Here is a 144179-nt window from a genome sequence, read left to right on the forward strand (position 1 = left end):
CAGGAGGGAAGCGTGTATCTGCGGAAACATGCAAGGACAGTAAATGTGCCTCGCGGAAGTTCGAAAGTCTGAACGATATGGCTTTTATCTTACCTGAAATCAGTAAATACAAAAGCTTACCATTTAATAACATATTCTGACACATATGATTGGGCAACACAGGAACCAGTACATAACTTCCCTGTTGGACTGTCTTGCCCACCACACTCAGTTTAAGATACTAGATCAAAAATTTCTAGAATCAGATCATTCTACCCTCCCTAATGTCAATGACTTCAGTAATATTGAATATACTAAATGAAAAGCCAAATCACTGTTTTAAGTAGATTATTAGGTGGATCTCATAAACCACTGTAAGGGAAATAATCATTTTTAAGTAAAAAAATTATTCAATTAGACTTTTGATATCAAACACAAAATGTAAATTTTCAGTGCACAAGGAAAGAGTAGATAGTGAAAAGGTGAAATCCTTGAAAATTAAATGAATGACGTTCTGAAGCATCTGAACCAATGAAAATTAAATGCCACTGTTCGCTAAATGAAATAGAAAGCTGGAAAATTATTGACATTTCACCAGCGAAAAGGAGCAGAAACACTGAAGGTTACATCTATTGCTCCTTCCTCATGCTCTCCGCCACCAGCTTATAAAGTAGCAGTTAAAATAATTGAAGTTAAATTTGAAGCTCTAATGTGTTTGTTACCTTGTATTCCACCAGTTTCATATGTGCCATAGTGGGTCATCTCCAAGAGTCTGAAATATGTACTACTGTGTCCTGTTATATTTAGGATAAGATATTTGTTTTTCACCAATGTCTACTTTAAATAATAATGTTGACAGTTTCAAGAAATATACATTCAATAAGTTATGTGACTTACTATACTTTAGATCAGTTTTTCTGTTTCAAGAAAGTGGCATTTGCTTCATTCTGGCTCTCAGCCTCACAATTGTTCACGATTGGTTTGAAGAACATTCTGGACAATTCAATCGAATGATTTGGTCACCTAGATCGCCCGACGTAGGACATAATCGATGGGCAGTCCAGGCACAAAATCCTACATGGGCAACACTTTCGCAATTATGGAACATTATAGAGGCAGGAGGGATTAATATTTGTGCAGGGGACTTCCAACAACTTGTGGAATTTTTTTGATAGAGTTTTTGTTGATTTTTAATTTATGGTTGCCATTTTAGTCCATGGTGGGTCCCAGTATTTTTCGCTTCTTCTTTCTCTATTTTTTCTCTATCACCTACTTTAAGAGTGACAAAGCATTCTATAGAATAGAGTACTTGTGGTTTTATATCTGTTTCATAGTGTCTAATGTTCAGATTAATGGAGTATTTTTATTCTGTTACAGTGGAAAACAGCAGCTCAGCCACAATACCTGAAGGAGCCACAAGCAGCTGGCAGGCTACAAGGCACTGGTATGATGGTTGCAGAAACAAGGCTGTTTATGTCTTACGTGGTCTACCTGATCAACCTCTACAATCCTACAAAGTCAGTCACTAGATGCCGCTCGTGCAGGTCAGACCAAGTAGTTTCTACAATGTGGGCAGCAATAAATGTCTTCTGGAGTCATCCGCTGTAAGGAAATGACTCAAAAATTCACAAAATTTCTTACGTAACTAGTGAGATACTTGGGTACTGTAGTAGGGCTAGTTAGTGTAAGAAAAAACATGAAACTAACGAAAATTATTATTTATTTTGCACAAATTCTGAACAAGTTATTTCCGGGTTCTTTTCAGAATGTGAAGTTACCTCTTAAGGATAGGATTCGCTAGTGAAATTTCTATACAAAGTTTAAGATTGTTTTTGACTTGGCAGAATGGCTGAGAGCCACACCTACTCAGCTTGAATAATTATCCGTTAGAATGTTGCTAGGTATGGTTGAGGCTGTCGCGTGTGAAATGCAGTGAAGTGTACTGTTGTGGAGGAAATATGGGGCTCGCAAGAGCTGTAGTGCACAATACCGTAAGCTGCAATGACTGCTGTCTGCACCATTCGCTGCTGATAAAGAAGATAACTCTCGTTCTATCTGGATTGACCTTTGCCAATCAAACTCTCCCTAGCTTGATGAAGTCAAGGACTCTTATTCACCCCTAGTCTAACTATTGGCGTGTTACACTGGTCAGATAACCAGTGCACCACGATGCTATTCAAAAATTCGCTCGCAGGCGTTTAATTTTAACTCTGTCCGTTCACACCGCACAATAAGTGTGGCAGCCAACACAGTGAACAATGCTTAATCGCAAGGACTCAATATAGAGTCGCACTCCGATTCGCTCTCGACAGAGGTGCTCTCCCAGTGAAGTACTGAGGAGAGACTTGTTCCTCGCTCTTTGAGTACACGTACAAGCTCACATGCTCTCGTTACGTTTTCTCGCTCTAAGAGCAACAACAGAACGGCGCCTCTCCAAGCCAGACGTGAAGCGGTATATCTTTCGGTCTCTTCCATTACTCCTTCAGCTCAAGGCGTCAGGAACATCATCTGCCAATCAGCATTGCTCTTCTAAAATGGGAGAATGACGTTTCAATTAAGGTGACCAATCCGTAAATCTGTAGCATCGGCGTTTGGCGTTTGCTGTCTCCCTGCGAAAACCTCTGAAACTGCATGCTATGTTTGTAAAGAATGCTTAGGCTGGGCGCTCCCACACAATGTAGCGGAATTTGCTTTTAAGCCGAACACGGGGTCGTTCTGCCTTTCACTCGGGCAAATGCTGTCTGCTGTATGGGCAGTCGCCGTCCGACATAGATAGGCTGACTTGTCCTATGAAGGGACCGGCCTCCTGGTGTGCGGTCTGCCTCTCCCAAACTAAAAGCTTCTGTGACCGTCGTGTCTGGAATGTGTGTGTACGCCAGCCTTGAGTATTTCAATCTCGGTGCGCATTTGCTATTTACTAGTTATTTGCCTATCGTTTAAATGAATCCATACATCATTGACTTTATTTTATCGAGTTTGGGTTCGAATGAAGCGTCTTGATGTGCGGAATATGATTGTGACGGCGGAATATGTAAGCAATGAAGGTCAGGAGACCATGACGTCTTACAACGTCTTTTTCTTGATGCAGATGTTTGTCAGAACATCGTATCCTCCACACTAACACAGCAACTGATTGGAACATAATTATTTCATACATTATTGTACTTTACAATTTAGCAAGTAACATATATATAATTTCTATCAAAGACCATGGTAATTTAAGAAGTAGCCAATTGCATGTGTTAGCAGACACAAATCTTGAAAAGAGTGGCAAAAGAAGCTGTTGTCAAGCAGACATAAATAATTGTTTAAACAGTATTTAACTAAATTCAGTTGTTTTTTAACGTGAGCACACTGGCACAAGAATTCTGCCTTATTTATTTTTGAGCAAACCTTTACTTATGTGTACTGTGAATGGTCTAAGTGTAACAGAATGTTTATAGCGTTTCTTTATTTACGGGGTGACAATTATTGGCTCTGAGCACTGTGGGACTTAACATCTACGGTCATCAGTCCCCTACTTAAACCTAACTAACCTAAGGACATCACTCAACACCCAGTCATCACGAGGCAGAGAAAATCCCTGACCCCGCCGTGAATCGAACCTGGGTGACAATTATTGAACTACATGAAAAAACGTAAACTGTTTATAAACAACTACTTGCACACACTTTATTTAACATGTAAACATCACTGCAGACATAGGTTATGACGTGTTCGATATGCCTGCCATTATTGGCGGTGATGTGGTGTAGACAAATAGTGTAATTCTGTATGACCCGATGAAGTGTCGGAACATCGATGCTGCCGATGACCTACTGAATGGCTGTTTTAAGCTCAGAAATGGTTTTGGGGTTATTGCTGTACACCCTGTGTTTAATACAGCCGCACAAAAAGGAGTCGCATGTGTTCAGATCCGGAGAATATGGCGGCCAATCGTGGCCCATGCCAGTGGCCTCTGGGTATCCCAGAGCCAGAATGCTCCTCCTGGACATCAAATACTCTCCTGCTTCGATCGGGTCGAGCTCCGTATTGCATGAACCACATCTTGTCGAAATCTGGGTTACTTTGGATAATGGGGATGAAATCATCTTCCAAAATCTTCACGTACCATTTGGTACTCACTGTGCCATCAAGGAATATCACACCGATTATTCCGTAACTGGACATTGCACATGAACCGGTCACTCCTTGAGGGTGAATAAAGTTTCCGGTTTAGAAATGCGGATTCTCAGTCCCCCAAATTCACCAATTTTGCTTATTGACGAGTCCATCCAAATCAAAGTGGGTTTCGTCGCTAAAACAAGGTTTCGTCGCTAAAACAAATCATATTCACATCGAAGTCCTGTTCGTCAATTCTATGGACAACAGTGTTGACGAAACATAACCGCTGTTCCATGGCACTGGGGCTTAATGGATTGTGGGTATGATTTTGTATGGGAGGAGACGCAGTTCTTGAACAACAATTTGTTGCAGTGTCTCCTGGCTGATTCCCGCCTGTTGTGCAGCTCGTCTGATCGTTTTCCTGGGGCTGGTTTGAAACACAGCGCGTGACGTCTCCATGTTTTCAGGCGTTTTCAACTTTTTTGGACAGCCGACATGGCCAACACTGTCATCACGAACACTACTCGTTCTCTCAAACCTGCGAATCAAATTCTTGATTGTTAGCACACTTGGATCGGTTGTCTTCAGCTTGAACTCGGTCGCAAACTTCCTTTGGGCCGCAGCTGTGCTGTTACTGCTTGGTCGCGCGGGATTAGCGGAGCGGTCTATGGCGCTGCAGTCATGGACCGTGCGGCTGGTCCCGGCGGAGGTTCGCGTCCTCCCTCGGGCATGTGTGTGTGTGTGTTTGTCCTTAGAATAATTTAGATTAAGTAGTGTGTAAGCTTAGGGACTGATGACCTTAGCAGTTAAGTCCCATAAGATCTCACACACATTTGAACATTTGTTATTGCTTGCTTAGTAGGCCTTCACAAGCGCTATACGCTCAGGCACACTGTGCCCTGACATTTTCACTTGCAAGTGATCGACAACAAGGCGCGTGCGCTTGCGCATATTAATTCCTATCATGCCCCGCTACCGACGGTGCAGTTTGAACGTCTTAACGCAGGTCGTTCAGAAGTTGTGATGATTTTTTTTCATACAGGTCAATAATTGTCACCTTGTAAATATTTTTCTAATATAATAGTTTAGTGCAAAAAATGGTCAAGCTGAGTCAAAATCGTGTCTGTAGATCATGAGAATATATAATTAAATACTTTTAGTGGGAACGACCTTCAGGTAGTGGAGAAGTAGCCAGTGGTGGAACGCTGCTGGCGTGATCAGTTTGTCTTTAGGAAATGTAAAGGCACCCTGAGAGGCAATTCTGACGTTGCAGTTGATAACGGAAGCAAGACTAAAGAAAAATCAAGGCACGTTCATAGGATTTGTCGACCTGGAAAAAGTGTTCGACAATGTAAAAAGATATTCGAAATTCTGAGAAAAACAGGGGTAAGCTGTAGGGAGAGACGGGTAATAGACAATATGTACAAGAGCCAAGAGGGAATAATAAAAGTGGACGACCAAGAATGAAGTGCTCGGGTTCAATCTGTACATCGAAGAAGCAATGACAGAAATAAAAGAAAGGTTCAGGAGTGGAATTAAAATTCAAGGTGAAAGGATATCAACAATACGATTCGTTGATGACATTGCTAGACAGAGTGAAAGTGATCAAGAATTACATGATTTGCTAAATGGAATGGACAATCTGAGTACCGAATATGGATTGAGAATAAACCGAATAAAGACGAAAGTAATGAGAAGTAGTAAAAACGAGAACAGCGAGAGCTTAACATCAGGGTTGTTGGTCACGAAGTAGATGAAGTTACGGAATTCAGCTACTTAGGCAGTAAAACAACCAATGACAGCAGGAGTAAGCAGGACATCAAAAGCAGACTAGCACTGGCAAAAAGGGCATTCATGGCCAAGAGAAGTCAACTAGTATCAAACTTAGGCCTTAATTTGAGGAAGAAATTTATGAGAACGTACGTCTAGAGTACAGCATTGTGTGGTAGTGAAACATAGACTGTAGGAATACCGGAACAGAAGAGAATCGAAGCATTTGAGATGTGGTGCTACAGACGAAAATTAGGTGGACTGATAGCGTAAGGAATGAGGAGGTTCTGTGCAGAATCGGAGAGGAGAGGAATATATGGAAAACTCTGATAAGGAGAAGGGAAAGGATGGTAGGACATCTGTTAGGACATGAGGGAATGACTTCCATGGTATTAGACTGAACTCAAAACCGCTAGAGGAAGAGAGAGATTGGAATACATACAGCAAATGGAAGTGCTACTCTGAGATGAAGAGGTTGGCACAGGAGAGGAATTCGTGGTGGGCAACATCAAACCAGGCAGAAGACTGATCCCCCCCCCAATATATATATATACGAAAAAATATTTTTTAAAATAATTTGTTATCTGATTATCTGTCTGTCCTTTTGTCAAGACCCCTTTTTCTCAGGAAATAGGTTGACTTATATCTTGCACTCCGTCTTCAGGCCACAAGTAGCCCATCGGGACCATCCGACCGCCGTGTCATCCGCAGATGAGGATGCGGATAGGAGGGCTGTGTGGTCAGCACACCCTTCTCTCGGTCGTTACGATGGTTTTCTTTGACCGGAGCCGCTACTATTCGGTCGAGTAGCTCCTCAGTTGCCATCACGAGGCAGAGTGTACCCCGAAAAATGGCAACAGCATATCGCGGCCGGGATGGTCACCCATCAAAGTGCCGGCCGCGCCCGACAGCGCTTAACTTCGGTGATCTGACGGGAACCGGTGTATCCACTGCGGCAAGGCCGTTGCCTACGTATACCTTGCCTATATCGATATCGAGAACAAGCAAAAATCGTCGGGATTCTCGATTTCCCTGGACGATGAACTGGCAGTACACATAACTGAGTTTGTATAGAACCCTCATTGCGTGAGTTCTACTCGCTCTTACCGGAATTTTTTTGAATCAGCATTACTGAACATAATTCTGTGTTGTCATCTGCATTAATTAAAGGCGTTGGAATAGAATCTTTTTTAGTAATTATTTGTGTATCTTTTTATTTTATTAATTCACTAAAATCAGCAGTGGATAGACTATTTGACTGCAGGATCACAGATTCAGATTGTTATTTGCAGTGAGTTAGGTGCTGGACATGAAAGCTGAGCTGTGCAGCTTGACCCTAGTTTTTCTTGAGTCATCGGTCTTCTGACTGGTTTGATGCTGCCCGCCACCTGCTGTGCCAACCTTCTCACCTGAGAGTAGCATTTGCAACCTCCAGTATTTGCTGGATGTATCCCAGTTTAAGTCTTTACAGTTTACAGATTTTATCCTCTACAGTTCTTTCTAGTTCTATGAAAGTTATCCACTGATGCCTTAACAGATGTCCTATCACCCAGTCCATTCTTCTTGTCAGTGTTTTCCATTTGTTTCTCTCCTCGTCAATTCTGCAGGGAATCTTGTCATTTCTTACCTTATCAGTCCATCTAATTCTCAACATTCTTCTGTGGCTTCCCATCTCAGTTATTTCGATTCTCTTCTGTTCTGGTTTCCTCAGTCCTTGTCTCACTGCCATACAATGCTGTGCTCCAAACGTACATTCTCAAAAGTTTCTTCCTCAAGTTAAGTCTTATGTTTCAGACTAGCGGACTTCTCATGACCAGAAACGCCTTTTTCTCCAGTGCTAGTCTGCTTTTGATGCCCTCCTTGCTCCATCCGTCATGGCTTATTTTGCTGTCTAGGTAGCAGAATTCCTTCGACTATTTCGTTAATCCCAGTTGTAATGCTAACTCTCATTTCTGCTGGTTCTCGTTAGTTTGGTCTTTCATCGATTTAGTCTCTACAGCATTATCCAGCTATTATTTTTAAACAGAGCTGTATATAGCCCAATTTCCTGATTGCGAGCAACATCAGGTAAAGTAGCAGTTGGTTTGCTCATATGGAATGCTGGTTCGAGAAACTACTACTCAGCAGAATATCCGTCATGCAACAACGTAGATGCCTTCGGCCTGCATCCTCTCTATGATCCACTGCCACATTCCAAGTGTCCCTTCAACCAGCTTCACTTCAGTATGCTGTCTCCATAATCTTGATCCTAGCATAGTTTGCTTCTTTGGCTAGTCCTTTAGTTTGAATGATATCTATGAGGTATTTAAATTTTTGAAGTTAAGTGCCATTCAAAACACAGTATTTCACAGCTAGTTCATTATCGTGCTACATTACTCCTCTACCACCCGACACATTGGTGAGATGTGCGACGGACAGGTGGCAGTAAGACAAGGCCACAGGAAGTGTACAGATCTGCTTTCCTTATCAGTCAAGTTGCATACTTGTGGAGCCGGCCGACAAATGGCGATAAGGTAGTTCCAGAGGGAGTGTGCGGATCTCCGCCTTCCTTATCAGTCAAAGTGTAGCCGGGTGGAGCTCGAGTTGTCGCTGTGGAGGGGAATGATGGTGACGCAGCACTTTTCCCCGACGCCGGAGATCGCGTCTATATGAAGGGAGTAGGGCCGGCCTTGGTAGTCAGTCGCATCAGTGCAGCCAACAGCAGCAGGCATGGGCATCGAGACGTACGCAGGCCGCGTCGCGCTGGTGACTGGCGCCAGCTCCGGCATCGGCGCCGCCATCACACAGGCGCTGCTCAGACACGGACTCACCGTCGTCGGCCTGGCCAGGAGGGTCGACAGGGTCAAGGTGGGCGTTCCCCAGAAAACACACCTCCCGTAACCCAACCACTCAGTCCATTTCTTTCTGTACTCTCTCTCTTTCAACTACTAGGTGACACTCATTGCTCTCTTTCTTACCTACACTACTGGCCATTAAAATTGCTACACCAAGAAGAAATGCAGATGATACACGGGTATTCATTGGATAAATATATTGTACTAGAAGTGACATGTGATTACATTTTCACGCAGTTTGGGTGCACAGATCCTGAGAAATCAGTACCTAGAACAACCACCTCTGGCCGCAATAACGGCCTCGATACGCCTGGGCATTGAGTCAAACAAAGCTTGGATGGCGTGTGCAGGTACACCTGCCCATGCAACTTCAATGCGATACCACAGTTCATCAAGAGTAGTGACTGGCGTATGGTGACGAGCCAGTTGCTCGGCTACCATTGACCAGACATTTTCAATTGGCGAGAGATCTGGAGAATGTGCTGGCCAGGGCAGCAGTCGAAGACTTTCTGTATCCGGAAAGGCCCGTACAGGACCTGCAATATGCGGTCGTGCATTATACTGCTGAAGTGTAGGGTTCCGCAGGGATCGAATGAAGGGTAGAGCCACAAGTCGTAACACATCTCAAATGTAACGTCCACTGTTCAAAGTGGAACAAGAGGTGACCGAGACGTGTAACCAATGGGACCCCATACCACCAAGCACGGTGATACGCCGGTATGGTGATGACGAATACACGCTTCCAATGTGCGTTCACCGCGATGTCGCCAAACACGAATGCGACCATCATGATGCTGTAAACAGAACCTGGAATCGTCCGAAAAAATGACGTTTCGCCATTCTTGCACCCAGATTCGTCGTCGAGTGCACCATCACAGGCGCTCCTGTCTGTGATGCAGCGTCAAGGGTAACCGCAGCCACGGTCTCCGAGCTGATAGTCCATGCTGCTGCAAACGTCGTCGAAATGTTCGTGCAGATGGTTGTTGTCTTGCAATCGTCCCCATCTGTTGACTCAGGGATCGAGACGAGGCTGCACGATCCATTACAGCCATGCGGATAAGATGCCTGTCATCTCGACTGCTAGTGATACGAGGCCGTTGGGATCCGGCACGGCGTTCCGTATTGCCCTCCTGAACCCACCGATTCCATATTCTGCTACCAGTCATTGGATCTCGACCAAGGCGAGCAGCAATGTCGCGATACGATAAACCGCAATCGCGATAGGCTACAATCCGACCTTTATCAAAGTCGGAAACGTGATGGTACGCATTTCTCCTCCTTACACGAGGCATCACAACAACGTTTCACCAGGCAACGCCGGTCAACTGCTGTTTGTTTATGAGAAATCGGTTGGAAACTTTCGTCATGTCAGCACGTTGTAGGTGTCGCCACCGGTGCCAACCTTGTGTGAATGCTCTGAAAAGCTAATCAGTTTCGAAACACAGCAACTTCTTCCTGTCGGTTAAATTTCGAGTCTGTAGCACGTCATCTTTGTGGTGTAGCAGTTTTAATGGCCAGTAGTGTATTACACGCAAAATAATCATTCCTTTGTTCTGCGTACTGTACTTCTCCTTCCACATGCAGTTTTCTCTGTTGTACGCCTTCCAGTTCCATGTTAACTGTTACAGATTACAGAACACAATAGCCATTGGCCCAATGACCTCCTAGATCTGTATCTACACTCCGCAAGCCACCTTATGGTGTGTGTTGGAGATGCACTGTTAATAACGTTCAACCCTTCTTCCTTCTTCCCTTTGCGAATGCTGCGCAGGAAGAAAGACTCTTGTTAAGCGTTTGTTTGAACTCCAATATCTCTAATTTTGTCTTCATCATCTTTCCGTGAGATATGCGTAGGAACAAGCAGTTTATTGGTTCATATTTCTACGGACGTAGGTTCCCGAAACTTTAATAATGAAACTCATCGTGAGTATAGTGACTCTCCTGTAACATCTGTCACTGGAATTGGATGAGTATCTCTGAGTAGCTTTCGCGCTTACTAAATGAACCACCGAAGAAATGTGCTCCTCTTCTTTGGGTCTTCCCAATTCCCTATAACAATCCTATCTGTTACCGATTCCATGCTCACGAGTGTTTTATGATTTATCTTCTATGTGGATGGAGCATACCTTCTGAACATCCTTCCACATAATAAATAGATGTGACTACTTCTAGTGATTGTTCTGCAGTCGTGCAGTAATACAATAATGCGTCTTGCCGCCTATTTATCTGCAGTAAGTTACATTTCTTTACGTTGAGAGCCAACCTCGGTAGGTCTTTCTGCATTTCGCTACAACTTTCTAGTATTTTCTGTAAATAACAGTATTACTAGAGAAATGGCTCATGGAACTTTCGTCGGTATCCACTAGGTCGTTTGAATGTACTGTGAAAAGTAATGGCCCTTTAATAATCCCCTGATGTACTCACAAAGTCTGAAGTTCATACATCGTTAAGAATTGAGAATGACCTGTCTGAGTAGCTATAAATGCCATTCATCTGTAAAACTAAGTATGTAACCGCCAGTTCGGTATGAAGGTGACTCTACGGCCCTCACATCGATGTATCTGTGCACATAACGAGAGTCAAGACCGTTGGTGTGTTTGATAGAGAAGTCCACGTACTAACAGCACCTATGAGTGAGTGAAAGCCAATAAATCGAATGGCCGTTGATAAGCTGCTACGTGAAAGAATACGTTGCACTCACTGGGAGAGGTAGCTGTAGTGGGGGATGGGTCGTTTTCATGCAGATTACATGGTATAAAGCAAACATTCACGCCGACACATTGAAGAGGAATAGTGATTGTGAGTCTGATGGTGGTGAAGGAACAGTTCCGAAATGTGACGGCCACCAACTGAAGGAACTAAGAGTCACAGTGCATAAGCACATTCATCTTCAAAAATACCACGACAAGCGTGCTATGGAGCGTTGATGACTGGACATTGGACAATATTTATGAAGACTGTTACAACCACAGTCGATATTCTTTTAGAAAACTAATGGACCGTGGTAGCTATATTCGTTCGAAATCTTACAATGAGGCAGGTTAGGCAGGGTGCAGTCCCCCCCCCCCCCCCCCCCCCAAAGAAAACTAAACACCAAAACTATAGACTTAGAGTCACCTTCAAAAGTTTTGACACAGCTAGAGACAGTGGATCAGTATCGTCTAACTGTCACTTTCAAGAGTGGGCTCTGTAGGCTGGTGGAGCTGTTCTTTTGGACGACTTTAAAGCTCGTTAGCATTACGTGAGTGCCTTCAAAGAAGAATCTAACATTTTGTCTAGGCATATAACTGTGGGCCTTCCCCCTAACAGATGGAAGAAGCCCATGTTATTATGCAGACAGCAAAAACATTTGTGGCAGATGAGAACATGTTCACTAAAGATGAAAACGTAAGAAAGGAACGCGTGTGGAACAGTGACCAAACGTATTTTTTTATGAACTACCGTTGTAAGTTACCTATATTTGCGAAAACTGGATAAATTGATTTTAAAAAAATTTGTCCTCAAATAAAGTTTACTTTAGATGTCGTGTTCAGTTGCTGAGCAAAACTGACGGTATTTTGGCCCTGTGTTGCACATGTGAACAGTGTCGGAAATAAAACTTTAAGCTTCTTGAAATGCAAAATTTGAAATAAAGAAAATGTATCTAATTAACTAGGAAACTAATTGTGTGCTTAATCAAAACTATATAACTAAAACTCAGTACTGAAGTTCATTCTAAACGTTACGTGGTATGAAAAGAGAGAGGTCTATCACTTTGCAATTCCTGACCAAGACACAAAAACTGCAGTCCGAATGAAGAATGTTTGGCGTACTACGTCAGAGCTACCGCCACCAAAGAGAACCAAACACTACCGTCATGTGGCTGTATATTTCTTTACGCAGGACAACCTTTATGCCAGACCTGCTGTTGATTTTATAATCTTCCAGACTGACAAACCGCGGGTCAAATTAAATGTTCGGTGTATCACCATTCGCCTTCACTCTGCTACCAACGATCAATTTCCTGCACCGAGATGAAGTGTTACGTTGTTATTAGCGCGCCAATGAACTGCTACGATGTTGATGTTCCTGCTCCATTATTTGGCATATGATGCTTTTGATGCTGGACTACTGTAGTGCGGATACACCGAAAATGAGGCAGTATTCCCAGATGTTGCTCTTGTCAAGCCTGTACACTGTTTCATTCGAGTGTGTTTTAATCATTTCGTTGTAACTCCACATTTGCACCTCGGTGATATGTAAGGGCAGGACGTACAATATGGCAATTTCACCTTTGGGTAATATGACCCTATGAGTACTGCACGTGCTAACGGATTATCTCGTTTCTAAGAAATGCTTTTGTTCCAGCGACTGGTGCTATTAGACTCAACACTTAGTCAGGGACCGTACATTAATGCGGTGATTTGCATATAAATGCCCTCCATGGAGGACAGGACAGACACAACTCCGTATTGTAGAACGGAAGGGTGGTCGAACTCACTTACCTCTGTTGTTAGATTTCCTTCGAAGTAAATGCATTCCCTTACATGTTCAGTTCCTAGGTGACCTGTGCTCTTAATGATTAATTCCCTTCTGTGATACTGCATTTAAAATATTACGTCTTCCTTTTTCCTGGATTTTTCCTCACGGTTTCTTTCTGTTAAGCAGTACTGCGCTCCGGTTGTACGGCTTCAGTAACTTTTTGTCAGTTCTGTGTGAATATGCACTGTAAGAAAGGATCTTTTGCAGCAGAAATCTTTTCACGTGAGTGAATCTGCTCTAGATGTCCCTCTTGTCACGGGTTTCTATTGCTCTCTGGACACCAGAATTGCTTTATTTCTTCTACTATGTTTTCCCCATACTGTTATATTTTCTACTCCTCATCTCTGCTTTCAGTATCTGGGCTGTCATCTCAGTCAACCGACATTGTACCATTCCTTTTTCAATATTGAGTTGTATTTGTTGTTTAACATTTTTTCATTGCTTCTTCGTCGCGAAACTACAGCCATAACTGAGATAAGTAGTCAACCTGTATGACACTTTCTTCAAGTGGAAGGTTTCCCTGCTGGTAGGAAATGTAAACATCTGTAAACAGAAACCTTTACCGGGCCGCTGTATTTCTGACATTACTCATTATGTTGGTGGTAGTAGTAATCTTCGAAAGTCGATGGAGTTCTGAGTGAAAAGAGATTTCACTTTCATTTCACTTTTGACTTCGGCTTTCACTCTGTAGTGGTTTGCGCACTCTGAGCACTGTTCCTGAGTAGAGAGTAGGTAGTTGGGCTGTTCGCGAACTGTCTTGTTTGTTTTTTGACCTTTGGCTTTTTGACGGGAAAGCCCGATTACAATTTGTGGCCATTTACCGTATTTGTTTACACGGAGCACTGAGTGTAGTGAAGGTAACTGAGTCTGAAGTAGGAGTCTTATCATTATAATGAGAAACATTTTTTAAATTTTATTTTGTACAATATCAGCTATTACTTATTACCGTTTAGGGATACGCAGTGGTGAAAACACTGTGTACTCATATTTCAGGTAAGGCATATCGTTCAAGATATCGAAGCATTTACCTACTTCCACTCTAAAGTAGTCACTTCAAGCACTGGCTAAGGATGCATTCGACATTTCCTACTGTGAACCATGCTCAGCTGTTCCTTGCAGCTTTGACTCTTGAACCTTGCGAGTCACACCGCTCCATCCGCTGTTTTTTTAATTATTTATTCATATATTTTTCAGGCATTAGCACTGAAGGACGCTCCTGGTAAACTGCACGCGATTAAGGGCGACGTAGCAGACGAGAGCAGCATCGTGGCAGCATTCAAGTGGATCAAAGAAAACCTGTCTGGTGTCGACATTTTAATTAACAACGCTGGCTTGGGCATTGACAGCGATCTGACGTGTAAGTATGCGATTGTATTTACGAAACCCTACAGCTTCGTGTAAGCAGTTCTACTCTCTCTGATAGAGAATATCATACATTCGATTAATCTGATGTTCTCCTTCAGGCCGAAACAGGACTATTTCTACAAATAACTATGATACGGTCAGCCATGAATGTGTTTAAAAGTTAACGCAGCAGCGATGGTCTTTAAATCGTTCTATCCAGTCTATCACTTCTTGAATAAAAAGAATATCCTAACGACGGATATAACTCAAAGCCTGTCGTTGTCCATAATAAAATAATAGATCTTGTGCTTTTCATTCATTCATTCAAAATTTCAAATAAATTACTCAAATGGCACTGCGAGTTCATTTCATCTAATGCCACATACCTCCCTGATGCTTAGAATCTGTGATGTATATCGCTCCATAGACGGACAAACACAAACAAGCTTTTAAGCAGGTGGTCATTATGTTTTGGCTCATCAGAGTAACAAGAGGTATTTATAGAGTTTTGTTTCAGCTTCTCCTTGTGCCCATATCACTTCCATTCTCTCGGAATGGGCGCTTTTCCACTCGTCAGACGAAACCGTTCCGGTCTTCTAGGATTTAACTGCCGCGCCAACTATCCAGTCGTGAATTTTCTGTCTAAAATTTTTGCGTGTGGCACATCAAGTTGTGGTATTCCAAGTTCCTTCAGGTCTTCTTTTACAACACCGATCCATTTTATTGTTTCAGTTTTAACATCGAGGCGAGTTTCGTTTCAAATCCATCTAGTTTATCTGGTTGCTTCAGCTCTCAATACACCCATAGAATTTTAGCCTGCGTTTTTTTCATATCTGAATAAATTCTGTTATTCTTTTCAGGTTCTTTATTTGCTCTTCGTCTGCACGTTCCTTCTTCAGTATAATTTAGACCTACAATTTTCCTCTTTACTTTTTAATTTCTTAAAACTCTCTCTTTCTGTTTAAAACGAGTGTTTCAGATCCCATAAAACACCTTGATCTAAAGACCGTGTTATAGTGCCTCAGTTTGGTGTGTTTCGAAGTGCATTTGTTTGTTACTGATGTATTTCTAAGCCTGCAGCCTCTTTCCAATTCGTGCTGACGAATTTGTAACAAGTGTTTTCTAAGTCAGTTTCCTGAATGTTTTCGCCTAAATATCTGAACTGAGAAACTCTCTTGATTTTCTCGTATGTATGGTTTTTAGAATTTTTGGTGTCAGGTTGCAGCTAGACAAGTATTTCGTTTTTTAAAATTATATTTTGTGCGTTACCTTTTGTGCTGTTTATTTAATTATATTTATTTATTTGTTTTTGTGTTATTCGATTGTCCTGATTCATTTATTTATTTCGTTATTCCTTGTGATAGCTATATAATCTGGAGATCTAGTCATAAAAAGCAAAACTTCCACTTTAATAATATACTATTAGTCGTTGTGCGACAACTTATGGATCTTGAATTGTGTCCTACGTTATAATAAATGGCACCAAAATTGATAACCGTAGTGTCAGCGGACGAGCAATTTGCTACATACGTATTCTTGCGCTCCAGTCGAAGACGAAATCGGCGGATCTTCAACGTAGCTTAACAGAAAAAAAGGAATTTTGCAGTTTAACGTTCTGTCGACGATGAAGTCATTAAGAGAGGGGGCACAAACTTGCATTGGAGAAGGACAGATATGGGAATCGACCGTACCATTTCTAAGGAATCATCCCGGTATTCACCCTAAGCATTTTGCGGAAACTACCGAAAACTTAAATCTGGATGGTCGAGTGAGGATATGAACCGTTGCCTTCCCGATTGTGAGTCCAGTGTCTTACCACTACACTACTTACCTTGACTGCTCCATAGAAAACGACAGGCAGTTATGCTTAGAGCAGCGGAAGGAACGAATGCGTGTCGGGGCTCAACAGAGTCCTGTTGTGTAACCGATTAGCCTTAGCTGAACATTATTTTTTGGTTCAAAATGGTTCAAATGGCTCTGAGCACTATGGGACTTAACTGCTGTGGTCATCAGTCCCCTAGAACTTAGAACTACTTAAACCTAACTAACCTAAGGACATCACACACATCCATGCATGTTATAATTGTACTCTCGCCGATGTTTTCCTCCTGAAAAGCGCTTGTTTGTGTTGAAACAGCTGGCAAGACGGAAGACTGGAAGCGCATCCTGGACGTGAACGTGTTGGGTCTGAGCATCTGCACCAGGGAGGCCGTGCAGGACATGCTGAGCCGGGGCGTCGACGACGGCTTCATCATCCACATCAGCAGGTACGGAGGAATAGTTCTCTCATCTACTTGCCCAGCGTCTGTCAGCCCACCGGACGTTGTACTTGAGAGTAACACGACGTTATTTGCAGTTCACTGGCGTAGCCTTCTCTGTGGTATCCATTACTTGTAGCCTGCTCAACTACTTCAGAACACCATACATATTTAACAGTCTGGACGTAATAATTATCTCATACCTATTCCCATTAATGTCGTCGTTTCCCTCTGTATCTTACTGAGTGCAATATAGACATCCTCTGTAAATTTAATACTGATCTTACCCTCAACATTTCATGGAATAGGGAATGACGAGATACTGTACTCCATTGTCTCTCTTGTATCACTATTCTGTATCATCGCTGTAACATTAGATTACAGCAGTTATCATATGAATTTCCTACTCTTTAGCTGGCCATGTCTACAGATAAAATTATTGGGTATAAGACCAGTCTATTACGGAAGACACTGTTTTTTATATCACCCATACATGCTTGAGCACCTTTGTAGCATCGTCTAAGGGTTTTATTCATTTCACATCTGTGAAATGAATAAAGGCGGTTTTAAGTGATGACTGATCCAGAAAATCGGATCTAAGGACAGTTTTTGTTTGTTGTTGCCATTACCTTAAAATTGTGTTACACGACTGCGCAGGAGCCTCTGTACATTATCATGTCATCTGCAACTAAATGATGCGGTTGACAAGTTAACACATCACTTCATATCTGAAGTAATTTCGCTATCTCAAGATAAGAGAATGAACAGTCCTTATCCAAACAAGACCTTGCAGAACACGCAGATAGAGAAACAGGGACATCAAATGGACACAGGAGAGACTGCATAACACAGGAAAAGCTCAGAACACAGGGTACACCCACGGATGAAATCAACATATCAGGCATATATGAGCTCACACGCAACACTTGTCGCTCAGTATACATAGGACAAACATATAAGACCTTTACTATTTTCTAGGCATCTTTACGCGCGCATTGTGAGCTCAGAACTGACAAGTTCGAAGTAACGCGATAGACGGGCTTACTGCAGACAATGCGCAACAAATCTGCACTAAGCTGCCTCGTACTTTCACTGTCGTTTTAATTTCATTGCCCGTCGGAGGTTGACAAATCATAGCCCTCATGAAATTAAAACTACTTTTGAATCATCCATTGTATGTGCTGGCACTTTTTCACAATTTCATTTTGAACGCTTTCTGCAAAATTCAACAAACTTAGTTTTATTCGATCACTAAACTCAATAATCTTTCCTATATTTAATAGAGAACATTTGAACCAAGAGGTGAAGTACCTGAGCTTTAACGACTAAAATACATTAAAAATGAGTACCATCAAGGTTATTTACCTGTAAATTAGTGTTTTTCTGTACAACAGGTATTTGAAAGTAAAGACTACAGCAGTACAAGCCGATGCATAAACAGCTTGTAACAAACGATAATGACCAGCAGATTCACAAGTCATAAGAGGTATTAGTTCATAAAAACTTAACAATTACCTCATATATGTTTCACAGCCGGGTCCAAAAATCGTGGCAAAAATCTGAATAATGTGGTAACTGCAGCTTTTAACACCGCTCTCTTAGGCGTATATGCCGAAAATAATGCAACCTGCCCACAGGTTGACCAGTCATGTAAACATACTATTCCATTCTGCTGAGTTTTGATTACTCCACCGAAACACACACGTGTATGACGAATAGGGGAACAGCTTACGGTACCGCAGCAACTTCTATTTCTAGACACATCACTCTATTTGTATTGCATGTATTAACTTAAGTCGTTTGAAGGAAATGTTTAGTTTTTTGTCGAACGATACTTCATTTATGTAACTCCTGTGAATATGCTCGTCATAATCGTGTGTTGCAAGGTATTGTTAGTTCCGCAACTTGTGCCTCTGCAGCTTCAAACGCCGACTGTATACAACTACAGAGTTTTACACACAAATGACGTTGATGAACAGACTCATTTACGAGTCTGAAAATGATTTTCGTTTGAATTTTCTGTCGGTGCTTGTTAGAAAACGACAACAATATTAAACAGGAAAGACTTTCCTGATATCATGCAATATACACACATCAAAAAAAGTTTTGCGTCATCCAGGTTCCCAGAACTCCTGAAGATAGACGTTGATTGTGAATATTGTATTACAGACACAGTCCCTTTGACTGTTCAGAGATGTCACGAAACCCGCCCGAAGATGCAAACAACCGTGCACGAGCAGCGCCTATTAGACGAAGGGCGTCCGACAGCCGATCGGATCCAGTCATTCCACCAGGAAGGAAATACACGGCTCTGTTGTCTGTAGTTCAACCATGCCCAGACCGTCAATATCGCGGTTCGATCGCGTCCGCATTGTTACTTTGTGTCAGAAGGGGCTCCCAACAAGGGAAGTGTCCAGGCGTCTTGGAGTGAACCAAAGCGATGTTGCTCGGACATGGAGGAGATACAGAGAGACAGGAACTGTCGATGGCATGCCTCGCTCAGGCCGCCCAAGGGTTGCTACTGCAATGGATGACCGTTACCTACGGGTTATGGCTCGGAGGAAGCCTGAGAGCAACCCCACCACGTTGAATAATGCTCTTCGTGCAGCCACAGGACGTCGTGCTACGACTCAAACTGTGCACAATAGGCTGCATGATGCGCAAATTCACGCCTGACGTCCATGCCGAGGTCCATCTTTGCAACCACGACACCATGTACCGCGATACAGATGGGCCCAACAATATGCCGAATGGACCGATCAGGATTGGCATCACGACCTCCACACCGATGAGTGTCGCATATGCCTTCAACCAGATAATCGTCGGAGACGTGTTTGGAGCCAACCCGGTCAGGCGGAACGCCTTAGACACACTGCCAGCGAGTGCAGCAAGGTAGAGATTCCCTGCTGTTTTCGGGTGGCATTATGTGGGACCGACGTACGCCGCTGGTGGTCAGGGAAGGCGCTATAACGGCTGTACGATACGTGAATGCCGTCCTCGGACCGATAGTGCAACTATATAGGCAGCATATTGGCGAGGCATTCGTCTTCGTAGACGACAATTCGCGCCTCAATCGTGCACATCTTGTGAATGAGTTACTTCAGGATAACGACATCGCTTGACTAGAGTGGCCAACATGTTCTCCAGACATGAACCCTATCGAACAAGCCTGGGAAAGACTGAAAAGGGCTGTTCAGGGACGACGTGACCCACCAACCACTCTCAGGGATCTACACCGAATCGCTGTAGTGGAGTGGGACAATCTGGACCAACAGTGCCTTGGTGAAGTTGTGGATAGTATGCCACGCCGAATACAGGCATGCATCACTGCGAGAGAACGTGTTGTTGGGTACTAGAGGTACCGGTGTGTACAACAATTTGGACCAACACCTCTGAAGGTCTCGCTGTATGGTGGTACAACATGAAATCTGTTGTTTTCATGAACATTATAAATGGCGGAAATGATGCTTCTGTGATCTCTATTCCAAATTTCTGTACAGGTTCCGGATCTCTCGGTACCGAAGTGATGTAAAACTTTTTTAGATGTATGTATTTCTTACTTGGGCACGAACCGGCTTTCCGCTGCTTAGGTCACCGTCATATGACAAATGAGTGTCACAGACGAAGATAGAATTACGTGTGACTCACGCTGATATTACTCGCATATATTTCACAGAACACCAGGAAAGTGTTTGCTATTTAATAATGATTTTCATGCTTTTTTGACCATTCGAGTTGGGGTGCTTTCCTAGTTTTTAAAATCTAAATGTCAAATAGTACATTTTTCTGTCTTCGAGCACGTATATAACAGCTGCTCCTTGCGTCCGCAGCTTACTGGGCCACGTGCAGCCATCGAACAGCGCCATAGCGATGTACACGGCGAGCAAGCACGCCGTCAAGACGCTTCTCGAAGGACTGCGGAAGGACCTGGTCGCCAAGAAGAGCAAGATCCGTGTTGGGGTGAGTCCACAGTCCCAAACAGCACACGGCAGTGATATCCGAGAGCAACTTATGACATTATAAGTATACGGGTAATATACAGTACATACAAGAACCAAGAGAGAACAATAAGAGTGGAAGGCCAAGAATTAAGCGCTCCTATTAAAAAGGGTGTAAGTCATGGACTGATGCCAAACCCAATCTCTTCCATCGGGTTGTCACGGGGTACAGCGATTCGTCACTCCAAATTACTCGTTTTCAATCAACTACTGTCCGGCGGCGTCGCCGTTTATACCGCCTCAAGCGTAGCTTAGCATTGACTACCGACATGGGTGGCGTAAGACGAGCTGTTCGTCCATTGTTCCCCGTTCTTCTTAACTCTCTACGCACGGCCGTTGTGCTGGCCGGACTGCTGACGGGCTTTGAACTCATGAATGATTCCTCCCACTGGTTTCATGCGAGTTCTTAGAACCACCCTCCTCAAAGCTCGGCGGCCGCTGTCCGTCAGTACGTGACATCTGCTGGCCTTGATTTAGCTGCCCCTTCGGTTTCCACTTCACGATCACATCACCAAATGTCGACTTCAGTAACTTCAGAATAATGTCCCTTATGGATTTTTTGCGCACGTAACATCAAATGACTAGTCCGATTTTTAAGTCATCCTTGTGTAGTAACACATGTCTAAGACTGTGAGTGTTAGAAGTATCACATTACATTGACCTGTGAACAGGAAATGACAAGTGTCGTTTACTAAGAAATAAATGATTTTACTCTTGGCAGTTAGATTGCTGTTTTAACCTTTTTTTTAGTAAAAAAAGTATCTTATCCTTCAACAGGAAGTTTCTCCGGGAGCTGTGAAGACAGAGTTCATCTCGAACTTCAAAGGAGTGCCTCCGAACTTATACGACATGATACCCTGCCTGGAGTCTGAGGACGTGGCTGAAGCCGTTCTCTACATGCTGTCGCAGCACCCTCGAGTCCAAGTAAGTACACATGTTTCTTCCTGAGAAGACTGGTACCGTGCATTGACGTTACAGAATTTAATTTCTCAATTCAGTAATAGAGTTTTCCGAGAATAAATATTAATTGATTCCTTCTGTAGTAAAATTCAGTAATTCATCTTAGATATACTGTCATACACTTTTGTTCGTAGCTGCCTACAGGGAAAGAGTCATTTCATTGAAAAACAATCTCAGCACAACTAATGCCAACCATTTTCAAAAGGAAAAGCTTTATATTACAGGATTCTCTGATAAAAAGTAGGTTACATAAGTGAAACGCGGAGGTAGCCTGTCAGATAATGCTCAGTCGTCTACTTAGATTTCACTTTTCAAAATCAAACGAATACTGCATGTGGCTCAGCAAGAAATAATGGAAGTTCGTCAACAAAAAAATTAGAAAAGTAGTTCTGCTGCTAGCATTTAATGATGCTTAAAATGCCTCATATAAGTTTGGGAACGACTGCGAGCTCTCAGGTGACTGATATTGAGGCTGTATGCACGAAAATCCACAGACCGATACGTCTGCTAGGGCCATTCTGGTACACAACATTTGTTGTGCTTTTTCTTTCGTGGTCGCCAACTGCACAGCCAAATTACTCTTCATAAGATGGTAGGCATTTGTTCTGTAAATTTTTCTTGTTTACTATTATCCTCTATGAATATACAGTGTAATTATGAGGGTGGCAATTACAACTGATTGCAAAAAAATGGTTCAAATGGCTCTGAGCACAATGGTACTTAACATCTGAGGTCATCAGTCACCTAGAACTTAGAGCTACTTAAACCTAACAAACCTAAGGACATCACACACATCCATGCCCGAGGCAGGATTCGAACCTGCGACCGTAGCAGTCGCGCGGTTCCGGACTGAAGTGCCTAGAACCATTCGGTCACCGCGGCCGGCAACTGATTGCAATGAATGCCGATAACTTTACAGTGTAGCCCTACGTGAACATTACAGTGGCAGTAAATATTGCCTTTCAGAAGAACAATTATCCAATTTGTATTTAATCTTTCTGGAGTGTAGCCTTTATGGAAGTGAAACGTGGCCTATAAACAGTTGACATAAGAGAAATGATGCTTTTTAAATCATTTTGCTACAGGAGAATGCTATCTCATGAATAGATCAAATAACTAATGACGAGGTACTGAACAGAACTGGCGATAATAGAAATTTACGGCACAGCTTGACTAAAAGAAGGGCTCGGTTGATAGGGCAGATGCTCAAACATCAAGGAACAGGGACTCGTCAGTTTGTCAATGTGTGTGTGTGTGTGTGTGTGTGTGTGTGTGTGTGTGTGTTTTTGGTGGGGAAGTGGGCGGGGAGGGACCGTAGATGGAGCCCAAGCTTTAAGTAGTGTAAGCAGCTGCAAATGGACGCCAGTTGCAAAAGTTATGCAAAGAATGCACTCGCGTGGAGAGCTGCGTCACACCAGTCTTCGGAGTGAAGAAACAGTAACAACGTTGTCTTCAATGCGTTGAACGAGAGTTATCTGCCAAGTGACTTTCACTGGTGCCGTGATTAAGATCACGACTAAATCTCTAAATAGCAAATCAAATCACCAGCTTTCCACACGAATGTCGGCCCACCTGTGTTCCAGGTTGTGACTCGATTCACGTTATTACCCTGTACGGATAACTAACTCAATATTATTTTGTAACAGCTTATAAATCTTAGACGACATTTCGCAAAATGGTTTGCACAGTGGTTCTATGGTTAGGTGAGTATACGCCAGAGTTTAAGCGCTAAGCTTCAGTGATCGATCCTCAGATGGCCGCAGGATTTTTCTGTGACCTCTTCCATCTACGTGAGTAATCTGTTAAAAGATGAAAATACCAACTTACAGCCGGCCGGAGTGGCCGAGCGGTTCTAGGCGCTATAGTCTGGAACCGCGCGACCGCTACGGTCGCAGGTTCGAATCCTGCCTCGGGCATGGATGTGTGTGATGTCCTTAGATTAGTTAGGTTCAAGTAGTTCTAAGTTCTAGAGGACTGATGACCTCAGAAGTTAAGTCCCATAGTGCTCAGAGCCATTTGAACCATTTACCAACTTACACCATGGTTTGGAGTCTACGTTCCACTGTAGATTCCCCCCTTTCCGGCTGGGTAAAGTCAGTTCATAGGCAGGAAGTAGGACCAGGCATACAACCTTCAATACTGGCACTCCTAGTAATGCGCGATAGTGTTCAGCCTAACCTTCAGGTTGAGTGCAGCTTTATTTTTAATGCTCCTATAATAGTTTTTGTAAACTTGTGAATATGTAAGCAAAACGTTATTTGTTTCAGGTTCATGACGTCCTTATCTACCCTACTGGCAGTCCCCAGTGATGCCGCTGTGTATCGTGTCAACAAATCAGCTGTTATTTTTTAAATTTATTTGTGTTTAATAAATGTAACTTAATTTAACGTTTCAGTTAAAAGTGTGTGTTTTCATTAACCCCTGAGGTCTCTATTACACTGTAAAAGATCTTTGTCAAAGTCTTTTATAAAATATATTTCCTAAAATCTTTGACGGTGTACACGGGGATAATTTTAATATGTTTCATAAAAATTAAACGTGGACCAACGTTTTGAAAAAGATTTGTCAATGAAATTTTGGCAGTGTTTGTATGAACCTATCAGTAACGATGAAATAGCATAAAAAAATCGAGACACTGTATCTCGTCGCATTTGCTGATAACACATAAACGTAAACTAAAAGGTGTAGGTGAAGCGACAGTAAGCCATTTTGCCAGGACAGAGTAAACGGAAGTAAAATGCGAGGAAAACTTACATTATACACACCATTAGCAATTGAAAGTTCCGATGTACTATTAAGCAGATTGATACGAAGTATCCGTCATGTTGTTGGTACAAATACTAAGCGCAGATTGGTACGATTAGGCAAACAGTATGCCATAAGAAAACAATTTGGGTACCACAACTTGGATGTTGAATGGCATTGTAGACAGAACCTGCACATAATTTAATACCAAGTAAAGAACAGTCGTTTGGAACGTCTTTGACTCACTGATGTGCTATACATTCCTGAAAATTGTACTGTATGTACAATTAATAGATAAGGCTGGATGCTTTAATATAAATGATGACGAACAATTTGAAAGCAATTCTGCAAAGCCTGATATATTGTTGTCACATAAAGCCCTTTCCAACTTTTGCGTTGAATCAGTGAAAGGTGTGTAACAAAAATCACTATTTGTCTTTACCTTTCTTACCAGCTGAGTCACACTTGCTACCTCCTGTGCGGGTTAACGAAAAATTCTGTAGGTATTGATTCTGAGTGATGGAGACCTTATCTTTCTGCAAAGGCTGAAGGTGCTCGTCCGAAGACGCAACGTTCGCTGACTAAAAGGCTCATCTTGATACAGGATTCATCTGACCCAATAATCGGATTACATTATTCCTTAGCACAACGGATTACTCAAAGTGATGTGATCAAGCCAGGAAAGGTAACGTCTCGTAAGCTACTCTAGGTTCTGTCATACACAACTAGCCATCTAGAATGCAGCACCAAGAAAGGTGGGAGATATATCACAGACAAATTGATTTTCGAGATAAAACATTGTACAAAGATCACGTGATTGAAAATACAGCCGCCTGTGAAGCGAGGAAGATGATGAAGCCAGTACTGAGTGCTGCCACACTTGCTGGCTAAAACCGCTGCTACACGACTCGGCATTGAATCGTGGTGCAGGCAGAATCGGTATTCGTCGGTAAAAACAACATCGATCCATTCTGTTGTCCATGTTCGTCGTTCATCGCACCATTGTCGGCGCAAACACGTGTGACGCTGACGCAGAGCTAAACGCAGCGATGGATGGCTTGCGGACAGTCCATTCCGCTGCAAACGACGTCGAATGGTACGTGCAGACATTGCTTGTTGCGCAACAGACAGAATTTATCGTGATATGGTTCGTGATGTGGCAGAGCGATCCATCACTGCCATGCTCTTAACATGCCTGCCATCACTTGTAGTGCTGCAACGAGGTGGGTGCATTCGATCCTGTTGCTCCGTTGTTCCGTCCTGCGTCCAGCGATTACAGATCCTCATCACAGTTACTTGGTTCCGTCCGACACGATCACCGATTACTCTGAAGGATAAAGTGCAATCCTTATAGGCAACTATTCTTACTCTGTAGAACTCCGAAACGTGCTCGAAAGACGCTCGCTCTCTTCTACGAGGCATACTGAAGCAGCATACGCAAAAAGGCCGCACAGAAGGACAATTCCAGTATGTCCACAGGGCCGGCTGTTTCCCCTTACAATTTACAGGTGCCTCTAATGGCGCCCGTGATGTGAACCTTCGCTGAAATCCTAATCATATGCACGCTGCCAATATCACCTGATTTGGATGCTTCCTTCAGGGTGTTGCATCTTGGATGGACAGCGGTGTATTACAGATTCCTGTCTCCATTCATTACTTCCCTTCTTGCCCAGTTTCACTTTGCTGATATACTGATCTCGTGGGATACAAGAATGTCAGTGTAGCAGGCAATAGGACGGGTGATGGAAAATCATCCACGTAACCAAATGGATTCCTTTTGCGTTAATGGCAGAAATTTATTTTCCTAAAGCCATTGAGGTGGCGCTAACAATTTGGAAAAACATTAATACATTCATCACGTAAGCAGGCCATTAAATCATCCTTAAAATGTGACTGGAATAGAATTACCTGGATACACAGAGTATAACAATGGGCAATCATCACCACTCACCGTTACACGATTCAGATGCTCACAATCACACAATCACTCACGCAATTAGTAAATAGTGTGCAATATACAAAGTACTGGCTACAGGGAGCAAGCTAAGCTACGGGCGAATGCACTGGGCAGTGGAGACAGCTGATACCAAAGGCACACGCACAGAGTTTTAAATAATCCAAAAAAAAAGGTAACTGAGCATGTAGGCAGTCGTCCTGCAAAGATTTTAATCTCATATGCGATGCAGAAAACATTATTTCATTAGCTATGAAACTATGAACGCGTGAATTAGTGGAGAATAGAGGTCGCCGTTATATTCAAAAAGAAATAACCATTTAAAGAGGGTCAAACTTTCACACAAACTTTTCTCTTATCTTTACTGATACAAAACTAGGAATAAACGAGTTTACATCACTATCAAAGAAAATACTGAACTTTCTAAAAACACAGTCACCAAAAAATTCGTATGGGATGCAGGTAGCCCTCCTACGGACATATTAATGTACTTCACAATGCAACGTACCATGGCATACTAGCTGTGAAACCATGAACACGTGAATAGTAGTGAGCAAAGCTTGCCGTAGTGCTCACAGAGAATGAATCATTTACTTTGAGTCATCTGTCTTCTGACTGGTTTGACGCTGCCCGCCACGAATTTCTCTCCTGCGCCAGCCTCTTCATTTCAGAGGAGCTCTTGCAACCTACGACCTCAACTATTTGCTGAATGTGTTCCAATCTCTGTCTTTATAGTTTTTCCCCTCTACAGCTCCCTCTAGTACCATGGAAGTCATTCCCTGGTGTATTAATAGGTATCCTATCATCCTGTCCCTTCTCCTTATCAGTGTTTTCCACATATTCCTTTCCTCTCTGATACTAAACAGACCCTTCTCATTCCTTACCTTATCAGTCCACCTAATTTTCAACATTCATCTATAGCACCACATCTCAAATTCTTCGATTCCCTTCTATTCCGGTTTTCCCACAGTCCATGTTTCACTATCATACAATATATGCTCAAACGTACATTCTCAGAAATTTCTCCGTCAAATTAAGGCTATGTTTGATACTGTAACCTCCCCGCAAATATTTTTAATAAATGTTAATTTGAAATGGAGCCAAGTGTAACCTCCCCACAGTATTTTTTATTAAATAAAAAATGGAAATGGAGCCAAGTGTAACCTCCCAACAAAAATAATGTTTAATAATAATGCAAAATGGAACCATGCGTAAACTCCCCACACAAAAAAATTAATGAATGAAAATTGTCCTTGAACCACACAATAATATTAATTGAATAATGAACCATGAATGAAATGTAACCTCGTAACAGAAATAATAATATCTGGTAAATTTTATAAGGACAGCAGCGCTGACCTTCGGCCCTGTATTCTGAGTAACAAAAGCAAAATTCTTACCTCAATAAAAACTGCAACTACACTCCTGGAAATGGAAAAAAGAACACATTGACACCGGTGTGTCAGACCCACCATACTTGCTCCGGACACTGCGAGAGGGCTGTACAAGCAATGATCACACGCACGGCACAGCGGACGCACCAGGAACCGCGGTGTTGGCCGTCGAATGGCGCTAGCTGCGCAGCACTTGTGCACCGCCGCCGTCAGTGTCAGCCAGTTTGCCGTGGCATACGGAGCTCCATCGCAGTCTTTAACACTGGTAGCATGCCGCGACAGCGTGGACGTGAACCGTATGTGCAGTTGACGGACTTTGAGCGAGGGCGTACAGTGGGCATGCGGGAGGCCGGGTGGACGTACCGCCGAATTGCTCAACACGTGGGGCGTGAGGTCTCCACAGTACATCGATGTTGTCGCCAGTGGTCGGCGGAAGGTGCACGTGCCCGTCGACCTGGGACCGGACCGCAGCGACGCACGGATGCACGCCAAGACCGTAGGATCCTACGCAGTGCCGTAGGGGACCGCACCGCCACTTCCCAGCAAATTAGGGACACTGTTGCTCCTGGGGTATCGGCGAGGACCATTCGCAACCGTCTCCATGAAGCTGGGCTACGGTCCCGCACACCGTTAGGCCGTCTTCCGCTCACGCCCCAACATCGTGCAGCCCGCCTCCAGTGGCGTCGCGACAGGCGTGAATGGAGGGACGAATGGAGACGTGTCGTCTTCAGCGATGAGAGTCGCTTCTGCCTTGGTGCCAATGATGGTCGTATGCGTGTTTGGCGCCGTGCAGGTGAGCGCCACAATCAGGACTGCATACGACCGAGGCACACAGGGCCAACACCCGGCATCATGGTGTGGGGAACGATCTCCTACACTGGCCGTACACCACTGGTGATCGTCGAGGGGACATTGAATAGTGCACGGTACATCCAAACCGTCATCGAACCCATCGTTCTACCATTCCTAGACCGGCAAGGGAACTTGCTGTTCCAACAGGACAATGCACGTCCGCATGTATCCCGTGCCACCCAACGTGCTCTAGAAGGTGTAAGTCAACTACCCTGGCCAGCAAGATCTCCGGATCTGTCCCCCATTGAGCATGTTTGGGACTGGATGAAGCGTCGTCTCACGCTGTCTGCACGTCCAGCACGAACGCTGGTCCAACTGAGGCGCCAGGTGGAAATGGCATGGCAAGCCGTTCCACAGGACTACATCCAGCATCTCTACGATCGTCTCCATGGGAGAATAGCAGCCTGCATTGCTGCGAAAGGTGGATATACACTGTACTAGTGCCGACATTGTGCATGCTCTGTTGCCTGTGTCTATGTGCCTGTGGTTCTGTCAGTGTGATCATGTGATGTATCTGACCCCAGGAATGTGTCAATAAAGTTTCCCCTTCCTGGGACAATGAATTCACGGTGTTCTTATTTCAATTTCCAGGAGTGTATATCTGCTCTTATTTATCGACACAGCTTCGTGCAATGCTGGCGTATATATTCTTTTTTTGATTCTTGGAAGGAATGATAATGCATTGGAAAAATTCTTTAAATTGAAATGGATGCTTTTTCTTCAAAAGAGTGGAAAAATTCTTTAAATTGAAATGAATACTTTTCTTTAAAAGAGTTACTTTATAAAAAAAATATTATTGGGGCATTTTTTTCTGTACAAATAAAATTACAATTAACGTACATTATTAATTATGCGCAAGGCTGCTTCTTTACCTTCTACAACAATACTCATCCTCCAGAGTCCTGACCAGAGTCGCGACCAGACTGCCGACACGCGCAGGCACGCGCCGACCGCCAACTACCGTATCCGATTGACTACTACTGCCGACTCGCGCAGACAAGTGCAGACTGACTTCTACTGTCGACTCGCGCAGACTAGCGCAGACTCGCGACAAGCAACAACTAACAATAAACTACTCTCTGGTCAGAGATTCTGTCATGCCTCGCCCATCGCCGGCGAAGCATACACCTTACAATACTAGTAGACTTCTCTTGGAGAGGAATGCCCTTTTTGCCAGTGCTAGTCTGCTTTTGATGTCCTCCCTGCCCGCCCGTCATTGGTTATTTTGCTGCCTAGGTGGCAGAATTCCTTAACTTCACCTATTTCGTGACCGTAAATCATGATGTTAAGTTTCTGCTGTTTCTCATTACTTTCGTCTTTCTTCGATATACTATCAATCCATATTCTGCGCTCATTAGATTGTTCATTCCATGCAGCAGATCGTGTAATTCTTCTTCACTTTCACTCAGGATAGCAATGTCATCAGCGAATCGTATCGCCGATTTTATAGTACCCGTCTATGCCTAGAGCTTACCACTGTTTTTCTTAAAATTTCAAACATCTTGCACCATTTTACACTGTCGAACACTTTTTCAGGTCGACAGATTCTATGAACGTGCCTTGCTTTTTCTTTAGTCTTGCTTCCATTATCAACTGCAACGTCAAAATTGCCTCTCTGGTACCTTACCTTTTCTAAATCCAAACTGATAGTCATCTAACACATCCTCAATTTTCTTCTCCATTCTTCTGTATTTTATTCTTATCAGCAACTTGGATGCATGAGCCGTTAAGCTGATTGTGCTGATTGTCCGAAAGCCGGATGGTAATGCATTCTGTGCACCAACGTGAACAGTCATTTTGTTGGCACCTCCCCCAATTATTTTAGAAATTCTGAGGAAATGTTATCTATCCCTTCTGCTTTATTTGATCTTAAGTTCTCCAAAGCTCTCTAAAATTCGGATTCTAAACTGGATCCCCTATCTCTTCTGAATCGACTCCTGTTTCTTCTATAACATCAGCCAAATCTTCCCCCTCGTAAAGGCCTTCAGTGTACTCTTTCCACCTATCCGCCCTTTCTTCTGCATTTCACATTGGAATTATCTCTGCACTCTTAACGTAACCATACTTGCTTTTAATTTCACTGAAGATGGTTTTGACTTTCCTACATGCTGAATCGGTCTTGGAAACTGACATACGGCCGGGAGAGGGGTGTGCTGACCACATGCCCCACCATATCCGCATCCAGTGACGCCTATTTTCTGAGAATGACACGGCGACCAGTCAGTACAGTTGGGCCTTCATGGCCTGTTCAGGAGGAGTTTAGTTTTTATATACGCTGAGTCAGTCCTTCTGAAATCACTTCTTTTTCGATTTCTTCACATTTTTTACACAGCCATTTCGTCTTAGCTTCCCTGCACTTCCTGTTTATTTCATTCCTCAGCGACTTTTCTTTCTGTATTCCTGAATTTTCCTGAACATTTTTGTACTTCCTTCTTTCGTCGATCACCTGAAATATTTATTTTGTTACCTATGGTTTCCTCGCAGTTACCTTCTTTGTACCCACGTTTTTCTTTCCAATTTCTGTGATTGCCATTTTTAGAGATGTGCATTCCTCCTCAACTGTACTGCCTACTGAGCTATTCCTTATTGCTTTATCTACAGCCTTAGAGAACTTCAAGCATATCTCGTCATTCCTTAATACTTCTGTATCTCATTTCTTCTCTTATTGATCCTTTCTGACTAATCTCTTAAACTCCAGCCTACTCTGCATCCCTACTACATTGTGATCTGAATGTATATCTGCCCCGAGGTAGGCCTTACAATTCGAACTCTCACACAAACTTCTACTTTATCTTTTCTGTTGGACCCAATCAGGCAATAGACATGGTGTGAGGTGAGTGAAGTCCATATCAAAGACACACTATCATCAATATCAAATCTCAAATAAACGGAAAAAAGAGACACAGTTAATAGTTCATGTGAGTTATAGATAGTTGGTCTACAGAGATTTTGATGTGCTACACGATCCAAAGTGCCTTGATCTACTAGTTGATCATGATTATATGAGGATGATGGCGACCAAAAAGCTTCATATTAACCACAAAGAGACGATTACAAATGGGAATAATTTCACCTGCATTTCTACGTGAGTTGTCTGTGACCAGATGTTAACAAACTATGAATCCATAATGCTTAAGGCATTGCATATGTAGGCACATATCGATGGTTCAGTCTCACCCACAGTGATGACGTCAGAATAAACTCTTGCAGAGAAATTTAATGTAAGAACGAAAGTTAGCGAACCTCGACTCACTTTCCTAACACATATCTCACTCACAGAAAGAGAATTAGGGGATTCTAAAACTAAGTAATACGTTCCAGTACCTCTATCCACAACTGAGACGAGACAGCCCTTGGAGCATGTCTGCTGACTTACCACATGGAGGCCAAATGGATATCGGGCGGACGCCAGGAAACGACTCCACTTTCAACAGACCTGTTGGGTCTGACCTCTACTGCCCAACAAACTTTCAATCTGCTGTATACTTTTGACCCATTTCCTCCTGAGGACGTTGAATTGGCAATGGATCTACCCTACTCATGCCTGTGTAGCTGTCCTCATAAGCATTCAGACTTACGATATACTCACTGTTATTCACAAAAAGAGAAGACAAGGACCGCGCAAATAGTTAATTTAGTTAGTTACTTTCATGTTCCTTGGATCATTTTCACGTCGAATCGTAAAGATGTAGAACGGATAATTTCACATACACATCACAATTTTTAAATATTGTTCAAGGCGAACGTATATAAAGATTCTCCTTTTCTTAAAAATATCTACAGATGTGAGTCAGCAGTTCGTACCCACCAGATTTTACAGAACCTGCAGATAACACTTTACAGTAATAGAACTTCTTCTAAGGAATAGTAGACATTGCCATGGAGAAACTTTTTAGTTTGTCTTCAAATTTAACTCTGCTATCTGTTAGACGTTTTATATTCGTGGGTAAGTTATAAAATATTTTTGTTGCAAAATTGTACATCCCTTTTTGGTAAAGACAACTTTAATGTAAAACAATGAATGCCATTTTTCCTTCTGGTATATATATCATTGCTCCTTGTGAACTGCAGTGAATTATTACGAGAAACTACATGAGGGAATAAATATATTGTGAAGCAGTAGTCAGAATGCCCAACACTTTAAACAGTTGTCTAAAAGAGATGATTATGAGTGCGCACCACATACTACTCTTTCAGCATTATTTTGAGCAGTGGAGACTTACTTTCTTAAAGATGAGTTATTTCAGAACGTTATTTCATATGACATTTCTGAGTGAAAATATGCAAAATACATCAGCTTACTGATTTGTCTCTTCCTAGGATTTGCAGTGATCTAAGTACAAATGTCGCTGAACTGAGTTGTTTTAGGAGTTCCAAAACGTGCCTTTTTCAGTTTCAATTTTCGGAGAAGAAGGAAGGAGATTACAGTTTAACGTCCCATCGACAACAACGGTCGTTGGAGATGGAGCAGAAGCTCAGATTAGGGAAGGAAATCGGCCGTGCCCTTTCAATTGAACCATCCCGGCATTTGCTTGAAGCGAGTTAGGGAAATCACGGAAAACCTAAATCCTGATTGTCGGATGCGAGTTTGAACCGTCGCCCTCCTATGCGAGTTCCTTGTGCCAACCACTGCGCCATACCACACGGTCAGTTTCAATTTGCACAGTTAAGACTTTTAAAATTTCCGCAATATCTATTATTTCCTTATCATGTGTTACACTTATCGTAGATGTAATATCCCTAGATATGCAGAACTGAATATATTGTGCCCTGTTAAAACTGAGGGTGAGACCACTTGCTGAAAACAAGTCAATGATATTTTTAAGAACATTGCTTACTATTTCTTCCGCTTCTGTGTGTATGCTTGGATTGATTACAAAACTGGCGTTAACTGCAAAAATAAGTAATTGCATTTGTTATTAGGTGGAAGATGATTTACATATATGAGGAACGACAGTGTACCTAACATTGAGCCTTGAGGAACCCCAAACATGATTCTCCTCACTGAGTATAATGTCCCCAGACTACATTCGTTGAATTATTAACTTTCTGCATTATTTGGTTCAGATATGAAATCATCCACTGATTGGCTATACCATCAGTCCCACAAAACTTAAATTCATCTAGGAGAATACTGTGATTCACAAAGTCAAATGCCTTAGATAAGTCGCAGAAAATACCAACTGGTGCTATTGTGTTGTGTAAAATTTGGTGAGTGAACATGTAAACGGTATTTTCAGTAGAACTACTCTCCTGAAATCCAAACTGTGATTTGCTGAAGATATTACTGTCCCTCAGATGAGATACTATTCTAAAATACATCACATTCTCAAAAAGTTTGAAAAATGTTGTCAGCAGAGAAACAGCTCAGTAGTTACTGACCTCTCTCCTGTCACCTTTCTTATGGAGGGGTTTGACAATGGCACGTTTCAGTCTCTCTGGAAAAATGCCTTGCATCGGTTATGCGTTACATATTTCAGACAAAACATTAAATGGAAACAAATCTTTAGTACTCTACTAGATACACCATCAATACCAGACAGGCTTTTACGAGAAGAAGAACTTCTTAGCCGAGATCGCTATAAAAAGCTTTATTGTAGAAAACCGGTTTTGGTAAAACTAAGTTACTATCTTCAGATCTTCATAAAGGTTATTACGAACATCTTGCGCCATTTACACACAAAAACTTTTCATTGAATTTCTAGGTACGTAAAACATAAAATGAGCGATGCATTGGCACGTCAAAATTAAAATTACTGTGTACATCATAACTCGCCAAAACATCGATCCCATAACATAACACGTCATGCCTACCGGGGCGCCACAAAACTGTCAATAGCCATTGCATGCGTTGTATCGAAAAACGACATAAACGGACTGATACATGCATAAAACGTCAGATCTCCACCAGAGGCAGAAAAGAGGTATGATCAATACGCTCGTAACGCGAGCAAAACGAATATGTGAACCGCAACACCTCAGACTCGTGAAGTCTTCTGAGGAGCAATGGGTACTCCTCCAGTTGTGTAAGGAGTGTAACAAACACTCGGCGAAGGGACACATCGGAAAAAGAAATGTCGGGTACGGCCTTTCTGCCATATATTCCTAGAGTGACGGACAAAATCGACCACATCTTGCGCAAACGCGGCGTAAAGACTATTTATAAACCGACAAAGAAGATCAAAGAGTGTCTCAGATCGGCAAAGCAGGAAAGGGACCCTCTCGCAATATCGGGAGTATACCGCGTACCATGCACATCCGAGGAAGTTTACTTTGCAACGTTGGGGCAGGTGGGGATATCGGTCGTGGCAGAGCACGCGCGCGCGCGGGATTAGCCGAGCGGTCAATGGCGCTGCAGTCATGGACTGTGCGGCTGGTCCAGGCGGAGGTTCGAGTCCTCTCTCAGGCATGGGTGTGTGTGTTTGTTCTTAGGATAATTTAGGTTACGTAGTGTGTAAGCTTAGGGACTGATGACCTTAGCAGTTAAGCCCCTTAAGATTTCACACATTTATTTATTTTTAGAGCATGCGCTCCTTGAGACCGACAACACAGTAACATTCGCCGACATGGAAGTTCTGGCTGTTCTGGCTGTACAGTGAGCCATCACACCCACTTGTTCAGAGAATGTATAGAAATATCACAAAAATGAGAAAAGCTTCAGCAAAATAGATGAAAGCCTCAAGGTGAACGGATCCTGGATTCCAGTGCTGCAGTGAATGAACATTGCAAGTAGCAAGAGGAGAACCGCACCGGAAATGACCACGAAAAAGCCTTTGGGCGTTGGCGCGCCAGGTACACATAATCTGCTGCCGCAAGCTCGACCCCAGTCCACCACCAGTAATGGAGGGTGAAGCTCTGACAATGTCAGCCACTCGTGCTGGCAAAACGTCAGAAAAACCATCAAACGAACGTCGGCCGAAGAAATAGAGACAAAAGCCAACAGGCAGTTTGTTAATAAGTGGCCACGAAAGCCTTAACAATTTTGTAATCCTAAAGCTCTCTCTTCTTTCAACGTCTTTTTTCTCAATTTACGTAACTTATCTGAGTAGAACAAACCCTCTGCACTCTAAAAATAAAATTCTCCAGCTCTCTTTCGGCGTAAGCTAGCCTCCTAGGGTAAAAAAGGTCATTTCACTATATCAACATATTTCGAAATTAGGCATAACATAAAATGATCCTTAACAAGGACATTCTTATCTGAAGACATTGCATTCCGAAAAGAGAGGAGCATTACACATCAAACATGACATTGAAGCACAAATAAAGCACTAAAGAGAGAACCTAATACACTCCTGGAAATTGAAATAACAACACCGTGAATTCATTGTCCCAGGAAGGGGAAACTTTATTGACACACTCCTGGGGTCAGCTACATCACATGATCACACTGACAGAACCACAGGCACATAGACACAGGCAACAGAGCATGCACAATGTCGGCACTAGTACAGTGTATATCCACCTTTCGCAGCAATGCAGGCTGCTATTCTCCCATGGAGACGATCGTAGAGTTGCTGGATGTAGTCCTGTGGAACGGCTTGCCATGCCATTTCCACCTGGCGCCTCAGTTGGACCAGCGTTCGTGTTGGACGTGCAGACCGCGTGAGACGACGCTTCATCCAGTCCCAAACATGCTCAATGGGGGACAGATCCGGAGATCTTGCTGGCCAGGGTAGTTGACTTACACCTTCTAGAGCACGTTGGGTGGCACGGAATACATGCGGACGTGCATTGTCCTGTTGGAACAGCAAGTTCCCTTGCCGGTCTAGGAATGGTAGAAAGATGGGTTAGATGACGGTTTGGATGTACCGTGCACTATTCAGTGTCCCCTCGACGATCACCAGTGGTGTACGGCCAGTGTAGGAGATCGCTCCCCACACCATGATGCCGGGTGTTGGCCCTGTGTCCGTGCGGTTAAAGGCGCTGCAGTCTGGAACCGCAAGACCGCTATGGTCGCAGGTTCGAATCCCGCCTCGGGCATGGATGTTTGTGATGTCCTTAGGTTAGTTAGGTTTAACTAGTTCTAAGTTCTAGGGGACTAATGACTTCAGCAGTTGAGTCCCATAGTGCTCAGAGCCATTTGAACCATTTTGTTGGCCCTGTGTGCCTCGGTCGTATGCAGTCCTGATTGTGGCGCTCACCTGCACGGCGCCAAACACGCATACGACCATCATTGGCACCAAGGCAGAAGCGACTCTCATCGCTGAAGACGACACGTCTCCATTCGTCCCTCCATTCACGCCTGTCGCGACACCACTGGAGGCGGGCTGCACGATGTTGGGGCGTGAGCGGAAGACGGCCTAACGGTGTGCGGGACCGTAGCCCAGCTTCATGGAGACGGTTGCGAATGGTCCTCGCCGATATCCCAGGAGCAACAGTGTCCCTAATTTGCTGGGAAGTGGCGGTGCGGTCCCCTACGGCACTGCGTAGGATCCTACGGTCTTGGCGTGCATACGTGCGTCGCTGCGGTCCGGTCCCAGGTCGACGGGCACGTGCACCTTCCGCCGACCACTGGCGACAACATCGATGTACTGTGGAGACCTCACGCCCCACGTGTTGAGCAATTCGGCGGTACGTCCACCCGGCCTCCCGCATGCCCACTATACGCCCTCGCTCAAAGTCCGTCAACTGCACATACGGTTCACGTCCACGCTGTCGCGGCATGCTACCAGTGTTAAAGACTGCGATGGAGCTCCGTATGCCACGGCAAACTGGCTGACACTGACGGCGGCGGTGCACAAATGCTGCGCAGCTAGCGCCATTCGACGGCCAACACCGCGGTTCCTGGTGTGTCCGCTGTGCCGTGCGTGTGATCATTGCTTGTACAGCCCTCTCGCAGTGTCCGGAGCAAGTGTGGTGGGTCTGACACACCGGTGTCAATGTGTTCTTTTTTCCATTTCCAGGAGTGTATATCTAAACAACCACTTATTTCTTTAAGATGTTCACATTTGCAAAATGATACAAACCACGTTGTAGCACCAGTAATCGATAGGTTTATGTATATTCCGTATAAGTTCTCTGCTGGCATTGTATACTTCTGTATCTGCGTAGTCAAGATCCATGGTTACGTAAATATGTAATAATTATGTTAATTATTTCGGCCAGGTTCGATTCCCGGCGGGGTCAGGGATTTTCTCTGTCTCGTGATGACTGGGTGTTGTGTGCTGTCCTTAGGTTGGTTAGGTTTAAGTAGTTCTAAGTTCTAGGGGACTGACGACCATAGCTGTTAATGCCATAGTGCTCAGAACCATTTGAACCATTTGAACCAATTATTTCGGCGTTTTAAGAAACTATATTGTAACTGCACCTTTAGTTTTATATGTAATACTTTGTGAATGTAATAATTTGTAAACATTCTGTATATTTTACTGGTCCGTAAGTAGGAAAGCTAAGTGTGAAACCTGTAGTAACACCCAGCCGCTCTGGAAGTAGTTTGGCGGTACTGGAAAAGGTGGACACGGCGCGCAAGGCGCTTGATTTCTCTGTGGCGAGTGACATATTCGAGTTCTGACTGTGCTACTGAGTGGTCAGCGGCAGCCTTGGTCGGCGGTAGTGGTTCATTTAGATGTATAAATTGAGGCAAGAAGAGCTTGCGAGCACGTAAATTAGCCTCGAATGGTATGCAAAGTGGCCTATCGATCGTGTTATCATTATCAGCCCTGTTTGGTTAAATTCACAACGCCAAGAAGAGTTATATCAGGGCGTGGTTAACATAAAGAACCAAATTTGCTTTACCGCCAATTTTACAGCCACTGTAATTTGCCACAAGCGCCACCACCTTCAGCAGAACTGTTGTTTAAATTCGTACATCCAATGGACCGGGTATTATGTATTGAATAATAACATTTTGTGGAGCTTCTAAATTATCACCAGTCACATTCCTAGACAGGGTCCTTTCCAAGTGAATTAATTCCAAGTATCCTGTTTTTATTAAACTGATAATTTTGGCAGTGAAACATTTTACAGTTTCATTAACTTTGTGGAGTATGTAGTTTGGTTAGTTTTCTGTACAGCAGTAAATGATTTGTTGCATATAATTTTTCCTCTTAAAGTTCGTAAAGAAAGCTTTTCATTAAATAAGATGTTGCCATTAAAATAATCGATGACAAAAATATAAAGTGCTTATAGCTGCCTGTCAGTAGAAGTTATAAAAAGACAGCACTATTATTTAACTTTGAACAGGTTTGTAAACTTATAATTGTTTGTTTCTTTGTATATTTTGTTTTAAAGAAGTTTTTCAAGCTGTGTAGTCATTTACAAAGCTAGTTTGACTTTGAGTCCAGTGAGAGATTAGCCGCTAGGTTTCCTTTGTAACTGTTGGAATACTTCTGCATTATTATTAATACTTATAGTTGTTACAAAAGGCATTTGCCATTTTCTTAATTTTGTATGTTACCATTTACAACTGATTATGGTTCTTCCACCCTTAAAACAGGTATGGTTTGAAGAACCATAAGAAGAACCATAAGCTACTTAGCTTGTGTAATAAATGAAAGTAAAGTCTCCTTTTCATGAAGTGTAGCAATCGGTACAATTATTTATTCTGCACCAAGACTTTTCTTATATCTTGTATTTGTATTGCCCATTTGTGTAGATTAGCTTCATGTGCAAATTCCTGAAGCCCATAGTTAATCAGTACTCTTTCAAAACATGACCTCTTTTTGATACAGTTAATTAAAATAATAGCAGTTCATGCTACTGCCAGTCAGATTTTGTTAGTAGGTTCATATGTCCTTCTGCACTTATTCTTTGTACTGCATAGCAGTTGTTGCCAACAGTTAAGTGTTATAGTGAGACAGTGAGTACTGCTGCATATATTGGCCATTGTATGTTCTGCAAAAGGATTAGCTGCTGTCTTGTTTACTATGGCAAGTTACTGTATACTACTGAGAGTAACTGTGTTGGAAGAGATTACGTAGGGTATCAAGTGAGGTTAGTTTTCTTAGGTGAAGTTTATTTCCGCTTTGCCATAAAACTTGACACTGTATTGCATAATTAAGCTGGCGACCGCATGTATATGTAACTACAGTTTGTCTTCGTGTTAGTAAAACATCAGTTCAAAACATGTTTGCTTTGCTGTTGGACTGTTACACTTACTTCGCTATTACGAAATTATAGCCCGATTCCTTTTCATTAGATACAGTGATGGTCAGGATAAACCCTTCAGAGAAGGTTGACATTATCGGCGATTGCCAATTTGGTAAGGACCAGTAGTATTGCAACGTGATTCTTTGTCCTTATCGTTTCACTGTCCACAGTATTTTTATGTAGTACCTTTTGTATGTGGAAAGGACCAGCGTATTCGTTGAAAAACTTAATGCGCAAAAATTGACGTTTTATTGATAGCATATGCGATGTGATTAATACCTTGTCTCTTACTTTTAGGTTAAGCTGATGTGCCTGTCCCTTCCGTCTACTTTTTCTGTTCACTGAATCCTTCTTGTTTTGTTCAGTCGTGATATGAACAATTTCTGCATGTCGTTGTCTTCCAGTGGGTGGCGAATTCTTTAGTTCTCTTACCTAATTAGGATGCGGCTGGTTCTTCGTACCGCTATAGAGTCCATACCAGTAGCCCCTTTTGGCATCTCGTCATTACATTTTGAAACTCATTAAGAAACACCAGCTACAGGATGATGTTTCGAAACGAATACCGATTTTATTTGTCCTCTTCAAGATGGTTTGCCATTACTTTGATCAAAACTGTGGGCCATTATCTAAGGTGACCTTCTTGACACGCCCGACTTGTTTGAGGATGCGACTGGTGAATGCGTTGCAGTCTGTAATGGAATGAGTGTGACACTTCGAAACAAGCTCTACTGCAACAAACAAACACTGGAATCCATGTATTGTTCTCGTGAGGGAGACAAACGAGTCTGTGGCTGCTAATTTTCTTAGCTGAGCTGAAATAATAGGGTAGAGAGAAACCCTGTATGAAATAGTGGGAGGCATCACCTTTGACACACTTTTCAACTACTGTGTCTGATTCGTCTCTTCACGTTGTTACAGTGCACAGACTCACCCAGTTCCTTAAAACATTTTCATGCTCTAAATGCTCATACCACATTAATTTGTTGATTAGTTCATCTGGGATGCACACTACCTAACTTGTCTTCTCCATATTCCTTCTATAAAACAGAACATCGTCTTTCACAGATAAAATTTCCGCAAAGTGGTTTCTCTATCATTCCAAAGCCTTGATTTTAGTAATCTCATGATAGGGTCTTTGGCCTGCTCTATCCATCCCTACATAATTTTCAAAAGCTACTTGTGGATGTAGATAAAGTTATATCGATTCTCATTTAATTCTTCGTCACTTCCCCGAATGAATATAGCAAGACCACTGGATAGCAAGGCCGTTACTACATTTTGTGGTCGCAGAACATATATATAATTTTAAATTTACATTCTTCGAGGTAAAGAGCTCAATGTGTCAATCATCCATGTGTCAGTCCTGCTAACATTAAGAACTGCAGAGTCTTATGAACTGTATTTACTTTGATTCAACGTCTGAAAAAATATCTAAACTTGGTGAGGCCTCATGCTATGGTTAATGCCTCAAGCTTAGTAACAGTGTAATTCATATCTGTTTTACTGTGAACACAACTTGCAATTCCAGCTGTCTGGGGCACAACTACAAAATCTTCTTCGTACTCTTGGAAGAACGTCAGACCTAAGCCATACTGAGAACTGTCTGATGATATGCAAAATTCTGGGTAAATCAGTAGTGATAATGTTCACTAGCAGAGGAGGCCCATGGTTCACATGCGGTCCGTTTTCAGCGAATCGCTGCCTATTATCAGTGTAGGGACATTGTTCCCATGATTCAAAACCATGATTCCTGCTTCGCTATCCAAAAATTCGGTTCTGCAAAATAACCACCCTCCAGTTCCTTCATTCGTGACTACAGCTTTGAGATGGAGCTCCCTCAGATTTTCTCAAAAAATACGAATTATTTGACTTTCTGTTGTATCCTACCCCTTGTAACAAGTTTTGAGAAGAGTTCAAATCTTCCATATCGCTCTCGGCAATTACTAACTCCCATCACAACTTCTGCGTGATTTTTGTCATACAAATGCGAATCACTTCGGGCAGATCATAAGGAGCATCCAGGCGTTGATTATGTTTTACCACGTCTTTGAAAAATGTAATGAATTTAGGATCGTCAGTATAGTTATAATTCTTCTCCGTAAGGATATTCAAGTTTATTTGGTATAATGTGCTTTTCGACCAATACATGTTGCGAAAATTTGTGTGAAAATTATTGTATGTTGCATATTTGCACATCAAAATTTGCAAATCTTCTTCCTGCAAATGGCTACAGACGAATTTCGTATTTAGAAAGAGTACCCAGTAAGACGGAAGCCAACGGTCAAATTGTTCATGCCACAAACTCAGAGGCTGTTCATTTGTCACATCTGGAAGAGAGAATAGTTTAGCACTGATACAATGTGTCACCTGAATTCGTGACTGTGAACCGCTACAATTTCATTACGAGTAGAAGAGGCCACAGAGTCTAGAAACTAGCGAATGTTACATAATCTTTCTTCTAATTCGCATAATGCTTACAAATCCTTCCATCTCCATTTCTTGTGCCAACCTGCACATCCGATCTCATGGATCTATCTCCCCACCTGAGTTTGTCCGTTGCACCTCAGCCAACATTTTCTGATTTCTCCTGTTAATTCTGAGTTATATTAACTTAAACCGCACGAATGACTGTAATGCTTTACTGTTGTCTACTGGATTATGTTGTGTTTGGTGCAACTCTCCTTCACTCCATAGCAAAATCTACTCAACTGCAATCATCAGTGCATCCAGGTTTTCTGTTACCTTACGGGTCTCAGCTCTCTGTTTCTCCAATACTTGTGTTCTTTGATGATACACGTGTTCAAGAATTTTTCGAATAACAATAGACATCTCAGCCACTACCTCCTTTTTATGGCCTTTATCTGGTGCTACTCCATTACAAGTCAACAAGTCGTGCTCGATCGCAACCATGTAGCTCCTGAGTTGCTCTGCTAATTCTCTCTGGCTGCTCCGCACTTTATTAACTTTCACTGCTATTTCATCTTTACAGTAACAAAGTGTGCTGACCTCTGCTGTATCTTGATTACGTCATGATGAATATGTTCAAAAGTCATCCGATTTTCAGGAGCTGATGCATCTTTTGAGGCCCTCAGTTCATCAGATCTTTTTTTTCTTTTCGTCTAATTTACTAAGTTGCTCATCACACCTTTTATCAGTTCCCCTTTTTTCCTCCCCATGCTTCCTATTCAACGCTGTTCGATCTCCGCTTTACTCATCTAACTTTTTCTTCATGTCGTCGCTTAGACTTTGCAAAATTAGTGGAGAGCTTGTGTATGTGTCAAAGTGGTCGTTGTTTGCTGTATGTGAACGCTGTCTGGCGATACCATACCAACAGCAGCCCTCTTGTTCCGGATGTACGTTTCTGCATTTTGGGAGCTCTGAAGGCACTCTTCAACTTTCCCCATCTTCGAACACTTTCTCCTCTAGAGTAAGCGGCTGCGCACTAAAAACGTCCTACAAGATCCTTCCCCTCATGTCGCCTCAGCAAACTCGCCCCTTCTTTCTGTCTCCTCAAAAGCATTGCTCTGTTCACCCAATCCATCGTTACAAAACTCTCTGTCCTGGACCTCGTTACATTATTCACTCTATGTATTTCCTCGCTACCGATCATAATATTAATACTCTAACCTTACACACATCAAAGAAAAGAAACATCACTGCTATCAAATCTTCATTACAAACTCGTAAAACATTGGAGAGTTAAATATTTCACATGCACATATCTATATGAATAAGTTTCCTGCAAAAGAACAACACACAATACACTAGGAATCAAATGAGAACAACACTATTGGTCAACTAACGGAATTGTGCAAAACCTGAAAGAAAATTTAATGGTTATTACTCATCAAAATGTGGCTGTTTCTCGAAAACATCCTCATATTCGAGTAAATCCGTGACAGGAACCACCACATGAAAGATGAGTGTAATAAAAATTAGTTTACATTTCTTTACATGTTGAGTCATACTTTCTACCTCATACGAAGGTTAATGAAGAACTCTCCAAGTATGGATCCTAATCGGGAAGGGGAAGGGAGGGGGGGGGGGGGGGAACTAACCATTCTGCAAAGGCTGAAGGTGCACATCTGAATGCATAACGTTTACTGACTTAGAGGCTCATACTGATATAGGATTAATCCTAGCAAAAAATTTAATTATATTTGCTCTTAGCGCAACGGAGAATGTTAATTAATGTCAGCTAGTCAGGGATGGAGCCATAAGCTACTATATACTCTTATTACCGATTCCTCTCTCCATTCATTACTCCACCTATTGTCAGTCTCATCACTGCTGACATACTGGTCTCTTGGGATAAATGAATCTGCGTGTAACAGGCAATGTTTTGGTAATGGAAAATTATTTACATAACCAAACAAACAAACACCGTCCGAAAAGGCCTTGAAGACCCGACGGTATCGACCGGAAGTCGTGTCATCCTCAATCCTTGGGCGTCACCAAATGCGGATACGCAGGGGTTCCTTTTTCATTAATATCAGATGTTTGTTTTCTTAAAGACAAAGAGTTGGCGCGAACAATTTGAGACAAAATTAATACATTCATCACGGTCACGAGTGCATTAAATCATACGAGAAAGGATGGTTCTTTGATATGTGACTTGAATAGAATTGTCTTAGCACACAATGTATAACAGTGGCGAACATCACTGCTCACCATTGGCAGATTCAAGTAGTTAAAACATGCAAGCACTCATGTAAACAATAAATAGTGAGTAACTAAACGAATTGCTGACTGCTGTGAGCAAGCAGAGCAGAGGATGGCTACTAATTAGTGTTTGAGGCAGGACGTAGGTAACCGTACTACACAGAGTTTAATGATCTATACACACAGTTTTCAACATTTTTGATTTCGGGGCTCCCCTGAACAGCTATGTAGGATACATTGTAAAAACTGAAATAATTAAGTGATGCAGAATGGAAGATCTCACCTATAAAACCAATATTTAAGAAAGGAGACAGATCAAAACCCGAAAATTATAGAGGCATATCACTATTAAATACAGTGTATAAGATCTATGCTAGAAAACCGAAAGACTAAAACCCATAATGGAGTGCCTGCTGTCAGAAGAACAAAATGGATTCAGAAAGGGGAGAAGCTGTACAGGACAACATATTTAGTCTACAGCAAATTATAGAAAAATATAAGGAATTCAATAAAGAAACACACATCATTTTTGTGGATTATTTAAAGGCTTTTGATAAATAGACAGGTATTATGGGAATTTTAATAAGAAGAAGGACACCAATATACATCGTACATATAGTTCAAAAGATCTATGCTAATACAAGAATCCATATAATTGGGAATAATGAAGAAACAACAAAGGTTATTAATTTAGGAGCTCGACAACGTTGCAGCCTCTCTTCACTGAGTTTTAATGTATACATTGACGACATTATACGGCAATGGAGAATGAAACAGAAGAACTATACATGTAACTTCAACCAAAAAGATTACACTATGACTTTCTTATTCGCAGATGACGTAAGCTTTAAACCAGCTATCTTTAAGATTACGTTTTAGTTCATTATTTTTTATTTTGATTTTATAAGTATTTTAGGTTTTTTATTAAGATTATTTATTTAATTTTAAAATTTTTGTAATAATGATAGAATTAGTATATTTATTTGTATATAATTTTTACCTTGTGTTAATTTCGAATAATGAAGATGGATTGCAGAGAGCTGCCTACGAACTATACCAAACATGCCAGATATAAGTCAATATCAATACAAGAAAAGGCCATGGCTTTCCGTGAAAAAAGTTCATTAAGAACAAAAATAATTGTACACAACAAGATTATAGGGCAAGTAGACAGATTCAAATTTCTAGGAACCTTGCTGTCGCACAGGGGAGACCTAGATCAAAAAGACAAAATTGAGAAATTTAACTACTTTATGGAAGTGAAACTTGGGTAATGAAAAAGAAAGAGAAAATAAATTTAAAAGCCAATGAAATGAAATTCCTCAGGTAAATAGCAGGATACACCAAGCTAGACAAGAAATACAGATATCAGGAAGGAATTAAATATTTTCGATATAAACAGGAAGGTTGGCAAATACCGACAAGAAAGGATATTCGATCTGTTACGAATAGACAAATCAAGATTACCACTACATTTTTGGCGATTTACTCCGGAAGGTAAAAGATGCATTGGAATAAGGACCAGGTATATCTGCAACAGGCTGAGGGAAAGCCTAATGCATGACGGAAGAAGAAGAAGAAGGAGAAGAAGGAGAAGAAGAAGTTATGCTAAAATACTATTCACTTCTATTCGACACTTCAATTTGCTTCTTGTTACACAACTTGTCAATTCTTGGCAGCAAATGGCATACAGCTACACTCATTTCCTTCTTCACACAAAGTCCTGATCTGTATTTGGTTTTCATCACAGCCACTGCTTTCTTGCCCAAGACTGATGAATACCAAAATGTTGGCAATGTCACTGATGGAAACTTTTAGTAAAGAAAAAAATGTTCAAATGTGTGTGAAATCTTATGGGACTTAACTGCTAAGGTCATCAGCATGAAGTTCAGATGAAATGTTTTACAATTATAGAAACAATATCTGCTGTAAAGCCCGTGTAATTGTCGTTTATAAAATGTTGCAAAGAAGGAAAGTAGTCCACTTCTCCTCCATCGTTCTTTTCTCTCTTCAAAAGAAGAAGGTTCTTTTTGAAGGCCGGTACTTTACCAATCAGCTGAGTGAAATGAGTTTCACTTTCCTGCAGAGAATTAACTAGTGATTTAAACTTCTCAAGTATATCACTTAAGTCTGTGACTTTTAATAGAAAGTCAGTATGTAGAAAGCACTTGGCGCTGTAATATTTTCTTCTTCCGGATAAGAACAGACTTCTCGCCCAATGTCAGTATCCTGAAAGTTTTAGCACTGTATGAGTTTCTTCTTCCAGAGAAGAACAGATTTCTCGCTTATGTTAAAAAATGCGCGATAGCAAATTTCCCCAGGAAAGTCTGCGAATGATGCTACTATAAAGTAAGATATATTTATTCAGCAAATCCAGCTTTCTGAGGACGAGTTTGAATAAAGTTTATTACATTAATGACAGTTTGCAGTACCTGATCCAGATCAACACTCAAATGTTGCGAAGCAAGTGCTTCTTTATGGATAACGCAATGCTGGACATAATATCAGGAGCTTTGTCGTGGATAAGTACTTGTAAGTTATTTTAACGCACCAGCATACAGCGCATACTGTCGATACAGACACTAACACAGTGAGATTAGATTATTGGATTTTCTGTCATGAAGTTTATTTCGAAAAAACTTTTCCTGTCGTATCCGCATTTATTTCCTTGAAAAAAGATCATCTTTCACCATTTCGTTACTTTTTCCAACAACAAATCGCACGTAGCAAATAAATGAGCATCTCTAGCGCTGTCAATGGCCTCATCAAGCTTCGAACCGAAATCCCTCCCTGTAATCTCTGTGTATGAGAGGCAATGTCCTGACTGACTGACTGACTGACTGGCCATCATAGCCCAGCACAAACCACTAGCGATAGAAAATTGCAATATGGAGAAGGTGTGGTGGAACTTGTACTGCAGGCGTCGTTTAAGAAGGGATTTTTCGCAATTACAATCCTAAGGGGGTGAAATAGGAGATGAAGAGATTTTTGAAAAAAGTCGCTATTTAGGTAATTTTGTAGCTCGATCTACGAAGATTGCTATTTGATTTCTCAGTCAGAAATAAGGAAGTACGTGTTTAAGCGTATTGGAAGTTTAACCCTATGGGGGTGAAATAGAGGGTAACGCTTTTCTTTGAAGATATGTCGTTATTAAAGAACTACTAAGCTATTTTAAAAGCTACGTCTATGGGCATTGGTATCTGATTTTTCGGTTACAAATAAAAAAAAAAATGAGTTTCAGTGATTTTGGAAACTGAATCCCTAAGGGGGTGAAAAGAGGATGAGACTTTTTATGAAAACATTTTATTATGAAGGCATTTTAAAAGCTAAATCTACAAAAATTGAAATTTGGCTTCTCTGAAATAAAAAAAATTAGGTGTTTCACTGTTTGTGGAAATTCAGCTTCTATAGGGTGAAACGGGGGTGAAAGTTTATATTGAAATATTTCGTTGTGCAAGCCTTTTTGAAGCTGAATTTATAAAAATTTGTATTTGGCTTTTCTGTTAGAAAAGAAACATACGCATATTACTGCTTTTGGAAATTCAGTCGCTAAGAGGGTGTAATGGGGGTGAAATGTTTTATGAAAACAATGAAAATATGTCATTGTGAAAGTATTAATAAAGTAAAATCTTTGGAAACTGGTGATTGGCTTTTCTGTTAGAGATAAAAAAAATACGTGTTTCAGTGTTTCTGGAAACTCAACTCCTAAGTTAGTGCAATACGAGATGAAAATTTTTAAGAAAATATTTCGTCACATTAAAAACATTTTAAAGCTAAATTTGTGAATAATTGGTATTTCACTTCTCGGTTAGATATAAAGAAATATTTGTTAAAGGATATAAGTTGCTATGGAAATATCTCCACAAGAACGCAAAATGCATAGTTAACAAAAACTTTGTATTCTAGCTACCAGAATCGCTTATTGGTCACAAGTGCATTCGGGAAAGAACATGCTTATATGGCGTTAATTAACGTGAAAATCTTAGATGGTGTTCCAAATTGTGAACAACGTAAAAATTCTATTAAATAATAAGAATCTCTGCGGTCCATACAATCTGTGCGAGCGAAGGAGCAGGCACTAAGCTAGTTCTTTCTATAATTTTTTTCTGAAAGATCCTCTCTTAAATCTCGAATTCGACGACTAATTGTAGTGTTAGATAAAGGAATGGGCAAAAGCTGTTACGTCAGGGACTCTCCAAGCATAATGGAGACCATGTCAACAGTACATGGTAGAATTAATTCTTTTGTAATCGTATAGGATTTCTTACATTTTGGTAATAGGTAAGCTACATGTAAGTTGCTAGAAGTACTTTACTGAAAATTCTCACCTGCTTAGAAAACTGTTTTTGTTCTTTCATTTGACTCAGTTTAGTAGAAAAATATTATTTTAGTTTGACTTCGTCATTTTTATAAACACTTTCTAAACGATGCTTTAATTTTCTAGGTAGCATATGTTTCTACGGAAAGTGTTCCGGCGTAACGTCCAGCGCCGGCACGACGATCGAGAACGGAAGAACAGAGGGGGCTGTGAGGCGACGTCTGCCGACAGGACGCCGACAGACCCCTGTCTAGGACGACACCGAGGCAGGAGCGGCATCTAGAGCCGGCCAAGAGAACATAAACGCCGCTCCGCCTGGCCGCGCCCCGAGTTGGAGATGAGCCGTCCTACGAACGCTGCATTAGTGACTTAGAAACTGTATTGGTTCACATGTATTTCGAGTTGTACATACTGAAGAGCTTGCTTATGCTTGGCTGTCGCCCCTTGCTTGCGACACATCTGTATGTCACAAACTTAAGTATTGTTGTCACTGGCTTTTGTAATAAACTCCACTAATACGATTTGCTTGAATTGTTGTCTAGCGATCCGAGAAAGCAGCTTTCCTAGGCGCCCTATATTAGACCAGTGGGCAGAACACAGCAGAAAGTACTTTCAAATACACTGTGGATGCTCTTCATTGTTCACAACATTGGACGTCGAACCAAAATCTAAGTAGCTATCGTTGTATTTTCTGTACTTGCATCTCCTATCTTTCCTTGGTTCAAATGGTTCAAATGGCTCTGAGCATTATGGGACTTAACATCTGAGGTCATCAGTCCCCTACAACTTAGAGCTACTTAAACCTACCTAACCTAAAGGCATCAGATACATCCATGGCAGTGGCAGGATTTGAACATGCGACCGGTTCAGCTTCGAGGTTATGACTGCTTAACCAGGCAGACGATATATAAAGTGGAATTCCTCCAAGTCCACACAAGTTGACAATAGAAATTAAATTTCCTTCGGCTGTGTTTTTTGTCACTAACTACGAACAAAATGCACTGCACCCCAGAAGTCATTCTTAGTGCTTCAGGACGCCATGGTTCTATATAATCTAGGTGGCTATAGCTCAATAGCTACGAACCCGCGGACGCGTGGCACGTTTTGCGAATAGAGGTCGCCTCTAAATTCACAAAGAAATATTATTTAAAGATGGACAAACTCTCAAGCAAACTTCGCTTTCATCCTTACTCTGGCGATCCAAACAGACGAATAGAAGTGGTGTGTGCTCGGTAAAGCCTATGTCATCATCAACAAAAATACTGTATAGTCAGAAATATAGTCACCGAATAATAATTCATTTGTGATGCAGGTAGCATTTTTTTTCTTTTTTTTTTGTTGAGATATCTGTCTCCTGACTCTTTTGATGCGGCCCACCACGAATTCCTCTCAGAGTAGCGCTTGGAACCTATGTCTTCAATTACTTTCTGGGTGTATTATAATCTCTGCCTTCTTCTACTGTTTTTACCGTCTATAGCTCCGTCTAGTTTTACGATGGATGTTAGTCCCTGATATCTTAACAGATGTCCTACCGTCCGGCCCCTTCTTCTTGACAGTATTTTTCTCATGTTTCTTTCCACGCCGAATCTCCGGAGAACCTCATCATTCCTTATCTTAAGAGTACGCCTAATTTTCAAAATTTTTCTGTAGCACCATATATCACGTGCTTCGATACTCTTCTGTTCCGGTTTTCTCACAATCCGTGTTTCACTACCATGCAATGCTGTGCTCCAAACGAACATTCTCAGAAACTGCTTCCTTAAATTAAGGCCTAAGTTTGATGTTAGTAGACTTCTCTTGGCCAGGAATGCTCTTTTTGCCAGCGCTGGCCTGCGTTTTATGTCTCCCTTCCTTCGTCCGTCATGGGTTATCTTGCTTCCTAGATAGAAGAATTCATTAACTTCTTCTCCTTCGTGGTCACCAATCTTGTCTCGCTGTTCTCATTTCTACTACTCCTCGTTATTTCTACTACCCCTCGTTACTTTCATCTTTCTTCGATTTATTCACGGTGCATATTCCGTACTCATTAGACTATTCATTCCATTCAGCAGATCCCGCAAATCTCCTTCACTGGCCGCGCGGGTTAGCCGCGTGGTTTTGGGCGTCTTTGTCACGGTCTGCGCGGCTCCCCCCGTTGGAGGTTCGAGTCCTCCTTCGGGCATGGGTGTGTGTGTTGTTCTCTGCGTAAGTTAGTTTAAGTTAGATTAAGTAGTGCGTAAGCTTAGGGACCGATGGCCTCAGCAGTTTGGTCCCATAAGACCTTACCACAAATTTCCAATTTATTCTTCACCTTCACTGAGGATAGCAATGTCATAAGCGAAACTTGTCATTGATGTCCTTTCACCCTAAATTTTAATTCCACTCTCGAATCTTTATTTTATTTCCGTGATTGCTTCTTCGATGTACTGATTGAACAGCAGGGGCGAAAGACTATATCCATGTCTTACACTCTTTTTAATCCGAGCACTTCGTACTTGGTCTTCCACTGCAATTGTTCCCTCTTGGCACTTGCACATATTGTATATCATCCTTCCTTCTACATAGATTTTAATGTATTACACAATGGCATGCTAACTGTGTTATTATGAACACGTGGTCTGGTGGTGATCGAAGAAGAATTAATCATTTTAAAAAGTCCGAGTTCTCATACAAACTTCTCCTTTAAGTTTACTAGTGAACAAAACAAAGGAATAGACATGGTGCGTGGTGGGTGAAGTCCATATCAAAGACAAACTATGAATAACATATATCATGAATAATTAATCAGCTCGATAGTCACTGGTTAATAGCTCGTATCGGATGCAGGTATTCCTTCTACGTGGATTTTAATGTACTTCACAGCCTAATGGTTGTGAAATCAGGACCAAGTGGAGCTTATGGCAAACATCTTGACACTAGCCACAAAGAAACAACAGTAGTAGTAAATTCATCCAAATTTCTACGCGAACTATCTGTGACAAAATATTAACAAACTTTAAGTTCGTAAGGCTTAAAGAGTTGAATACTTCAGCACATAGCGATGATTCACTCTCACACGAAGCGATGACCGACAGACTTCAAACTTTCTGCGAAATTTAGTAAAAGAATAAAAAATGGGGGACCTCGATTCACTTTCCTAACACAGATGATACTGAAAGAAAAAGTTCTGCATCGAGTGCTACTGACTCGTGAGCACTTTCACTATCTGCCGCTTAGAATGAGGCGCTGAAAGCTGCCTACTCCGTCCTATGTGATAAGCGAAAACTACACATCATCCTCAGTTGTCAGATATTCCCCAGTTACCGTAACTGTAAATAGCTGTCTCACTGTGCTACAGCATTTCGATGACCTTGAATGATATCCTGGTGTGTGAATTGCCGGACTTGCCACTGTGAAACGATAAGCAGAATCTGAGTGTCATCCTTACCTGTCGAAACTTTATCTGTTACTATAATAAGAAAACACTGCCACTGTGGTGCAACATTGTGGCAGGTATGAAATTTTCTCTCCGTTCGTCAGCAGAGTGTAAATTCAAGCTCTATGAATAGACTTTCTATTAGCAGATTTTCTTCAGGTTGATGACTTACTATACAATGTGGGTAAGTCCAATAATTTCCCGTTGACATTCTTTCATCGGCAGCACTCACCAGCTCGTTGTCAGCTACAGCGTTGGGTCATTGAAATTAACGTTCAAAAATGCTTCCAGGTGCATACTCAGGCAAAGTCGTAAGCTATTTAAATCTTTACGCCGCTCTACAGCCAGAATAATATGATTCAAATTTACTCCCACTGTTAAATGGTTCAAATGGCTCTGAGCACTATGGGACTTAACTTCTGAAGTCATCAGTCCCCTAGAACTTAGAAGTACTTAAACCTAACTAACCTAAGGACATCGACCGTAGCGGTCGCGCGGTTCCAGACTGTAGCGCCTAGAACCGCTCGACCACCCCGGCCGGCCCCCGCTGTGAAAGACGACGAACTATTTTCGTTCGAATTTTCAATAACAATCCGAACAAAATATACCTCACTAACAAGGGGAGGCCGCCAATTGTGAAATTCAGATTCGATTCATACTGCGCATAATAAAACCTCATGGCCAGAGGTGTAATGAGTCAAAGCACCAAGATGCACTTCTCAGCCGTTGTCGAGAAAATCGACAGTTAAAAGTAACCGTTGCGGTGAAATACTTTCTACGATTGATAGTTTTCTACAGCGTCGTGGCGCAGCGGTAAGCGCTGGGGTTCGTAATCTGAAGGTCGCCGGATCGAATCTCGCGCCATGCAACTTCTTTTATTATTAGTTTTTTGTAATATATATATATATATATATATATATATATACATACATATATATATATATATATATATAAACTATTAATGAATTGCTTATGCATCTTGGTGAAGGCGGATCGCTCTCCAATTGTACAGCTTCCATTTTTCCGTTTGTTTAACAGGGTGTACCAAAGCTTTCACGTCCGCACTGATTTTTTATATATATATATATATATATATATATATATATATATATATATATAATTCCCGGTAATCGGTTGCAACAATTATGCATATAATAAGTTGTTGAAAGTCGTTTGTCGTGGAAAAACTGGCGACTTCGAACATCATTATGTTTTCCGCAAACAAAGTTGTATTTCACAAATGTTATTAATTGTCTTCATAATGTTAACCACGTATAGTTAACGGAAGACGTAGAAACGATATTCCGAAACGAATACGTATAGCGTAAGTCAAACGTACGAATTAGAATAGAGACCCCACGAACACAAATTTGCTGTGTCAGGTATGAAATGTAAACTCCGTTACTCCCTCGTTACACTTGAAGGACAGATGTTGAATGGGCCGAAACGAGCCGCCGCATAACAGCGTAGTTAACTGCTAACTTCGAAAGAAGGTAGATGCGGTCCCTAACGCAACTTATAACAGCGTCGAAAATCAGTGCGGACGGGAGAGCTTTGGTACACCCTGTTAATCAAACGGAAAAATGGAGGCGGTACAATTGGAGAGCGATCCGCCTTCACCAACGTGCATAAGCAATTCATTAATGTTTAAATTACAAAAAACTAATAATAAAAAAAAAATGCATAGCGCGAGATTCGATCCGGCGACCTTCGGATTACGAACCCGAGCGCTTACCGCTGCGCCACGACGCTGTACAAAATTATCAATCGTAGAGAGTATTTCATCACAACGGTTTCTTTTAACTGTCGATTTTCTCGACAACGGCTGAGAAGTGCATCTTGGTGTTTTGCCACATTACACCTCTGCCCATGAGCTTTTATTATGCGCAGTATGAATCGAATCTGAATTTCACAATTGGCGGCCTCCCCTTGTAAGAGTGAAATATACGGAGCTTCATACTATGTAAAATAAATTGTTACTGACGGTTTTTGTGTGCAATTCAGACATCAGTCATATGGATGTCAATAGCTTAGCCTAGGTGCCGGCACGATAGCTCAGCGTTTTCTGTCAGATGGCTGGCTGACCATTGGAGGGGAAAAAAAAGTGGATGCACCCGTTCTTATCAGATAAGCGCTGTTGGGTGTGGCCAGTACTTGGATGAGTGACCGTCCATGTAATCCACGTGCTGTTAACACATTTCCCTTTGCCTTTACGGCAAATAGGACAGGAGGGATTGTAGCGCAAAGTACCTGATCACCAGACTTTCGGCTAATGTCGCGGATTCAGTTCCAAACCTCTGCAAAGTGCCTCATGAAGTGAGGCCATGTGACACTCTTAATGGTGATCAGTCCGTCGGATGGGGACGTTCCGTTCGGCGGCAACCTTGGTGTTCAGAGCTGTGAGGACGGGGCGTGAATCGTGCTCGGGTAGCTCAGATGGTAGAGCACTTGCCCGCGAAAGGCAAAGGTCCGAGTTCGAGTGTCGGTCCAGCACACAGTTTTAATCTGCCAGGAAATTTCAACCTTGCTGTTCTTCAACAGGAATAGGCTATGCATAGGAACCAGGTTTCACCCTGCCCCTTCTGTCGCCGTCTCCAACACATACATGACACTAGAAAACGAACACACTCATTATAGTCATGTGCAGCTAACAGATACATACAGACCGCAACAGGAAATGAAGAGAATTGCACAGACGGGAGTAGCATGTGCAGCTGTAGGAAACCTGTCTTTGGACCGAAGACCACAAGAACAACAAGTACAGATTCTAAGAGGCAGTCAAATAGAAATGAGACACATGGAAAGAAGTAAGTAACCAGTTTGTTACTTCAAAAGTAATCGCCATAACTGTTAACGCATTTATCGGAATGTGAGACAAGACTTCATGTGACATTGCACAGAGGTTTGGAACTGAGTGCATGACAATGGCACAATGACTGGCTTCATGGAAAAAATGTTTGCCGTTGCCTACAAAATCATGACTGCACACAGGCCGACCCACACGTTGCCGAGGTTGTGTTGACAACGCAGCACGAGTATCTCTGGGAAGCCCTTACATATCCTCGATACAGTCCCTGTCCCTCCCCAAGCGATTTCCATATTTTTGGAGCCCTGAAGAGACATTCGGCCCGGTCAATTTCCTTCGGATGAACAAGCGCACGCCTGGGTACAATCATTGTTCCGTCGGCAATCGCAAACATTTTCCCTCGAAGCCATTGACCGTCTTGTCTCACAGTGAAATAAATGTATTAACAGCAAGGGTTATTACATTTGAAATAAACAGCTTAGCTCCTTTATTCCGTCTACGTAGGTTGGAACTTAAATAGTGGCAACACTGCTGTGGAGACACTATGAAATGGAATCTACCACTGTCGCTGATAGCACACGTTGTTGACGTACCTACCTTACCTCCGAGCAAATGGACTCGCCCGTTCCGCGTCACAGGCGTGCGCACAATCGAGGGAAACACAGTCACTTGTGAGCGAGCGGTCTAACGTAACGGTGTCACTGTGTTTTCGAAACAGGAACAATGGAGTTGGATCAAGATTGAATGTGCCAGAGGTGGTACAGCACGATGGTGTCATCAAGGTCTTCAAGAGACGTGCGGGGTATCGGCATTGCTGTACAGAACAGTCGTACGTTGGGTAAATGCCTTCAATGAAAGTCGGCGAACTGTGGCAGACATGCATCGGGCAGGTCATCCTAGCGTCTCTCAAGAAGAATTGCATGCTGTTACCGCATTAGTGGACAGAGATCGACGCCATTCGTGAGCTCGCTCATGAAACCAGATTAGCGTATACGACTGTGCTTTGCATCCTGAAGGAACGCCTGGGAATGCAAAAAATTGCATCACGATGGGTTCTGCTCGACTTGACGGAAGTGAAGAAATAGATGCGTTACGACACTACTCAGACGCACTTGGAGCGCTATGAGCGCGAAGGAGAGGCTTTCTTATGCCGTATTGTAACACTGGATGAGACATGGCCCACATCGTACGAGCAAAAACTGAAACACCAATCCAACAAATGGTGTCATTATGGGTCGCCGCGAAAGTCGAAAGTGCGTCAGAGCCCCAGTATGGTGAAAGTTATGGTGATTCTCGTTACGACTGTGATGGTGTTATCCTAACGCATTACATTTGTCCATGGCAGACCGCCAATGCACAGTATTACTGTTCGTTTTTGGAGCATCACCGGCGACCAGGTTAGCGAAAGAAGCGGCGATACATTCTCCGCAACCCACCCATCATTTTGCACGACAATGCGAAGGCGCATACAGCGCAAGCTGTGGCTGCTCTGTTCGGTCGCTGGGACTGGGAAGTTCTGTACCATCCACGATACTCCCCGGACTTAAGTCCTTGTGACTTTGATTTGATTCCGAGGATGAAGGAACCACTTCGTGACATTCGCTTCAGAACTGTTCCAGAGATTCGACAGGCAGTAGACCGCTCCATTCGCACCATCAACAGAACAGGCTCTGCTGACGGTATACTACGCCTTCCACATCGCTGGCACGGGTTCTACACAATGCTGGTGACCACTTTGAAGGACAGTAACAGGTGCAAACATGTAATACTTTTGTATCGGTTGCGAATAAATAGTTGCCACTATTTAAGTTCCAACCCTCGTATCTTGTGTTCAAGTTATAATTAAATTGCAGCTACTCACGGAGGTCCAGTATGGGTTGTAATTATCGTATACAGCGAAACTTGGTGTATATACTAGTGCATTAAAGCGAACCGATTTACTTTGGAAAACAAATTAGTTCCCGTTTTGGTTACCAAGAACAGATCTGCCATTCTACACTGTTAGTATGACACTGTCATCTGAAAAGTCATAACGTAAAAGTGTGGCTATCGAGAAAAGAGACCGTGAATTTCTAGTGAAACTGTTTTATGTGAAAGACAGCAATTACAGTATTGCACTGAGAGACTATCGCCAACTGAAATGTCAGAAGAGGGGCTGCGTTTCATTAAACTGTTTAAAGAAAAAACACGGGTGAGCTTGGTGTGACACCTGGAAGAGGAAAGTGTCCTGTCCAGGTGGAAGCTATTGGCGAGCTTGCTGTTGCTGTAAGTTATTATTCAGCACGTGCCCTGGGTAGTGCTATTCCTCGTGCAGTGTCACGAGAATTGTACATTCCACGGTCAACAGTACGGTATGTTTAGTGGTCTATTTTACGCTGGCAACCCCAACAGATCCAGTCGATGCAACAACTGAAATATCAGCAACGTTTTAAACTTGCACTTTGGTTTCTGGCACATGTCGAAGTTGATGACATGTGGCTGGGCAATATTCTATGGAGTTACGGGCTGCAGTGAGCAGACGGAATTGCCGAATTTGAGGTACTATTAAACCGCACGTTATGCATGAAGAGCCACTGCACTCGACGTATGTGTGATGTGAATTTACAATCACCTTCACTCTCGGTCTATCCTTCTTTGAAGAGACTGCAGCCAGGGGGCCTGTCAGGTGCATCGTGACGTCTACATGTTATCGAGACCTCCTTGTATAGCATATGATGCCTGCTCTGAAAGAGCTCAACTATGTGTAATCCACTGTTTTCATACAAGATGGGGCAACACCTCATGTCGCTTGCCCAGTGGAAGATTTGCTTAATGCAACCTTCCACGAATGTGTTACCTCCAGACGTTTCCCACATGCATGGCCTGCCATATCACATGGCCTAAACCAGTGTGACTTTTGGCTCTGGGAATACCTAAAAGAATTCGTTTAATAGGGATACATTCGGTCTCTATGTGAAATGAAGGCCAGTAAAAGTAACACGTTGCTCCGATCCCGCTGCAGCTGCTGCCAACAACTGTTGATGACGTCGTTTTATGGATGTAGCATCTCGTCGACGTCGCCATTGCTCATAATGAACAGACTGTGTAAGTGGTGGTTAATAATAAAATAAACATTATGCTTTTCTCACTTGTTTGACTTTTTTTGCCCACAGCCCTTTCCTAATCCATTACATATGGACACATTGCTATCTGTTTTTCTTGCATTTGCAGCGCCAGATTTGCACCTGGTGGTCAAAATTGGAACTATTTTTTTCTACTGTAAATCGGTTCCTTATTAACGCATTAGAATATCTACCGATATTCCACCCGCACTGCACCTCTATGAGTAGCTACATTTTAATGATTGAGGCCACACTCATTAAATCTCTACAAGCACCCTTATTTGTACAAGCCTGTTATCCACAAGTGACCAGTATGTCTCTGTTTATAGTGATTACTAACTTGAATGATCCATAGTGAATTATCCATAGTGGATGCTGTTGAACTCCCTCCGTGACTGTTCCTTTATAGGTTGTAGAAAAATTTCCGCTAACAGTCACAATAAAAGGTTATTTATTTGTCACACGACCGGATTCGGGCTTGCGCCCATCCTCAGGTGTTTATACATTCGTGTACATGCTTATATTGCTGGAGATCACTGTATAAATACAAAAAAGTATTTGCTAGTGACTAATCAGATTACGACAATTGTAAGTGGCAAGGCAGTATTTGTCGAAAATATATGTGTACTTACATAAAGTTGAAGCATCATTATTATAGTTACGCTGTGGTGACAGTTTTTCCACTTAGTTACACACTTATCATTTTCACGTCCATATTTCAGTTTTATAAAGTTTAGCTGCATATTTCACTATTACGATGTGCACTCGTGAAATACACTGTGTGTACATACAAACATGTGGGCTGCGGTCAAAGAACTTAGGCATAGCAGGTGTAAAGATGTTGCTCATACAGAAACATGTAGCTTATGGTCAAAGAACTTAGCCACAGGCTCTAATGAATTAGAGAAAAATAATTAGGTTGGGATACGACGAGCACTAAAATTAACAACAGGCAGATTCGCATTTTTGTACAACACCTATGTTCGCCGATAATATTATCGGTACCACATCTTATCACTGATTGTAAAACTAGCGAACTTTTTGCACTTCTGTGATGTACAGTCTTGTTCACTTGCCCTTTAGACAGAGGGGAAATACACGAAGAGCTAGGCTTAGTCAAACAAATAGCCTTAGCGGAAGGGTAAATGGAAAGCCAAACAGTACGACCGCATAATTAGATAAAGAATAGGAGAATAACGCAAACATTTTATATCACAGACGACAATAAAGAATAACAAGAAATTTGTTGCTATGACATATTATGGTAAAATTTTGTAACAGATAAAGCAACAATTTGAAAACATAATAATATTTCCAAGCTTTGACTCATGAATATAAAAAAGTAAAAACGTAATCAGGTATTGGATTTTAAGGCGTACCCAGGAGCAGTTATCGAACCAGATGACAATTTAGAAATGATGAAGAATAAATTGAAGTTTAAGAGAGTCGTCTGGAAGAGCCAAGGTGGAAGGAAGAGCGATAAGGAATACCACAGTAGGCAATCGAGTTGAAGAGTGGATCTGTCTAGAAAGGGCCATCAGAGATGTTGCACAGACAAACATTGGTACAAGGAAGGCAACCGCGAAGAAACCTTGGGTGGCACATGAAATACTTCAGTTGGTCGACGAAATAAGAAGCACGAAAATGTTCAGGGCTAAACAGGAATAAATCACTTATGAATTAAATAAATAGGAATTGTGGGTAAGCCAAGGTGAAATGGCTGTAGGAAAAGCGTGAAAAAATTAAAAAAAGAAATCATCGCCAGAAGAACTGGTTAAAAGTAGAAAAGATAGATAAGTCAAAATAACCTTCGGTGAAACGAAAAGTAAGAGTGGTAACATTAAGAGTGCAATGGAGTCCAACTCTTAAACAGGGAACAGAGAGCAGATAGGATTGAAAGAGTACTTTGAAGGTCTAGTTGAGGGAGAGAAATTGTCTTATGACGTATTACAAGAAACAGTTGGGGTTGATATGGAATAGATGGGGGTCCTGTATTAGTCAGAATTTAAAAGAGCGATGGAAGACTTGAGATGAAATAAAGCAGAAGGGATAGGTAACTTTGTAACCTCCCCACAAAGTAAAATAAATAATATGAATAATATTCTAATTTAGTGTAACCTCAAAACAGAAAAATTCCTAAACTTCTCAACAGTAAAAATTATAATTATGTCGTTCACATTCAGTGTAACGTCCCAGCAAAAAATAAATTCAGTAACCTGGTAATAATACAATGTAACTAAACTCTCAATTAAATTGTCGCTCACTTATAACTTTTCAATAATTGACTGTGAATTTAACCTGGTAAATTTTGGACGTCAGCAGTGCTGCGTCATGGCCCTGAAAGATCATTCTGAATAAAAAGAGAAAAATTCTTACCTCAATGAAGACGCCGGATAACGCATATATATCTGCTCTTACAATAAATTTTTCTGGCATAGCCCTGTGCAATGCTGGCCGATAGATTTGTCATTTATGAAAGGAAACAACTTATTCTTCTTTTGCAATAATCGGGATGATCATGGATTGGAGAAATTAGTAAATTCTTTAAATTGAAATGAATGGTTGTTAAAAGTTATTTTTTATGAGAAAGATTATTATTACAAGATTTTTAAAACATTTACATGGGACTTGAGATAACATTACTACATATGTGCGAGGCTGCTTTTTACCTTATACAATAATGCTCAGGCTCCGGCATCGCTGCACCGCGACCGGCCTAGCCAACACGATACACCAGACCAGACCAGAGCAGACTGCTCACAAGCAACAACTTACTGCTACAGCTACACAGTTCCTACTGCAGTCAACACTGCTCTCTGGTCAGAAATTATACCTTGCATATCGCAGGCAGCGCATGAGCAATACATCGAAATTACATCTGCTCGGACCTCTTACAACTTTTCAAGGACTTTCTAAAACCACTGCGCAAAGTGGCAACCAAACGCATATTGAAGTTGCTGTGAGACAGCCGACGTAGCATCCGACTTTCCCAAAATTATCATCGACACATTTCCGACAACAGTTCGAACAGGTAAGTGCGAAATCTATCGCACAATCTGCTTAACATCTCATGCATCCAAGTTCTGACAAGAACAACATGCAGAAGAATGGAAACTGAGAGGGTCTGTTATATGGGGATCAATTTGGGCAATCCTGACGTTGAACTTAGTAGTGAATGCAAGAGTGAAGAAAATTCAAGAAACTTTCCTTCGATTTTTCGACCTAGAAAAAGCATTCGACAAAATAAAGTGGTGTAAGATGTTCGAAGTTTTGAGAAAAACAAGAGTAAGAACGATAGGTAATACACAGTACATACAAGAACCAAGAAGGGACAATAACACTAGTAGCCCAAGAATGAAATGCTGCAATTAAAATGGGTCTAAGAAAGGGACCCATAACAGAAATAAAAGACAGGTTCAAGAGTGGGATTAAACTTCAGGGTACAAGGATATCAATGATAAGATTCGCTGATGATATTACTGTCCTATTGAAGGTGAATAAGAATTATGGCATCTGTTGAATGGAATGAACGGTCTAATGCGTACAGGATATGGACTTAAAATAAACCGAAGAAAGACAGAAGCAACGAGTAGTAGCACAAATGGGAAGAGTGAGAAGCTTAACATCAGAACTGGTGATCAAGAAGTAGACGAAGTTAAGGAATTCTGCCACCTTTGAAGCAAAGTAGCTCATAACAGTCGAAGCAAGGAGGATATAAAAAGCAGAATAAAACTAGCAAAGATGGCGTTTCTCGGCAAAATAAATATAATATTATGAAACACATGTCTTCATTTGAGGAAGAAATTTCTAAAAATGTACGTTTGGAGCACAGCATTCTATGGTAGTGAATCATGGACTGTGGGAAAACTTGAATAGGAGGTGATCGAAACGTTCAAATATGATGATCATAAGAAAGTTGAAAATTAAATTGACTGACAAGATAAAGGATGAGGAAGTTCTCTGCCGAATCTACGAAAAGAGATACAGCACCGGAATTCGTTGTGGGGCGCATCAAACGAGTCAGAAGACTGATGATTAAAAAAAAAGTAACTTTAATGGAGAGTTAATTGTTTGCTCGTTTGGTCATTCCAGTCTTTTGAATGATTTCTCCGAGATATTTAGATTTTAGGACTTCATTGACGTCCAAAAGTGTGCATTTCACAGCTAGTTCGTGAACTTGTTATTTGTTTGCCTATCATCCGGCAGATCGCGGCGGCGCGATTCCTTCCGTCCCTTTAAGACGAACCTGCACCTACCTGTGAACATTGTCTCAGCATATCATCAGTAGGGATGCCGAGCGAAAGCTACTGTACTTCGACGTGAAACAGGCTGCAATTAAAGTCACTAATCTACGTTACGGGAGAAAGTTTTCACACGAAATGAAAGGTTGGAAATTTTGTCCTTAATTAATATATTCTGAAACTTAGATGAACAAGTATCACTGCCAAGCCCGTGCTAGTCTTAAAACAGTCACTCACAATCCCTTGCACTCACGTTAGCAAGTTTATGGTGTTGCATTTCCCGAAAACGTAATAGCTACAAAAATACTGATTGTTTTTGATTGAGAATGCTCGCCAAATATTAAGTCTGTCGGTACCAAATGCAGTCACAGTTTTTTAGCCACCGACCTACTCAATACGCCACTCGGAAGATATGTCTTTTCTCGTCAAAAAATTCCGAAATTTCTACACACCCATCGGAATAATTATGCCCTCACTTTACCACACTTTTGATGTGTGAAACACTGTTAGATCCGACAACTTAACCGTTTCCATCGGAACTACTACTACACACGTCCGATCTGTTTCATGGCTAGGCTCCCACATTTCTCTAAAATACCTCTGTCTTCTCTACCAGCAGAGAAAGGCGCGCGAAGAATATTGCTTTACCATTCGTCAGTTTACTCAACAGTCAATAGCAAAACAACATTCTCCCGCGCCAATCCGCGCTATTCTTCAGTAACCAATCGCAAAATAGTAAACCTAACGACTGCACTTTTTACCGACGTCATTATCTAATATGCTGAAGTTTTGTTTATGCATAAAGTTATTTGTACTTGAATTAACTTTCCCTTTACCATAAACTTACTTAACAAATCTATTCTACAAAAATCCCCTTTGTCAATATCCATACTTCTTCGAAATGTTCCCACACTAAATCCTACTACATAACTCGTTAAACAATTATCTTCATATTAACCTTAAACCACACTCACGCATCATTCATACCGCTAAAACACATTCATAACATTTTACATACACAAAAAGACATAATAACACTTTATGAAAATACTAGAACAGTCTATGAAAAACATTGTATTACTTTAGTGCACTCTAGTGGGCACAATCGAAACTAAAATCTCAGTCCCCTATCCAATATTGTCCTCTATCGGCTGATACATAAACTACGTACGCGTCCAGTCTCGCGTTACCATCTGTCACTATCCAGCTCTGACAAAGACACATCTCCCACTTAACCGCCTCCAAGGCAGGATCGTTATACGGCGCTACACCTCAAGATCAACGAGAAGACGAAGTAAATGGCGGTAAGGTAGTTCCAGAGGGAGTGTGCGGATCTCCACCTTCCTTATCAGTCAAGGTGTATCCGGGTGGAGCTCGAGTTGTCGCTGTGGAGGGGAATGATGGTGACGCAGCACTTTTCCCCGACGCCGGAGATCGCGTCTATATAAAGGGAGTGGGGCCGGGGGCCTTGGTAGTCAGTCGCATCAGGGCAGCCAACAGCAGCAGGCATGGGCATCGAGACGTACGCAGGCCGCGTCGCGCTGGTGACTGGCGCCAGCTCCGGCATCGGCGCCGCCATCACACAGGCGCTGCTCAGACACGGACTCACCGTCGTCGGCCTGGCCAGGAGGGTCGACAGGGTCAAGGTGGGCGTTCCCCAGAAAACACACCTCCCGTAGCCAAACCACTCAGTCCATTTCATTCTGTACTCTCTCTCTTTCAACTACTAGGTGACACTCATTGGGCCTTTCTAACGTATTACACGCAAAATCGCCATTCCTTTGTTCTGCATATGCTCCTTCTCGTTTAATGTGCAATTTTCTCTGTTATACTCCTTCCAGTTCCATGTCAGCAGTTCCAGAATACCGCAGCACTTGTCCCTCTGGCCTATTCTTGTTTAGTACAGGTTTTTACATAAAAGACAAGTTCTAAAGGGTAAAACTGACTGGAAACGCGCTTAAAATATAACTATGAGCATACAGCTACATCTGCGAGGGATGTAAGAGATGTACTGACACTGTTTGTATTATCTACCAAAGTTCTTATTTTTTTTTTCAAACAATAATATTGTTACCTTCAAAATCCTTTCTGCAGCTATACACCAGAGGAGTAGTAGTTCCCATCCTTGCTTGCAGCGCTGAGAAGCTTCAAGTGGTAGAGCCTTTAACATGCTGGTCACATTCTTTTCAATCTTCTCCAGAGTCCCAAAATGACGTCCTTTGAAGACATTTTTCATATTCGAGAAAAGAAAAAAGTGGGTGGTTTTGGGGAAGGAGACCAGACAGCGAGGTCATCGGTCTCATCGGATTAGGGAGGGATGGCGAAGGAAGTCGGCCGTGCCCTTTCTAGGAACCATCCCGGCATTTGTCTGGAGCGATTTAGGGAAATCACGGAAAATCTAAATCAGGATGGCCGGACGCGGGATTGAACCGTCGTCCTCCCGAATGCGAGTCCAGTGTCTAACCACTGCGCCGCCTCGCTCGGTAAAGAAAAGAAAAAAAAAGTCACGAGGACTCAGATTAGAAGAACAGGGGTGCTGTGGAACACCAGGCATGCCTTTTTAGGCGAAAAATTCCGTCGTGGAAGTGGTCGTGTGACAGGGGACATTGTCATGATCCAGCATTCACTTGTCTGCAATGTCAGTCTCACTCGACTGGTCCTTTTACAGAACATTTCAAGGATATCTTTGCAGACGCTTGGTTCACAGTTAGTCCTGGAGGAACAAATTCATTATGCCCGATATCCCTACTGTCAAAAAAGCAAATCAGCAGTGTTTTGATCTTTGATCTGCTTATTTGAGCTTTCGGTCCAGGATATGTCTCCGTGTGCCACCCCTGACTTTGCGGCTTTGTCTCATGACTATACTCAAAAATCCAAGATTCATCACCTGCGGTCACACCACTGAACCATTCGTGATCATTGGCTGTCCTTTCAAGAAGATTAACGCACGCGTTTCTTCGACTGTTCTGCTCAGTTGTTAGGTTTTTCGGCACATTTTTGGCACAAACTTGGCATGTGCAAATTTTTGGTCAAAATTTGATATGTGGTGAAAGAGTTTAACAGGTCACCTATCATCCTTATTGTTAAACGTCGGTCTTATCTCACAAGAGCACGAACGTTTTCGTCGATTTTTGAAACTGAAAATTTCCCTCAGCGAGGTTCGTTTTCAACGTATACTCGGTCTTCCAAAAATGCATTGTGCCAGCTAACAACGTGTGCATTTGGTTAATAATGTTCCGTATAGGACTTTTCCCACTCTTCAAAGGTCGCAGTCGCGGATTCCCCAAGTTTAACACAGAAAGAATGAAATGAGCGTATACACCTTTGTTGGCTGGGAGGCCCCATCTGGGAAAGTTCGGCCACCAAGTGCAAGCCCTATTTCAGTCGGCGCCACATTGGGCGACTTGCGCGCCGATGATGAGAATGAAATGATGATGAGGACAACACAACAACCAGTCCCCGAACGGAGAAAATCTCCGGTATCGAACCCGGGCCTGTTTGCATGGGAGGCGAGCACGTTACCACCTAGCTAAACAGGCGAACTTTGACAAATTACTTGATGGCGTATCACTGCTCTAAATTCCGCTGTTCCATTTTCGTAACACCAAACAAAACACAAAAATCACGACATGGCAGAAGCGAGCTGAAACGCAGACTATGCCTGACTGTGGAAGGGATGAACACACTGGTCTACACAAATAGAACAATACAGTGTTGCCACATTGCTTGCACTGTTGTCAGTCTCATTACTTTTCTCACACATCTCGTGTACTCCAAGTGTGGCGGATGATACCCCTTCCCTGCTCCAGTCACCAATAGTGTGAGTGAAGAAGATAGTTCGTAAGCCTCCTTGTGAGCTCGCATCTCTTGAATTTTTGCTTCAGAGTCTTTAGAGGGAATATATTTAGGGAGAAGCAATGTTTCGGTTGATACTTCTACTAATGTACACTGTCGAAATTTTAATAATAAAACACGCCTTCATACAGAGAACTCTCTTGCAGTATCTGTCACTATTGGGCTGAGCATCTTTCCTGATTCTTTCGCGCTTACTAAGTGAACCAGTGGAGAAAGCGCTGCTCTCCTTTCGACGTTTTTCACTTCCTCTATCAGTCCTATCTGGTAAAAATATTTACACGAACTGTATTCGCAGTCCCGAATGGTGACAACCATCAGCTATATAAGGCAATAGCAACAGTGAAAATTTTTACTCGATCGGCACACGGACCTGGGTTTCCCACTCTGCTCGAGTGGTCACCTTATACGCTTTGGCTATTCGTACACGACTCATAGCTAGACCCATATTTCTATATGTCGTCCTTCCTGCGTCACAGTCTATACTCATACACACATTACGTAATTCCTACACAGGGGAGGACATTTTAATTGAATGTCGCTATCTGATCCCGGCAGAAAAATATGAATTTACAGTGCCTGTGTTGCTAAGAACATGCATGCATGTCTGAAGGAACATTACACCGTTCTTCTCAACAATACAGGCTAGCTTCTTTGTGGATGGAGTACACCTTTCAGTATATCTCAGCCTATCATCTGCCTTACCTGGGGTTGGCTTTATGTGGGTGTTCCTCTTTAAATCAATGCTGACGTGTACTGGCACGTATTATTTAACGGACTTGACTGCTTCCAGTGTTCGTTTTGAAATCGTGCAATCATGCAGTTACGGATCTTTCCGTGTGTTTACGCTCAGTATGTTGCATTTGTGTATGTTGAGGATAAACTTCCGACTCCAGCGCCAAGTGTTGATCCTCTGCACGCCGTCCTGTATCTCGCTTTGCTTTTCTAGCGCTCCGCCTTCTCTGTACACAACGCAATCAAGCGCGAAAAACCTCATGGAACTTCTGACGATGTCTAACCCGTCATTTATACATATTCTGGAAATCAACTGTCCTTTAACGATCCCTTGGGATACGCCTGAAGTTACCTTTACGTCTGACGATTTCTCTTGGTTTAGAAAAATTAGAATGACCTCAGCTATTAATGCCACTCATCTGTAAAAGTGGCCACTGCATAACAGCTTTTTTGTCAGTCTTTGGAACAAAATACACCACTAATTCTGCGTATCAGCCATCCGACAGTGTGTTGGTAACTTTCTGGAAATATTAGGCATTAGATGTCTACACATAGACAGGCCTAGTGTAATTCGCGTACGCGATAATGGCGCTCGATAGCGACCCCTATGGGTTGTACAGGATTTACATCAGGCAAATTTAATCGCCGAGACATCAATGCGAGTTCACGATAGAGCTCCTCAAACTCCGGTAGCACGGTGGTGGCTCCGAGACACGGAAAATTGTACTGCTGAAAGATAACATGGACGTCGGGGAAGTCATCAAGCATGAAGAGACGCAAGTGATTCGCAGCTGTCAGCGTATCATCGATTGATACCGTGGGTCCCATACAAGCGCAGGAGAATGTCTCCAACAGCATAATATTGCTTCCAAAAGCCTGCGTCCGTTAAGCGCTGTACGTTTCGAGCTGCTGTTCAGCTCGATGACGTCGTTTGTGGAGACGACTATCGACCTAGTGTAGCGAAAATGTGATTCACCAGAAGAGCTAACAGGTTTCCATTGATCGACGGTCGAATTCCGCTGGTCCTGTGTCCACTGCAATCGTTACTGACGATATCATTGGGTCAACATGTGAACACATAGGGATAGCCTGCTGTGGAACTCTACATGCAACAATACACGTTGAATGGTGAGCTCCTAAACACTTGTGATTGAATCAGCATTGTGCTCTTTCGGCAGAGAAGCCACAGAACTCCATCTATGTTACTTCACGGGATAGACGAGCCTCCGATCCCCAAGTTCGGGCAAAGGCTTGCTGGTTATTGGGAGCTCCAGCGATCCCTTGGGATACGCCTGAGGTTACCTTTACGTCTGGCGATTTCTCTCGGTTTAGAAAAATTAGAAAGACCTCAACTATTAATGTCACTCACCTGTGAAAGTACATATGCATGTGACAACGCCATCTGCAGGTCACAGTACTAGCCTCGCTCTTTTGTATCTCGGTACACAGTGAGAGAGAGGCTGTTACTGTGTTTGATAGTGCAGCGCGCGTACAACGGCAGCTGTGAGTGAGTGGAAGCCAACGAATCGTGTGGGCGTTGGCAACTGCTAAGTGAAAAGGTGAGAGGAGTGGAGTAGAGGATGAGTTGTTTTCATGCACATTACATGCACAATTCAAAGCGCAAAAATTCATACAGGCGCTTTGGAGAGGAATAGTGATTGTGATACTAATGAAGATGAAAGAGAAGTTCCGAAATGTGACGTCCAGTAGCTGAAGGAAACATAAGGCAACGTGAATGAGCACCTTAATCCCCCAAAAACACCACGACAAGCGTACTGTGGCGCGCTGATGAGCGGACACTGGACAGTATTTATGAGGACTGCAATAACCGCAGTTAGAATTCTTTTAGGAAACTAATGGGTCGTGATAGCTGCTTCCTTTCGAAATCTATCTAGGAGGTGATTGCGTGTTGTGCTAAAGGCAGGATGCATGTCCATCGAAGGAAACTTAACACCAAAACTGAAGACTTTATAGGAATAAGACTTTAAAGGAGTAAGAGCATGATTTAATACAGATAAGAACAATGGATCAGTTGTGCGTAATTGGCACTATCAAGTGTGGACTCTCGAAGCGGCTACAGCTGTTCTTCCGGACTACTTTAAACCTCGTTGCGAGTACGTGGGTGCCTTCGAAGAAGAATGTGTAGGCACATGACTATAGTCTTCGCTAGCTAACACATGGAAGAAACCCGTATTATAATGCGGACAGCAGAATCATTTGCGGCAGATGTGAACATGTTTATTAAACACGAAAACATAAGAAAGGAACGCATGTGCAACAGTGACCAGACTCATTTTTATGGACTACCGTCTTCCTCAACGGTACCAGACATAGTGAAAAAGCAGCTGCTGCGATAAAGTCTGGTCCTAAAGTCCACACATAGTTGAATAATAGCTGCGCCGGTATTCAGGAGTGCAGACGTAGAGTTTCAATGAAGTGTTTAACAAATTTTACATTTGTTTTCAGGAAGCACAACAGACGTTTAATCCGAAGAAGCAAAGAAACTAGCAGCAACTTACCCATGGAACAACCGTGTTAATCGAGTAATAGTGGATTTCACAACTCGTTTTCACTCTGTTGCCAACAACCAACTTTCTGCACTAGAATACATCCTTTTATATGAGTGTCAAAGTTTTCATTACTAAGTTCATATTCCTGTTGTTGTCACATTTCATATCTGATAACTGTGGTCTTTAATGTTGGACTACTGCAATGTGGATGCACCGAAAATGAAGCAGTATTCCTAGATGTTGCCCGTGTCAAGTCTGTTCACTATTCCATCTACCTGTGCTTTAATTACTTCACTGAAACTCTACGTTTGCACTTCGATAACGAATAAAGGAAAAATGAACAAAACAGCAACTTCTATTTTGGGAAATATGGCTCTGTCAGTACAGCTTATGACGTTCAGTCTCTAACGAAATTTGGACTTATGTCAAATAATAACTTGGTGATGACTTGTGACTCTGATGGCCATTATTGTCGGTGACATGGAATCGTTTCTCCAACGGTTTGTGCTGCTATACTGCAAACTGGCATTGTAAACCAATGCGGAGATTCATAGACAAATGACCTTCATTGATGGCAGGAGAGGTACAACACCGAATTTTAAAACGTGTCATTCGAACTTGTTAGATTCCCTTCCAAGTGAATTCTTTCCCGTACGTGTTCACTTATTACGTCACCTGTGCTCTTCATTTTTAACTCCCTTCAGTGATGCTGCATTTAAAATAATATCTCTATCTTTTCCTGTGGATTTTCCCCCATGATTTAGGTTGTATTATGCAGTACTGTGCTCTCATCGTACACTACCAATAACTTCTTTGTCAGTTCACCCTTTACATTCGATGCAAGAAAGCATCTTTTGTAACAGAAACTCTTTCTCACTCAGTAATCTGCTCCTTACGTGCCCTGTACTATGGTATTCTTTTACTTGATGGATAACTGAGTTCCTTTATTTCTTCCTCTGTGTTTTCCCAACCGCCGTTGTAATTTTTACCACACATTTCTACCTTCATCCAACCTTTGTCACTGATCTTTTGGGTTTCATCCAGTCAGTGGCTCATTAAAGCATTCCTTTCTCGCTATTGCAGTTGTATTTATTGCTTAACGTTTTGTCATTGCTTCTTCGCCACGAATTACAGTCATCATTGCGATAAGTGGGCAACCTGTATGACATTTCCTAAGACTGCAAACAGCTTTTCTTGCTGACAGGAAATGTAAACATCTGTAAACAGAAGTAGTTACCTGACCACTGTTTTCCTTTCGTTAATCAATGTGTGTCAGGGTGGCAGTAATAGTCCAAAATCTGTGGGATCCTAAGTGAAAAGAGATGGAAACGCGTTATTTTCACTTTTGATTTTGACTTTCACTCTGTGGATGTTTGTGAATTCTAATGATTGCGCGAAACACAAAGTGCAGTGAAGTTAGTTGAGCTTTTAGCGAACCAATTTTTTTTTGGGTGATAGGCAGGAAAGCCAGCTTTTAACTTGCGGCATTATACATTGCTGCACGTAACACTAACTGTAGCGAAGGTAATTAGACTGTCTCAAGTAGAAGTCTTTTCATTATACTGAGCAATATTTTTCTAATTAATAGTATTGTTTACAGTGTCAGCTGTAACTTATTACCCTTTAGATATATTTAGTGGTGAAAACAGATAGTCGTTCAGGTATGACATATCGCAAGAAGCGTTTAAGCACTTTCACATTAAAGTACTCACTTTAAGCATTGTCCAAAAGAATGCATACGACATTTAATCATTACTGATTTCCTACTGTGGAACGTGAGCACCACTGTTCCTTGCGGCCCTGGTTCTGCTACAATCCTGTGAGTCACAGCGCTTCATCCGCTGTTTGCTTCTTTTCTTACAGGCACTCGCTCTGAAGGACGCCCCTGGTAAACTGCACGCTATTCAGGGCGATGTTGCAGACGAGAAGAGCGTACTGGCAGCGTTCAAGTGGATCAAAGAAAACCTGTCCGGCGTCGACATTTTAATCAACAACGCTGGCGTGATCACTGAGGGCGATCTGACGTGTAAGTATGCGAGTGTCTTCCGAAAAGTTCTTACGAAACCATACAGTATGATGGCTGCAATTTTTACTCATTCTGATAAAAGCATGAGTCTGTTAAGCTGCTCTCAAGATCCGCCGATGTTGTCAACCGTTGGAGCGCAACAAGATATATGTTGTAAAATGCTCATCCACAGACACTACTTTCATCAATTTTGATGGAACTTATCACAGCGAAAGTACACAGTTGATGGTCAAGACAGTGTCGCACAATAACATGCTCACGACCATTAATTTACTAGTAAAAGGGAACTTTCCTTTTTTTATGACACATTTAGATAATACAGTCGTCTGAAGGCGTACTGAAATAAATAAATGAAACATGACTTTCAAACAACGCAAGAACAAACAGTATAAATACTACGGCTCCAAGTAACATTTTAGCCGGCCGGAGTGGCCAAGCGGTTCTAGGCGCGTCAGTCTGGAACCGCGCGATTGCTACAGTCGCAGGTTCGAATCCTGCGTCGGGCATGGATGTGTGTGATGTCCTTAAGTTAGTTAGGTTTCAGTAGTTCTAAGTTCTAGGGGACTGATGACCTCAGACGTTAAGTCCCATAGTGCTCAGAGCCATTTGAACCATAACATTTTACAAAACAAAACACATGTGTAGTAACAAATTGGCTCCAAAAATTCTAAAAGCTAAATATGGAAAAAGCGATAGACTTTCTCATTCAGGAAAGTGGTCTGAAAAACACTGGTTACCAAATTCGCTGTTACAAAGTGGAAATAGCTTTCGAGATTTAAAAAATATCTGTAACAAAATATTCATTTCAAAATACACGAAACTGTGACGTTATAACAGACTCATCAAACCAGATGTTCCTTAATCCGGCCCGTAACACCCATTTTAAACAGAAAGATGGACATTGAAGAAATCCGAAAGAGAAAAAGAAAAGTTATCAGGAAAACTGTAGGTCTAAATTATACTAAAGATGGTTCAAACAGACCAAGAGCAAACAAAGAAATTGAAAAGTGTACCAATATTTATTCGGACACGAATAAACGGAGGCTAAAATTCCATTGAAAAATTTGAAAAAAAGTAATCAACCAAATCAACTAACGGTTTCTGGAATAAAAGTCTCCGTCAAGTTAAAACTGAAACAATAAAATGAATCGGCGTTTTAAAAGAAAACTTGAAGCAACCAGGAATAATACATCTACATCTACATACATACTCCGCAATCCACCATACGGTGCGTGGCGGAGGGTACCTTGTACCAAAGCTAGCATCTTCTCTCCCTGTTCCACTCCCAAACAGAACGAGGGAAAAATGACTGCCTATATGCCTCTGTACGAGCCCTAATCTCTCTAATCTTATCTTTGTGGTCTTTCCGCGAAATGTAAGTTGGCGGCAGTAAAATTGTACTGCAGTCAGCCTCAAATGCTGGTTCTCTAAATTTCCTCAGTAGCGATTCACGAAAAGAACGCCTCCTTTCCTCTAGAGACTCCCACCCGAGTTCCTGAAGCATTTCCGTAACACTCGCGTGATGATCAAACCTACCAGTAACAAATCTAGCAGCCCGCCTCTGAATTGCTTCTATGTCCTCCCTCAATCCGACCTGATAGGGATCCCAAACGTTCGAGCAGTACTCAAGAATAGGTCGTATTAGTGTTTTCTAAGCGGTCTCCTTTACAGATGAACCACATCTTCCCAAAATTCTACCAATGAACCGAAGACGAGTATCCGCCTTCCACACAACTGCCATTACATACTTGTCCCACTTCATATCGCTCTGCAATGTTACGCCCAAATATTTAATCGACGTGACTGTGTCAAGCACTACACTACTAATGGAGTATTGAAACATTACGGGATTCTTTTTCCTATTCAACTGCATTAATTTACATTTATCTATATTTAGAGTTAGCTGCCATTCTTTACACCAATCACAAATCCTGTCCAAGTCATCTTGTATCCTCCTACAGTCACTCAACGACGACACCTTCCAGTGCACCGCAGCATCATCAGGAAAAAGCTGCACATTGCTCTCCATCCTATCCAACAGATACAGTTTGATGCACCACACAGAAAAAAGTTGGCCTGACAAGTACATTGACAGAAAAAAAATTACAACACCAAGTAAGACGTTGTGCCACCTAAACGAAAGTTGGTAGGCGTTTTCCTACAGTTGAGAGATGATGTCTATTCAAATTTCGTGCCAGTCGCATAATAGTGCCGCCAATAGCGCCACTATGAAGATGCAAATCAGGTTTGTTTTAAATACATGCTGTAACGGTCGTTAGCGTTAGGTACCTTTGATATTGGATTTGGTGGGTTGCTGTTAGTCAAGAACGCCTTTGAACCAACAAAGACACCATTGTCTGTACCTCGCATAGTTTGAACGAGGTCGTGTAATAGGGCCACGAGAAGCTGGATATTCCTCCTGCGATACTGCAGAAAGGCTTGGCAGAAAGGTAGCCACCATAGACGATTGGTGGAACGGTGTTCGTAAGAATGTAAGATCACAAGACAAGCTCCGGACGACCACGTGGCACTACCGAGGCAAACTCATCGTTTTCGGCGTTTGGCTTTGGCGCACTGCACTGCATCTGAAGCGGCAATTTGAGCAGCAGTCGACACAACAGTGACACAACGAACTGTTACAAATCTGTTATTTCAAGGACATCTCCGAACCAGGTGCCCTGTAGCGTGCGTTCCACTGATGCCAAAACACCGCCTTTTGCCACTTCAGTAGTGCCAAGCGAGAATTCATTGGATAGAAGCGTGGAGATCTGCTGTGTTTTCTAATGAAAGCCGGATCTGCCTTGGTGCCAGTGATGGCCGTGTGTTGGTCAGGAGGAGGCTGGTAGGAGACCTGCACCCAACATGTCAGCGTGATAGACCCGCTTGACCTACTCCTAGAGGTGTGGTCTGAGGTGTGATTTCGTATGACAGCAAGAGTACTTCCCGTGGTTATTCCACGCACCCTGACTGCATATTTGTACGTCTGTCTGATGCTTCGACCTGCTGTGCTGTCATTCATGAACAGCATTACAGGAGGTGTTTTCCAACAGGATAACTCTCGCCCACATACCGTTGTAACAAAAACATACTCTACAGGGAGTCAACATATTTTCTGGCCTGCTCGAACGCCAGATCTGTCTTCAATCGAGCGCTTATAGGACATCATCGGACGACAACTCCAGCGTCAACCACAAACAGGATTAGCTGTCCCCGTACTGCCGGACCAAGCGCAACACGCACCGAACTTCATCCCACAAACTGACATCTGGCACCTAAGCAACACAATGCATACAACAGAATACATGCGCGTTTGCTCGCTTGCGTTCAGCATTCTGGGGGTTACACTGGTTATTAATGTATCAGAATTTAATTATTTTTTTCTTTTCCCGTTATCAGTCTTCTGACTGTTTTGATGCGGCCTGCCACGAATTCTTCTCTTGTGCCAAACTCTTCATCTCAGAATAGCACTTGCAACAGACGTAGTTAGTTATTTGCTGCATAAAATCCTTCCTTTACAGTTTTTACCCTCTACAGCCTCCCTCTAGTACTATGGAAGTTATCCCATGTTGTCTTATCAAGTGTCCTTCCAGCCTGTCTCTTCTTCTCGCCAGTGTTTTTCACATATTCCTTTTCTCGCCGATTCTATGCAAAACATTCTCATTCCTTACCTCGTCAGTCCACCTAATTCTCAACATTCCTCTGTAGCACCACATCTCAAATGCTTCGATTCTCTTCTGTCCTTGTTTACCAACAGTCCATGTCTAGGACAAAAACAAAATAGTGTTTTGCTAAAGGCGGAACCCACTAAAAACATATGTTATTGTTAAAGCAAACACAGGCAAAAGAGCTGCAACATCAAGATGATGAGTCCATGTTTCACTAGTGTACATTGCTGAGCTCCAAACGTAGTAATTTTTCAGTAATTTCTTCATCAAATTAAGATCTGTGTTTAATATTAGGAGACTTCTCGTGGCCAGGAACGCCCTTTTTGCCAGTGGTAGTCTGTTTTTCATGCCCTCCTTGCTCCATCCGTCATGGGTTGTTTCGCTGCCTAGATCGCAGTAGTCCCTAACTTCATTTACTTAATGATCACCAATCCTGTCTCGCTTTCCTCATTTCTACTACTTCTCATTAGTTTGGTCTTTCTTCGATTTCCTGTAAATCTATACTCAGTACTAATTTGCCAGTTTATTCGGTTCAGAAGATCCTGTAATTATTCTTCACTTTTACTTAGAACAGCAACGTCATCAGCGAATCTTATTATTGATATCCATTCACCTTGAATTTTAATTCCACTCTTGAACTTTTCCTTTATGCCAGTCATTGCTTCTTCGATGAACAGTAGGGGCGAAGGACTACATCCATCTCTTACACACTTTTTAATCCGTAAACTTCGTTCTTGGTCTTCCACTCCAACAGTTTCCTCTTGGCTGTTGTGTATATTGGATATTACCCGTCTTTTCGAGTAGTTTATCCCTATTCTTTTTTTTAGAATTTCAGACGTCTTGCTCCCTTTGACATTGTCGAACGATCTTTGCAGGTCGACAGATCCAATAAACGTGCCTTGATTTTTATTTAATCTTGCTTCGATTATCAACTGCAACCTCAGAACTGCCTCTGGTGCCTTTATCATTCCTAAAGCCAAACTGCTCGTTGTCTAACACACCGTCAATTTCCTTTTCGATTTTTCTGTATGTTATTCTTGTCAGCAGCTTGGAAGCATTAGCTGTTAAGCTGATTGTGCGATAATTCTCGCACTTGCCAGCTCTCGTAATCTTCGGAATTGTGTGGATGATGTTTTTCGAAAGTCAGATGATATACCGCAGGACTCATCCATTCTATAAGCCAATGTGAATAGTCGTTTTGTTCCCACTTCCCTCAGCGATTTCAAAAATTCTGATGGACTCTTTATCTATCCATTCTGCCTTATTTGATCTTAAGTATTCCTAAGCTCTTTTAAATTGTCATTCTAATTCTGGATCCCCTATCTCTTCTATATCGATTCCTGTTTCTTATATCACGTCATCAGAGAAGTCTTCCCCCTCGTGTAGTCTTTAGATATACTCTTTCCACCTATTTGCTCTGCACTTCACAACGGAATTCCCATTGCATTATTAATGTTGCCATCCTTGCTTTTAACTTTACCGAAGGTTCTTTTGACTTTTCTGTGTGCGGAGTCAGAGTACTTTCGACAGTCATTTCTTTTTCGATTTCTTCACATTTTTCAAGCACCCATTTCGCCTTAACTTCCCTGCACTTCCGATGTATGTCGTTCCTGAGTGACTAGTATTTCAATATTTCTGACCGTCTCTGAACGTTTTGTAATTCCTTCTTTCGTCAATTAACTGAAGTATTTCTTCTGTTAAGCATGGTTTCTTCACAGTTACCTTGTTTGTACCTATGTTTTTCCTTCCAGCTTTGTAAGTGCCTCTTCAACTGCACTGCCTACTGAGTTATTCCTTATCGCAGCAGCTATAGCGTTAGAGAGCTTCAGGTGTATCTTTTCATTCCTTAGTACTTCCGTGTACCACATCTTTGCGTATTGATTCTTCCAGACTAATCTCTTAAACTTCAGCCTATTCTTCATCACTGCCAAATTGTGAGCTAAGTCTGTATCTGCTCCTGGGCAGACCTTACAATCCAGTATCCTATGGATACCTTATCAGGTGGAAGAATGGCTCTGAGCACTATGGGACTTAACAGTCCCCTAGAACTTACAACTACTTAAACCTAACTAACCTAAGGACATCACACACATCCATGCCCGAGGCAGGATTCGAACCTGCGACCGTAGCGGTCGCGCGGTTCCGGACTGAGCGCCTAGAACCGCTAGACCACCGCGGCCGGCCAGGTGGAAGAATCGCAGGGAAACTGGAAGATGGACGAAGTCTGACGAGTGTTACCCAGAAATTGGCATTACTCACGGTACTGTTTGACGTGCATGGCGAGCGTTCCGGAAAACAAGCATTGCTGCCTGAAGGAGAGGAAGTGGTCCACGGTCAACTACAGCAGCAGATGGCCGCTGAATTGTGTAATAGGCAAGAAGGGACCCACGTCGAACGGGGTGTGCAGCTGCGATCACAGTTAAGAGGACAACAAGTTGCGATGGTACGTAACAGTTACTGCGGGTGTAGTTGCTCTTCTAAACATCATCCGATAGGGGGAAACCAATTGCCTCTTTACCTGCGGTTACTCGTACTTTAGGTACTTTGGCTATGCACCGTTCTGCCGGCCGAAGTGGCCGTGCGGTTAAAGGCGCTGCAGTCTGGAACCGCAAGACCGCTACGGTCGCAGGTTTGAATCCTGCCTCAGGCATGGATGTTTGTGATGTCCTTAGGTTAGTTAGGTTTAACTAGTTCTAAGTTCTAGGGGACTAATGACCTCAGCAGTTGAGTCCCATAGTGCTCAGAGCCATTTATGCACCGTTCTGTTTAAAAATAACAGGTCAATGTAGTCATAGGTTCGAGCAGCGCATGTCTGCTTTCTTGTGACGCAGATAATTCGCTGCATTTTGTAACGTGTAGCTGTGATCCATCAGTCAAATAGTCTAAGCATTGGGTAAATCGCGAGTTAATAAAATACACGCAAGTACAAAATAAAAGTTAAATGAATAATTTTGTAATAAGGTTTCCATTTCAACGTCTGTATATGGCGTTAACAAAAGAGAATTATGTCGAATAATGTTTATTCGAGGAAGGACATCTTAAATAAGTGTTCTACGATATGCAGTTAAAATAAGAACAGAAAATATCCTTATCAAATGCAGTAAAGTTATGTTAAGCATTACGAGAATAGTGATAAAATCACAAATTTAAGTAGTCATCGAAAATACGTGAAAACAAAGTCCATTTCATAATCATAGTACACGAAATATTCCCTAACTAAAAACAGTTCATAGTTCAACATGATGATTTACAAATTAACACACTCGTGATGACGAGTAGAAACGTATATTCTGTCTGTCCTCAGTTCTGTAATACAAGCGGAAAAAGTTAGCAGGAAGAAGGTCTCTCAAAATACAACATAAAGTCTCTTCAAGCGAGTACTGTAGCTGCCGTTCACCGCCCAGAATCTGTCACCTACTAGGTCAGATATCACCCATTATCATAAGCAGGTCTGCCTCCTTCCAGAACGAACATCCAAGTGTCCAGAATCGCTCCCTTGAGCTCTTCATTCGAAAAGTCTCGGTTTCTATTTGTCTCCATTAGTGTTCTGCTGCTGTCCATTTTAGCATTGAAGGCTATCCCTACCAAAATATATCTTTCTTAAGTTCTACATGCATGATTTGACTCAGCCTGACTACTTCCCAGACTAAAATAATATATTATTTATTATATTTAAATAAAAAAACCTTTTAAATATTTCGTCACATTCACCTAAATGGCAATAATTCTACATAAAGGTTTGCTGGTAGATAACTTAGTTAGTATTTTTGTACAAGTATGCTCACATTAAATGCCAATGAATTGTCATTAAATATTTATAATACAGTTTACGCCTTCTTGACAGGAGTTTATCTTGTTCCTCTTTTCTGATAATGTCTGTTTTTCCATTGGCTGATGGCCATCTCCACCAAAAATACTGAACATCATTCTTAAGCTGTACAGGCGTGATTTGATTCAACTTGAACATTTACTGGACTAAACAAATATATTAGATCAATATTTAAATAAAGGAATTTAATACATATACAGTCACACTCAGATCATTCACAGTATTTCGAAATAAAGATTTGTTCATAAATAAATATCATTCTTGCGCAAGCGTACTCACTTTAGATGACAAAGAACTGTCATTAATTTTTTTAACCAATTATTTATGAATTCTTGACAGAAGCGTCTTCTGGTTATCTTTTCAGTTGTGGTATCCACTAACACATGCGATTCACCACTCTTAAATTAGCACAGGTTTTGATAGCATTTGCAAGCAACATTTAAATAAAGTTACCAGCAAAATGGTAAACTGTTCATTAAATAACTACACAAGTACGTTAAGATATGAGATATTCATGATACATTCATATGCTGTATAAATGTGGAGAATACTACGTTCAACAAACATTTGTGTAATAAAAAAGATATAAAAGAAGTCATAAGTAATAAATACAAAAGGTACAGATGAGTGGCTTTCTGGGGTGACAGCTATTGTGCAATACTATGGTCTGAGATATTTGCTGAAATCGCATTAAGCCGTTAACAGTTGTTAATTCAGAGGTTCATTGTGAAAATGTTTGGTCACTGTGAAATATTAACTTCTGTAGTTTTAAAGAGATTGAAAAATAATGTGTAATTGGATGTGCCTCACTTTTCTGAGATCCCAAATGTATTCAGATTTGCTTTAATACTTGGCAGTACATAATTAAAGATTCTCAGAGAACTGTAAGATACCTTCTTTCAGCTTGTCTGACAATCCGCCGTTTTTGATGCACCTGCTGCAGAAAGGCTATCCGAGCAACAGCAGTCAAAATTCCCAGCTTTTTGATTTATCCATTTCTGCCGACGCTGCTCGTCTTTGTATCTGGATTCTGCCATGCCGGTCACCTAGTTGGAACTGCCATGGCACTCTTGATACCTCGGCTGCTAGCGTTCAGCTGTACAAGAAATTCATCTTACCTCGTACCAGTACTGGGTGGCCAATTAGCTAGCCTACATATGCGTAACTTTAAAAGGCACACGATCTCGCACTCCCCTGAGGTACTGCACGGTGGTGGTCTCTTTCTCTGACGAACGTGACATTGTGTTCCGTTAACACTCGCACATCGGCGGCGCCGTTTGCGAATTTTCCAAGCGCGTAGGGCATTGACCAACAAGGAATGGCGTAACCTGCTCTTATTGGATGAGAACATATTCTGAGTAGTAATTCGGGACTTACCCTCTCAATGTGGGATTGCGTAATACAATCAGGACCACTGTCGAACATGATCATCTGGTGCTCCAGGTGTTACGGGGTGAGGAGGAATAATGTCACAGAGGCGCACTGCCATTCAAATCTTTGAGCACACTACACTCGCCAGTCAACATTATTGTGACTGCTACTTCACCATATGCGTCTGTTTAGGGATGCACTCAGTCCTAATACATTTTTAGGGTTCCATACCTCATTTGGAAAAACGGAATCCTAATAGGATCACTTTGCTGCCCGTCTGTCAGTCTGCCTTCCTGCCGGTCTGCCTGTCTGTCTGCCAGACTGTTCAAAATCTTTTTCTCAGCAATGGACAGATGCGTCATGCTGAAATTTATGTCACACATTTTGGTAGCCCGCCCGGCTAGCCGCGCGGTCTAACGCGCTGCTTCCCGAGCGGTAAGGCGTGCCGGTCCCCAGCACGAATCCGCCCAGCTTATTACTGTCGAGGTCCGGCGTGCCGGCCTGCCTCTGGATGGTTTTTCAGGCGGTTTTCCATCTACCTTGGCGAATGCGGGCTAGTTCCCCTTATTCCACCTCAGTGGCACTGTGTTGGCGATTGCTGCACAAACACCGTTTCCACGTATGCGTACACCATAATAATACACGCAAACATTTGGGGTTACACTCGACTCTCGTCTGGTATGAGTCATTCCTGGAAGAGGATGGGGGGGGGGGGGGGGGAGGTGGAGTACACTGGGGGCCGAACCGCACAATAACCCTGGATTCGGTGTGGGGCGGAGGTGGGGTGGATGGACTGCTGTGGCCTGTTGTGGGGTTGTGAACCACTGAGGGGTATGGCGGGACGAAGCCTCCCCGTCGTTTCTAGGTCCCCAGTATAATATATACATACATACATATATTATAGCATGTGTCCTTTTTTGATGCATAAAAGTGAAGCATCTAAATCAATGCAATTAAAACAAGCAACCATTTATATCGCCATTTTGACATTCGCAGAGCATTCGTCTAAACATACAGGCCACTTCTCGTTGACCTAGAACCATGGCAATAAGCAAGGTTTCACACCGCAACCAAAGGAAAAATTCAAAATATTGTTGATTTGTAATTACATCACACGAAAAAAAAAAATTCGTTTGCTATCCGACTGTCTGGATGTCTATCCATCGGTTAAGACCCCTTTTTCTCAGGAACTGGGAGATACATCAAACTGACTTTTATGTCAGATACTGAGGTCTATGGTCCTTTGGTGGTTTAAAAATATTACGCTCCTAAGTCAATTCAGTCGAAGGATTCGGCCGTTTATGTCACATAATTTGATATCCGCAAATTCACTCATTAAAACCTGTTGGGTACCTCCCCTTGATGTACAAGTATGAAATCTGGCAAGAAGAAATGTTTCACAGTACAATTAAAGTAAAAAATCAGGAAACTATTATAATTATATTTATAATTGTATCACACGAAAAATATTTCTTCCATGATTTATTATTGGATTTTACACATGAAATTAAGTTATTCTGGAAATCTTCGAATCCGTTGGACCGATATCTTGCCAGTATCGATAACAGCCAAAAATAGTCGAAATCCTAGATTCCCGAAATGGATGAGCTGTCTACATACGTCATCGAGTTTGTGTGGAATCCTCCGTGCGTGAGTCCTATTCTCGTGTGCCAAATTTTTATGGATTACAATGAGGGACCAAATCTTAGAGAGCGGGTGGAAGAGCTCTTGAAACGAGATGATATTCAGCAAATGGACTGGTCTGTCCGTTCGCCCGACTCAAATCCCTTTGGGAACGTGTGGGATGCTGCGGGAAGACGTACTGCAATTGCAGCACGACCACAGGCGCCAGCGAACATCCAACGACTGTCAACTGCCCTGATGTTGGAATGGAGCACTCTACCACAAGAGCTCCTTACCAGACCTGTGGCCAGCATTTGAGCATGTTACAGAGCATACATTTCTGTCTGCGGTGATCACACATGCTATTAAAAATCATGTCCTGCCCTTTTGTAATGTCAAGCGGACCATCATGAATCGTCCTGACTTCAGTGTAACTGATGTTTTTGAATAATAGCGTCATACCTGTTCGTCTCATTGCTTATTTGTTTCACTTACCTTCTGTGCTATATTGTAGCAGTTCCTTATATGTATGGTTCAAGTTTGAATCAAGCTGTGTTACTTGGCAGTGACATCATGCGAAAGGTACTTTCCTCCTTAAGTTTGCCACACAAGTGTACACTGAAGATCCAGAACTTTATGACCACCTGCATAATAGCTTTTTTTGTCAGTCTTTGGAACAAAATACACCACTGATTCTGCGTATCAGGGATCCGACAGTCTGTCGGCAAATTTCTGGAAATATTAGGCATTAGATGTCTACGCATAGGTAGCCCTAGCGTAATTCGCGTACGCGATAATGGCGCTCGATAGCGTCCCCTATGGATTGTACAGGATTTAAGTCAGGCGAACTTTGTCGCCGAGACATCAGTGAAAATTCACGATAAGGCTCCTCAAACCACTGTAGCACGGTGGTGGCTCCGAGACACGGAAAATTATACTGCTGAAAGATGACATCCACGTCGGGGAAGACATCGAGCATGAAAGGTTGCAGGTGATTCGCAGCTGTCAGCGTACCTTCGATTAATACCGTCGATCCCATGTAAGCGCAGGAGAATGTCTTCCTCAGCATAATAGTGGTTTCACAAGCCTGCGTCCGCCAAGCGCTGCACGTTTCGAGCTGCTGTTCAGCTCGATGACGTCGTTCGTGGAGACGACTATCGACCTAGTGCATCGAAAATGTGATTCACTTCATGAGTTAACAGGTTTCGACGGTCGAATCCCGATGGTCCTGTGCTCAATGCAATCGTAATTGACGATATCGTTGGGTCAACGTGTGAATACGTAGGGGTGGTCTGCTGTGGAGCTCGATGTGCAACAATGTACGTTGAATGGCGTGCTCCTAAACACTTGTGAGTGGATCAGCATTGTGCTCTTTCGGCAGAGACGGCACAGATCACCATCTGTCTTGCCTTACAGGCTAGACGAGCCTCCGAACCGCAAGTTCTGTGAAGAGTCGTGGACCTGTAAACATTTAGTACCTAGTGGTAGTTTCACTGTCCTTCTACCTCTTTCCGCAGTTTCTCACGACAGTAGCACGTGAACATACGACCAGCTTCGCCGTTTTCGAGATATTTGTTCACAGGCTCTGTGTAATAATAATCTGTCCATTGTCAAAGTCGTTTATCTGAATGAATATCCCCATTTGTAGCCCATAGCTTCGCTGGGGTGATCACCCGTCCGTGTGTGCCCCTCTTACATACCTTTGTTACCGCGTCACGAGCCCGCAACACCACCAGCGTCGCGGTGGTTAGTGGTCATAATTTTTTGGCTGATCAGTTTAAGTGTATGTTGACGATATTCCTCTACTGAAAAGCTCTTGTTTCTATTTGAACAGCTGGCAAGACGGAAGACTGGAAGCGCATCCTGGACGTTAACGTGCTGGGTCTGAGCATCTGCACCAGGGAGGCCGTGCAGGACATGCTGAGCCGGGGCGTCGACGACGGCTTCGTCATCCACATCAGCAGGTATGGAGGAATAGTTCCCTTATCTACTTGTCAGCCCACTGGTTGTTGTCCTGTGGCCTGCTCATCTACTTTAGAAGACCACTCATATTTAACAGTCCATCTGAAATTATAATTTCATTTGTATTCCCAGTAATGTCATCCTCTTACTCTGTGTCTTACCGACGTGGAGAACACGGCAAGTGCCATAACCCGATTTCCCAGGAACTTCGCACAGTGGAAGAGGGTTCAAAACAGTGAATATGTCTCTCGGGTTATCTCTATATATCTGATAGTTTCTGATTAAACGACGGTCAAAGTTTTTAGTGTAATGTAGAAGCATTTTTGTGGGGCAACACTCCAACCACAGCGACGGCATTTTGACCAACGTCGCGGCTTCACACTTTTGCGCCTCGTGTTCGAAACCCGATTATTAATTTTAAATTTGGTTTTCATTTATTTATCCATGTCCGTTGTAGATTACTGCACGAATGTTTTCCATGGAATACTGAAATAACGTTGTCCTTATTCGTCTACTAATTGTATGCCTGGAGAATGAACTTAAAATGGAAAAGAATAAATCAATGTAAAAAGTTTTTGAAACTGTTTTCGTTGAAATTCCTCTAGTGTACTTCATAATCGATGGCAAGCGCCAGCTTTCGCAGAAGTGGATCGTTATGCATGGTTTGCCACGAAATTATTGCCAATGCATGAAATTTTCAGCAGTGTTAAGGACGTTTCTTTCCCGAGTGAGATTCGTATGAAGAAATGTTACTGTGACAGCCATGCCTTTGCGATATCCTCGTGATGTTCGAAATTTCTGTGTTTCGAATGTTTCTGTGTTCATTGTCATCTGAGGAATGCACCAAGCTTTCTGAGGAATAAACATAACAATAAAAGATAAGAATTGATATAAGAATGAAATATAAGACTATGAGAATAAAAAAGATTGTAACCCTGAAAAAACCATACACAGAAATTTTATGAAATAAAAGGAGGACAATTATTGTGAAACCCAGTTGTAATTTTACAATTAATATAACGCCCTTCTGATATGGAACATCGCGTAGCGACCTTCTACAGGTATGGGTAGATAAGTGAAGAAACTAAAATAAAGTAAAATAAAATAAATAAAAACAATGATCGAGTTTCAATCACGGGACGCAAAAGTGAGAAGCCATGATGCCACCAGTCGCGCGCTAAAAGCCATTCACATTACATCGACAACTTTGACGATCGTTTATCCCGAAACGGTAGAGTATCTGCAGATAACCCGAGACACGTGTTTGCTTATTTTGTTCCTGTTTCACCGAGCAACGTTTCTAGGAAATTAGGCTGTGGCACTTATCGTGTTCTTCTCGGGAGTGCAACATTCTTCTGCATGCTTTTAATATTGACCTCACCCTCAGACTTTCATGAAACAGACTATGCCGATACACAATGCACCACTCTCTTCCTTCTTTCCTATTCCACGTCGCCGTCATAAGAGTAAAATACACTCCTGGAAATTGAAATAAGAACACCGTGAATTCATTGTCCCAGGAAGGGGAAACTTTATTGACACATTCCTGGGGTCAGATACATCACATGATCACACTGACAGAACCACAGGCACATAGACACAGGCAACAGGGCATGCACAATGTCGGCACTAGTACAGTGTATATCCACCTTTCGCAGCAATGCAGGCTGCTATTCTCCCATGGAGACGATCGTAGAGATGCTGGATGTAGTCCTGTGGAACGCCTTGCCATGCCATTTCCAACTGGCGCCTCAGTTGGACCAGCGTTCGTGCTGGACGTGCAGACCGCGTGAGACGACGCTTCATCCAGTCCCAAACATGCTCAATGGGGGACAGGTCCAGAGATCTTGCTGGCCAGGGTAGTTGACTTACACCTTCTAGAGCACGTTGGGTGGCACGGGATACATGCGGACGTGCATTGTCCTGTTGGAACAGCAAGTTCCCTTGCCGGTCTAGGAATGGTAGAACGATGGGTTCGATGACGGTTTGGATGTACCGTGCACTATTCAGTGTCCCCTCGACGATCACCAGTGGTGTACGGCCAGTGTAGGAGATCGCTCCCCACACCATGATGCCGGGTGTTGGCCCTGTGTGCCTCGGTCGTATGCAGTCCTGATTGTGGCGCTCACCTGCACGGCGCCAAACACGCATACGACCATCATTGGCACCAAGGCAGAAGCGACTCTCATCGCTGAAGACGACACGTCTCCATTCGTCCCTCCATTCACGCCTGTCGCGACACCACTGGAGGCGGGCTGCACGATGTTGGGGCGTGAGCGGAAGACGGCCTAACGGTGTGCGGGACCGTAGCCCAGCTTCATGGAGACGGTTGCGAATGGTCCTCGCCGATACCCCAGGAGCAACAGTGTCCCTAATTTGCTGGGAAGTGGCGGTGCGGTCCCCTACGGCACTGCGTAGGATCCTACGGTCTTGGCGTGCATCCGTGCGTCGCTGCGGTCCGGTCCCAGGTCGACGGGCACGTGCATCTTCCGCCGACCACTGGCGACAACATCGGTGTACTGTGGAGACCTCACGCCCCACGTGTTGAGCAATTCGGCGGTACGTCCACCCGGCCTCCCGCATGCCCACTATACGCCCTCGCTCAAAGTCCGTCAACTGCACATACGGTTCACGTCCACGCTGTCACGGCATGCTACCAGTGTTAAAGACTGTGATGGAGCTCCGTATGCCACGACAAACTGGCTGACACTGACGGTGGGGTGCACAAATGCTGCGCAGCTAGCGCCATTCGACGGCCAACACCGCGGTTCCTGGTGTGTCCGCTGTGCCGTGCGTGTGATCATTGCTTGTACAGCCCTCTCGCAGTGTCCGGAGCAAGTATGGTGGGTCTGACACACCGGTGTCAATGTGTTCTTTTTTCCATTTCCAGGAGTGTATAACATTAAAAGCCGGCCGGAGTGCCCGCGCGGTTCTAGGCGATACACCAACCGAGCGACCGCTACGGTCGCAGGTTCGAATCCTGCCTCGGGCAATGGATGTGTGTGATGTCCTTAGATTACTTAGGTTTAATTAGTTCTAAGTTCTAGGCGACTGATGACCTCAGAAGTTAAGTCGCATAGTGCTCAGAACCATTTGAACCTTTTGAACCATAACATTAAATGTACTATTCACCTATTAAAGTCTCGTAAAGAGTACGAGTCATCGTTGCATAATCTCAGAAACGATGTACGAAGGATGAGTAGTTAGTTTAAACTTGGAGTTCACTATAACAGAAATGTAGGTAGACAAAAAAGGAATATCAAAAAAAGGTTTCGGCCAACTGTCAACAGCATCGATATCCTTGGAGAAATGCGTGGTACACGGTGTTTTGTATTAAAAATATACTTATTCACAACCTGTTTCGATCTCTGGTCATCTTCACAGTGGAAAAATATTGTGACAACTGCACGCCATATATTCTATTTAACCAGAAAAGAGGCCACATCTGACTTTCAAACATCAGAAAAAGGTCCTTCACGTCGGTATCTTTTTCTGAAGTTTTGGCATCTTTTGTGGTTAAATAGCACGTATGACGTGTGAATTTGTCACAATATTTCTCCACTGTGAAGATGATCAATGATCGAAACCGATTGTGAATAAATAAATTTGTAAGACAGTACAGTATGTACAATACATCTCTTCAAGGGAAAAAAGGCACAATGAGAACATGGATACTACTGCCACTTCAGATATTTACAGGATCAACAATCATGGTTCCATTCTTAGAACTTACTGAAACGACATTATTTGTGTGTGAATGAGTAGCTTACGATGACTCTTGTGTATTCGTGGACCTGGGAATAACAGATAGGCAGCCTATCGATTCCGTTCAACAAGTTTACTAATTCTTCCTCACCTCCAGAGAGAAAAATAATTTAAAATGGAAACGTCCCCGTTGACAATTGTCTTCCTATTACTTCTGTATCTGCTGTGAAGACTGGTTTCACTTACTGCATTGCGCCTTCGGTCTAAAAGTTAGCAAGAGTTACGATAAGGTGCTACATTGCTTCATATCCTCCTTTATGTTCCCCTCTTCATTTTTCATTTCAATTATGGCCATTTCCTTTAGTAGACTCATCCGTCTCTGCATTCTTGTCCATTTTTATACAGAACTCCGATCAATGTAACTGTTTGCTTCATAAGAAATCGATATGACTTTGTTTCATTTGACCAGATTTTAATTTTGGTATTTAGCACATGATCCTTCACATATAGCTGCCTATTAATCTGCTAATACGTCTTACTTGAAGCGTTTGAGAGTGTTGTTTGCTGATTTTAGACGCATCCTTTTGAGCTTACTACACTCCTGGAAATGGAAAAAAGAACACATTGACACCGGTGTGTCAGACCCACCATACTTGCTCCGGACACTGCGAGAGGGCTGTACAAGCAATGATCACACGCACGGCACAGCGGACATACCAGGAACCGCGGTGTTGGCCGTCGAATGGCGCTAGCTGCGCAGCATTTGTGCACCGCCGCCGTCAGTGTCAGCCAGTTTGCCGTGGCATACGGAGCTCCATCGCAGTCTTTAACACTGGTAGCATGCCGTGACAGCGTGGACGTGAACCGTATGTGCAGTTGACGGACTTTGAGCGAGGGCGTATAGTGGGCATGCGGGAGGCCGGGTGGACGTACCGCCGAATTGCTCAACACGTGGGGCGTGAGGTCTCCACAGTACAGCGATGTTGTCGCCAGTGGTCGGCGGAAGGTGCACGTGCCCGTCGACCTGGAACCGGACCGCAGCGACGCACGGATGCACGCCAAGACCGTAGGATCCTACGCAGTGCCGTAGGGGACCGCACCGCCACTTCCCAGCAAATTAGGGACACTGTTGCTCCTGGGGTATCGGCGAGGACCATTCGCAACCGTCTCCATGAAGCTGGGCTACGGTCCCGCACACCGTTAGGCCGTCTTCCGCTCACGCCCCAACATCGTGCAGCCCGCCTCCAGTGGTGTCGTGACAGGCGTGAATGGAGGGACGAATGGAGACGTGTCGTCTTCAGCGATGAGAGTCGCTTCTGCCTTGGTGCCAATGATGGTCGTATGCGTGTTTGGCGCCGTGCAGGTGAGCGCCACAATCAGGACTGCATACGACCGAGGCACACAGGGCCAACACCCAGCATCATGGTGTGGGGAGCGATCTCCTACACTGGCCGTACACCACTGGTGATCGTCGAGGGGACACTGAATAGTGCACGGTACATCCAAACCGTCATCGAACCCATTGTTCTACCATTCCTAGACCGGCAAGGGAATTTGCTGTTCCAACAGGACAATGCACGTCCGCATGTATCCCGTGCCACCCAACGTGCTCTAGAAGGTGTAAGTCAACTACCCTGGCCAGCAAGATCTCCGGATCTGTCCCCCATTGAGCATGTTTGGGACTGGATGAAGCGTCGTCTCACGCGGTCTGCACGTCCAGCACGAACGCTGGTCCAACTGAGGCGCCAGGTGGAAATGGCATGGCAAGCCGTTCCACAGGACTACATCCAGCATCTCTACGATCGTCTCCATGGGAGAATAGCAGCCTGCATTGCTGCGAAAGGTGGATATACACTGTACTAGTGCCGACATTGTGCATGCTCTGTTGCCTGTGTCTATGTGCCTGTGGTTCTGTCAGTGTGATCATGTGATGTATCTGACCCCAGGAATGTGTCAATAAAGTTTCCCCTTCCTGGGACAATGAATTCACGGTGTTCTTATTTCAATTTCCAGGAGTGTATTTTAGTGCTACGACTCTTGGCCTCAATAGCTCCAGGAAAATCCCGGGGTGATCCTTTTGAAAGGGCAAAGCCGATTTCTTCCACATCCTTGAAACAGGCCGAGCTTATGCTCCCTCTGTCGTGACCTCGATGTCGTCGGCATGTGAAACTCTTACCTTCCTTTCTTTTTTCTGGGTCTTCATAGTTACATAAGTATTAAAAGTAGAAATATTTTTTTGAGTCATCGTTGTATGTGCTGGCACTTGTTCACAATTTTATTTTGAAGACCCTTTGCAGCTTTCAACAAATTATACGTGACGTGTTCAATAAGTAATGCAACACATTTTTTTCTCGGCCAACTACGGTTGAAAAAATTTGGAATCTGTTTTGAGACGTCGTGTGGAATTTTCCTATAGTTTCATGAAGTTTCCCTAGGAGGCGGAGCTATACACAACGTTTAAAATGGTGCCGCTAACAGAGGCGCGTGCCAAGCAGAGAGCTGTGACTGAGTTTCTTTCGGTGGAGCACCAGAGCATCGCAGATATCGTCCGCAGCACGTGGTCTAGGGCCTAGCGTTGCTACCTCTGGATACCGGGTTGGATTCCCGGCCGGGTTGGGGATTTTCTCTGCCCGGGGACTCGTCGTTTGTTTTGTCCTCATCATTTCATTATCATCATCATCATTTGTGAGAGTGACTATACTGGATTGCGAAAAGAGAATTGACTGTGTAAAATTTGGGACTTTGTATGGGCACTGATGACCGCGCAGTTGAGTGCCCCACAAACCAAACATCATCATCATCGTAGATATTCATAGACCTTACAGAATGTCTACGGAGACCTATCAGTGAACAAAAGCACGGTGGGTCTTTTGGGCGAGGCGTCTGTCATCATCGCAACACGACAGCGCAATACTATCCTATAACACGCATGCCGGACGGCCGTACAGGGTGAAAGTTCTCTTTAAGTAATAATAATAATATCACAGACGTACTCTGTTTTGAATAATAATAGCTGTGCAGAAGTACTTAAAGTGAACTGCCATAATGAGAAGGCATGCCTTTGATACTGATAAATTGAATAATCTAACTGCAAGAATTTTGAACAACATAAACTGCCTGGATAATGAACTTTGACATAAAACCTACAATAATTAGTTTTGGAAAACTGGTCCCAGATCCCAGAACTAAAACTGGTATACAACACAGAAATATTCAATTGTCTCTGAATGACATAATTTGGCCCTGATTGAATTAAAAAAATCAAAATATTTTGTCTTAAGGAGAGTTAAACGTCAATTTTAAAAAACGATATACTTTCTATGATAGAAACAAATAGTAAGAAAAGAAACTCACGAGGTTATTACAAAATATTTAGCAGACAACACCAAAGATATAACCCCCAACACCAATGCTAAAAGATAAAAAGAATAAGATGGCCCATAGTGATAAAAGAAATTCAGAAATTTTAGCAGAAACATTTAACGAACTACTAAATTGCGAGGTTCCTTCTGAGCATCTTGAAATAAACACAGAAACTTCAATAAAAACCCCACCAGAAAATATAAACCCACCGACAATTCAAAAAGTCTGCAAAGCTTTGAAAGAGCTCAAAAACTACAAAGCAAGTGGAGAAGGTCAAACATTTGCAGAAGTCTGGAAATACGCAGCAGAACCCGTGAAGATATCATTAGATCACTGAATAGTTAAAATCTGGATCGGAGAAGAGCTACCAGAACATTGAACTATAGCTATCATACACCAATTACACAAAAAAGGAAAAAAATAAAATCCGAACAACTGCAGAGGGATTTCCCTATTGGATTGCACATATAAAATATTGTCAAGAATTCTCTACAATCGCTGTAAAGATCAAACTGAAAAGGAGCTAGGAGAATATCAAGGAGGAGCCCTGGAGAAGCCGCCCAGAACAGATCATCACATTAAAATTAACAATGGATGCCTACAAAAGGAGACAGAAGCAACTAGTCATAACCTTTGTAGACTTCAAAAAAGCTTATAATTGCATCCACAGATCTTCTATGCTGGACGCGTTAAGAAATTTTGGACTTCATCCCAAATTAATAAAAATGATAAAATTAACCCTTACAAGCACCAAGTCCAAAGTAAAATTCAAAGGAGAACTATCTGAGGAATTTACGATTAAAACAGGGTTAAGTCAAGGAGATGGTCTATCACCACTGCTCTTCAGCTGTGCTCTTGAATACTTGATGAGAGAATGGTACAAAGAGAATCCTAAAAGCATAACAGTTGAAACCAAGAAAGATGATATAAACCTAAATTGTTTGGGATTCGCAGATGACTTAGCATTACTAGCTAAAAATGTACAAGAAGTTAGAAATCAAATAGTGAGCCTGCAAAATGTAGCGCCAAAAGTAGGACTCCAGATATCTTTCGAAAAGACCGATATGCTGGTAACAGACCCTCTAGTAATACACCACGTAACAGTAGAAAACAGAAAAATTAAAATAGTGAAGCAGTTTAAATACCTTGGAGAGATTTTAGCATACAAGTCGGATGAAAAACCTGCTTTGCAAGAGAGAACCAATAAAATGATAAAAGCTCAAAAGCTAACATGGTCTGCATACAATAAGAAATGTCTATCAATTCAAACAAAATTGAAACACTACAAGACGGTGTTTCAGACAGAGGTAATATACGCAAGCGTGACTCTTTTTAAAGTCACTCAGAGAAACAGAGTAGACAAAATACTAACAGCAGACAGAAGAATAGCTAGAACATGGGTAAATAAAAAATACCAGAAGGAAGGACAATGGCGGATAGTGCCGAATGAAGTAGTGTACGGGGAACTGTTGCCCATCAGAGATACTATACGCAAAAAGAGTATTTCTTTCTTTGGCCACATAATGAGGACGCCAGAAACCAGATTAGCAAGAAAAATTATGCAGAAACTGTGGAATCTGAAGCAACAAGTAGGATGGATCAAGGAAATTAAAGAGGATATGGAAGAACTAGACCGAAAATCTCAAGAAACTCAAAGACAGGAAAATAAGATTTAACCCAAAAGTAAACAAACGACACACAATGAAAAGGGTATTTACAGGTGAGGAAAGACAGGAAAAATCAGAACGAATGAAAAGATACTGAGCAATTAAGAAAGAACGAAACGTGCGCTTACTGAAGAAGAGGACCAGGAAACGATTGACTAAAGTGGTCCAATGAGGCCTTAAAAGCAAATAATAATAATTTACTCCTTACCTCTATTCCTCGTAAATCTGGATAACGCGTTGCAGTACTGCTTTGTCTTGCGCAACGCTATGCTAATCCTGCAAATTACTATATCTACACAGAGACACTCGTGAGGTGCAATGAGTCCACCGTTAGATGCAAATCGATGTAATTTTGGAACACACTTGGTTCAATGATCAATTAAAAATTGTAAAAGAAAGGTAGGTGAAAAATGGCGCTGCAATAATAAAAGAGTGACTTCAAGAAAATTACCTTATAATTCCTCTTCACGTAAATAAAAGATTCCATTACACTTCCTCCTTCTCAGATCAATTACATTACATAATCATCTTATTTAAACACGTCGATAAATTGATACTTTACATTTGAAACATAACATTACGACTGCTTCCTCACTTTAACACCTACGCGCACACCAAAGATGTAACCTAACGCTGCGATACGGCTAACAACATCGCTGTTCGCTCACATCTCACTTGTAACAGCTCGAGAGCAAAGGTATGACGTTATTGTACAATCGATTAATACTCAAATGACACCATCAACGGCTGCCGCTCCTGCTGTGTTGTATACTCCCATTCGAGGTGATCGACGGACTGCAATTGAACACATTGCTGCTTAACGGGACGTCTGTTGATAAGGCTGACGCACTCGTCCTCCCTCAATTTAGGAAACTGAGGAAACAACTTCAGCATGTTACTCTCCACAAAAAGCAAACGAACTTCTTCTCCATGGCAACGCAAGGCCCCACACACATCTGGGCACCCGACAGGAGCTCACAGAACTTCTTTGGAGTGTTTTTACAAACGTCATAAATGACATATCATTTAGTTAAAACTTAACAGCTACTTGAAACACACTGGTAAATCACTTACAACTGACACCGCAAATATTGCGCAAATGGAAAGTGCAATTGCTGTGCGGTTTTCAAATGGTTCAAATGGCTCTGAGCACTGTGCGACTTAACTTTTGAGGTCATCAGTCGCCTAGAACTTAGAACTAATTAAACCTAACTAACCTAAGGACATCACACACATCCATGCCCGAGGCAGGATTCGAACCTGCGACCGTAGCGGTCGCTCGGCTCCAGACTGTAGCGCCTAGAACCGCACGGCCACTAAGAGGTTTTCACACAGTGGGTTCGTAGTCGGTGTCTTGCATTGTCAGCCCATAAACAGATCAAATAATACTTAGAAAGTGTATTTGTCGTGCAAACATACACTTTTTTTAAAATGGAACGATGCCTGTTGACATTAATAAACTAAAAGTAGGGTAAATCAGAATGTCGGTGGTGTTTGTTACAGGATTCTAGTGCGGGTCGTTTATTAGATATCGTATTGCGAAAAGTTTCTACTCCGACACTTGTTTGTGCCATTCGACCGACGTAATTGCTAGGTACGGCGTTGTTATGTTTGCTTATAGTGTGCTTGTGTGTTCCTTGAGTGCACTGCGGCTTGCTAGGCAGTGTATGACAGTCCAAATGGTAGTCGTGAGTGGACGATGGGATTTACCAGTACAGAAAAAGTCGGTCTATGGAGCGTGCAGGAACAAAGCATTTCGTTGTTGTACGGTGTATGTGGCAAGATGCCGCACCCAAGACACGTCAACCATCTCGCCAATTATTTATCAGCCTCCTCAACCGCTTACGTCAAAGTGATAGTGTAACACCTAGACAACGTACCAGAAGGAAACAAGTGACGATAGAAGAGGAGGACATTGATGTTCTTGCTGCTATTGCAGTATTGCAGTTTATCCACACGTTACCTCCCGTGCAATCGCACGAGGAAGTGGCATGTGTCAAGCAAGTGTCGTATGCATTCGCCATCGGCGTGGAAACAATTATGAGAATCGTCTTAACTTCTGTGGATGGGCATTTAGACAGGATACTTCATATGTATCACGTATCTTGTTTGGTGACGAAGCCACATTCACTAGTCTTTGACACATGAACTGCCGAAACATGCACTATTGGACTGTTAATAACCCCTACTCGCTTCGTCAGGTGGAACGTCAGCGTCCATGGAATGTAAACGTGTGGTGTGGGATAGCGAACCATCAGGTCAAAGGCCCGTTTTTTATAGTCCGAAAATTGACCGGACACAAGTATCGCAGCCTCCAAACAGACCATTTTCCACGGATGCTAGAATACGTTAATTTGCAGACCAAGAGGAACAAGTGGTACCAACATAATGGCTCTCAAGCCTGTAGTGCACGAAGCACTACAGCATATGTTCACGAACTATTTCCAAATCGTTGGAATAGACGCAGAGGACCTATACCTTGGCCGGCCCGTTCTCCGGATTTGACGCTGTCGATTTTTTTCTGTGGGAGTAAGTTGAAGGACGCTGTCTGCAAGGACGTACCAACTACACCCGATGCTATGCAACACGCGTTACCGCAACCTGCTCGGACATCTCCATTCCAGACTGGAAGCGTGTTTTGTCACTACCGGCGATCGTTTTGAACACAACCTGTGAAGGTCAGTTGTATTGTTACTAGTCAAAATTCACATAACTTGTCTGTGCACTTGCTTTATTCTTTAATGTATGCTACCACATGTATTGTACATATGTCGGTGTGGCAACTTTTCGAAATACGATACCACGCAAAAGACTCATACTAGAATTCTGCAACAAATACCACTGACATTCTAATATATCCTAGTTTTAGTTTTTTAATGTCAATGGGCATCGTTCCATTTAGAAAAGTGTATGTTTGCATAAAAATATACTGTCTAAGTACCATTGCGGTCTGTTAATTGGCTAACAATACGAGCCCCTGATTACCAATCCGTTCTGTGAAAACCGCATGTCAATAGCACTGGTAACTGCAGCTTTTGATATCATTGTAGCTTATCCAGTGGAGATAAGTCTGCATGTACACATGTCGACCTCGTCAAGCGAGCATACTCTTTCATCCTGCTTCGTTTTAGTTACGCCATCGAAATGCCATATTTGCTTTTGTAGAACGTAAAATGGACGAGCCTACGATAGCACAGGAACTTGTGTTTCGGGAAATATGACTATGTGTACTGCATGTGTGAACATACGTTGTTGCAAGCAAATGTTTAGCTTTTTGTCAAATGATATCTGATGTACAACTCCCGTGAAAATGCTGACCACAATCGTCCGTTACAATGTATTGTTTACTCCTACTTGTCCGACGAACACATGACGGCGTTTTATTACATTAACTGAATTTTCCGTCGATGCTTGATAGAACATGACAGACAACAACATTAAACAGGAAAGACTTTTGTGATGTTATGCAAAATATTACTTCTATGCTTATACGGCTTTCAGCTTATTAGGCCATGGTCTGGTGACAACTGAATGTCGCGAAAACGGACAAAATGTCGTGTGAGGCAAGTATATATCGCTCGTACAGATTTAACAGAGCGCCAGAAAAGTGTTTCCTGTGTAATGTTGATTTTCGTTCGCTTCCATGGTCATTGAACGCTAAATGTCAGTGAATAAGTTTTCCTGTCTTCTCTTTGTGTACACAGCGTAGTGGGACACGTGCCGCCAGTTAGCAGCTTCGCAGCGATGTACACGGCGAGCAAGCACGCCGTCAAGACGCTTCTCGAAGGCCTGCGGAAGGACCTGGTCGCCAAGAAGAGCAAGATCCGCGTTGGGGTGAGTCCACAGTCCCAAACAGCTGGCGACAGTGATATCTGAGCGTATAATGTTATTTACATGGAACGTTACTTAGCACCACAAATTTTTGATGCAGTCGAGACTATGAAGGACGATCGGAATTAGCTGGCAAATAATTTTTTTTCGGAGTGTCAGATTTTACTCTACGTAAAAGTTCTTGAGTAATGTCAACTGTTTAAACGTATCCACACTTGTTTATTGAAAACTTGGTGGTGTTGCCGAGGTATTTCTAAAGAAACACTGGGCAATAATTTTGACGGGCAGTTCAAAGAAGGGTACAGTATCATAGGGAGCAGGTCAAAGTGCGAAGGTATAGCTAGCATCGGCATTTTAGTTGAGAATAATCGTAGCTCTGTTGCGAAAGAAGCAGAGCACTGAAGCAGAAATCTGTAAGGTAGCGGTACTGGAGGTTAGCTGTAGTAGGAGATAAGTTGAAGCAGAGAACCTAACTATGTACAGACAAGATAGATTAAATGCAGTTGGCCGGCCGGAGTGGCCGAGCGGTTCTAGGCGCTACAGTCTGGAACCGCGCGACCGCTACGGTCGCAGGTTCGAATCCTGCCTGGGGCATGGATGTGTGTGATGTCTTTAGGTTAGTTAGGTTTAAGTAGTTCTAAGTTCTAGGCGACTAATGACCTCAGCAGTTAAGTCCAATAGTGCTCAGAGCCATATGAACCAATTTGAAATTCAGTTGGTAGCGGAGTGTTTGGGCTGTTAGGAGCAATTTTCCAGAGTGGAACTAAAACAAGTACTTTCTTCCAGTTGTTATAATAGTATAAATAAATAAATTAATAATCAGTTCATTTTACCGTCAATGCGATTCAGATAGTATACTTGCTGGAAGGTTCGAGATAAATTGAGTCCCGTTTCGAAGATGTACCCGCTTCCTACAATTATAGTAGGTGGAGACTTCAATATGCACTCGATGTGTTGGCGAAAATACATGTTTAAAGTCGATGATAGGCAGAAAGCGTCCCAAAACACTGAAAAATATTTTGAGCAATCAGGTATCCAGTTCGAGTGCAAATGGTTGCGATAACATACTCGACCTCCTAGCGCCTAACATTCCTGAGTAAACTGAGAGCTTCGTTGCAGCGAGACTGAATACCACAACAAGCAAATTCACAAAAAATCAAAATACACGGGGTGGACACAAGTATGGCAACATTAAAAGCACATGACCACTGGCATTCAAAACAGCTTCCAGTCGTCTCGGAAAGGATACGTACAGGTCCCCTGTGTTTTTCAAGGCAGTCTTATATCATACTTCGTGCGAAACAGTGGCAAGCTCAGGCAATGATGATGAAGGTGGATAGCGATCACACACCGTCTCCAAACTAGACGACAAAGGCCCAATAATATTCATCCTAACGCTTACGAAAACATTCCTGGACGATACAAGCTGTTTGAACAGGAGGGGGGGGGGGGGGGGGGGGGGAACGAACTCATAAGCCAAAATGAGCACATAATCTTTGGCAGTATGCGACCTTGCAGAGCATCCATGGATCCCACGTTGTACTACGATACGGCTGCCCAATTCATTACTAAACCCTTGCCAACTTTCACTCTTGAGACGTAAAGTAGGCCATAAGTTCGAAACAGTGCGCAACAAGACTCTTCCAAACAAGTGAATTTCTGCCAGTGCTCCATAGTCCAGGTTTTACGTCCTCGGTACCAGGTTTACCTGTAACAGATATTTGCGTCACTGATGAGTAGTTTTGAAATTCCAGTTCGCTCGCAGGTCCCAGCTTCTGCAGCTGTTTTTGTTTTGGTACTGACAGTGTTCGAAAGTGCGACATTCAATTCTGCAGCTGTCGACCTCTTATTTTTCGTCACAGTCTTTTTCAATGACTGTATGTCACTATCACTCAACACGTACTTTTATCCGCAGTGTGACTTAGCGGATGATGTTTTTCCGCTTTCCCTGTATGAGCTGTAAAAATCTTCGATATGGTGCCTCTTAAAACACCAAACATTTCGGATGCCATGGTTACCGAAGCATGCATTTTACCAGCACCAACCATCTGCCCACGTTTGAATTCATATAGCTCCAACATAATGCACTCACAACTACAAAGAACACTATTCTGACCACGACTGAAATCCGCAAGGTATTGAGGACATTTCACAGGTGCCGTACGTGATCAAATACAACAGCACCACCTGCAGGCTTGGGTGGCATTTGCATTTATCTACAAGCATGCATTTCTCCCCGTATTACCATATTTTTGTCCGACCTCTGTATATATTTTTAAAAATGCAGAAAAAAAATTTGCCTGATGCCTTCCTAAGAGAAACTCACCATTCCTTCCACGTACGTCAAATTCTGACCAGTGGCGATGGCGGAAATTGAGAGTCTTATACCAAGTAAATTAATAAAAACCGAACAGATTTCCCAAGTTACAGAAAAAAAGGTCAGGACACTGCTGCAGAAACAACGAAAGAATAAGCTACATTTAAAACAACGTATGATCTCTAAGACTGGTTGTAGTTTACAGATTCTCGAAACTTAGTGTCAAGTAGCGAGGTGGTTTCAATAGATTCCACAAAGAAACTGTCTCGAAATCTGGCAGAAAATCCAAAGGGGTTCTGACCGTATGTAAAGTAGACCAGTGCAAGGTACGATTAGTGCCCTCATTGCACGTTACCGATGATAGCGCACTGAAGAGGATCTACTGAACACGGTTTTCCGAAATCCTTTAGCCAAAAATGATGTATAAATATTGCAGAATTCGAATCTAGATCAGCTGCGAATATGCATCATCTGAAAATAGATAGAGTCGACCTAGTGGAGCAACTTAAATCCCTCAATAAAAGGAAACCTTATGTTCCTTGTTATATAACAATAAGGGCCCCATCAGAGTTATCTGATGAAATAGCTTCAATTTTAGCAATTATGTACCACATCTCACTCGACAAAAGATCCCGAAGAGTGGAAAGTTGCTAATACATAAGTAGAAAACTAAAAGCAATCCGCTGAATTATGGACATATGCCACGGTATTATATACTGTTAATACCGAGAACTGCGTAGGTGCACAAGTCGTCCTGCATGGTCCATCAGTGTTCTGTGGTGGGGTCCTGAACTTTACCCTTAGCAACAATGATACCCTGCAGCATGGTAACGGATGGGTAACCGTAGGGCTAGAAAGTTTTAACAGCCGGGACGTCATCGTTTATCGGACATTTCACATCGCGGAGGTCTACAATAGAGATGGGGGTAAATCATATTTCCTGTCGTTCATGCCTTTAGTTCTCAGGACAAGAAACCATAGTAAAATAAATGAATCTGAATCTGTGTCAGTGTGGGTTAAAGGTGCTGACAATTGTAAAAAAACTAAACCTTACCCATTATTATAGAAATTAAATAAATTCTTTCCTTTCCTTAATCCCTGTCAAAAATAATATACCAAACAAAAAAACAAAAAAATTAAGAAAGCTACTGCATCAGCCACATGAGAGATACCGTGTGTGAGCGTTGACCTTGATCGTTACGCAACCACTTATCTCTCCGTGTTTACAAACATGACAAGCCAAAAGAGACGCTCTGAATTATAGACATCAATCTGTATTAGGATTCTGGAACATACAACGTTCAAACATTACGAAATTACCAAAGAAATCCGCCTGTTCACACATAACCAGGACGGATTCAGGATATAACATTCTCGTGAAACATATCTGGCTCTTTATTCACTGTGGCATGGGCACGGATCTCTAGTCACTCCATATTTCTAGATTTCCAAAAGGCTTTTGAAACAGTTCCTCCTAAGCGACTTCTACCAAATTTCAGGCCTATGCATTATCATCTCAGTTACGCGAGTAAATTCGTGATTTCCTGTCATAAAGATCGGAGTGATATCTGTGGTCAGTTAAAGAAGCGTCTTAAGCCCTATTCTTAATCTTTATAAACAATTAACTGGGAAAAGTGGCAGTTGACCACAAATCAACAGACAGTGTGAGGTCCTCCAAATCACTGCTAAAAAAAGTCAGTTAAATTTCGGTTACACGATAAATTACACAAATTTGAAGATTCTCCGTTCAACTAAAATATCTAGGAATTACAGTTACGAACAACTTAAATGGGTACCATTAAAAAATTGTTGTGTGGGAAGCCAACCAGTGACTGTGATTTATCAACAAAATACGTATAGCGTCCTGTTCTCGAGTACCGCTGCGGGATCCTTACTTTACAGGGTTAGCGGAGACATCGAAAAAGTTCAAAGAGGGCAGCTCGTTTTGTACCGTCGCGAAAAAGCGGAGAGAGTGTCACGAATGTGATAAGCGGTTTGGTGTGGTAATCACTGAGACCAAATTGTTTTCTTTGCGGCCAGATCTTTTCACGTAATCCCAGTCACCAGCTTTATTCTCGAAATGGGTGGAAAATTTTGTTGATTCGCACCGACATAGGGACAGATGATCATAATAATAAAATAAGAGAAATCTGAGTTCGCGCGGAAAGATTTAGATCTTCGCTCCCCCCACGTGATTTTAGACGGTGGAATACTAGAGAAATAGTGTGTATGGGGTTGTGTGGGCCATCCGCCAAACACTTAAGCGTGAACTACATGGGATTTTCCAAATTGCAATGTGTACTTCCTGCCCAAAAAAATAAAAAAAAATGTTAAGTATCCAGAAGACACTGTCGGATGTAAACATAAGTTCGTGTGCGTACACGCCGTCGGCGGTATGTAAATGGTTAAGGGTTGCAATTCCCTGTGACTGGTAGATAGCCACTAGGATGCAGTAGCATGTTCACGTTTCGTGTTGTTACCAGGCCTGTTAGGACGTATAAAGAGACAGCGTTAGCGGCACCTGACAGATTTTGAAAGGGGCCTCATTGTGGCTCTCCATTTCGACAGCTTGTCGGATTGTGCGATATCCAGGTTAGTGGGAAAATCGGGTGTGACAATGGCCCCATGTAGGACTGCATGAGAACGTGAGGCAGGCATACTCATCGTCGAGATTCCGGTCGAATGCGCCTGATCACTAACGCTGTCTCTTTATACGTCCTAACAGGCCTGGTAACAACACGAAACATGAACACGCTACTGCATCCTAGTGGCTATCTACCAGACACAGGGAATTGCAACCCTTAATCATTTACATACCGCCGACGGCGTGTACGCACACGAACTTATGTTTACATCCGACAGTGTCTTCTGGATACTTAACATTTTTTTTAATTTTTTTGTAGAATTTTAGAACATGTTTTTTGCTCGAGTATCATGTCGTTTTTGGAAACCCAGAATGTACTATGTAGGAATCAACATGGATTCCGGAAACAGCGATCGTGTGAGACCCAACTCCCTTTATTTGTTCATCAGACCCAGAAAATATTAGATACAGGCTCCCAGGTAGATGCTATTTTTCTTGACTTCTGGAAGGCGTCCGATACAGTTCCGCACTGTCGCCTGATAAACAGAGTAAGAGTCTACGGAATATCAGACCAGCTGTGTGGCTGGATTAAAGAGTTTTTATCAAACAGAACACAGCATGTTGTTCTCAATGGAGAGACGTCTACAGACGTTAAAGTAACCTCTGGCGTGCCACAGGGGAGTGTTATGGGACCATTGCTTTTCACAATATATATAAATGACCTAGTAGATAGTGTCGGAAGTTCCATGCGGCCTTTTCGCGGATGATGCTGTAGTATACAGAGAAGTTGCAGCATTAGAAAATTGTAGCGAAATGCAGGAAGATCTACAGCGGATAGGCTCTTGGTGCAGGGCGTGGCAACTGTCCCTTAACATAGACAAATGTAATGTATTGCGAATACATAGAAAGAAGGATCCTTTATTGTATGATTATATGATAGCGGAACAAACAGTGGTAGCAGTTACTTCTGTAAAATATCTGGGAGTATGCGTGTGGAACGATTTGAAGTGGAATGATCATATAAAATTAATTGTTGGTTAGGCGGGTACCAGGTTGAGATTCATTGGGAGAGTGCTTAGAAAATGTAGTCCATCAACAAAGGATGTGGCTTACAAAACACTGGTTCGACCTATACTTGAGTATTGCTCATCAGTGTGGGATCCGTACCAGATCGGTTTGACGGAGGAGATAGAGAAGATCCAAAGAAGAGCGGCGCGTTTCGTCACAGGGTTATTTGGTAACCGCGATAGCGTTACGGTGATGTTTAATAAACTCAAGTGGCAGACTCTGCAAGAGAGGCGCTCTGCATCGCGGTGTAGATTGCTCGCCAGGTTTCGAGACGGTGCGTTTCTGGATGAGGTATCGAATATATTGCTTCCCCCTACTTATACCTCCCGAGGAGATCACGAATGTAAAATTAGAGAGATTAGAGCGCGCACGGAGGCTTTCAGACAGTCGTTCTTCCCTCGAACCATACGCGACTGGAACAGGAAAGGGAGGTAATGACAGTGGCACGTAAAGTGCCCTCCGCCACACACCGTTGGGTGGCTTGCGGAGTATAAATGTAAATGTAAATGTAAATCACCGATGGAGGATCGCCATAATTTGCACCAACAACACAGTAACCTCTTCATATGAACCCTTCACATCGCTCCCTCCCATCGGAGAATAAATGATGGACACTCTGCAGTATTCTGCGTCATCTTGCACTATTAGTCGGAGAATAGCAGCAACCTCACTATGGAATTACCGTCCCATGTATAGACCGCCGTCAATAGACCTACACAGTCGGCTGCGTTTGGAGTGGGTCTGTGACACGAATCAACAACCGCTGGTGAATAGTGTCGCATGGTCTTCAGAGATGAACCGTGGTTCTGGACTACCCTGGATGACCAAATCGGCGATTATGGCAGGACTCTGGGGAGAGGCCCCAGTAATCCACAGTTTTGTAGAGGCACAAGAGTGTTACTCCTGACTTCATCGTGTGGAGAGCCATCGGTTATGAGTAAGGATCATAGCTAGTAGTGACTGAGGGAATTCTGACGTCACTGCAGTCCATCACGGAGATCCTGCATCTGCACATGTCTATAGACGGAGGTAATATTTTTGAAGTTGAGGGCTTTATCATTCTTTAGTGGTAAAGATAATCTGCATTTTCTGTAGCGTACAGAGTTCATCATAATATTTTTCTGGTTTTAGTCGTAGTAACGCCAAGCGGTCCACCCAGTAATTAAGAGTGTTTTTTCTGAAAATTAACACTGGCTTCAATTATAAACAACTCGACTCATCCAGGGTCACTAGTACCTTATCAAGCCTAAAGCAGCAGGTGTACAGCAAGGTCCACGGAGGCACTGAGGATGCCAGTAACGACTGCTTTCGTCCACACCAACAAACATCACAATGAGAGGCTGTGCGGCTTTTCTTTAATAATGGATGTCACTCAAGTGTCCAGCGTCACGCTGCATAGTGGCTGACGAAGCGTGGCCAGGGCTCAGGGCTACAGAGGATAGGCGGCGCACCCCAGACCCGGGTTCAGGAACTCTCGGCTCTACAAAGCTGCCCAATACCAAGATCGGGTCGAGTTACCTGTGGTGCTCGCCATTTGATACTAACCAAGAGTCACGTGCTGTGACGGGCTGTAACGCTCTGAATTTCTGTAACTGCAAGATCTGAAACTCTTTGCAAGAAAAAGCTGAAAATATTTACATGTCTACACACAGAAGCACTTGTACCTGCTTTCTTCTTCCGTGGCGCCTAAATATAGTTGAAAGGGTGAAATACGGCGAGTCGACAAAAGTGATGGAATAGCGATTTGCACATGTATAGCCGGCCGCGGTGGTCTAGCGGTTCTAGGCGCTCAGTCCGGAACCGCGCGACTGCTACGGTCGCAGGTTCGAATCCTGCCTCGGGCATGGATGTGTGTGATGTCCTTTGGTTAGTTAAGTTTAAGTAGTTCTAAGTTCTAGGGGACTGATGACCACAGATGTTAAGTCCCATAGTGCTCAGAGCCATTTGAACCATTTTTTGCACATGTATGCAGATGACGGTAGTATGCTGTACACAAGGGATTAAAGCTCAGTGCATTGACGAAGCTGTCATCTGTACGCTGGTGATTCATGTGAAAAAGTTTCCGATGGGACTATGGCAGCATACCATGTAAATATACCAGAAAAATCCTTGTTAGGGATGTTGTTCTGCTCACCCGACACACTGACTTAAATGTCAGTTACGCCGTCAAAACGTCGACCGTTCCTGTGAATTTCTGCACTCTGTCGTTTCGCGGTAGGTTCGTATTGACAACACCAATTTCTGTCACCCGTAATGATTTTTTCAGAAAAAATGTTGTCAGCGTTTTACATTTCAATCAATTCTGGAAAACGTCTTGCATGTACTTGATTTGGAGATGTTGCTCCATTACTATTTGCGACACAACACCATAGACACAATACTCCAATCTGCCCGCTACTTAACATCGCCTGCTCACAACTAATTTGTCTAATGCGTCTGTTGTTTAAAGTTGTTAGTTGAAGATGACACCGCAGTTAATGCGCTGACGTTGCTTCTACTCTCGGAATAAAATCAGCCTCGTAACTTTTCGGACGGAAAGCATGTGAAGTATTATTCCACATAAATATCTGGCAATGACCACGACAGGAAGTGCAGAAAAATTAGAGCCCAGTGGAGGGTTACCGGGAGCCATCTTCCAATGCACCATTCGCGAATTTATCAGGGAAGGGTAGAAACGAAAGTGGTACCAAAAGTATCCTTTGTCACAAACCATAACGTTGTTTGTGGAGTACAGATGTAGATATGGAAGTAGATTATGGTGGATTTGATGGAATACTTGGATCAACTGTGCGGTAAACTGAACTCCCCTTTCTGCAGTAACACATGTCTGATGCCCTGAATATTATAAGTGTCGATGTTACGTCGACGTACGACCACGACTGACAATGATATTTAATTATAGTTTACTGGAAAATAGCTGCTGTATCTGTTTGGTTTGTAGTTAAACAGTCTTTTTCCACACGAATTATTTAGATCAAAAATATTTTCTCCTTCAACAGGAAGTTTCTCCGGGAATCGTGAGGACTGAGTTCCTGGTCAATATGACGTCGATTACACCCACTGTTTACGACACAGTACCCTGTCTGGAGTCTGAAGACGTGGCGGAGGCTGTTGTCTACATGTTGTCCCAACACCCTCGAGTCCAGGTAAGGTAGTGCAGCCCTTGAATTTTACTTTAGGTTTCGGATACTTTTTCTCCACCATTTGAGATGCTATGGATCGTGAAGAAACATTTGCTAGTAGGCTTATAATACCATCGTGGGTAGCTCTTTGTTTCACTGTATGGTTTATACCATCTGCCTGATCCTGCTTTCCCTTGCCTTAAACCGGCCGCTGTGGCCGAGCGGTTCAAGGCGCCCGCTACGGTCGCAAGTTCGAATCCTGCCTCGGGCATGGATGTGTGTGATGTCCTTGAGTTACTTAGGTTTAAGTACTTTCTAAGTCTAGGTGACTGATGACCTCAGATGTTGAGTTCCATAGTGCTTAGAGCCATTTCAACCTTGCCTGAATTGTAGAGTAACGTTTCTAGTAGATCAGATCCGAGGATGTTCCATTCAAAGTACTGTCATAATGGAGATGCGCAATACGCTATGACTGGTTGTACGTTTCTTGCACGATCAGTAGTAATTCTGGAAAGAACAAAAATTAAGTTTGATTCTCTCCTAGTTTTTTAAATTCTAGCTAAATTTCTTTATTCTGACAGTGGGCCTTTATTTCAGTATACATTACATTTCTAACACGCATCTCTGAATACACTTTAATTAGGAAGTATGCTTAGCAATCACTTTCTTTTTACCCTTTGGTAAGTGAAATCCCTAAACACAGAGTGGGGTAGGACAAGAAAAGCATGGAAGGGCGAACTCAGAATAGCAGTGTCACTTTAACCATCACATAATATCATGAATAAATAAATACAATAACCACAAATAATTATGACTGACAAGGTAAGGTTAATTAGTTGATTACAGCAATAATCGGCTTTAAAAGATGATTTTATCTCAGCAAGTCACAAAAACAGTGCTAGAGGAAATATAAAACAGTAATTTTTTTTAAAGAAAACTACTTTCCTTATAAAACAGAAGCTGCTCGAAGGACAACATCAAAGATACTTTTAAGACAATTTAAAGAAAGGTCACTTGAGGCGTTCAAAGGATTTTCAGCTTTTTTAAAACTGAAACAGGCCCTTAACCCACAAGACGGCAAACATACAGCTAAAATCAGCTTAAAATCTACTGAAAATCAAGTACCAAAACAGAAAAATAGATCAAGGTTGTCCACAAGTAGTGAGTAAGTAAAATCCCAGTTTAAGCTAAAACCAGTAATTACGGTTAAATGATTCGGATATATTCACATAGCATAATAATCAAGACTTAAAAAAAACTTTGCTACCTCAAATTCATAACATGGGCAATAGAAGCACATTCCAAGGGAGATGTACAGCTTCAAGTAAAACTTTAAATAAGTCTCCTTAGACCAGAACTTTAAGTGATATACCCACTACTTATTTTAAAATTTATTAGCAGGTAGCGCGAATGAGGGAACTAAGGCAATCACGGATGCCCCTCAGAGGCAGCCAATAAACATCAAGGCGTTGCGTAACTGTAACACGCAACCACGGCCACTGGAGAACCAGCCACGAAGCTCAGAAGATAAATTACGGCTGTTAACAAACATCACGTAGGTGAAACGTTGGCCAAACAAAGAAGTTAAGGAAATATTAATGGTAACCATCTCGAGAAATGGTCAGCATAAGGCCTTTTAATATTAACCGAATTTCAAAAATTTATCTCTAAGCAAATTTACAAAATATTAAGAATGGGTATTAGTGGCGAGGGTAATGTGTCTTGAATAATTTAATTGAATACAATTTGATACAAGAAAATTTAGTAACTGCTTAGAGAATGTGACAGTAATTTAGCCAAACGACATGGCAAGTAACCTTGGGTGAAGCAAACAGTTATGTAAGGAAAATGACAAGCTTACCTCTATGAGGTGGTCCTTAATAATTAGATCTTACAAGCTATGCTTGATTCTGTGGTATTTAGACAAGGAAATCTGCAACACAATTTTACCACATACATTAATAACAGGTAATTTCTGTTAAAGCAAACAAAATATGAAATAAGAGCTTGAATGCAAAATGCTTAAAACAACTTAAGATCAGAATATGACCCACAAAACTTTTGCCACAGCTTACTGACAAAATACTTTTACCATATCAATGGTAAAATCTAACATTGAGGTTAACCACGGAATCTAGCCTTTCACACTGCGTGTAGCCAACACAAATACACTACAATGAAGCTGTCAGTGGTACACAGAAATCACACGCACAATTGTATACATAGCAAAATATTCGACTGATCAGACATATAATCTGAAGCAAGAGAGCGTTAGCTCAAATAAATACGCTCAAACAAATGTTCAGGCAAGCCATCAACAGCAGAGAATAGAGATGGGCGTAGGAGAATTTTGGTGGGTGGGGGTGGGATGGGGGGGGGGGGGGGGAGAGGGAGTCAGCGAGTGAGCCGACTAGAAGACATAAAGGGCCGAGTTCTGGACATAGTGGGTCAGTTGGCCGTTATCTCCGTTTATGTCGACGCTTGGTGTAACTGGTGAAGTTGGAGTTACAACAATGAGTTGAGTAGATGTCCTTCAGTCCGTGACCGCTGATTTGTCCAGCTTTGATATTCCATGCTGTGCAGGACTGGGTGCTGGGAGGTGCACTGGACGTTTGCAGGATTATCAAATATCTGCCACATCGTCCGTTTATGATTGTGTAAAACTTCCAACGTTTCGGCCACTATTGCTAGTGGCTCTCATCAGGGTGTTTCTTTTTTTCTCCAGCAGTCATTAGGAAGCAAGTAGACGTAGACAGCGCTGCGTCACAACTGCTGCCCATTTCCCATCCGCCTATTTCCACCAGGGGGAAGCAATAAAGCAAACATCAATGAAGAAGGACTACTTCCATCAACGAAAAGAAATAATGAAAATACCAATAAATGACGTCTACTGCCCCTCCTTCTCATCCTCAGTAGCCTGTCAGATTTCGATAACAGCCTCTTCCATTAGTATGTAAGAACCAAACTTTTACTTGAGGAATGCCACTTGCAGTAGTGACCGAAATGTCGCAAGTTTTACGCAGTGACGGTGCGGTCACAGGTCCACAAGGAATTTATTTATTCAATTAGCTGCTTTATTCTGCAATATAATTAAATAATTCATCTTAGATATCCGATCATACACACAGTTCCTGGCTCTCAATAGCAAACTAGAAAATTAATTCAAATAATATTCTGGACAAGAAGCGACAATCATTTTCAAAAGGAAACTGTATTACAGGGTGCTGTAACCTCTAAGCTCCATCGCTCACAAAAAAAAGCAGCATGCGGAGGAGCCTGACTGTCAAATAACTGATATTCTACATCGATAACATTTTTCAAAAGTAAACAGTGCACGTGGCTTGGCAAGAAAATAATGAAATTTCGACAATTAAAAAGAAACCCTTAGAAAAGTAGTTCTGTTGCTACTATTGAATAGTCCCTGGAATCATCCAGATAAACTTGAGATCGACTGCGAGCTCTCGTGAACGTCATCCGGTGACTAACGTTCAGAGTGTGTTCATCAACACTTCACAGGTCCATGCCCCTGCTTGGGATATTCTGACACACAAAGTACAGTGTACACACTATTTCCTACTCTGTTAACTGCATAGCTAAATTAGTCTTTGTAGACTATACCCGATGCATTTTTTTCGCAAATTTCTCTCGTCAGCTACTATTCTCCATGAATAAACAGTACAATTGTGAGTGTGACATTTACAACCGACAGTGCGGAATGCCAATAATCTTGCAATGGAGTCCTATGTAAACACCATATTGACAATAAATATTATTTTTCACATCAACACTTATCCTGCTTGTACCTAATATTGTCTGGAGTGTAGCCTAGTGTGGAAGTGAAACGTGAACGATAAACCGTTCATAGAAGAGAAACGAGTTTATTTTTAATTTGTGGTGCTGCAGAAGAATCCTGAAGTTCAGATGAGTAGATCAAATAAGTAATGAAGACATGCTGGACCGAAATGGGAAAAGAGAAAAATATGGAACATCTTGACTAAAATAAGGGATCAGTTGATAGGATACTACCTGAAACATCAGGGAACTGTAAGTTTGGTAACTAAAGTGTGTGTGTGTGTGTGTGTGTGTGTGTGTGTGTGTGTGTGTGTGTGTGTGTGTGTGTGTATGTGAGTGGGTGTGTGGGTGGGTGGGTGCGTGATGGACTGGAAAGGGGGGGGGGGGAGTTAAAATTGTTGAGAGGCGCCAAGATTTTACTACAGTGAACAGGTTCAAATGGATATCAGTTGCAGCACTTACGCAGAGAGGAAGAGGCTTGCACAGACCAGACTAACGTGAGAGCTGCATCAGTCATCGAACTGAAGACCATAATAACAATGTTATCTTCAGTGCTCTGAACGAGACTTATTTGGTTAAGCGACTTTAATTGGTGCAGTGACTAAAATCACGACTGAATCTCTAAATAGCAGATCGAATCACCACTTTCTACAGGTATGTCGACATAGCTTACATTCAAGTTGAGTGTTAGGTCATGACTCGAATCTGCGTTATTACCTTGCATCGACAACTGATTCATATACTATAAGGTTGGTGCACGACGTCGTAGAGTTTTTACATAAGTTTAAAAAACACAACAGATAGACATAACAAAGACTTCACTCATCAATAACGTATTTTCCTTCACTATTTACAACACTCTGCCAACGCTGGGGTAACTTTTCGAATACGCGGCTGTAGAAATAACGTGGTTGTGAGACGAAGAACTCGTCGAACCATGTTCGGAGCGTATATTCATCCGGAAAAGAAGTTCCTTGAAAGTTGTTTGATAGAGAACGGAAAAGGTGAAAAATGTGAAGGCGCCAGAACAGGTGAAAAAGGTGGGGGCGGAATGACTTCTCCAACCAACTTCTGTACAGTAAACAGACTACGGGCAGGCATTATCGTGGAGTAACAACACTTTAAACAGTCTTCCTGGTCTTTGGCCTTGGATTGCTTCCGCAAGAGTTTCCTGTTTTTGACAATAAATGCCAGTAGTTATGGATACACCTCGGGGAAGCAATCGTATGACCTTTTCTGGGTCTACTCTGGTCTATGTACGAAGAGTTGCTGCTTTGTTTGAGCTATCATTCCTTCCTTTTCCTTACGTTAGCATAGCGACACCATTTCTCGTCGTCAGTAACGACGCAGATAGGAATGGTCGGTGTTGTTCGCAAGCCAGTTACTGACGAGCACGCAGAGATGCACATATAGCCACCCGCTGATTTTCGTAATTTTGGCTTATAGCATACATTACCTATACACCAGAATTTTGAGCCTTCCCACTGAATGCAAATGTCGGGCGATGAAAGAATGATAACAGTTCATCACGTTTCCCAGTTCTCGAGTACACTGTCGTGGATCATTGTCGATTAATGCGTTTAGGTCTTGCTGAACGTAGAGAGTCACTAACGTCGAATGATCCTCCTTAAATGGGAAAACCATTTTCTTGCCCTGCTCTGTCGAGTGGCATAATCTCCAACTACGGCGCAAATGTTTGTGATAGCCTCCGGTGCTGTCACCATCTTTTGAAATCAAACACAAAAATATGTCGGAAATGTTCCTATTTCTCTACTTGGCACTCCATTTTGTAGCATCCACAACACCACTAAGTATGTCCAGTTGACGATGACAATGTGTAAACTGATGCAGCTACAGTGAACTACAAATAATATGTGACAGTTGATGAATAAACCGACAGCAACCGGAATACTGACGTGCAAAACCAACGTTGACACCGCTTATAGATATTAGGCGACGATTCGGGAAATAGTTTGTACCAGTAAACCCGCGATACTGTAAAGAATAGAACTCCCATATATAAAACAGCTTCAAACGTCTGATTGCTTTAGAAAATGAGTCAATGTGTTAAATATTCTGCGTTAAGGATGTAAACGAGAAAATATTCACAAAAGCTTTGAAATTACACGTCTAAAGTTTGTCGGAAGTCATTAAGTAATCACATTATGAAAAATAGATGAGTATAATCTAATTTATAAAAGCATCACAATGTTCACACGTAATATCTCCCGAGTTATGTGTCGTACAGTGACATAATTTTGCAAGTGCTTTCAGCAGTATATGGAGGTAATGTGTGCAACACATGTTATCAATAGAATTTGTAGCAAAGAAGTAATAAATTAAAATATCATGCATGATGCTGAAGTTTTACTGCACGAACAACGAAGATATTGTAAGGAATAAACATGTTTTATTTCATCATTTTGTGAGGGCTGGGGTGTCAGCGAGGAAGACTTACATTAAGATATGAAGTTATGTACGTATAAAGTTTGTTGTACTCTCATTCTCAAATATTGGATAAATACATTCTAACGAGAAGAATACGACAAGTCTCCTAACCTGATTTTCCAGGAACTCCGCTCAGTGGAAGAGGAGTGAAAATTAACGAATATGTGTCTGGGCTTATTCGCAGATACTCGACTGTTTCTGAGAAAACAAAGGTCAGAATTTCCAGGTTCTTTATGTACCTTGTAGCGAGTAAATGGTTCAACCAAAACTGTGGCATAGTGGCTATCATCGCGGCTTCAAAACCCGATATTTATTTTTGTTTTTCATTATTTTACTAATGTCCGTAGATCATTACCACTCTAATGTTTTCCTGTGCATATTGAAATAATATTGTCCTTTTTCGTCTACTAGTTGCATGTTTGGCGAATGGATTTTAAGAAAATTTAAAAATAAAAGTAACAAATGAATGAGGAATTATTTCAAATTGTTCTCGTTGAAATTTCTGTTGTGTATCCTGATCCATAATCAATTAAAACGCCAATTTTCGGTTAAGTGTTGTGTTATGTCTCGTTTGCCGCAAAATTATTTCCAACATGTGAAATCTTTGGCAGTGTTAACGACATTTCGTTCCCGAGTGAGATTCATACGAATAAATGTCACTTTGGCAAATCCACTTTCGCGCGATGCTTGTGATGTTCTAATTTCCCATGTTTCGGCTGTTTCTATGATCGATATCATCCAAGGGAATGCACCAAATCTTCCTTTCTATGATCGGTATCATCCAAGGGAATGCACCAAATCTTCCTGAAAAATAAGGATAAGAATAAAAAATAATAATGATCATAAGAATGAAATATCGGAATACCAGAATTTAAAAACATATAACCGCTGAAAATACTATACACACTTATATGAATGTATGAAACTGTAAAACCAAGTTGTAATTTTACAGTTAATATGTCATTGTATCACCTAACTTGATTAGAAACATTCGTATGGGGTAACCTTCTATATGGGGAAATAAATGAAAAAGAAAGAAAAAAGAATAAAAGAAAACAATAATCGGTTTCGAGCACGGGGCGAAAAAATTAGAGGCCCCAACGCAGCTCATAGTGCCACCATTTCGGCTGAGAACATCGTGCGATGTAAAGCATCTAAATTACGTAGAAATCTTTGACCGTCGTTTACTCAGTGAAGACCAAGGAACTACGGATAAATCGAGACACGTTTTCGTTTACTTTGACCCCTCTTCCACTGAACGAAGTTTCTGGGAAATCGGGATATGGCACTTGCCGTGTTCTCCTCGTAAGTAATAGGCGCACCCCGAGTTACTCTGCCTTATGATTTGTTCCGTTTCCACCTACAGTACTTGTCTTACTGTGTTAAACCCTTAACATTAAATTATAGCTCCCAACGTGTAGATTGTGACAGCATATTTATTTTTAAATTCAGTTAATAATTTTATGAAATACTGGAAATCAAATTTTTATTGCCACTGTAATCCGTTCGATAGGCAAGCTGTAACTGTACCCGCACCGTGTTAGTCGCTCAGTAAACAGTTAATGGCGCTTTGGTTAGGTAAGCCAGCCTGTGACAAACGATAAATTGTAAGCTCCGGTGTTTGGCCATCAGTTGGTTCTAGGCTTTTCCTGTGTGACTTCTTTAGCCCACGATTTGTTAATGATAAAACCGCCAACTTACAGGATGGTTCAGATTCAGTGTTGCTTTGCAGATCCTCCTATATCTCAGTGGGTAGAGACAGCTGGTAAGTGAAAAGGACAATGCATACCACACCTAGTAAAGTACTGGATGTTCAAACTGATCTTCAGGATCAAGATATCTTTATTTTTAGTGTCCTTAAAATCTTTGTAGTAGCCTTGTGAATATCTAAGTGAAACGTTATTTGTTTCAGGTACACGAGGTCATTGTCCACCCTACTGGCAGTACACTGTGACGACGCTATGTATCTCGTCAAACAAACCAGCTGTTATATTTTACATTTATTTGCATGTAATACATGTAACTTAATTCAACTTTCGAACTAAATATTTGTTTCTTTATTAATCTCTTACGTCTGTATTACACTGTAAAAGATCTTTGTCAAATGTATTTTGTAAAAGACGTATCATAAAATTTTTGCTGGTGTACTCCGGCACATTTAATGTATCTCTTACACAAATTTTAACTTAGACCTAGCTTTTGTAAAACGTTTGTCAAAGAAATTACACAGCGTAATACGGGCCTTACTGAAACACTATTTTCTTTATCCATGTAATTTAATTGCATATGTGTCTTAAACGGAATTATTTTACTAGTTTGCATTTTACTAATTCACTGACCTTTTTGGGTCACTGTCCGTATTCAAAAAGTCGTACAAGTACAAAATATCAGATAAACTGTTATGCGTGTATTAGAAAACATGAAATGACATGAAAAAATCAACACAAAGTATCTTGTCAAGATTGCTAATACGACGTAAGTGCAAACTGAAAAGTATAGGTGAAGTGGCCATAGGCCATCTTGATAAGACAGTATAAAAGGATCTAAAGTGGGAGAAAAACAATGGCAATTACAAGTTCATACATACCATTAAATAGATTGATACAAAGTATCTTCTCAGTGTTGTTGGCACAAATACTATGCGCAAATTTAAACGATTAGGCAAACAGTATGCCGTAATGAAACGATTTGGACACCACAGTTCGAATGCTGGATAGAACTGCAGATCACATGATCTGTTGGTAATGTAGAGACTTGGCGCATCTTTGACGCACTGATGTGCTACAAATTTCCGGAGGCTACGTCGTATAGATAATGGTGGATACATTAAATGAATGATGAAGACGAACATGAAACCATTAGTGCAACAATTATTGTGCTATAGCAATATAAATCCCATAGGTCCAATGTGTAATTGTTAACTTTTGAGAAGAACCAGGAACACTCACAATCACATGAACAACCCAGCATTATCAGATTACGTACGTATATTAGGTTTATACCTTACACAAAGCAGTTTTGGGACAACGCCATCTATAAAAATTAGTAATTGAACCATTCAAATCATGCGGCAAATATCAATTTACAAGCATTAACTACCATTCCATAGATACTTTTGATGGAATTTATTTCCCTAAATGAAGTAAAGCACAAAAAACCCGTGGCCCAAAGAATGATAAAAATGCGGCAAAATTTTTTTTGCATTATCTAACAATGATACCCATCAGTGGGTTTACTGGAAGGTCGCACTTACACGGTATGGAAATTACAATTATGTATTATTTTAACATGAAGAGAGAGGAGACTGAGAAATAAAGTTTCAAACCCACAACCCACAATGGCAGCAGAATTATTACTTTTAGAGGCGTAGGTTTGGTGAAGAGGGGGGGGGGGGGCAAGGTAATTCAAGGCTGAAACGTACAACATTCTGAAATTTACCAACAAAATGGCTGTTACTTTAGCAACCAGTACCAATTTTATTATGAAGGCTACATCAAAAACTAAAATTTTTGTTTTCTTTGATACAATTATCCACATGAAATACAGTAAATAACAACTGTTGTATCTCATAATGAAAACTATGATTCAAGTTTAGGATTATATACTTAATGCTGCAAAAATATTGCACTATTATTCCATGACTCAAAAAAGCTATTGTTCTATGACTCATAAGAGTGTATAAATATATTCGTCTCTTCCGCGTTTACCGTATCCAAATTGAAACTCTGGCAGAAGTTTTTGTAACAGCATCACCTAGCAGTAAAGCGTTGGATAATTTACTAATTCCTTTGCTTTCTGTCGTTTCTTTTTCTTTGCGGTAATTGTATTAATTTCAATCCCAGCAGTACCCATTTTGTCCCCTTGTAACCTTTTTCGTTGCCAGGGTAGAAAATGATCAGTTTGGCACGGATTTTTCGTAAGAGGTTCAGTTAAGTTAAATCTAAATAGCACATGTTGCGCAACTTAATCACTTTTGATGTTGCTGCCATCTCTGACCGTGTCTCCGCTAGGTTACCAGATATTCTTGAGATGACCCGATTGTTGGGGGCATAAGCCATACACGGAACGCCAAATGTCCCGGCTTCTGAATACTGCTAACAATATGAAGTATAATCCATATTCATTTCAAAACTGTGTGTGTAAAAGTTCCCAATTGAGTTTCTGAATGCGTCGATGGTGGTACCCAAATGGAAGTTTATCCGGGCAAGGACACCAATGCAGCAGTTTGTAGAGGGAGTGTGGTGTATTTTTAATACTTTGGAAGATGGGTGGTGACTCGTAAATATCCATAAACATTTTCAGATCCTACAGTGTTAAAAACGCCAGTCTGTGATCCGCCGTTGAACTAAAGACAAGCGCGAATTGTACAGTTCCATTGTTGTATTATTATCGGCACACCGCTGTTTTTTGCGTCATCGGTCTTGTGACTGGTTTGATGCGGCTCGCCATGAATTCGTCTCGTGCGCCAACCTGATCACCTCAGAGTAACACTTGTCCCTGCGTCCTCAATTATTTCCTCCTGGATGTGTTCCAATCTCTGTCTTCCTCTACAGTTTTTACCATCTACTTCTGTGGAGAGCTTCCTCATTTCTTATTTGTCCATCTAATTTTCAACATTCTATTGATAGCAGCACATACTTCGATTCTCTTCTTTTCCAATTTTCCCACAGTTAATGTTTTACCACTATACAATGCTATGCTCGAAGCGTACATTCTCAGAAACTGCTTCCTCAAATTATGGCCAATGTTTGATACCAGTATACTTCTCTTTGCCAGGAAGGCCCTCTTTCACTGTGCTAGGCCGGCCGAAGTGGCCGTGCGGTTAAAGGCGCTGCAGTCTGGAACCGCAAGACCGCTACGGTCGCAGGTTCGAATCCTGCCTCGGGCATGGATGTTTGTGATGTCCTTAGGTTAGTTAGGTTTAACTAGATCTAAGTTCTAGGGGACTAATGACCTCAGCAGTTGAGTCCCATAGTGCTCAGAGCCATTTGAACCAACCCTGTGCTAGTCTGCTGTTTATGTCTCCTTGCTTCGTCAGTCATGTCTTTTTTTCTTTTTTCTTTTTTTGCTTCTAATGAAGCAGAATGTCGTAACTTCGTGTATTTTCTGTTAATTAATTTTATCGTTATGTTTCCAGCTATTCTCTTTCCTGTTACTTCCTGTTATTGTTGTCTTTTTCCAGTTAACTCTCGATCCAAATTTTGTACTCTCTAGACTTCTCTTTGTACTTCCATTCCGTGGAGGTGATCGCATCTTGCACCAGCGTACTTTTTCGATTCATGCTTTCGTCTGTAGAGAGATACAGAGGCGATGACTTTCAACTGTGTGAACAACACCCGTCGATGTTCTCAGTTCATTCGGTCGGTGAAAATACAGACAATTTGAAAAAAGCTTTATAAAGTTTGTGAGTATTAAGTAACTACACTATCAGCCCTAAACACAGACCCATGTGATGTCTTAATGTTACATTAGAATTCTCAAGAAATATAAAGTATACACTTGTTAATTATGCGTGTTTTCTTCCCATACAACTCTTTAATGAGCAGTTATTTGTAATGAGGAATGTTTGTAGAAGAATTTATCAATTATAGATGGCAAGAAGACTTTTTGCCAAATACCAGCCAGATACCGGTATTTTTTATGAACAGAAAAGTACTTTTGAGTGCAGTTGTACCATTGTACTACTTTAGTTCGTAACATGTTATAAAACAATACCTAATGATCGAAAATTACTTCCTTTCTTCTGTCCTAACTTTTGTGTTCTTGTCCCACCGAATTGTTGAACCACAGGTCCTAAAATACCGATTTTCTGCGTGTTGGATCTAGCAATTATAGTACCAACACACACAGACGGGACTTCTGCTTCAGCCATTTAAACCGCAGTTGTGAGCGCTTGGTCCCACATCGCTGTCCCACAAGCTGCTGGTCTTCATCCCAACTCTGGCAAGAGAACGTCACAGGTTAGGCGTGCTAAAAGCAAGGTCAACTGGACAGAGGTTTCTTCAAGGAGATACAGTAACAGGGAAGAGACAGTAACAATAATGTAGCAAACACGCAAGTTTTTAATTCATTTTTAGCATTTTAAACAGCTCTAAACTTCGAAAAAGAACTATTATTTTTGCCTCTGTATTATTCGAAGATGAATGTGCTCGCATCCAACTAAACGATCGCGTCCAGCCTCTCCATATGATAACTCTGAACTGTATGAGGAAATTAACAATCTTTTGAATGATGACGAGTCTTGTAATATTACCAGTTTTTCAAGTTGCAATACTTTAGAAATATAAAAGCCCACGGCGTTAAAAAATAACAAAATTAAGTACAGTTCGTTGCCGCTATTTTTCGAGAATATCTGTAAAGTAGAAAGGAATATAACACATAAAATAAGTGTTTTCAAAAGTATGGTATAAACGTTCTCATTACGAGATTAATTTGATATTAAAAGACAGGTGCTTGCCACGGCAACTGCAGCATAAATAAGAGCTGCTAAAGAATCGCGACTATGTGTTCTGTCGATGTGATGACCAGTGGAAACAACTACAATACTTAAGTAAAGAAAGTAATTCCTGCATCCGGCGCAAGTATCGAGGGGAATCATTTAGCCATTTAAATTGTTGCAGTGGATAATTTATGATGGAAGTGAGTTCAAACTTGTAATGTGCTAATCCATGTAAAAGAAAAATGTAATTACTTTTAATTTTTGAGAGCAATTCTCGTGGAGAACAGCCATTGTCCTTAGTACTTTAAAATGAACATTAACAGTCCCGACCGCCAGAAACCTCTGTTTTTGTGCAGGCTGTGGCGGTGAATAGGGCAGGCGTCAACTGCTACACAATTATCGGAAGTGACAACACCTCAGGAATGAGCCCAGTGTGTGGCTTGTTATGCCGAAGCGAAATCACCGCATGCCCAGGTCTACGGGTGGGAGGGGCAAACCAGGGTATCTGCCCCGGGTGGCTATTTCAGGGGGCGCCAAATCCATATTCTTGAAGAAAAAAAAATACCTTGCCACTTCTTGAAGAAAAAAAACTTTGTTTCACAAAGCGCCTAGCATCCAACGTACGTTGGTCTATCGAGTGTTCATATGATTTTGAAATGCGTTCCAGTTTGGTTTTGAACATTTTTGAACACATTATAAGTTCGTTTCTAAACGAATCGTAAGCTGATTTTTGAATGTGTGCATAGTGTACATGATGTCACTGCCAAGGCAACCCTCATAACATTTGGAAAGAAAAAGTTTTCACGCAGACAAAATAGGACGGGTTATACTAGATGAACTGAATAAATAAACCCGAACGGGTTACTGCCAATCGCTGTTTGCTTACTTAGTTGATTGGGTAAACGAAATCCTTAGATACGGATTATCAGAATGGAAATAAAGGACTAACAGGAATAAGAGGTAAGAAATATTACTTATTATCTTCTCGGTTCATCCAGATCGCTACACTACCAGTAGTATAGTCCCCGGTTAGCACCCACTTCAAGTTCTATTCTCGGAATAGCGCGAGAAACTTAATACGGCCTAAGCGGAGAATAAACGTGGTATAACCGTACCTGTGATCCTGGCAGAGAGGAAAAGTTTTGACAATGGAATAGTTACAGAATTGGTGAGGACAAGATTGTTTGATAGAACGAGGAAGGAGAGGAAACAGGGACATAACACAAATTATATAGAAGTATATGACGATTACAAATTTATATAAAAATTTGTACTACTGCTCATGCTGAGAAACTGAAGGTGGGCGAGCGGTTCTAGGCGCTACAGTCTGGAACCGCGAGACCGCTACGGTCGCAGGTTCGAATCCTGCCTCGGGCATGGATGTTTTTGATATCCTTAGATTAGTTAGTTTTAAGTAGTTCTAACTTCTAGGGGACTGATGACCTCGGAAGCTAAGTCAAGTAGTGCTCAGAGCCATTTTTTTGAGAAACTTTTTTCCTCACTGAGATCAAGAGATTCAAAGTTACCGTGCTTATGCAGAAACCCGCAAAAACCAAAAATTTTGTTTTTAGCAGTTTTTGAACTGTGGGCCACAGTTACCTAAACAGCTAACTACAGAAAATGGCTCAAACGTTAACTGCACTTTCCTTAGACATTTATCTAGAAACATCATTTACCCATTTTCAAAAATATTTTTTCGTTTTCAAGATATATCCAAAAAAACCATGATTTCTGTGCACCAAAAGTAAAAGTTGTAGGTATGGATACTTCTATAATATCTCTTCAAGGCAAATTGTCGAAATTCTTACTATATGTTCTTGGGGTAAGTGTAAACGATTTTGGACATCATTATCCGTTATCGAGACACACCGTACTTTTGCATGTAAAATACGCTAAGCAACCAGAACATTATGAACACCGACCTACTATCGATACAGACCCTTCCAGACGATGGCAGCGTCGCCTGGTGACGAATGATTGCTAGTCCGACACATGCACGGTGCTAGCAGTATAAGTGTTCATGCTGTCCATATGTGGGATGGGGAAGATGCTTGATCTGAGCTTGATCGAGGGCAGACCGTGATGGCCAAGAGGCTTGGCACGAGGATATCGGAAATTGCACGACTTTGCAAGGCAACGCTTGCTTCAATCATAAATATATCTCTGAGTGATGCTAAATGTTATTATCTTTACATAAAAAAGTATCATCTTCTCAATAACTTTCAAATCGTGAGCAATTCCCTTAATTTTTATATATGGACTTAGTAAATTTACTCATAGCACTTTTGTTGCCTTGTCTGCTGCCTCTTTCAGAACTCAAATTAATAATCAAATTATCTAATTTAATGAGATTGAACCTTGAATTGCTGGTTTACTTATGTATCACGATGATAAATAAAAACAGTGAATAGTTGAGGGGGCATGACTGAGAACAGTGGCGTAATTAAGCTTGCCAAAATAATGACAACTTTTCATTAATACTTTTATTACTATAAAGAGCTCATAAATGTTACAAAAAATGATTAACACATATCAGAAAAGGGAAGGTGCTTGATTGGCAATGCATTCATTGGTTTGGAAGCTATGCAAATTCTCCTCTGAATTAATCACTTTTTCAATGCAATCTGACATACTTTACATGAATCCACTGTGAGGTAAAACTCTGTTCAATTGGAATCAACGACGACCAAGAAGTACTCCACAAACTACAGTTCACTGAAAAACAGGGATGTAAATACCATTTGATAACCCTACACCAGTGCAGCAATACTTTACCCTTTCACCTCGATTCAGGCGGCTGCAGAAAACGGCGCCCTGTGGGCGAGGAGTGGCGTGCTGTGGCAATTTTAATGTTGTAACGTGTCCACAAAACTTGCAAACTACACAGTCTGGTGTTCTGATCATTAGAACGTGGGAAACTTCCCTCTCAGAGCCCTGAAATCCCAGCAGATTTCAGTGTGATGGTAACCCGTCCACTGGTCTGGCCAAAACTATTTGACTCACAGGCAAGATAGTGCATGCTAGTATTGTCAAATGTCACACAGCTGACTCAGGACGAATAAGGTCACGATATGTCCAAGATGATATCCAGTACCCCTGTTGGCGCGGTTGGGAACTGCGAGTGGCTCTTAGTCCACCACAAGATACGGACCACAGGTCTCCCCCACTCGGGAAAGACCTGAAATTCTCCACCAGGGGAGGACGAGAAGACGAAGAAAGCCAAGAATCATAACCACCTTCACCAGGCCTCGTTATGGGAGCCGAATTAGCACAAAAGAAACTGCCTCCACATTTACAAACCAATCGAACTATCCTCAGTCACTGAATCTCTCCTCTTGTCTGTTCTGTTGGCCTGGTAGTCAATCCAGACACGCACGGGGTTCCCATGCTAGCGGAGCAAGCCTCTACTTTACATACACTGAAAGGAGCCAATCAGCGATTCAATCTCTCTTGTCTGAAAAAAGAAGATTTTGGACTAGGGCCTGCCCATGTTTCGGCAAGAAACGTCCACCTAGACAGGACCACAGTCTCTCATTTATGGAGAGCTCTAATCTTTCCAGGCTGATCATTTCCAATTTCTGAAAGAAGGCTGTTGAACTTCCCAGTCAGTCGTGCCCATGGAATATATGTTTTTTTCGCTCGCTAAAAGAATTTGGCGACTTCCTGGTGTCAAGGGAGTTACAGTCTTGCTGCTCTGTCCGTATCATCACAGCTTCTAACATCAGAATGCTCAGCGTTTTGTGACCTTCCCACCATTTACGCAAAAGCTCAGATTACAGCAGTCTCCCTTAAATTGCTTCCTCCACCCACTTTCTGCCAACTGGCCACCTTTGCGATGAACTGTTGTCTAGCTCAGGTAAAATATTTTGCAAACAGGTGCCCCCCTTCTCCGAACCTAAGCTCAAAGAGGGGAGTGCCATGGTCTGAAGTCCCTCTGCTGGTACAATCCACAGAGCACTGGTCCCCAGACTCATTCGCTCAGGCAGGTCACTGGATTCAGCGTTTATGGCCCGCAATCCATCTCTCTCCCTGTTCTCCATCACCTCTACTATGGCCTCTCGGGCTACAAATGCAGTTATATGAACATTCTGCCCACAATTTTCTCGTGTAAAAAAGTCATAAACTACACATTCCAAATGTAGTACCGGGGAACATCGAGATCCTGCCCTAAAATATGAATATTACACTAACTGACAGTGTTGCTAAAGTGAGAGAGTGGCGTGTCAACCTCTCGACTTGCTGGGTATTTGAAGAGTGCTAAGGTGAGTGTCTTCAACATGTGGGGAAAACAAGATGAAAGCATGTCAGACGTCATGGGATTGGTCAGCCATTACAGAATTCAGACCTCGTAGACTAGGCAGACTGGTAAAACAGGCAGGCAGCCAACTGTGGCAGAACAACATGAGACTTTAATAGTGGATGGAGTGCAAGTGTGTCTGACCACACAGTGCACCAAACACTCCTAATGATGGGCTGCTACAGCTGACGACCCATGCATGTGCCAATGTTACATGGGTATCTATGGATCCAATGAAGCTGATCCAAGGCACCATGATGGCCAAGGAGTATTTTGCACTAGCTGCATACTGCATTCACCCCTTCATTGGGATCATGTTTCTCAACAGCAGTGGCATTTTTCAACAAGATAATACGCCATGTCACAAGGCCAGGAATGTGATGGAGAAGTTCGAGGAACACAGTACCGAGTTTAAATTGATGTGCTGACCCTCCAGCTCTCCAGTTCTGAACCCAATCGAACGCATCTGGGATGTGATTGAATATGGCATTATAACCTGTCGACCCCCTCCAAGGACTTTACGGTAACTAGGTAACTTGTGAGTGTAAATGTGGTGCCAACTCCCTCCAGAGACCTACCAAGGTCTTAACTGCTTCCATGCCGCTATGTGTTGCCACTGTTATCCATGCTAAAGGTGGGCATACTGGCTATTTGGTCATAACGTTTTGGCAGAGCTGTGTATGTACGTAATACCCAGTCTGAGACGTAAATGTTGCTTCAACTGACTTCGTTAATGCATGGCAAGGGTTATGCAGTCATCACTATGGTTCTGAGGTTACCTACGAAGTGCAACAATAAAATAATGAGACTGATTTTCTTTGCGAGATGTGGCAACCCTGCAGGCTTGCCTAGGCACAATATCTTTGACCTTGTCTATAAGCTTCTACTAGTCCCAGCGGCACATCGATGAAACTGCTCAGTCATGAGTTGTGCTGTAATAAGTTAACACGTGTTTGTGTCCCTCATCATGGAAATGGAACCACGTAATACTGCGCAACGGTATGCCATTTCTTTTTGCGTTAAATTGGGTGAAAACGCGACGACAACTTACGGTAAGATTCAGAAGGCTTTTGGACAGGAGGCTATGTCAAGAGCTCAAGTTTTTCATTGGTACAAAATGTTCAGAGAAGGCAGAATGAATGTCAAAGTCAAAAATGAAATGCATGCTTGTGTGCTTCTTTGATTCCAAGGGAATTATTCATAACGAGTTGTTGCCGCCTGGACAAACAGTTAACCAATATAACTACAAAGAAATTTTAGGAAGACTTCGTAAAAGAGTTCTTTGTGTCCATGCCAAAATTGCTGGTAATTCGATTCTACATCACGATAATACGTCATCCCATACTGCTCTGTCAGTACAGCAATTTTTAACCTCAAAACAAATTTCAGTACTACCACAGCCACCTTATTCACCAGATATCGCTCTGTGCGGCTTTTTATTATTTCCAAGAGTCAAAACGGCGTTCAAGGGACACCATTTTCAAACAACACAAGATGTCCAAAAAGCTGTGACGATGGTCTTGGAGGATATTACAGAAGATGATTTCCAGAGATGTTGCCATCAATGGCAGAAGCGCTGGAAAAAGTGGATGCAGTCAGAAGGGAACTACTTCGAAGGAAACAACACTAAACTTGACTAAAACAGTGAGCAACATTTTTTTTCACATCAGTCTCATTACTTTATTGTCGCACCTCGTAATTACGTGTTTAATCGCCATTTTTTTTCACCAATACATCTTTATGACACACTGTCTATGTATGACACGGCCAGTCAGAACGTAATAACGGTTTTAGAAACAAATCCAAGGGAACGTGAAATGGCTAGGCAAGGTCTGGGGAAAACATCGTTCACCTTTTAGTTTATACACGTTACTTAATCAAGACCCAAAATCTTTTTAATAAGAAACCATTTCCAATATTTTAATTAATATAGTAACAGGTTTTAAACAATTCAAATAAAAAAACACGTAGCATGACTAAAGGGGTATTCATGCGATTGAAAAAATTTGCCATTGCCCAATTCTGAAAGGAAATGTTAACCACTTAAGAGAAAAAAATTTAAGAGACTCCCTAAAGGCGTGTTTTCAAATCCATTAAAACTCCCAGTGAGTCCAGAAGTTTAGCGATGAACAAACAACAGGATTTTTTCTATTAAAAAAGTATAATTACTTTTAAATATTAAGATCTCAGTGATTCCACCACCTTTAATAAAATCTTACAATCTCTTTCAATTAAACAAACATGAAATTTCTTAAAGTATTATCCATTTAAAAAACCACGCTTTGAAAGACCCTCCCCCCAACACTGTACTTTCAGGGCAAAATTCTAATTATGTATAATTTCTTTAAAATATTTCAGTATCAGTGGTTCCATCATACTTATCAAAAGCTTACAATTTCTTTTCAGTTAAACAAACAGGAAAATTCTTAAATCATTCACCATTTAAGAGAAATTTTGCAAACGCATATAAATTGCTTTAAGTAACTCTTTATTCGGTGAGTCGTTTGCAGAGCTAAGTCCGTTGGTTGTCACAGGGCTGAGCATCCTTCCTACCCATCAAATCGGCGACATCTTCTGCAGGGGGTGGCCCTCACGCTGGCAAAACTGGAATACACTTAGGTGTGTGTTAATGGTCGGTTCCATACCTCTTGTTCTGGAGTAGTTTTAATGAATACACATGGGAGGGGAGTATAAGACCAGTGCGAAATAGCTCAGTGCCTTTGTAAAACCACAGGGCTATCAGGAGCACAAAAGGCAGGCAGAAACCAAGGCTCACAACCTCCACTTGGCCGTATTGAACCAAAAACAGGAGAGACGGTACAGAGACCCAGAGCAACTCACGATGAGGCAGACAGACGGGAAAGCTAAATCAAATAGCTGTCCAACTTAAGTCAAGATCAGAGAAGACAGCGACTTGCACACTTCAGTGATGGAGTTTAAGGATAAACACCCATTACATCGAAGATGTCAGGAAATATCTAGAAAAGAACACCGGGTAGGCCTTCAGATTAACTGAACAAATATGAAACAACTGTCACTAAGGCGACACTATCTAGGTTCATTCTTTCAGAAATTGAACTACACCAGCAGTCAGAGTTTTGTAACTAGGATCAAAATTAATGTCCGGGATCACAGTACTACAGCTACTCCACTGAATACCAGGAGTTAAAGATCAATAAGTAGTGGAAAACGACCAGGGTGGACGACGATCCCCTTCAATTAAACGTAAACACCTGTTGGCTTCTTGTTCTGGAAACCAATGGACTCCTCCTGTCCACTATGGTGGTCGTGTACTAACTCTCGCTGACACTTCCATCCAGCTAGAGCGACACCACCCAACTGTCCTGCATCCATCACTCCTTCCGCCATACTGCTGATCGCGCCCTTTCGCGGCCACCATCGCTGAAATCGAGCTGCTGCCGCGAGGCCAGCGCCTCTAACAAAGTAAGAACATCTCAGAAGCCAACAAACAAAGAGGGATAGTTCTGGAAATTAGAAGGAAGCTGAGCCGCGCGACTCAACATCCCCTGCCAAACCCACAGAAACCTCTCCCCTCTTTGATGTGTTTAGTGTTCAGGAAGAAGGTTAGTTCCCATTAACGAAAGCAGTCGCTGAAATGCAATTAATGAGGTTCAGTAGACTCAGAACTTACAGTTTAATGTCCTGTAAAAGTTTCATGTCAGTGGCGTCAGCGGTTCCTGAAATACAGGGAAGCCAAGTCACTAAATCTAACATTGTCGGGATAGGGTGTTCCAATTCCCCTTAATAACACTACTTGTTCTTGACATTAAAAAGAAAGAATTTCAAATGTCTTGTTGGCCACACGAAATAAGCAGATCACACTGTGCCACCAATGGCTGTGTTTCACCAAGTGTTGCAGTACACTGTTACTTAGTATGAGAGTGGCCCACAACTGCTGTGTCAGCTGAACTGTGCCGTAGTGATACTGCTCTACTAGACAGCGCCATGCAACCCAACTTCCCAGTGTAAAATGTTACTCTGAGAATGGTCACACATGGAAAGCATGGACAACATTTATGATCTGATACTGCCTCCCAGAACGATGCTTAACTTTTACTAGTTTTGACTTCAACGTCAATAACTTTTTTATGATCATACATTCTATCCCTGTTACGTTTCTTACTGCATGCTCCAGCAACTGCATAATTACGAGAATGGTATATCTATATTCTTCCAGTTTGACAACCATCTACAATAACACAGGCACAACACTAAACTGCAAGAAGATGCGTTACAGACATTCATATAATACAGTGAAACTGGCACGTCCCCCACATTTTCGTGGGTCAGAGGGAGACTTGCTACGATGACCAACCAAGAAGATAATGTGAAGTTCACACTGCCATCAAGATCGACAACCAGTTAAAGAATTCAGAGCACTTTACAGCTGAATAAACTAAATGCATGAGTAATTTGATGGAGACAGTGACAGGTTTGGAAATTAGTTACATTCATTGAATACTTACTATACCACAAACAACATTTTAATGATACATTTCTGTACAATACCTGTGACTATGACACAAAAAACTCAACAGATGTTTAAAATTTGAATTATTCATGTAAAACGTGCATCATATCATATCATTTACCGGGTATTTGTGTCTTTTGCTGCTACATCACCTGCTTCTCAAACCTGACATGCACATCAAGGTAGAACTTCCTCTGGTGTCCTTACAGAGAATCTCCTGATGTTCTACATGTTGTAACTAGTCTCTCAGTGAGTGAAGAATTCAGGAAACAGATGCTTGAGTGGTTGCATTGCCAGCAATGGACTCTGAACTAAACTGCAGCAGGATGATGGCGTATGTGATGACGGCAGCTGAGAAACCAGTCAGCAGGCTGCCGTCCACGGAGAACAGTGAGCAGGCGCTGAAGGTCACTGGGCTGTGGCGCACTTGGTGAGACAGCTGCCGCAGCTGCTGGGACAGCTCCTCCCGACCGCCCACTGTGAACAAGAAGGCTGCTGTCTACAGAGAACAACAACAGGGTAGTGAAGGCAGTGTGGCCAGCTGATGAGACACTGTTGTAGCTGTTGTGGCAGCTCTTTCTGGCCACCTGCTGTGAAAAAGACAAGACTCAGGAAACTGTCATCTACAGAGAACAGAAAAAAAAGGTGCTGAAGGGCATTTAGCAGTGGCGCAGTTGGTGGAACAGCTGTCACAGCTTCTTCAGATGGTGATTTTCAACACTGAAGGAGACGTCACTTAGAAACAAGTAATATAGAATAAGTTACTGCTGCACGATACATTGGGGAAATAGTTTGAGATGTTTGGGGCACACATGTTGTAGGAGTCACTTCAAAATGGTTCAAATGGCTCTGAGCACTAAGGGACTTAACATCTATGGTCATCAGTCCCCTAGAACTTAGAACTACTTAAACCTAACTAACCTAAGGACAGCACACAACACCCAGTCATCACAATAGGAGTTACCAAACTCTGTTGAAAACTTCTGTTTATTAGGTGTTTATAATAGTTTGACTCGATCACTTGTCAGTTGAATATCAACTGAGGCCCGAAAAATAGGGAGTATGTTGCGAACTGACAGCATTTTGTTCTAGGCAGCCAGTGACAGTCAAATGGGATGCTGGTTACGTGTGCACATTGCACTTCCCATACACTGAAAAAGAACTGATGTTTTATTGTAGCTGATTGGCAGTGGCATTCAGTTTGTATGTGTCATTGTGAGCCGTGAATGGAGGAACTATATTCCAAGGCATGAAGTATCAACTAACAAGTAATTTTAGTTTGATTGTAATATCTAAGAATCCTTCTTGTCTGAGAAAGACTGTGTGCATAGGCACTTACCCCAATAATTCAGGTGATGATAACACACAAGCATAGCAGGGAAGTACCCTGGGTTTCATGGACAACGGGTTTAGAAGCTGCCATTAAAACATATTGACACAGTGTATGTTTCTCCAATTCTGGTCCTGCACACAAATTCTTTGTACAATCATTTTGGAGCTTCTGAGGCAGTTCTCCCATGGGCATTAGTTGGTGGTTCTCACTGCTGGGCGATGATTAAAATTGCTCCTGAGGGTTTGGCTCTTAAATGACGTAATTCTCTAGGCTAGTTATCAAAGCAGTGTTGACATCCTCAGAATTTACCAAAATATTGATTGGTTGTCGACTGAGACTTCTGGACTACCGAGTTTTAGATGCAGCATGGAATGAATCTAGCTCTTTTGGAATAGAAGACAGATTCACAACAACACCTATTCATGCTGTGACTATCAGATTCCTTTTACAGTTTGGCATCAAATTTTGGCATCAATTACCTGACATGGTGAGCAGATGGTCGACGGAAACTTGGCGAAGTTGTAATGGCATCACCTAACCCATTGCCACAGAACTTCAACAGCTTCTATTGCGATGGTAAAGCCTTAAAAACCACGAGTAATTATTTACTCTTCAAAGGGAACGAGGAAAGTATTGCAATTAAGATTGTTTTAATTTCCTTTTTCAAAATAATTTCCACAATACTCGGTGTATCTGTTCACGCTTCAGAATGAGTTACAATTTTTTTCATGATTAAAATGTAATTTTCGTTATTCTTTTGAATGCTTTTGATTTGTTGAAATTTCGTTCCTTTGCTGACAGTTTTATTTTTTAATTATTTATGCAATTGCCCTTTCAGAACTCCAAGGCCGTATGGAACTCATTCCAGAACTGAGAAACATTCTGTATGGTTAGTGGAAGACTAAGCCAAGACCTAGCAATGAATAACAGCGCATTAAAAACATCCTATCAAACATAACTCACTACATGGTTATTAATGTAAGGCAACACCGAAAGATAATTATCAGGCATACCTCAAGACCAGGTGATAAATGTGTTACTGTGCAATACTTTCTCCTAGGTTATTTGCAGATGATGCACTTGTGTATAGGGATGTGGAATCATTAGGAAATTATTACAAAATGCAGAGACGCATGCCTGGTTAGATTGTGGCCACAGAGCTTCCCCATGAATAAATGCAAAACACTGGTGTGCAAAACTTAAGAACGAGAGTTAATTTAGCATGATGTGTGACTGCCAAGTAACGTAGCCTGGAGAAACTTGGACTGTACATAGAAACAACTGCCGTCGTATAGTAACGACGGTAACAGAAGGATATACGAAATGAGATGAACAGAAATGACACTTTTAAAAATGGTTCAAATGGCTCTGAGCACTATGGGACTTAACATCTGATGTCATCGGTCCGCTAGAACTTAGAACTACTTAAACCTAACTAACCTAAGGACATCACACACATCCATACCCGAGGCAGGATTCGAACCTGCGACCGTAGCGGTCGCACGGTTTCAGACTGAAGCGCCTAGAACCGCTCGGCCACACCGGCCGGCATGACACTTTTATTTAAAGACAATAATTACACTGAAATCAGCGCGATTCAAAATAGTTCCCCAGACAGTATAGAATAACGGATGTGGTTGTTAATAGGATGTCTGATTACCATGGATGGCAATGTATGCTCTGCACCGAGCTCCCATGCTGGTCACAAAGTTGGTAAGAAGTTCTTGTGGTGGTGCGTTCCATACCTCCACCAGTTGATTGACAATTGCTGGGATGGTCACTGCTGCAAGTGGATGTGATACAATACGTCTCCCAAATGCTTCCCACATGAGCTCAGTAGGATTTAAGTCTGGATAACAGGCAGGCCATTCCAAGGTGTTATAGTTTGGGAGGTATAATGTTGCATGGTTGTACCGACCTCCAAATCTCTGAACATGAGATACTCATATGTCAACATTATTGTGACACCGTACTCCTTCTCCATGTGTGGCTTTTCAGGGGTGCATTTGGTCTACATCTACATCTACATTGATACTCCGCAAGCCACCCAACGGTGTGTGGCGGAGGGCACTTTACGTGCCACTGTCATTACCTCCCTTTCCTGTTCCAGTCGCGTATGGTTCGCGGGAAGAACGACTGTCTGAAAGCCTCCTTGCGCGCTCTAATCACTCTAATTTTACATTCGTGATCTCTTCGGGAAGTATAAGTAGGGGGAAGCAATATATTCGATACCTCATCCAAAAACGCACCTCTCGAAACCTGGCGAGCAAGCTACACCGCGATGCAGAGCGCCTCTCTTGCAGAGTCTGCCACTTGAGTTTATTAAACATCTCCGTAACGCTATCACGGTTACCAAATAACCCAGTGACGAAACGCGCCGCTCTTCTTTGGATCTTCTCTATCTCCTCCGTCAACCCGACCTGGTACGGATCCCACACTGATGAGCAATACTCAAGTATAGGTCGAACGAGTGTTTTGTAAGCCACCTCCTTTGTTGATGGACTACATTTTCTAAGCACTCTCCCAATGAATCTCAACCTGGTACCCGCCTTACCAACAATTAGTTTTATATGATCATTCCACTTCAAATCGTTCCGTACGCATACTCCCAGATATTTTACAGAAGAAACTGCTACCAGTGTTTGTTCCGCTATCATATAATCATACAATAAAGGATCCTTCTTTCTATGTATTCGCAATACATTACATTTGTCTATGTTAAGGGTCAGTTGCCACTCCCTGCACCAAGTGCCTATCCGCTGCAGATCTTCCTGTATTTCGCTACAATTTTCTAATGCAGCAACTTCTCTGTATACTACAGCATCATCCGCGAAAAGCCGCATGGAACTTCCGACACTATCTACTAGGTCATTTATATATATTGTGAAAAGCAATGGTCCCATAACACTCCCCTGTGGCACGCCAGAGGTTACTTTAACGTCTGTAGACGTCTCTCCATTGATAACAACATGCTGTGTTCTGTTTGCTAAAAACTCTTCAATCCAGCCACACAGCTGGTCTGATATTCCGTAGGCTCTTACTTTGTTTATCAGGCGACAGTGCGGAACTGTATCGAACGCCTTCCGGAAGTCAAGAAAAATAGCATCTACCTGGGAGCCTGTATCTAATATTTTCTGGGTCTCATGAACAAATAAGGCGAGTTGGGTCTCACACGATCGCTGTTTCCGGAATCCATGTTGATTCCTACATAGTAGATTCTGGGTTTCCAGAAATGACATGATACGCGAGCAAAAAACATGTTCTAAAATTCTACAAGAGATCGACGTAAGAGATATAGGTCTATAGTTTTGCGCATCTGCTCGACGACCCTTCTTGAAGACTGGGACTATCTGTGCTCTTTTCCAATCATTTGGAACCCTCCGTTCCTCTAGAGACTTGCGGTACACGGCTGTTAGAAGGGGGGCAAGTTCTTTCGCGTACTCTGTGTAGAATCGAATTGGTATCCCGTCAGGTCCAGTGGACTTTCCTCTATTGAGTGATTCCAGTTGCTTTTCTATTCCTTGGACACTTATTTCGATGTCAGCCATTTTTTCGTTTGTGCGAGGATTTAGAGAAGGAACTGCAGTGCGGTCTTCCTCTGTGAAACAGCTTTGGAAAAAGGTGTTTAGTATTTCAGCTTTACGCGTGTCATCCTCTGTTTCAATGCCATCATCATCCCGTAGTGTCTGGATATGCTGTTTCGAGCCACTTACTGATTTAACGTAAGACCAGAACTTCCTAGGATTTTCTGTCAAGTCGGTACATATAATTTTACTTTCGAATTCAATGAACGCTTCACGCATAGCCCTCCTTACGCTAACTTTGACATCGTTTAGCTTCTGTTTGTCTGAGAGGTTTTGGCTGCGTTTAAACTTGGAGTGGAGCTCCCTTTGCTTTCGCAGTAGTTTCCTAACTTTGTTGTTGTACCACGGTGGGTTTTTCCCGTCCCTCGCAGTTTTACTCGGCACGTACCTGTCTAAAACGCATTTTACGATTGCCTTGAACTTTTTCCATAAACACTCAACATTGTCAGTGTCGGAACAGAAATTTTCGTTTTGATCTGTTAGGTAGTCTGAAATCTGCCTTCTATTACTCTTGCTAAACAGATAAACCTTCCTCCCTTTTTTTATATTCCTATTAACTTCCATATTCAGGGATGCTGCAACGGCCTTATGATCACTGATTCCCTGTTCTGTACATACAGATTCGAAAAGTTCGGGTCTGTTTGTTATCAGTAGGTCCAATATGTTATCTCCACGAGTCGGTTCTCTGTTTAATTGCTCGAGGTAATTTTCGGATAGTGCACTCAGTATAATGTCACTCGATGCTCTGTCCCTACCACCCGTTCTAAACATCTGAGTGTCCCAGTCTATATCTGGTAAATTGAAATCTCCACCTAAGACTATAACATGCTGAGAAAATTTATGTGAAATGTATTCCAAATTTTCTCTCAGTTGTTCTGCCACTAATGCTGCTGAGTCGGGAGGTCGGTAAAAGGAGCCAACTATTAACCTAATTCGGTTGTTTAGTGTAACCTCCACCCATAATAATTCACAGGAACTATCCACTTCTACTTCACTACAGGATAAACTACTACTAACAGCGATGAACACTCCACCACCGGTTACATGCAATCTATCCTTTCTAAACACCGTCTGTACCTTTGTAAAAATTTCGGCAGAATTTATCTCTGGCTTAAGCCAGCTTTCTGTACCTATAACGATTTCAGCTTCGGTGCTTTCTATCAGCGCTTGAAGTTCCGGTACTTTACCAACGCAGCTTTGACAGTTGACAATTACAATACCGATTGCTGCTTGGTCCCCGCATGTCCTGACTTTGCCCCGCACCCGTTGAGGCTGTTGCCCTTACTGTACTTGCCCAAGGCCATCTAACCTAAAAAATCGCCCAGCCCACGCCACACAACCCCTGCTACCCGTGTAGCCGCTTGTTGCGTGTAGTGGACTCCTGACCTATCCAGCGGAACCCGAAACCCCACCACCCTATGGCGCAAGTCGAGGAATCTGCAGCCCACACGGTCGCAGAACCGTCTCAGCCTCTGATTCAGACCCTCCACTCGGCTCTGTACCAAAGGTCCGCAGTCAGTCCTGTCGACGATGCTGCAGATGGTGAGCTCTGCTTTCATCCCGCTAGCGAGACTGGCAGTCTTCACCAAATCAGATAGCCGGAAGCCAGAGAGGATTTCCTCCGATCCATAGCGACACACATCATTGGTGCCGACATGAGCGACCACCTGCAGATGGGTGCACCCTGTACCCTTCATGGCATCCGGAAGGACCCTTTCCACATCTGGAATGACTCCCCCCGGTATGCACACGGAGTGCACATTGGTTTTCTTCCCCTCTCTTGCTGCCATTTCCCTAAGGGGCCCCATTACGCGCCTGACGTTGGAGCTCCCAACTACCAGTAAGCCCACCCTCTGCGACTGCCCGGATCTTGCAGACTGAGGGGCAACCTCTGGAACAGGACAAGCAGCCATGTCAGGCCGAAGATCAGTATCAGCCTGAGACAGAGCCTGAAACCGGTTCGTCAGACAAACTGGAGAGGCTTTCCGTTCAGCCCTCCGGAATGTCTTTCGCTCCCTGCCACACCTTGAAACGACCTCCCACTCTACCACAGGTGAGGGATCAGCCTCAATGCGGGCAGTATCCCGGGCAACCACAGTCGTAGTCCGATCAGGGGATGCGTGGGACGAGCTGGCCGTCCCCGACAAACCCCCATCCCGACCCCCACAGTGATGCCCATTGGCAACAGCCTCAAGCTGTGTGACCGAAGCCAACACTGCCTGAAGCTGGGAGCGAAGGGATGCCAACTCAGCCTGCATCCGAACACAGCAGTTGCAGTCCTTATCCATGCTAAAAACTGTTTTGCTAAGAACGTCTGAACTAATCTACAGAGAGCGCAAACAAATCGACAAAATTTAAACGGTTATTAAAATACAAGATTGCCTAGTAAATGCAGTAATGCTGCTACTTGCGCACTGCTGACACTGCTCGGCGGCGGAAGGAGACTAAGCGAAATTACACTATTCAGGTACTAAAACACGATGCTACACTCTCAAATACTATAATACGCCCGAAATTTATGAATTAAATGACTTCGTGTGACTGGATGATAATCTGTGACTGCATCGAGTAGCGCAGGAGGAAGAACTGTTAGAATGAGGGGATATTCAGTGAATGGATGGGCCTGCCTATTCCCCATCTTATATCCTGAAGTGTCGGCAGAAGTGCCAACACCGTCCTTGATGAGACATGCTTCATACGATAACTATCAATTGCTATGTATCTAATGAAGCATGTACAGTAACAAGACCAATGTCACCAATTGTGGATTAAAGTTAAGTATTCCAGCAGCTACGTACTTTTCTTTATAGCATTCATTACGTATCCTGTTTCAGACCTCACGCCAGCCTGCGTGAGTTTAAGCGCGTGCCTTTCGGTCACTGTGGACTGGCTGTCTTGTCAGTCCACAACATATCCCACCGAGAACGCATTTCATTTGTCAATGCAGCGATGTGGGCTGCACATGTATATTCAAGGATCGACTGGACGCATTTTTTGTGTATGCTGCACAATTTCCAAGAATGTCACATTGCTTTCTTTTTTTCGCCATTGAACTTATTTCTATTCTCGTTTGTGTCCCAGAGAGTGAGCATTCCAAGTTTCTGCCATAAGTCAGAGTCACAACTACAATGCTTCAGTCACTGTTGATGGTGAGAAATTCAAAATTCAAAATTGTGGCTGGTGGGAAATTTAGAAATCAGAGATGGTGCATAGGATAAAATTTAAAAAAATCTAGGTGGCAGTGGTGGTGAATTTGAAAAATGATACTTTGTGGGGAAAATTTAAAAAATGTCATATGGAGGAAAATGAAAAACTCCAAGGTGTAGGAACTAGCCTAGTTGTGCTTTATAGTCCTTCCCAGTCCTACTCTCCCCCTCTCTCCAGCCAATCACAGTATTGCACTTCAAGGACCATTAAAATGAATCAACAAATCAAAATCCAAGATGTTGGCTTAACCCAGTTCTGGTAGTGAAAAATTTAAAAAAAGTAAATCCAAGATGGTGGGCCTAGTCCAGTAGTATGTAACCCCTACCCCCATCCTACACCTTTCCCCCTCACCATTTCCAGCCACTGACAGCACAGCATTAAAATGGACACGCCCAATCAGAATGCAGATGCATGCTTCTGGCATGAAGTTCAAAGACATACTTTATCTCCGTAACTTTCACTTGGAAGTCAAAGATATTTGTGTAAAGTAGCAAGTATATTTTACTTCAGAATTGTGTGCAGACACGTATCTCCATATTTAAACAGCTTAATATTAAAATGACGCCGCCAGTTGTGTAAAAACTGTGTCAATTGCAAAGAAATGCATTATTTCAATAACCAGCACTTGAATGGGTGCCATGGTTAAAGGCATTTACGTAAAGTGGCATAAGACATTTGCATCTCAATTGTGTGCACACATAAAACTCCTTATTTCATCGGCAAAGTATTAATATTGCTACTTGTGCAAAATTCCATACGATATTTGCCTCTAAATTGCACACACACACACACACACACACACACACACACACACACACCTGAATCTTTAATGGTCAATGGATACTGATAGTCAATAGAGAGTTATGTTCAGTGGAGAATGATGGTGAGGGAACAATGGTAATCAGTTTACAGGGTGACTACTATTACCCTCTGCATACTGTTGAGTGGGAAAATTTACGAGAGTGATAGACATTACCTGTAGGAAGATACTGGGAGGAACAGTGAAGATCATCGCCTCATCTGCACTTTTCCTCCCTTTCTCTCTCTGTCTGTCTGTCTGTCTCTCTGTCTCTCTCTCTCTCTCGCTCCCTCTCTCACACCGACCCACTCACCCACCCAACCACTCTAACACACACAAATCTGAGTTCTGTGTTACGTTACAAAAACCTTTGACCTGAATTTTTTTTGTCAGTTCAGAATAGCATAGATAGTTGGCCTTAGACAATAGTAACACACATATACACTGATCAGCCAGAACATTGTGACCACCAACCAAATAGCTGGTGCGTCCAACTTTGGCACAGATACCAGTTATGATACATTGTGGCATGGAAGCAATGAGGCCTTGGTAGGTCGCTGGAGAGAGTCCGGATCACATCTGCACCCACGTCAGCTAATTCCCATAAATTCTGGGGAAGGTGGCGATGTCTGACGCCACATTGAATCACATTATAGATATATTCGATCGGATTCATATCTGGCGAGTTAATTGGAACTCGCCACTGTGTTCCTTGAACCACTCCATCACCTCTTGGCCTTGTGACATGACACACCACTGTCTTCAGGAAATATGATCGTCACGAAGGGGCGTACGTGGTCCGAAACCAGTATATGATACGCCGTGGTCATCACAGTCCCTCGCACGAGCTGCACTGGACCATTGGATGCCCATGTGAATCCTTCCCAGAGCATAATGGAGCCGCCTCCAGCTTGTCTCTGTCCTAATGTACAGGTGTCAAGAAGCTCTTCCCCTGGAAGACGATGGATTCGCGCCCTCCCGTTGGTGAGAGGGGAAGGTATCAGGATTCATCAGACAATGCAACACACTGCCACTGCGCCACCGTGTAGTGTCGATAGTCACATGCCTGTTTCAGTCGTAGCTGCCGATGTCCTGATGTTGGCATTGGCACATGCATGGGTCATCGGCTGTGGAGGCCCATTGTTAGGAGTGTTCAGAGCACTGTATGTTCAGGTACACTTATACTCCGTCCAGCATTAAAGTCTGATCTTAGTTTCACCACAGCTCGCCTCTTGTCCTGTTTTACAGTGTGCCCAGCCTATGACATCCGAAATCTGTAATGAGGGTGGCCGTCCAGCCCCACTACATCCTGACATGGTTTCACCTTGGTTTGGTTTAAGACACTGGCCATATGACTCCTTGAGCTCCTGACAAGTCATGCACATTCACAAATGCTCGTGCCAACCCTCCGGGCATCACAAACTACCCTTGGTCAAACTCAGATAGATCATGTGCCTTCCCCATCTACACGTGGACTGTATGCTCACTGATGCTGTATACACCGTGAATGTGTCTAACAGTTGTTCCTCACCAGGTGATGCTGCTAGTGCCTGGATGGGTTTATATCGATAGTAGGTCGATGGTGATAATGTTCTGGCTGAACAGTGTATGCACACATCTGAGAAATATGTTAAGGAGGTAAGTGCTGGTACATGCTGAGAGATCTTGTGGAGGCCAGTGTGGGAAATATCTCCTCATTTCTAAGGTGTCTGATACACATGCCAGCTAGGTCTGCGAAGAGAGAGAGAGAGAGAGAGAGAGAGAGAGAGAGAGAGAACAATTATGGTTGTCGACTCGCTAATGTAATATTACATGAAGCACAAACAATATAAGTGTATTACAGGCGGAATGGGAAGGAGAAACAGAAAATATTCTACTTATAAAATTTGTTACTATTTCCTTTTTACATTGCTACTGTCAGTGTAAAAAAATGGTTCAAATGGCCCTGAGCACTATGGGACTTAACATCTGCGGTCATCAGTCCCCTAGAACTTAGAACTACTTAAACCTAACTAACCTAAAGACATCACACACATCCATGCCCAAGGCAGGATTCGAACCTGCGACCGTAGCAGTTGCGCGGTTCCGGACTGAGCGCCTAGAACCGCGAGACCACCGCGGCCGGCTACTGTCAGTGTATTTTACAAGTTCATACCATGCTTTACATACAATATTTTTACATTCAGTGGTTTTAGGTACAACGTTCTTTTATTTAATCCGTTTACATTGCAACAATTACAAAAAAAAATTGGTTCAATGTTTTTACATTTGGGCATTGTGCAATATTTTCGTATTTTTTCACTATCTGATCAAGTATGATGAAGCAATTAATGTCTGTCGAAAAGTATACAGCAAGATAACGAGAACGTAAGTTACTTAGAGATAAGTATATGAATTCACATCAGTTTCATTTTATATTTTCACACATATTTTTCAGGTTTTTACATTATTTATGTTTTTGATCACCTACAGTTTTATATTTTTACAGTTATTTACATTTTTCAGGCATTCACTATAAAATGAATCATTATTTTTCATGCAATAATGGCCTGAAGACACTTTAATTAGCTTATCTGGAAATATAAAATGTTTCTCATTCTGTGTAGATAAGCAGAATTGTGTTGTTTAGTATTAGAAATAAGAAATTGCTTCGTAGAATTGTAAACCACGCAGTAGGTATTTCCCCTGAATCCAGCACGCATATTCTGTAATAATCTATGGTTAACCTATTAACAAAAGATTGTTTTATGTTTTTGCTCTGCATATTAAGCATCCAGACATGGTTTTGAGAGCATACATTATTTCTTGTAGACCAAGAAATACTATAGTATGTTCACTATTAAGTTCATCTTTCATTAAACCAACGACTTTTTCATTCATCAGCAGGTTAATATATCCATTATTTTCAGGTCCTAAATATCGCATCTCATAAGCACATCACTCAAGATAGCGTCGTAGAGTGATAGATTAAGCTAGCTGTGTTTGTGAAGTGCAGTATTACATGATTTGCCAGAGACTTGTTTAATATCTATTCAGAATAGAAGTCGATCAGAACCGTTGCCGAAATATTCGAAACTACCATTCCTAATGCACTGGGTTTATCAAAAAGTGATAGAATGAGGGTGTCCTGATCCAAAATTGGTTACTGATGATGATATCAATGACTTCATTGATGAGTCATAGGATTTGTTGGTGGTTGGTCCAATACATTTCAGTGCACTAATTAACTGGAATGGCCAATGGCCTTGACGCAGTGGTAACCCCGTTTTTCGTCAGATCTCAGTTGTTAAGCACTGTCGGGCTGCGCCAGCACTTGAATGGGTGACCATGACGAGCACTGTTGGCAAGTGGGGTTCACTCAGCCCTTGTGAAGCAAACTGAGGAGCTACTTGATTGAGACGTAGCGGCTCCAGTCTCGTATCTACATCTACATCTACATGGATACTCTGCAAATCACATTTATGTGCCTGGTATTCATCGAACCACCTTCACAATTTCTTATTATTCCAATCTCGTATAGCGCGCGGGAAGAATGAACACCTATATCTTTCCGTACGAGCTCTGATTTCCCTTATTTTATCGTTCCGCCCTATGTAGGTCGGTGTCAACAAAATATATTCGCATTCGGAGGAGAAAGTTTGTGATTGAAATTTCATGAGAAGATTCCGTCCCAACGAAAAACGCCTTTCTTTTAATAATTTCCAGCCCAAATCCTGTATCATTTCTGTGACACTCTCTTCCATATTTCGCGACAATACAAAACGTGCTGCCTTTCTTCGAACTTTTTCGATGTACTCCGTCAGTCCTACCTGGTAAGGATCCCACTCGGCCAGAAGAGCGGTGTGCTGACCAGATGCCTCTCCATTTCCGCATCCAGTGACGCCTGTGGGCTGAGGATGACATGGCGGCCGGTGAGTACCGTTGAGCCCTCATGGCCTTTTCGGGCGGAGTTTAGTTTTTAATTTAATTAATTGGATATGTTTATCGTATATGGTACGGTAGAAGTCATGGGCACGGAAAGTGCGGGTGGTGCATCAAATAATTATCGCTCGAGTTTTCTAAGGGTTGATCCTGAGGATCCATTGGCTGCACCAGGTGATAAAATGATTGAGGTGGGTTTGGAGAGATTTTTGGGATTTCTGGAGTGTAGGATAGAGGACGAGGAAAGCGGTATCATCTGCACACTGCAGGAGGTGGCTATGGAGGTGGTTTGGGCGTATCAGCAGTGTGGATGACTTGATAGAGGACAGAGCATTGGACCATGCCTGTGAGGGATCAGCGTTACAAGAATTTGTGTGGTTAGTGGTAACAATAAGGAATAGCGCAGTAGGCAGTATAGTTGAAGAGGAATGGACATCTCTAAAAAGGGCCATCACAAAAGTTTGGAAGGAAAACATAGATACAAAGAAGGTAGCTGCGAAGAAACCGTGGGTAACAGAAGAAATACTTCAGTTGATTGATGAAAGGAGGAAGTACAAATATGTTCCGGGAAAATCAGGAATACAGAAATACAAGTCGCTGAGGAATGAAATAAATAGGAAGTGCAGGGAAGCTAAGACGCAATGGCTGCAGGAAAAATGTGAAGACATCGAACAAGATATGATTGTCGGAAGGACAGACTCAGCATACAGGAAAGTCAAAACAACCTTTGGTGACATTAAAAGCAACGGTGGTAACATTAAGAGTGCAACGGGAATTCCACTGTTAAATGCAGAGGAGAGAGCAGATAGGTGGAAAGAATACATTGAAAGCCTCAATGAGGGTGAAGATTTGTCTGAAGTGATGGAAGAAGAAACAGGAGTCGATTTAGAAGAGATAGGGGATCCAGTATTAGAATCGGAATTTAAAAGAGCTTTGGAGGACTTACGGTCAAATAAGGCAGAAGGGATAGATAACATTCCATCAGAATTTCTAAAATCATTGGGGGAAGTGGCAACAAAACGACTATTCACGTTGGTGTGTAGAATATATGAGTCTGGCGATATACCATCTGACTTTCGGAAAAGCATCATCCACACAATTACGAAGACGGCAAGAGCTGACAAGTGCGAGAATTATCGCACAATCAGCTTAACAGCTCATGCATCAAAGCTGCTTACAAGAATAATATACAGAAGAATGGAAAAGAAAATTGAGAATGCGCTAGGTGACGATCAGTTTGGCTTTAGGAAAAGTAAAGGGACGAGAGAAGCAATTCTGACGTTACGGCTAATAATGGAAGCAAGGCTAAAGAAAAATCAAGACACTTTCATAGGATTTGTTGACCTGGAAAAAGTGTTCGACAATATAAAATGGTGCAAGTTGTTCGAGATTCTGAAAAAAGTAGGGGTAAGCTATAGGGAGAGACGGGTCATATACAATATGTACAACAACCAAGAGGGAATAATAAGAGTGGACGATCAAGAACGAAGTGTTCGTATTAAGAAGGGTGTAAGACAAGGCTGTAGCATTTCGCCCCTACTCTTCAATCTTTACATCGAGGAAGCAATAATGGAAATAAAAGAAAGGTTCAGGAGTGGAATTAAAATACAAGGTGAAAGGATATCAATGATACGATTCGCTGATGACATTGCTATCCTGAGTGAAAGTGAAGAAGAATTAAATGATCTGCTGAACGGAATGAACAGTCTAATGAGTACACAGCATGGTTTGAGAGTAAATCGGAGAAAGAGGAAGGTAATGAGAAGTAGTAGAAATGAGAACAGCGAGAAACTTAACATCAGGATTGATGGTCACGAAGTCAATGAAGTTAAGGAAATCTGCTACCTAGGCAGTAAAATAACCAATCACGGACGGAGCAAGGACGACATCAAAAGCAGACTCGCTATGGCAAAAAAGGCATTTCTGGCCAAGAGAAGCCTACTAATATCAAATACCGGCCTTAATTTGAGGAAGAAATTTCTGAGGATGTACGTCTGGAGTACAGCATTGTGTGGTAGTGAAACATGGACTGTGGGAAAACCGGAAGAGAAGAGAATCGAAGCATTTGAGATGTGGTGCTATAGACGAATGTTGAAAATTAGGTGGACTGATAAGGTAAGGAATGAGGAGGTTCTAATGGTTCAAATGGCTCGGAGCACTATGGGACTTAACATATGTGGTCATCAGTCCCCTAGAACTTAGAACTACTTAAACCTAACTAACCTAAAGACATCACACACATCCATGCCCGAGGCAGGATTCGAACCTGCGACCGTAGCAGTCGCGCGGTTCCGGACTGAGCGCCTAGAACCGCTAGACCACCGCGGCCGGCTGAGGAGGTTCTACGCAGAATCGGAGAGGGAAGGAATATGTGGAAAACAGTGATAAGGAGAAGGGACAGGATGATAGGACATCTGCTAAGACATGAGGGAATGACTTCCATGGTACTAGAGGGAGCTGTAGAGGGCAAAAACTGTAGAGGAAGACAGAGATTGGAATACGTCAAGCAAATAATTGAGGACGTAGGTTGCAAGTGCTACTCTGAGATGAAGAGGTTAGCACAGGAAAGGAATCCGTGGCGGGCCGCATCAAACCAGTCAGTAGACTGATGACAAAAAAAAAGTGGTAACAAAGATGGGCGGTTAGAGAGGAAACATGGAATGATGTAGACATAAACAACTGGAAGTGCGTAAGCCTGGAGTTTGAAGAGTAGACCATAATGCCCGGGACGACGGCGTAGGCTCTCTATAGGTTTAAGGAGATAAGAATAGCGGATTTACGGTTATTGAGATCATGGGATAGCAGATGAGCGGGGAGCAGGGGCTGGTCATCAGAAGAGAAGATGGGATGGAAGGCAAACTCAGTTCTGTTAGTAACTCAACTTTCTTATATGTAACATCCACGTACCAAACACATTTCAGAATCACAGAAGTTTATACTTATTTACGAGCTGAATCGTAACTGTCAAAAACTGTAGTAAATATAGACGATGAAATAACAACGACTTCTAATGAGAGTGAAGGCCTATACCCTTTTTATCCATGGCATTTGAAGATGAAAAAACTGTCACCACTATCAGACTAGACCACAGTGCATCCTCCAGACATGGTCCAGAAACAGAAGGCGAATAGCGCCCCGAATCATCCATCTAATGGAGGATGACGCTGGCAGAGTAGTGATGCTATAAATCACGCGATTCGGCCCAGAGCGTTGGCGGCAGGCGACTGTCGACAGTGGCGCCTGACTCACGGCTGCTAGCTAACAGCAGTAAGTGGTACGTCACCTTAGACACAGGCAGCGCCATTCCCATCGCAAAATTCCAATGCGAAAGTTTACGCAACATGTAGCTGCGACAGGCAACAGAACGACTCAACCAAGATGAAAAATTTCCCTGTTGATTCCTATGCATGCACACGAGAATACAGAACTCAACAGACATGAGGTAATAATTTAACACAATCTAGCAGTTCTTAGGTCCATATGTTAAAGTACAATCAGCAGGACAGTACTAAACGGAACAGCTGGATTGTCCATTGTATGGACACCAGTGGCTTTCTCACAAAACTGAGAGCTTACACTGAGGTAGCGAACTGCTAATATCTTGTCCGACCTCCTTTTGCCAGGCGTAGTTCTACAGCTCGATGTGGCGTGGACGCAACAAGTCGTTGGAAATCCCCTGCAAAAATTTTGAGCCGAGCTGTCTCTAGAGCCATCCACAACTGAGAAAGTGCTGACAGTGCAGGATTTTGCGCACGACCTGATCCCTCGATTATGTCCCATAAATGTTCGATTGGATTAATGTCGGGTAATCTGGGTGCCCAAATCATTCGCTCGAACTGTCCAGATTCTGTTTCAAAACAATCGCAAACAATTGTGTTCTGATGACATGGCGCATTGTCATCCATAAAAATTGCATCGATGTTTGGGAACATGAAGTCCATGAATGGCTGCAAATGGACTCCAAGTAGCTGAACATAATCATTTGCTGTCAATGATCGGTTCAGCTGGAGCAGAGGATCCAATGCATTTCATGTAAACATAGCCCCCACTATTATGGAGCCAACACCAGTTTGCACAGTGCCTTATTGACAACTTTGGTCCATGGCTTCGTGGGGTCTCCGAACGCTACAACTCTACCATCACCCCTTACCAACTGAAATTTTGACTAATCTGACCAGGTCAGTTTCCCTGTCGTCTAGGGCCCAACAGATATGGTCACGAGCCCAGGAGAGGCGCTGCAGGCGGTGTCGTGCTGCTAGCAAAGGCAATCAAGTCGGTCGTCTGTTGCCGTAGCCCGTTAACGCCTAATTTTGT

At 42.3% G+C, this 144179-nt stretch overlaps 1 protein-coding gene across 2 annotated transcripts; it reads left to right on the forward strand.

Annotated features, from left to right (window-relative positions):
- Positions 1 to 8506: 8506 nt before the first annotated feature.
- Positions 8507 to 113839, forward strand: LOC126455531 (dehydrogenase/reductase SDR family member 11-like). 2 transcript variants are annotated; one of them, XM_050091283.1, is made up of 6 exons: positions 8507 to 8700; positions 71284 to 71446; positions 83769 to 83898; positions 96336 to 96465; positions 105431 to 105577; positions 113706 to 113839. In XM_050091283.1, the coding sequence occupies exons 1-6, from the start codon at positions 8563 to 8565 to the stop codon at positions 113745 to 113747; spliced, it is 750 nt and encodes a 249-aa protein (XP_049947240.1). In that variant the 5' UTR covers positions 8507 to 8562; the 3' UTR covers positions 113748 to 113839. The 2 variants fall into 2 exon arrangements, with proteins under 2 accessions (XP_049947240.1, XP_049947239.1); XM_050091282.1 differs by lacking the exon at positions 8507 to 8700 and adding an exon at positions 63785 to 63969.
- The last annotated feature ends 30340 nt before the right edge of the window (positions 113840 to 144179 follow it).

This window comes from Schistocerca serialis, chromosome 2 (genome assembly GCF_023864345.2).
Source record: "Schistocerca serialis cubense isolate TAMUIC-IGC-003099 chromosome 2, iqSchSeri2.2, whole genome shotgun sequence".
Classification (NCBI taxonomy): domain Eukaryota; kingdom Metazoa; phylum Arthropoda; class Insecta; order Orthoptera; family Acrididae; genus Schistocerca; species Schistocerca serialis.

Excerpts from the sequence above, each read along its gene's own strand:
- LOC126455531 (XM_050091283.1), top strand. The coding sequence starts at position 8,563 with ATGGGCATCGAGACGTACGCAGGCCGCGTCGCGCTGGTGACTGGCGCC. Across the intron at positions 83,899-96,335 it reads TTCGTCATCCACATCAGCAG|CGTAGTGGGACACGTGCCGC; the intron begins GTATGGAGGAAT and ends TTGTGTACACAG. Across the intron at positions 105,578-113,705 it reads CCCAACACCCTCGAGTCCAG|GTACACGAGGTCATTGTCCA; the intron begins GTAAGGTAGTGC and ends TATTTGTTTCAG.